The 144,179-nt window shown below is 43.5% G+C and overlaps 1 protein-coding gene across 1 annotated transcript; it reads right to left on the bottom strand.

The window, feature by feature from the left end:
* Positions 1–33,962: 33,962 nt before the first annotated feature.
* On the bottom strand, positions 33,963–111,130 carry TSC22D1 (TSC22 domain family member 1). The gene is given in 5 exon segments (XM_065743983.1): positions 33,963–35,361; positions 36,015–36,066; positions 107,764–110,390; positions 110,392–110,622; positions 111,043–111,130. Coding segments are annotated over 4 exon segments (3,132 nt in total). The 5' UTR covers positions 110,587–110,622; positions 111,043–111,130; the 3' UTR covers positions 33,963–35,103.
* Between the last annotated feature and the right edge of the window lie 33,049 nt (positions 111,131–144,179).

The raw sequence follows: 144,179 nt of genomic DNA, 5'->3' as shown, positions 1-144,179 counted from the left end.
TCCGTAATATATTGTCTAAGACATGACATATTTTTTGCCAGCTCTTACTGTCTCTGTCAGGTTGATTCATTTTATGAAACATCCAGGCCTACATCAATTTTATTTTACTTGCTTTATGATAGGAGTAAGCAACCCACAGCTGGGTGTGCCCAAGTGCCTTCCCAGTACTGCTCTTAGGAACAATGCTTTCCTTGCATGAGTTTTAATGAAAGAGAGATATTTGCAATTGAAATGAGACCACGTTGAGAAGTTGCCAAAATATCTACGAATACAATTTCCCATTAGCAATGTCATACTGGAAGCTGAATTTTGTGGGAAACACATATATATATCCTGTTTTAGGAGACTAACCTTTCAATCTTGGAATTTCCTATCACAATGCCTAAACACTATCCCATGCAGCCACTATGGCAAAGACTCTACCATAGATCTCCCTCAGTGAGGCTTTCCATAACTCAGGCTGCTGTGAAGGCTATGAAGAAGCAGTGGAAGATGTGAGGTTTTGCAGTTCAAGGTGGGTAGACTGGTGGTCCTGGTCCTTGAGAAGATGGCCAGGCTTTGAAGACACTCAATACATCTCTCCTGTGGACTCTGCAGAAGTTCAGTGTGAAAAGAATGGGTCACCTTGGTATGAAAAGGATAGTACGTGTATTCTAAAACAGTTTTAACTCTGTAGAACAGTCAAACAGCCCAGCATGGCAAAAAGGTATAGTTTCAACACCTTGAAACAATTAATTCTAGTGCTCCCAAGGGAAGAGAGACTGCCTTCAACTTATTTCTAATTAATTTACAAATTAGCCTGCTGGCCCATAAAGAGCATCATGTGCTAATTAAGCCCAGCTGCTTTATGGGAAAAGCCGCAACGAAATCTGTAGATTACAGGTACCAAAAGGAAATGTCCTTTCTGCACATTATTCAACTTACAGTTTAGTGCTCTTTGCCTCTGGATGCTATTAAAGCTGAGAATATGCTCAGTCACAAAGTATTAAGCATTTACATCAGATCTTAAGGATATCCAAAGGTATAATCCACAAGAAAAAGAGGTAGTGCCATAAGTGACTGATTACCTGGGATTTGCATCTCTTGTTGATGGAGAAGCCACAGCTGAATCTTTTCCCACAGCTGGAGCATTTGTGAGATCACCTCCCATATGGTTTCTCTGGTTTCTAATGAGGTGTAAGCTCACCCTGGGCTGGCACAACTAGCTGCTTCTCCTCACCGAGGAGCAGCTTGCTCTCATGAAAGCCATAGGCTGTGAGACCTGTGCTCCTGGTGGCAGAGATCAGATGTGTTCAGGGATTGCTGGAGGCAGGAGGGTGGACAGAGATGGAGGGAATCAGAGATCCTCACGGACAGGCAGCACACTGGTTGTATAAGTCCTGTGTCCATGGGAAATTGCACTGAAGCCTTTTTTGGAAGAAATATAAATATTTAGCATTTTAGGACTAAAGTCGTTTATGCAGAAATTTCTCTCGTGGTCAGGCTATGCCATAATTATCCACGCCAGGATGTCTTACATTTTCCTTTTAAGCATCTGGATCTGGGCACGTCACCATTAGTCTGATCTAGCAGTTCCTATCCTTATATAACAGCATGCCATTTCATGACTATTTCACACAAAATGTCTCCTCTTTTTGCCCACTAAATGACCTGGAACCAGAACACAAACATTCTGTTTGCACAGTTTTACATAACATTTGCCATAGTTTTCACACAACGCTATTAAAGACTAATTTGTTTCTGTTCCCAGGCTGATGGAAAGCAGTTCTTTTGGTAGCTCTATTGCGTCAGTGTTCTTTGAAAATGTAAATAAAGATACTGAGATAAGATTCCGTCCAACCACACAGCCCTTTTTCTCTTTATGTTTACCAGATACTTCAAGCTAAATAAAATTATTCTTTGCACTTGATCTGCCTTAGAGCATGCTCAACAAATCTATAATCAAATTTCATTTGATATCCAACCCCTCCCCAACATTTTTTGGCCACAAGCAGCATCTAAGAGGATCTACTGCAACATTTTTGAAAAAGACACTGGAAAATGACTTAGGCTCCCAAATAGGATTTTTAAAGCAACTTAGTTTCTTAGGAATGGGACTTTGGGGGAGATTTAGATTCTTGAGCATTTAAAAACCAGCTTGGGAAAGGAGTTTCTACTTAGCAGATTTGCAGAAACATCGCATTGCCAGATCCTATTGATCTTGATGTAAATGCGTCGCCTGTTGGAATCTGACAGTCTCACTGAGCACCCAGCTTCAACTTCAGAGGTATAGAACACCTTTACAATCTGATGTGAGGATGCTTTTCTAAACTGGCTTCATATCTTTCTCGCTTAGTGCAGAAATGTATTCTCCCTAGTTCCTCTAGGTGAGTTGGAGGTCATTTTGTACAGCAAGAATTACAGAATTGCAGGGGACCTCCAGAGATCACGGAGTCCAACCCCCTGCCACAGCAGCTCCCTAGCCCAGGTTGCACAGGTAGGCGTCCAGGCGGGTCTGGAACGTCTCCAGAGAAGGAGACTCCACCACCTCTCTGTGCAGCTGTGCCACTGCTCCGTCACTGCACTGGGAAGACAAGGTTTCTTGCATTTCCTTATTTCAACAAATGTAGCTGTTAGAAGAACAATTGTTTTGCAAATCTGGCCTAAGCCTGTTTTGAAAAGATGGAGATACACCCCACCTAATGTGAACTATTCTCTGCAGGTGCCCAATTTTGAAAGACCAGGGAAATTTGTCAGCTGCAACCTCTGATGCTACAGATACCAGATGAATCTAGCCATGGATCCAGATGTAGCCTCAAAATATTTAAATAAGCCTACCAGCATGAATCCTTCAAATGATCTCATCAAATGGTGGAGTCGGGAAGCAAGTGTGGCAGTGGAAGGCGCCTACAGATGAATGGAAAAAGGCACTGGCTGGCTGTTTTCACCTTTGTCTCCTGGACATTATTTTACCAGATGCTACACAAGGATCTTCCAGTCTCCAAAGCTGGGAAATCACCTCCTCTTAGAGGTAAGGGATAGTGCTACATTAGAATAGCAGAATCATAGAATCACAGAATCCTTAGAGTTGGAAGGGTCCTCTGAAGGCCATCAGGTTCAACACCCCTGCAATGAACAGGGACATTCATGGCTTCGAGGTAAGAACTCTTCTTTAAACAGCTGCCATAGTCCTTAAATATTTTTATGTAAAATCTCAAGAAAACTATGCCAAAAATCTCTACATGTGTGCAAAGAAAATCAAGAAAAGGAGGAGAAATGGTTAAAGGCTTAACACAAAGCACATAACACAGATCTACACAAGTAAAGTAGTCTTCAGAAGGGCACATGAGCTTTCTATAGTTTCTGGTACAAGGTGAAATTGCCAACCCACACTTTAAAGGGAATATTACATTGACCAAAAGAATCTACTTGCCTGGTCAATCTTTCCTCTGACATTTCTACCTTGCCTTTTCTCCCAGTATATTTTTATAAGCCTAAAGAAATGTTGTCAATTTGGAACCGTTACCTCATTCTGGATCCCAAAAATTACTACCAAAAAAAGAAAAAAAAAGCAGTCAGATAAGAAACCCAGAGTCATCGGTGCATGAACAAGGCCTCCTTCAAGGTCAAGATATTTCAGGAGCCACAAATTCCCCCTAAACAATTTGGCCTCACTTCAACATGGCAGGAGGTTTCTGGAAACAGGGTGACTCAGAAGGGTGCTTGGCTCCCGAGATGCTTCTTGGAGCAATGGGCAGCCATCATAATTCCTCGTTATGGACTGCTGATGGCATTGTGTTTGGAGGAGCTGAGAGCTTGCCAAACCTTACCCAGAGAACTGCTGGATGTGTTGGCTGGTAGAGATCCTCCTGCATGAGCTCAGCTTTATCTGTGCCTTTAATAAACAACCCAACATCTGTTTGATGATATCAGCTGGGACAGAAGTACTGGACATCTTGAGCGTGATTTAACAACGTCTGTGACCTCAAACAATTTGTTATTTCTTTAGTGCAAGCGGAGCCTGACCCCGCAGGCATTCCTTAAATCCCTTTGCTCTCTTCTCCAAAAAGGCCACAGGATGAAAAAAACAAAAAACCAAAAACAAACAGAAAAAAACCCTATATCCAAGAGGAACTAATATTAAATTATAAGTAGCAACAACCAGGCACTTCATCAGCATGAACACAGCATTCATAAATCTTTATCACCAGCAAGTTTTTCTACATATCTGGAATCCACTATACTGCAAATTAGTCCCATTTGTCCACTCAGTGCTAATGCCATTAAAACCAACCTCATTTGCCAAGTGTGTGAGCCCAGAAATCCCTGGACTTGTTAATTTTTCAGCTTAAAAATTCACCATCATCTCGATTCCTAAGCTAAATTCTACGGAAAGAAATCATCTTATAGCTAGAAACGACACCCTTGTAAGTCAAAGGAAAATTAAGACCAGACCACCCTTTGTTTGGGTTGGCTCTGGTGGGCACTTTAACACCTGTGTTATTTTCTTATACCTTGAGAGCAGCCAGTCACTCCCATCCATTCCAACCCAGTGTTTTTCATCTCTTCCTCTGCCTGTGGTTGCCACAGAAATCTCAGTGTGCCCGGGGTGACCGAACATATGATTTCTCACAGTTTCCCAGAGACTGCTCTGAAAAGAGTGGATCCCTTTCTGCTCTCCAGAAAGGGAGCTCTGAGTGTGGGTAATATGCTCTGAAGGCTTGGCAACGCTGGCAAGAAAATAAAACATTTTCCTGAAGCTCGTTATTTTCTTTCCCTATTTTTACTTAGTGCTTTGCAATTAGTGCTTCCCCAGTGAAATCTGACTTCTAATTTCATTTTCCATTTTTGGAGCAATTTCAGAAAAAAAGTACCTTAGCTGACTGTGACCATTAAAAAGTTCAGCTCTTCGCCAAAGGGCTGCTACAGGAAAAGAGAAGTGCAACACTGCCATAGTGCTATGGCATAAGCTTTGTTGTATATATTTGAAATGGAGAATGCAAAAAAAACGCATGCGGAAAAAACACAGAAGTCAAGAAAATGGTGAAAGAAAAAATAGTGCACCATTTCCCGTCTACTTTGCGTCCTGCTTGGTGAAGAAAACTCTGTGGGGCCATGAAGGATGTGCAAGCATCCCACCAGTCTGCCATTTGCCGTAGTTGCCACAAGATTTGGCTCTCTAGCAGCCACAGTTGGGAGTGGGGATATCGACCCAAGAGGCCGCTTGGCGAACCCCATCTCAGTGCTGCTGGTGCTGGGCCTGCTTTGCCTCTCGCCCCCGCTGCTTGGCGGGAGGGCAGCTGGCGGGCAGATGGGGCAGGAGGCTTCAAAGGAGCTGCTGGCCACTTCCCACTCCCACCATGAGACCTCCGGGAAGCGGAGAGGAAGGGGGGAGCAGACGGCACCCCTGCAGATGGGGACATCCTGGTGGGTGGGAGCTAGAGGATGCTGGGCAGCTCTCTGCCACACTGCCCACCTGAGCACCAAAAGTGACATCAGCACCCTTCCTGCGCAGCAGGGAAGGTCAGACAGTATGCATTGCTCTCCCTGAATGCTTTTATCCTGCAATTCATGCAACATACAGGCCATGGGGAGGATCATCCAGCCCCAAGATTTGAGCATGCTCCAGGCACTCAGATCAGGAAAACCTCAGCACGCACTACTTGCATTCCATAACTTTCTCCTAAAACAGCCCCAGCCCATCCATTGCCATTGTGCTACCGGGCTGCTGAAGCCCCTACCTGCACCGTGGGGCTTGGAGCTCCTGAGACAGCAGGGACAGCACAACTGGGGCCGTCTGCTTTGTGGAGTATTTCCCTGCTGACATGAGGGCTGTGCTCCAAGGGCTGTGCCTTTGGTAAGTATTTTTGCAGCAATAAAGCAGCATTTTCACTGGGCAAAGCTGCATTTTAATAGTAAGTGGAGAGGACTGTTAAAAACTGCAGCAGGCCCCATTTGGCGCCAGACATTTCTTTTTTTCCCCCCTCCATATGTACCACATATGCAAGTACAGCTGAGAAGCTGACATAGAATTTTCTTTTTTTTTTTTTTTTTAAGAGAGAAACCTCTGAAGCTGCCCCAAGAAGGATGTTCTGGGCTTTTTAACTCTGCTTGTGCAAGAGCTGTGGACACCCCAGAGATCTCTTATGTTTGCACTTTTGAGTTCCCTACTTGCAGGTAATTAATAACATGAACAACTGTGATGGGGGTGTAGGAGTGAGAGCTTTCCTCTCTTTGTGGCCTCTCCACAGCCCAGCTGCTATTTGGTTTTGGTCCTGTGCCATGAGAATACCTTCAGAGCAGACAAGGAATAGGCAGGTCCCAAAAATACCAGCCACCCCTCACATGGATTTGCATCACCATCGTTGGTCTGGGACAGCAGAGATGGGTCTGCAATGCTAGAGCCTTCAACCCTAGCATCTCCTACAGCCCTTCCTCTAACATAAATCTAGGGACACCACTTGATTTTCTGAGCAGTCCTTTTGGTCTTCCTTCCTGCTCCCAACACAGCTGGTAGTCGCTGACTTCTAACCTACACCTACCCTCAGGAGTTCCTCCAGCAGAGAGCAGGACAGGAGATGGCCCAGGGCCAAAACTCACCTCTAAGCTGGATTTTATGGCCCAGACATAGATGCAGAAGTAATGGGGAAGTCAACTCTTGCAAGTTCTTGAGTTTCATTTGAAGAATACCTTGCCTTTGGGTTCACAAGTGGTGTTCAGATGGGCTTGCCTGCATCATTTGTACCCTAATGTTCGTGGGCAACACTAAACAGCTTTCTTTCTTCATACAGCCATGAGAAATCAGCCATGAAATAATCCCTACACAACGGCAAACATTCCTCAGGCTCCTTTCTTTCAGGACTGGGAGCGCCCATAGGATTCACTTCGGTCTGTAACTCAGAATATGCTCTTTACCCAGGCAGTATGAGAAATGCACAGATCTAAAGGGGAAAAACACATACTTGCTTTTTATTTTTTTTTCTTAGCTTTCTCACTGTCCTGGAGAATTCTTTGGGATTAGATGATAGACCTTTTTGGTATACAACATCATTTTGAAATTTCTGGTTTCTCTTCAAGTCTCCAAATCTGTCTGTTCTGCTTCAGTTTGCACTGAGAGATGTTCAGCTAAGGATGGTATCAGCTCTGCTGTGAAAAGAGTCCTCACTTCCTTCCTCCTCTTCTAACACTTCCACCAAAGCAATGATTCCTCCACTGAGGACCTTTCAATGGGCTAAAGGACCTCCTGTTCCCTAGAGGATGAACAGAGCCTCTGACGCCATCATTTGTTTTTGAGTATTTGTCATTTGTTAACTGAGAGCAGTCTGCAACTAAAGCTTGCAGAGTGACAGTCATTCCCCTTCCCTCATTGCCAGATCCAGGTTTCCACTCTTGTTTGCTGCATCCTCAAGCTTTTACAGCTCCTCTAGTTTGGTCTTACTAGGTATTATTTGTATTTCGGTGGTGTTGGGACCTATCACTGTGCCAGACTCTAACACAGAAATGGCAGCTGTGATATTTCCACCCCCGTTTCACAGCTAGGCACAGAGAAATTACAGGGAGTTCTTAGCACATCACTTAAAAGGCCCCAAACTGCAGCATGAAAAGCTCTTTGTAAGCTGCTGGAGTTCCTGGTGGCCGCAGGGCCTGTGTGTTTCCCAGCAAACATCTTCTGGTGTTTTGAAGCCCTGTTCCTTGATCCCATGTGGGCCGCGTGGCTGTGACCTTGTGAGTGATGAACACAAGGGGGGGAGCAGAATTCCTGGGCTTCCTACCAGCTCCCAGCCCCGATACCCCATTTCCAATGCTCGGTGGTGGCAGAGTCCAGCTCCCACTGATGTGTCCACTGCATCCTGTGTCCTCTCCGCACAAAACACCGGGAAGTGTGACTGCCTGGAGGCTGCTCTCTTCTGCAGGGCATTTTCAAATGCTGCCTCTCTCTTACAGAATCATGGAATCACTGACCACGTTCCTCAGTGCTGCCACATCCACATGGTTCTTAAAAACCTCTCCAGGGACACTGAGTCCTCCACCTCCCCAGGCAGCCTGTGCCAGTGCCTCACTGCTCTTCCTGAGAGAAATGTTTCCTTAATATCCAACCTGAGCCTTCCCTGGTGCAACTTGAGGCCATCATTTCTCATCCTATCTCTGTTTCCTGAAAGGAGAGGCCAACCCCCACCTTGCCACAACCTCCCTTCAGATGTTTGTCTTTCTCGTAGTGAGGGACCCAAATCTGAACACAGTACTCGAGGTGTGGTCTCAGCAGTGCTGAGTACAGAGGGATGATCACCTCCCTGCCACTGCTGGCTGCACTATTTCTGATAAAGGCAGGATGCCATTGGCCTTCTTGGCCACCTGGTCACACCGTTGGCTCATGTTCATGGCCCATCGTGTTCCCCAAGTCCAACCATCCCTCTCTGTGTAGTAATGTGCAACAGAAGTGTGACAAAGAACACGTAAAACTCCTTGGCTCTTTCTGCAGCCAAGAGAAACTGTTTCTGCCTCCTTCCCCAGCCACAGACATAATCTCCTCCATGGCCTCCTCCTGGAGCAGCTCTCAGATCAGCCTCTCTCAGACACAGCACTGGAAGAGAGGAGCAGATGAGAAAAGATTCATGTCAAGGAGCCCAGCTGAGGAGTGATGGGTTTAGGCAGCGAGCTGTGACAAGGAAATGTATTTTTCACAGGTTAACTTATTCCCTACTCAAAAGCATTACTTGTCACCCCTTTTTACCTTTGCTCACACTTCAGCGGAACAATGCTGCAGTATTTGGTTTTGTTACAAAGAGTGGGTTTTCTTCAGGAAAATGCCACACCATCATAAACTCTCCACTTCATGGCTTTTAAGTTATTTTTCTATCGGGAAACTTTGGCAAAATATTCAAAAACTTAAAACAGCTTTTAGGAATCCTCCTTGAATGGTGACACGGTTCAGTACAGTATTCCATAGTGCAGACAAATGTAACAAGCATTCTTTTCCTCTAATCCCTTAGGACATTTTCTGCAAAACCTGTTCTGAACAGTTAGCCTTCGGGAGATCCAGATGTATCTGAACTTTGCTCTGTGCTTAAGGAGATGCTCCAGAATCACTCCAGGGCCGTTAGTGTGTGTCTGCCAGACAATGGAGCTGATACAAATTCACCATTAATTGGAGAGTGGGGCTTCAGGTGTACCAGAATATGTGATTTACTTTCAAAGTGCTGTTCTTATGGCTGTAGTCCACGTTTGGTTGCTTAGGAACCGTCCTTATCGATGATTCAAGTTTTCTCCTTATAGTATCGTAAAAGGAGAGCACCTTTATTTGTTTCTCTCAGCAGTTGTCAGGATAAACTATTTTATGAAAAAATCACTGCAGTAGGGAGCATCCCTCCCCAGTCAGGCAGTAGTTGAGCTGGCATGTTGATTTAGGCTGGAGAGGTACGCTACTCCAAAGGAACAAAAGTGAAAAGTGTTGGGAGTCCTATTGTTCCACTGGGTGAACAGGAGGAAAAAAACTTTCCCATCAAGGGGGAAGACAGATCTGACAAACAGCACTTCTAACAAGCAACAAATGCTCAGAAGAAGGTCTCTCTAATGTTTCATCAAAACCACAGCCACATAACCAATGTGGACTTCAGGCTGCAACTCATTAGTAAATGAATTCTGTCTGTGACAGCCTTGTCAAACTCAAGCTTTACTGATTACATTTGGCTTTTAGGCGGTAATCCCCAGGGAAAGTGATTTATTTCAGCACTTGATGAGTTACTCCATAGATGGTAGTGATAATGACATTATCTTGACATAGGTTAGCATTTATAGGCCTCTTGGAAAGAGTGAATGTTCAAGGGGGGATTTAAATGAAGACAGGAGGAAAGCCAAGCACACTGGGCTGAGAATCTATATAGAAATGCTCAGGAAGTGCAGTACACCTGTGGTAGGAAAGGTTCTACAAAGCTGGGGGGAAAGCTCTGCTCCACATGAGTCAACACAGAGAGGGGGATGTGGGCACCTCTGCTCTCCTTCTGACAATTCTTTTACCTCCCAGTCTCCCTGTGTGAAGGAGACACGGGGCTCTCCGAGATCAGGGAATAACCTCTTGAAGTGCAGGCGTTAAATCTTGCCAGAGGAATTCATGCTTCATCCTCACACACCTGCTGGGATAGGGACAATCCTGCAATTCAGACTAAGTGGCCCAAACACTGGATACCCTTCTTACCTTGTAAGACATGAATGGGAAGACCTCATGTTTTTCCAGTCTGAGCTATGATGCTGCTCTCTGCAATACAGGGGGCAAAACTTGTGCCCCAGCAACAGCTGCTTGGAAACCCCTAAGTTTGGGAAATCTTTGCCAGCTCGGGATGAATCAAACTGGGATCTTGAGTACTGTATATGCTTGACAACCCTTTCGCAGGTCCCAAGTGTGCCTGTGGAGGTGTTGTCAACCACTTGGCCTAGCAAGGCTCCTTTTGTACACAGAAATACAGAGTGAGCCAACTTGAAGCATGCCAAGGACACAAAGTGCTAGTGCATTTGAGCATCAATGCACTCACAGTCACTAAGGCAGCATCACTCCCTCAGTTCTGCTGATCCATCCTTAAAGAAAATACAGCGAAAATTTTCTCTGCAGCAGCAGCATCTGCAGGCCTTTGTTCAGCTTCAGGAAAAGGCTTTACGTCTGCTGAAATTGTTCTGTCAATTTTCACTTGAGAATATGTCTTTCTGAAGACAATGAACATGCACTGTCTTCCCGACCCAGCATCATCCAATCTGTAGCAGTGAAAGCAAGAACAGCTTATCTTTTTCAGTAATTAACTCTAATCTGAGAAGACATAGGTGGCTAATTGCAAGAAAATGGCTATTACACTTTCAAGAAGTAGAATTTAATTTGCTTTTTTTCATCTCTAATATTTGGTCGGACCACAGCATTGCTTCTGTTAAAAATCAGAAGCGTCATATGATTAAACATCAAATCTACCGTTGCTGTTCTTATGGTAATGTCTCAAGCAGCACCTAACTATCTGAGTTCGAGATGATAGAACTTGCAGTATTTCACTACAATTTTGGGACGGGAGTCTAAACACCAAGCAGCAAGTGACTGGATCTTGGGAAAAAAGAGAAAATATATATATATTTAGGGGAAAGAGAATCAGGCTAGTACAGAATCCTGAGAGGTTGCTTCATAAAACAATCTATGATCTACATCTTCTGCTGGATCAGTGTCATGAACGTGGTAAAAGGAAAGGAGTGGGCTTGAATCTGCCAAGTGAACACGGTTATCATAAACCGTAATGAGTTGTTAGCTCAGAGCAATTGAGGATGAGGAGGAGCCCTGTGGGGACAGCAGAGGAGAGGAAGGGCAGCAGTTCCTGGGTTCCCAGGAAGGTCGACTGGAGAACAGCTCAGCTTGAGAGGCAGTCGGAAGTGCCATGTGTGAATTAAGATAAAAACTATAAGGCTAAATGAAGTGAATTGTTTAGCCACAAGGCTAAAATAATGAATAGCTCAGAGAATAATACTTTTCACCACCTAGCCACATTAATATTAATTTCTGTACGCACTAGTGAGATTTGAAAACAACACAGGGCAGAGCCATAGGCAATACGTGGCTGCTGTGCCATTCCCAATGGCCTGCCCACACTGAGGACAATGCAAAATGTGATTTTATTAAACTTTCATTCTAATTTCATGGCACTCAGCGGCGTTTGTGACAGTGCACAATGGGAGGCACTGGTCCAGCGCCCGCACTGGCATAGGCAAGACTTGTTCCATGGACCCCAGCAGAGCCGTGCTGATTTACACCAGCTGAAATCTGACCTGATCGGAAGGACAAAGCCTAATTACTTCTTTATGCCCGACCCGCAGAGTGAGGATGTCCCAGCAGCACCAACCCGAGAGCACCCATCTCTCCCCTCAACTATAGTAAACATTCCCATTCACAACAGCACTGCCATGCACCAGGCTGACCGACCAGCAGGTTGGACCAAAAAGGGCCACACATCAGGGCTCTCAGAGCCACGGGGTGCTTGCAGACATCTCAGACTGCTTCCTTTGCCAGCACCAAGCAGCAGCCTGCCCAACTCCCAGCTTGACCCATTGCCCATGGGAAGCATTGCTGAATGAGGACACGTTGCCGTGCCATCCTGCACTCGCTGCAGCTTGACAAATGCATATAAGCAGCATCTTACACAGAGCCCATTGTAAGGATCGTGCCTCAAGGCTGTGTCCTTTTTTTCCAAGCAGAAGAGCTTGAAAGCATGCATGGAAACTACTTCTCACTGGGTATATTGGTGTGGAGAAATCCTACAACCCCATGCTTTCTGCCTGCATACCCTCACTTACACTTCCCTCAGCCTTCTGGATTTTGTGAATGTTAATATGGTTTAGGGCACCTGCTGGTGAGTGATTTGCAACAGGGATTATTTTCTGCCCCCTGGTTAAACAGAAACTCTGGAGATGGGGCTACAGAGCAGGAGAGGAAGGACATGCATCACAAAACGCACAGCACATGCCAGTGCAGCACCCGGGGAATCCTAGCTAGGGAAAAGCCAATGGCAAGGTTGTTTCAGTACTGTTAGGACTGTGACTGTCTTTACATTTCTGTATGAAACATGGGTACCCTGTTACGTGAGGAATGGTTGTGACTGGGTTTGTTTTGCAAAGCAGGGCTGGATGTGCCACAGTGCCTACTTTCCATGCAAGCACAAGGCAGCGGTTTTGGATATCACCATTCAGAAATCTCCTGTTGCTAAACAGCACCTTTATGGAGTTGATTTGGCTGTGTCCCTGCATTTGAAGACTTGCTGAAATGCAGCTGTTAACCCCAAGGTATATCTCTTTACATCTCTGAAGAGGATACACCGGTTCATTAATTTTGTCATTTAATCTGGGAAGGATCAAATCTGGAATTATTTTTTTTTCCCCTCTTCTCCTTAAGTCGGTAATTACACTGCCTGTGAGAAAACAGAGCAGAAAGGAAATTACTTCTAAAGGACATGGTAATAAACGTGTCCTGTATATCACTTCACTGGGCTGTGTTTATTATTAACCTGGAACAGGAGATGATGTGAGCCGCGGTGCGGGAGCACTGCAGGCCCGGGCGTGTGGCTCTGGGTTATATGGATTGTCAGATGGCTGTGCCACGGGAACCTGGTCCATGTGCAGACCTCATCAGCCCCATGAGGAGCTGGGGATCCTCCTGCTGCATACATCTCTATGCATCTCAGCAGCAAGGAATTCCCTAACACTTCCCGTTCTGCTATTTCCAGTCACGGAGGATTTGATTCATTTTAATTAAGCCGCTATGTAATGAGAATAACTCCTCTGACTTCACACCCACACCAGCTAATAGAGATCGAAATCTGACTTGCAGTCCACCTTGACAGTTGTCAACCTGATGAACTTGGTCTGTGATTAACTGAGCTCTAGCACCTGGACAGATTAACCTAAGGACTGTGGCCTCGTGTTGTTCAATGAGTAGATACTAAATCTGGGCACACCACTGCTTTGCCTAAGTGGAGTGCCTAAAAGCACCTGGCTTATTGAGCAGAATACGGCCCAACCATGATCAGATTTGCCTGTTGAAATAATTTACTCTATAGTACATCCTTTCTTTCACAGTAAGAGAGTAGAAAGTCCTCCAGCTATATCTGGTTGGATCCTCACTAATTCTGGAGCTAAGGAAATGGTTTGGGCACGCACTTGTTTTTCAGGACTCCTTTGTTTTTAGCAAAACCTGAGGTATAAAAGGCCCCCTGCTTTTGGGGAGATGTAGGAACAACTTTCCCATGCTTGTGATCCCCATTTAAATCCCTGGAATCATCCCAGGACGTTGGGACATCACGGATATAGGCAGAACATCCAGGTCGCCTCTGTGGGGTCAAGTGCGTGAAGATGAGTGCACAGAGGTGGTGCTCACCACCCCCTGGCAGATGCTCTGATGGTGGACAGGTCACAGTAATGTCCACATCCAACCAGGGGTTGGTTCTGGGACAGACGCTGCAACCCATCCAAGAAAGCACATGCAAATGCACAGCTCTTTCCCTGTGACAGGAAACAAATTCCTCAGGGCACAAATTCTGAAACAGGTATATTGGCCCTTGTATTTTCAAGAAGTTAAAAAAGATGGAATCTACCCCCAGAACTTGTTTTGGCTTTATTGAAGTTAACAAGCTCCATCAAGATAGCAGTTGTTCTCTTGTATGGTTACTGCCTCCGTTCATCGCACGTGTGTCTATTATTGTTTTTTATCAGCAGTCTCCTTGGAGCTTGACAATGACACAAAATTATGACATTCCCAGAGCTTGCTATATCAAACACAAACAAATGACAGGAAGAACCATAACCAGTGAGCCGCTGATCCGAGCCAACCTTTCATCTGTGGATGGAGATTCGGGGAAACAAAAGGTGGCTTGTCAGGTTGTCAGGGCCCCGAGTACTAACATCATCCATCAGACAAACTGGGCACTTCAGCTAGAGTACAAGCAGTCTTTGTATATTCTTTTGAGGATGCTAGGACTTCTTTGGTTTGGGATTATTCAACCACACATGGCATTGGTTTGGAATCCCAGAGTCATAGAGCCATTCAGTTTGGAAAAGACAACCAAGATCAACTAGTCCAACCGTCAGCCCATCCCCACCGTGCCCACTCACCATGTCCCTCAGTGCCACATCCACACAGCTCTTGAACGTGAAAAAAAAACTGAAGAGTTCAAGTGATTATCCCTTATTTTCTTGCTTTATTGGCAAAGGTGAGATGTATGCCTAAACAATACATGCAATGGTTCAAAAAGAAAAAGAAAAGCACATTTTTAGATTTAAGACAATGAACTGAGGAGCAAAGACCGCTGTGTGATTACACAAGCTTGTTCACTGAAGGAAATAAGTGCTGTGGCAGGCAATTATTTCCAGATCTTACCGTGCAAGAAAGGCAAACTGTTTGCTGGATAGCATTCATGAGGGTCAGATGATGGAGGGAAAGGCCAGGAAGACAAGAAGGAAAGCTTTCACATCCCCTTTTTTCAAGCTGTCACATGAAAGAAATGCCTGCAGTAACACTCACGGAATGTGAACAGGGAGATGTTTGCAAACTGCCAAAATGTCCCTCACAGGGGCAGGGAGAGGAGGGAGAAGAAAATGATCATTAAGTAAAACAATAAGAGAATTGTTGCCATTTCATGTTATTTTTGTCATCCAGAGCTGAGTGAAGAGAAACAAGCCGGGCTTGTCCAGTATGTGTTATGTGAAGAAAAGTCTGATGCTATTATAGGTGCTGCATAGATTTCTCATGCTATTATTGAGGGGCAACTCAATGCAGCTGCTGGTTCTGTGCCTTTAGTTAATGGTGGCTAGAAGGAACCAGTCACGGGAGGAACGAAGCCAGAAAAGGTCTTGGACTTGACTCACTGCCCCATGGAAAACAAAATAGCAGCACTAAAAGGGCTGAAATTTGTCCCTTTGGATGTTACAGTTGCCCCCCTTGACTACAAAGAGCACCTAAAGCTAGTGTGCTCCTACCACAGGCAGCAGTGAGGCGTCCCAACCAGCTGCGGTGACTCTGGTCTGATGCATCCATGCCTGTGGGCACAACAGCTCCGTCAGTGCAGGATGGGGTGATTCTGCAGAGAGGACTCCTCCGGAAACACAGCCCTTCAGGCACCAGAAAGTGGGTCCTGCTGTGTGCAGATAACAGGCTGAAAAACAGGAAGGGAGGTCAGGAGTAAACAGCGGTTCTCACAGCACAGGGTGACAGCAGTGACCTTCCACGGGGATCTGCAGCTCAGCGTCTTCGTGAAGTGTCTAGAAAGGGTGAGGGGTGAGGAGACAGAGGTGGCTGCTGATATGGAGTTAGCTGAGGGCAAGGACATGCTGTGGGAACCACAGTGAGGGAGCAGATGAAGGCCAACAGAGAACTGCAAAATTGGGCTGTGGGGGCAGGGATAAGTCCTACTTCCTACAGGCTCTGCACAGATGACTGCCAGCTGAGAGCCAGGTCCTGTGCTTGGTGGGGCTCAGGACTCAGAAGTGGTCACAAGAGTAAAGTTGGATACCGGGAGCCTCAGGGACAGGAACCCACGGGAGGGAGGGGGAAGCATCATGAGTGCTTGCCCTGCTCTACCTTCTCCTGATATATCTGGCCACAGATGGAGATGGACACAGAGCAGGATGCAGCAGGGATCAGCTCACGTGGTTACACTGTCACCTCAGCACACATCCATGGTGAGGTGACCCTGCACCACGCAGCACCATGGACATCACCTATGTCTCTCCAAACCATATGAAAAGGGGAAATAATCAAATATGTCTTTCTACAAAGATAGACCAACCTCAACCAATGGCTGAAGTTTTTCCCAGCCCTTACAAACATGATTTAGAACATCCATACCCAAGCCAAACACTGGAATATCAGACCTGGGAAGGTCTGCCACTTTGTTTGTGAGATGAAAACTGATTTTTCAACCATTTAGCAGTGGGATTGTTGCCTTCAGGTTGTTACTTGCAACTGATGTTTGCTACGGCAGGAGGCACCACGCAGCAATGTCACAGAGCACTCTCTGCCTTTTATGACACAGATCCTGTTGCAGGGCTACTGCCAGCATCTGGACACTTCGCCATGTGGTTTCCTCACTGAAGCTTGAAATAATTCCTGGAGACATGTTAGATCCTGAAAGCTGAGAGATAGCCTGGACTGAGCGAGCTGCAGAGCCACCTGCACTCTCATTTCAAAAACATTTCAGCCTGTCACAAGGAGTCACTTACACCAAAACTCCAAGTGCGCATCCTGGATACATGGGCGAGTTGATGAGTCAGGCATGGGGACACACAAGGGACAGGTGGGTGCATAGGGGACACGTGGGAGGCATCTAGGAGTGGGCAGGTGTGACGAGGAAGGAATGCACAGGCTTTCTCAGCTGGGCACTTTTCCATGACACTTTCTTTGAAAAGGAGGGGAAAAGCTGCCTGTTCACTGCATAGCGTGAGTCTGTCCCAGCAGAGCCTGAAGAGAAAGTGTCAGAGCTGCTTTGGGGAAAAAAAAGATGTATACAAGTGTGAATATATACATATATATTTGTATACACAGACACACATTTATTTTTTTCCTCCTGCTGCTCATTAAGGTTGTGGTAAGGCAGAGGAGCTCACAAACAGGCAGTTGGGTGCTGTCTCCTGGTGCCACTCAAGCAAAGCCCCCAGCAGAGGGGATCTCGTCAGCAGCCCTTGGCCACCAAAAGCTCCAATGCTGCTTCACCCTCACAGCTCTGAAGACAGCCTGAAATGCTGCCTTAAGGGAAAAGATCACTAAGATCATCTAGTCCAGCCATCGGCCCATCAGCACCATGCCCACTAACCACAGCCCTCAGTGCCACATGGTTCCTGAACACCTCCAGGGACAATGACTCCGCCATCTCCCTGAGCAGCCTGTGTCAGTGTCTCACCTCTCACTCCAATGAAAAAACATAAAGAAAGGGGAAAAAATGGGAAATCTAAATAGGAATTCCATCACTCTTCGGACATAACGGGAGAGAAGTTGGCCTGTTACACAGCCTTTGAGCAGTTATCAGTATATGTAAGCTGTTAGCTCAACCTGCATTTAGAGAACAATTTTTTCTCTGAGTTGTAACTGCTTTGACAGTTATATGAATTCATGTTAATTGTATTCATTCTTAATTAATATTTAATAAATTATTTAACACTTAAATAGAATACTTAATGATACAAGGAGGCATTGGTACTTCATTCTTCTTTTTCTAAATCTTCACCCTGTTGCATCAGTACTGTGCTGCAACATGCGTGAAAGTGAAATTCAGCAAGCCAAAGTGACCATAAATGTATGAACTTCTCACTTCTGTGTTCCTCTCCAGCTTCAGCACCCTGCCCTGCACTGTTTCATTGTCCTGACTTGAAATGAACTGAATAGAAGTTGCAACATCTCAGCAAATTCCACATTAAGATATTCTTGGCAAAGGCTGAAGAAAGAAAAAAGAAAGAATTATTGCAATGGGGTCTGAGGGAGGGGTTTACCAATTTGGTGGTTGGCTGGGAATAGGAGTCAGCAGGAGGTGTCCGTATTGACAGTGACTGTGGCACCTCAACGAGAGAAAAAGAAGAAACCTCCCGGGAAAGAAACCCTATTGAACCACTGAGGCTTTCAGATCTCGGAGCATCCTCTATTGTATTTACAGCTCCTCTGTGACTAAACACTATTTTCCAATTACTATATTTTATTTTTTTCAGTTGGTCTCCTCATCCTTTCTTTGAAGCAACGTGACCGCATAGTAAACTGTTTTTGAGGAGTGTTTGCTGTTTGGGGTTAGAAGCTGAAACCACAGTTTCTTATCTTGTCTTTCCGTGTCTGTTTTCGAGTGAGCTAGCAGGTCAAAAGAGCAAAGCACTGACAACCGAAATCTCCTTCTGTCGCTCTCCCACCCATATCACCAAGATCGCGGGAGGAGAAGTCCCCTGCAGGTCCCAGCTGCAGGTTTTGCTGCCTGCAGACCAAGCATGGACTGACCTCTGAAGGGCTGCGGGCAGGGGCTGAGCTGGGAGGTGGATGGAAAGCAGTCACCACCTGGCATGATTCCCCTGAAACCTGTGTCTTTTGTTCAGGAAAAGCTCTAGAAATAAGGCAAAAAGTCCACATCGGTACTCATTGTTCCACTGCTGTCAAGTCTTGCTAGCAAATTGCTCCAGCACTTCACTGCAGGGCACAGGGCTGCGGGTGGGTCACTGCCTGCAGCAGCTCTGGTAACCTCTGGGGAGCAGACCTTGGGGTGAGCAAAGGTAACAAAATGCAGTCTGATTTTAGTTGAGGCACATCTGGGAGAAGACACATATAACTGGGCTGAACCGGGCCAGCTCTACAAGTTGTACCATTGGTACCAATGGACCTTCCCAACCCACATCTTCACAAGTGTGCTTTTTAGGCAGTTTTTTCCACATGCTCCAGTAGTCATGTTGGATATACCCCAACATCTCCTTGTATCTCTCAGAATTGCTTGGGTTCAACAAAGTTTGGGATCACTAATTATTTCTCACTTTTGACAGCCACCATACTTGGTTTGCAGATTTCTGTCTCTGTGACCTTCAACTAAGCAGGGAAAGAAAAAGGAAAAAAAGAAAAAAGGAAGCAGCTTCTTAGGTACATCTAACCCATTCTGTTTATCTCCAGCCAGTTGCTCCTTTCCACAATAAGCCACATGGCCATTTCAAGCACCTGGGCAGGAAGACCAAATGTCACCTCCCACGTGTCCACCATCACCGGTGACAGTGGTAGTGCTGGAGCCACCACTATGATCCCATAGGGATGAGAGGCATAAAATCCATCCCAGAGCACTGGAGCACTGACAGGTGGAGGAGAAGGATGCAGGGGCAGCAGGAGTGTGCTGACACTCAGTCTAGAGCACAGCCAAAAAGGCAGCCTCATTTCCTAAAACTCAACATCCAGACATAGGAGTGAGATGACATGACTGTTCCAGTGGTAAATGATGGCCTCCATCAATGGATTGATTTTGGAGTGAAAACATTTGTAGTATCGAACCCCGAGACGTGCTGCTCATTATTTGCACTCAGCTGACAGTGAGTTACGTGGGAATTTCACATGAGAAGCTGAATTAGTTTCGTTATCTTGAGGCTCATCTCAAAAACACGGAGCTGATAATTGCCTCTGTTTAGCTCTGGCTCTCAGAAAATCAGACTCCACTCTTGCACAAAATAGCCACAGGGGCTGTGTTTGGACAAACACTTCATACTCATGGAAACACTTTCCAAATTGCACGTTTTGTTCTGTGACCCCAGACAACCTCACCTGTGCCCTTGCCCTCCCAAGTGGCTGTGCCACGGTGCCTGCTGGGCCCCCACCTCAGCAGGGCTGTGTGCAGGGACAAGGGGCACAGAGTTCATGGTATAGGTGGAGAACTCCGCTTAGGCAACACCAGCTGTACTCTGTGTTTTGCAGAACAAGTCTCCACCTGGTTCTTGTAAGCTTCTCAACTAGGAGTCCACCTCTTCTGCCAGGACTTCTCCCTTGGACATTGTCCATTCCAAGAGCTTTATTGCAAAGTATAACCTGACTAATGTTTCTCCTGCTTCTCCAGGCCACTGCTCCTCATCCACCAGCAGAGTAGCTTCCTTTCTTTATTTCCATCAGTACCTGTCATTACTGCTTCTCTCATCCTCTGTCCCTCTTATTCCCACGGAGGGCTCTTCATGGCACCAAAAATGATGTGTGTCAGTCTTCTATGCATTCGAGCTGGTTTTCATATGTCTTTCCTAAAAAGCAAAGGGTCCCCTGTTACAAGGATATTCTAAGAGAAGACATTAGTGGGACACTAAAGCACAACTCAATGAACTGAAGCTGTTGAGGGAATCCAGTGATGTCTCCCATTCCATTTGTTTTATTTGCTAATTTAGCTATCACACAAAGGGAGGGACTGACAGTTCTTACAGCATGTTCTGCATCAAGGAATAAGGAACATCTTTCTCCCAGATGCTCACAGAGGGCACAGCACATTCAAGGACTGCAGGCACCAGGCCAGACAGCCAGATCCACTCCTCTCTCAGCTTCTCTCAGACCTATTCCTTTAGCAATTTTCACTGCCAGTGCTTAGAGGATGTCATGCTGGGGTGTGACGCCCCATCAGCTGTCTCCACCTGACCCCATCACACCAGCATCCCCACTGCGTGTCCCCACGAGAACTCAAAACCCATGGCTGGCTGTAGCCAGAGTTCATCCTGACACGTTGAGGGGGTGGGAAGCACCCTGGGGCATCCCTTCACCATGCCCCTTCCTGTCCCCTTCACAGCTCCTTTCTCTTTTCTTTCCCTGTGACGAATTTGCCCTGTTCTGTCTGCGGAAAGTACTGGAACAGTTTCATTCCTGCAGTGCTTTTCTCCTTCTCCATTCCTCTCAGCAGGCTTGGATCTATTCAATTCCCCTTTATTTTCTTTCTTTCCAGTGCAGCTTCCTTCAGTCTCAGTTTTTTGGCTGATGCTGAGCTTGAAATCTGCTTTTCCTCTTCCCCACGCTTCCTCCTGCAGTAACCCTTTGTGCACCACGATGTGTTCTGTCCCAGCCCTGCTCCAATTTCCCCCTGCTCCCACTGGGCTGCATTGATGATGCTGTTGTGTACACTACAACACCGCTCTGTTTGATGCTGGTGTTCTTAAAAATATTATTGTTATTACAAAGGATTGCTTATGCACAGCCCTGTGACGTCTGCGCTCGCTTCCCAGATAGCCGGTACCCAATGGCTTGAGTCAGTCTGCTGATTCAGGCACCTACTGGAACAGACCTCAAAGTGCCATGGTTAGTAACCTCAAGTTTGTGCTCGTAAACAGCAGAACAGGCAGCTCTCTGGGGTTTTGTTTTCACTTCAGAAATGTGTTCACCAAAAATAAGTTCTCGCTCAACTGGATTTTGTTTTGTTTTTGAATGCTAAAGAAGGCAGGAGCAAGAGTCTCCCCAGTTGAGCTGGTAGACGTCATCTTTTTTTAAACAACTCTTAACATGGTGATCCCCAGCCCCGCTCCAGGAGCAGTCCTGGGGAGACTACATCCCCTGCACACCTTCAAAAAAAAATTTTCCCTCTTCTGTTTCAAAGTTGAGGAGCAATATTATATAATAGCATTCAGTTGTCCTGAATCCCATTGAAGTCCCTCTCTGTGGCCTTGCCTGCCATCAGGACCAGGAGAGGTGTCTTCCTCCATCACCCAGGGGACATCCCAGAGGAAAAGCCACTTACTCTAGAGCAGGTCTCACCACCCAGTGGTGGGGGCAAAGACTAAACTGGCGGCTTCCTGGCAGACAAAGCAGTGTTGAGGGGGATTACTCAGTCTGGAGAAGGGGGAGATTTTATCACTCTCTACAATACCTGAAAGGAGATTGTGGTGAGGTGGGTGTCAGCCTCTTCTCCAAGGTAACAGCGATGAGAAGCGATGGACTTCAGTTGCAAAGGAGAGGTTAAAGTTGGATACTGGGAATAATTTCTTCTCAGAAAGAGTGGTGAAGCATTGGAACAGGCTGTTGAGAGAGGTGGTGGGGTCACTGTCCTTGGAGGTGTTCAAGAACACCGGAGATGTGGCACTGAGGGGCATGGTTAGTGGGCATGGTACAGATAGGCTAATGGATGGACTAGGTGATCTTAGTGGTATTTTCCAACCTTAATAGCCCTAGGATTCCATGACTCTATGATTCGTGACAATTTGGAAGGAAAAGTGTGGTTTGGAGTTACTTGGAAAACAGCAAGGCATGTCTAAGGAAGATCTCTCTAGAAATGTTCCTTCATACTTTCACTTCACAGAATTAAAGAACCATAGAATCATAGAATTACAGAATGGTTTGGGTTGGAAAGGACCTCAAAAACCATCTAGTTTCAATCCCCTCCTGTGGGCAGGGTTACCACACACCAGGTCAGGATGCCCAGGGCCCCATCTAGCCTGGCCTTGAACATCTCCAGGGATGAGGTACCCATAGCTTCTCTGGGCAACCTGCTCCAGTGCCTCACTTTTCTTTGTTTTATTGTCATACTCTTCATGGCATTTCATTAGCACTGCACATTATACAAGAATATTGTACTGTTTTCTTTTTTTTTGTTGTTTTTCTATTCTGTTTCATTTGAAAACTATTAAAACCATCTGCCACTTAGTAAACACTAACATATTTTCTTTTCTAGATCAAAGTGTCTCCTGTCTGTGTTGTAGTGGAAGTTTGACATTATTTTTTTTTTTTACAAGACAGTCAGGAGACACTTTGATCAGGTGCCAAACTGTTTCACTACAACAAACAGGCAACACTCTGAGCTAGAAATGATAAGATGTTATTATGCGCTGCGATGATTTCATTACATGTCAGCAATAATGTAAAAAAAAAAAGCCCTACATAACATATAACATTCAAATACCATTGTGAAATTCCAGATTTCTTTGAAACAAGCAAAGTATTAATTGAAAGCGTGCCTTTTGTATTTTGCCTTCACAGAACTTTGACTTTTTGTTAGCATTTTTAACCATTTGTAATCCTTTTCCTTAAAAAACAAACAGTATCTTCTGTCAAAAACGTTCCATTGAAAAAATTCTTATGGATTCAACTTGAAAAGATTTTTTCCCGAAAGCCTTTTCATACACAAAAGATTATTGCCCCTGTCAGAGAACAAAACAATCACCTGCTGGCTTTTTTGTCATTCCTAAATAAATTAATTGCTTTAGGATTATCCTGTCAGTGTTTCTCAAACACGACACTCCCCACTGGCCCTCATACACTTGTTTTCCTTTTATGCTGTGATGCTCTTTTCCACAGAGAGCCCCTGGCTCTGCAATAACAAATACTGAAGCTACACACTGAGAAAAGAAAAACCACGCATATTGTCATTTCTGTCTTCATTTGCATGCTGACAAGGGCTCTTCCATAGCCCCGTACACCTCTCCTGCCCCTCTGCATGGCACCAAGCACCCTGGCACCAAAGATGGGCTAAGTCAGAGTGCTGGTACATGGCCCTGAAGATGGGAGCTGTGTGGGGACCAGGTGGAGGTGACCAACTCCACTCCCTCCTCCTGAGTGCAGGTCATCTCCTGGCCTGTCAATAGGTGCCATCCTAGCTTTCCCTGGGGACAAGCACCAGAAAATTGGTAGCAGGAAGGCAACAGTATGGACAAGGAGAGGTTGTCTCACCAGCGGGGAGAGATGGGCGCTGATTCTTCAGACACCACTTACCACACCCTAACAGAGGCGAGGAACTGCAGATGTCTTAAGTCTTATTCTCAGTTATACAACAATCTTGAGGAACCAAGGATGACCCTGTCAGAGAAATTGGACAACAGTTGCATCAAAAAGAAGTTCAGTCGGGTATTAGGAAAGAAACCTTCACAAACACTAGTTGCCTGGAGGGGCTGTGGGATCTCTGTCCTTGGAGGGATCCCCAAACCCACTGGATATGGCTCTAAGCAGTCTGTTCTAATACCAAAGTTAGCTTGGCTCTGAGTGGGTTGTTGGATCAGATGATCTCCACAGGTCTCTCTGACAGCTTCAGCTGATCTACATCTGCATTATGAAACACCTAAATATAAGTGGGATGTATTCCAGCACAGGAGATAACAAGTTTGAGGTGTGCCTGACCTCGGGCTCACGTTCCTATCTGCAACCCACTGCAGCAATGATGTTGGCTGTATCGGTGACCATGTAAACCTCTGCAACCAACGTCAGAAGCATCATTCAAGGAACAGCACTCAACTCTTCAGAGACAAAGTCTTCGGTTTCTCAGATAACATAATTTCAAGCATGTATTGGAACCAGCCTCAGGTTGAAGGACTCATATCACACAGCATAAGGTCACAAAGAGACCACAGGCAGTGCGCTGACCTTCAGGCGTTTCATCGTTGGAAGTGTTCGCAGCAATAAAGCCACATGCTGGTGCAGCGTCAACATGCAGAGCACGTCCAGCACACAGCCCTGACACCACACCCTGGGGTTTTGTGTCAGTATGTGCATCATAAACAGAGGCTAAGCACGGACACTCCACATTTAGGTCTGCTTTCCTCCCCTGATGCTTTGGGTCGGGGAGGTCACTGTCCTGAGAATGACTCCAGCATCTGCATAGCACTCGTTGCTCAAGAAACATTGAGCCTTAGCTCATCTTCTTTCTTTTTTAACAGGCTATTTAGGAACAAAAGCTGTAGTATCGTGTACAAGTGCCATTTCAACTCAATAGTAGTATTTTAATATGCAATAAATTATTATTGAGAGAAAAAGATAGAAATCCAGACTGTGGGTCCATCCAGGAGGAACTCAAGTCGTCTGTTTCATTTCCTAGGGCCCACCACTTCCATGCCTTTCTTCCCAGAAGACTGCTTGGAAAAGTTCATCAGCACTAAGCAAAGTTTTTCTTTACTTTGGAAAGCCAAGAATTCTATATTTTCTCCCTTATAAAGAGGATCCACCTTTCACAGGCTGTTTATTGTTATTGCTTGTCTGCTGTCTCTTCCTATTACCCCCTCTTTCTCTAGGCAAAAATCACAGCATTTCTTACTTCCCATAATGCTATCTTACCCCAAGGGGTTATCCATTAGCTTGTGCCACCCCTCCAAGCATCCTGTGTGCTGAAAGACCCAGGAGACCACAGGGTCCAGCACGCCCAAAGGCTTCCCTCTTCACCAGAAGAAAAAGACCAGGAAAAGACAACCACAACCCCCAGAGATCCCATCTATTCCCAAATGAAAATGTTTTGAAGCTGTGGCCTAAAGAGAATGGCTGTTTACCAGCTCCAAACCACCCCGTGTTCCTCAGCTTCCATCTAGGAGCTCTCAATCCTACCTGGCCTCCAAACCAGAGAGAACTAAACATGGTGAGGGTGTTACAGCCATCACAGGACCAGGAGCCACAGATAAAACTCAGCACCCTGGGGACGGCAGGTTTCTGTGTCGCTTATTTATTGCTACAACACCTTTTTATACAACGTTTGTGCCTCTCCCAGAACCAAAGACATCCCCAGAAGGTCTGGTCCATCGTTCCACTGCTCCCTTTGAAGTGCCTTGCCCCCCTAAGCAAACTGGGAAGGGAGTGCTTTGTGTTCACACGCTCCAGCGAAGCACTTTGTCCAGGCTGGGAGCCTACAGCACACAGAGAGGACTTGAGATGGGGCTGTTACTGAGGCTGGTTATTTTTGTTGGAAATGGCTGTTGCTATTTTTCTGTCCCGTTGATTTAGCCAGTGGGTTTCCAGAAAACAAAACCAAAAAAAAAAAAAACAAAAAAAAAAAACCCACCCAGTGCCTTCTCTCAATCTTTTATTGTGAAACACAACCTGAGATTTCAGAAACGCATGGTCAGAAGGTTCTGGCTGCTCTCACCGTTCATGGCACCACGAGAGAGCACTGAGGACATTATGGCTATCGTCACACTGGAGACAGGCCCCAGGCCTGGCTGCCCAAGCCTGCTCTGCAAGACCCTTTCTGCAAAGAAGCCATCCAATAGGAACTGGTTGGTGCTGTACACTGCTCAGACTGCAGACGCTGGAATAAAAGTACTTCTGAGAGTTTTGGGGGGATGAAGGAACAAATGCCATCACTTCTGAAGCAAAAGCAGGGTCTAATCTTGTGAGGTCCAGTACAATTGCAGTATTGTGAAGCACCACTTTGAATACTGCTTTCCTTACCTGTTTGCACAGCTGAAAGCAACTGGGGCTGTTCTTCTCTTCCGATTTTGTGGAAAATAGATTGCTTCCTTCATTTTTTCCTTGAAGAAGAGACTGAATCACTTTTTATGATCCTCAACTATGCCATCCTATGTTCCCTCTACGAAAGGAATTTGTGTTTCGGTATGATTATGTGCATACAGTATGAGTCACAAGAGAAAATACTGTGGGCATGCTCCTTCATAGAGAAATTGATAAAATATATTGAAGAATAAGGATCCAATATAAGGATATGGGGGAAGTAACGGAGTCACTGTCCCTGGAAGTATTCAAGATCCATGAAGGTGTGACACTGAGGGACATGGTTAGTGGGCGTGGAGGGGATGGGTGGACTAGATGATCTTAGAGGTCTTTTCCATCCTTAATGCGATCTTATCTCACAAAACTATCATTGATCAAGAAAAACCCTACAGCTTCACTTTGTGAACAGGGAAGACTAACCCTGTAGCTCTGTTTAACCTTAAGCCCTTGATTAAATTGTTGCAGGATCAGAGTACCATAGCAGCAAAGGTAGCCTGTGCAACTGTCAGAGTACAGGGAATAAATTTTGCCCTGATATAATACCAGTGCTTTCAAAGCATCCAAAAAAAAAAAAACCAAAACATAAATCAGGCCTGATGTGTCATTTAATATTAAGAAATAATTTGGGATCTTTTCTTTCTTTTCTGGTTTCTGCAGCTCATTGATATTTTCTACTCAGAAACCAAAGGCTGGAAGCTGACTCATGGTTAATAGAAGGTATAAAAGCCTGCTAGGAGCAGCATGATTTCAGGAGTTCAGACTACCATGGGAACATCAAATGCACCTAGCATTGTGATAGGGTCATTAGAAATTAGCAACACCAAGGGTGCTCTCTCAGTGTCCTTCTAACACAGATCATAGCTGATAGATATCTGTCTGTACTGATGTCACCTGCAGCCTCAGAAGCAAACTTTGGAGGTAAGAAAAGAAACTGTTTGGTGAAAGCTTAGGTCAAAAGTGAGGGTTGTTTTTCTTCTCCCTCCTTTTAGACAGAAAAGGGGAATTGACGTCTATGAGGTTCACATGCATCAACTCAAAAGGTTGGGCATTCAAGGCATTCCTTGGCTGGGCTTTTCTCTCAGTCTCAGAGAAAGTAAAACTTTGATCAGAAATGAAAGTGACCCATTTAATGTCCTGGTGCAGTGTCCATTTGGGTAAGTCCTTTAATAGTTGGCTGCTGGAAGGTGAGAAGATGCTCAGAATCAAGGACTGCTCTGCACCTTCATCCATCACCTGCTGCTGATCCCGGTCAGTTGGAGGAGCTGGGACAGATGGGCTAAGTCAGCCCTCACCAATAACCCAGGTGAGGGTAAGATGAAAACGACACTGAGCGGAAAGCACTGTTTCAACTGTAGCAACATCAGTGGTACTGTACAGATTAATAGGAACAGTAGCTTCTGAAATACATTTTCATGACCAAAGCCAACAAAAACCAGCACAGGCAGAACAGCCCTCACCTTTACCTGGTGTAGGGAACCTGATTTGGCAGGGGGTTGGACTCAATGATCTCTTGAGGTCTCTTCCAACCCCTATGATTCTAAGATACTGCAGGGTGTTTTTTGTTTATTTGGGTTTGGGTGAATGTAGCTTTTGTCAGTTTGGTGGGTTTGGGGTTGTTTTTTGTTTTGTTGTCTTTTTTTTCCCCACATTTCTCATTCCTACCCATTAATTCAAATGCCTACACCTTAAGTTTATTTGGGGAAAAAGGAAAGGATCCAACCCTTCTGTAAACGTCATTTAGCACCCTGCTGATTTCCACTTCCATCATGGAAGTGTCAGTGCTGTTGCCTCTGTCTCCAATGCTGGGAACAGTACTTCAGCAAGAGGATGGAAGACAGCAGCACCATCACCAATAAAAAATGTGGATAAAGTCATTTTCCCTGGGCTACTCAAATACTCTCTCATATTCCATGGGGCTTTCCAGTCAGCAGGCAAGGGGAAGGCATGGTGCAGATACACAGACTGCAGCAATGAGCTGGGAAACACTCCCTAGAAATATCCCCAGACCTCCACTGGCAGCCTTGTGAAACAAATAGGGGCCCACTGCAGACTTCCCTTCCCCCTTTGACATTCCTCTTCATTTATTAAAAGCCACAGACTCACAGCACAGCTGAGGCTGGCAGGATCCTCTGGGTCAGTGTGGTCCAACCCCTGTTCCAGAAGAGACAACCAGAGCAGGATGCCTAGGGCCATGTCCAGGCAGTAAAAATGTAATAAGAATGTTAAGATCTCTTTATCCCACAGGGATTTGGGAGCCAGTCCTGGAGTAGATAAGGCTGCATCCTCACTTGCCCCAGGCAGTATGAATACCAGGAGGTCAGAACAGCTCCACAAACCTGTTCTCACTAAGCCAGGCCCCATTTCAGGATCCTGCCCCTGCTAGGAAGGGGACCTCACAGGGCTACCAAGGCCACCAAATGCCAATTGTTCAGGGCTGCAGTAAAGACACTGTTCAGCTATGACTTCTCCAACACAGAAGCTGGTATCCAACAAGTCATTCTCACAGTCATCCTGTACCCCAGATCTGTCTTAGCACCCCCGGCCATATTTTATTCATATCTATAATAGGCTGGAGCTGCTTCAGCTTTTCCTACATGCCCTGGCATTCCTTGAAAAGCTCAAGTGCATTTGTGGCCCTTAAGAAGTAAACTGCTTTCTGAGAAAACAGTAAATTGGCTTCTGAGAAAACAGGCTGTCCTGGCTCAGGTCCTACACACAAATCCATTACACTGATAGCTGGCATTCATTAAGAACATGACTGAGCCTGAGCCACCACTATTCCCAATCAGGTTTGACGGTGAAGCCTATGGAGATGGGAAGAAGAACTAGGCCACATTTTCCTACACTATCTACAAGTATCTACATTTCCATACTCTTATCTCATGCTGACAGTCTCAAAGCACTTGTATTGTCCCAATTGGAATGGATCCCTTATAAAGGGCAGATAGAGAATGGTAGCAGCCATCTGACCAAGGTGCTGCTGAGTATTCTCACTGCTGCACACTGCCCTTGTCCTCTCCTGAAGCTGGACCGTGTGCTTTGTGGGAACACTAAAGCAGAGCAGCATCTACTGCAGCCAAGAGAATTAATGTCACAATTCTGTTTGAAGGAAATGACAAACGCGACCTCAAATTCAAAGCAGACACATCCAACCTCCTGGCACGACTGTGGTGAGGTACAGCAGTCTCCGTTCTGCCCCCAGATCCAGGAAGCACAGCAATCCTCATCCATCAGCGGTGAGGTCAGCTCTATGGGTCTGATCCACATCTGCTTTTTCTCCCAAGGAAGTATTCCATCTGCCACTCCAAGAAGCAAAGAACTGAAAGAAGCAAAGCTTGCAGCAAGCTGCAAACCACATCCACTCCCACCACTCACCTTTGCTTTTCTCTTCTCTTCTGGTTTGGGGTTTTTGACAACAGCATCTTTTCTAAACGGAAGCCCACACAAACCTCTCTTCTGACTCCTCTCACTTGTGATTTTGTGAGCCTTAAAAACCAGCTCTAAGGAACACATCATCACACGGGCAGCAGCTCACGGAGGAGATCAAGGAAGTATTTCTGAAGAGCCATTCCTCACAGATGCTCAGCGTTCAAGTCTGGAGACGAAGGCAGCCACCAACAGGGGATAGGCTTTTACAGGCTGAGGTCCACGAGAAGAAAGGAGTCAGACTTGTGTTGGTATGGAGGAAGCACTCCTAAGAGCCTCCTATGAGACACAGGTCCTCGTCTCAAGCCCCTGCACACACTGGTAGGCCAGAGGCCCAGGAGGAGGTTGAGCCCACAGAGAAGGCAGAAGGGGCCAAGTGCCAGAGCAGAGCCCCACAGGCTGCAGCCACAGCGAGCACAATGTTGAGGGCATGGTGCTCCAGCAGCGGTTGGCTTCAAGGAGTCTGGGAGTATAAGCACAGATCTAATTGAATTGCAGATGTCTTTTCTGATGGTTATCTGGGAGCAAGGCTTTGATTAAAGGCAGCAGCAACAGAGAGGGAGAACAGGCTTGCTCTCAGTAATAAAACTAATGGAAGGAAGAATGACCACTTACTGTGGCCTCCTCAGGGAGCACAAAGCAGGCAGACGTTCTAAACAAGATTTTCTTTTTGAGATTCAAAAGCTTGGCACAAATACCAAGCTTCTAGCTACTGAAGATCCCGAGTATAGACTGGAAAGCAACTGACCGTGATTTAAATAATCTACAAACTCTTCTCCCCCATTTCCCATGCTCTCTGACAAACAACAGATCTGCTGCCCTTTCTGAAGGTCAGACAGGTTTGGTTTTTGATTTTAAATGCTGACCCTTTTTATTCTCTGTCCTTACAGAATCAGAGTGGTTTGGGTTGGAAGGGACTTCTAAGATCATGCAGTTCCAACCCCTCTGCTATAGGAACACATCCTTCTAGCCCAGGTTGCACAAAGCCCCATCCAACCTGGCCTTCGATGCTTCCAGTGAGGGGGCATTCACAGCCTCTCTGGGCAAGCTGTTCCAATGTCTCAGCACCCTCACAGTACGGTATTTCTTCCTAATAACTATTCTAAATCTACCCTCTTCCAATTTAAAGCCATTGGTTACTCCCAAGAGGAGTAACCAATTCAGGAGGATTTGTCCTGAGTTCACACACACTAGATCTCATGAAGCCCCCTCAGATCTCACGGAGCCCTCAGAGCTCTCAGCCCATCCACACTAGCAGACTGAAACTAAAGCATTGTGACCTTTTTTTTCTCCTCCACCTCATGACAACTTGAACCACATCCAATATGTATCACTACATCCACATCACTGAAAAGCCACCCCCACCCAAGGCAGCTGAAGAATCAAACTTTAAAATGACCTAAAAATCTGGCTCAGCCCAAGAACAAGGTTTCAGAGAATTGCTTTCCCTATGCTCAGCTGGCCTCACTCAAGCAGTTTCTGGGGACCCCTTGGCCATGTCTCACTGTGCTTTCTCTCGTGCTTCTTGTTCTCATTCAGCTCCCCCGAGGTCATCTCAAGGAACAACAACCTGGGGCTGAGAGTTTTAAGGAAAGTCCTTGCAGGTTTGCTCATTTTCCCTTTTGAACTGCTGCCCTTTTTTGATGTACTCACAATGTAAGGAAGTTAGTTTCTCCACAGTCTGGCTTTTAACTTCACTGTTGAGCTTGGCCTTGCTCCTGTTGGAACCCGGACCCTGATTCAGGAGGGCAGCTGCCAGGGTCTGCTGGAAACTCCTTGCCCTAGGATTTTCAGCCACGCTGTTTATTGGCCTAGCTCAGTACAAAGTAAACGCAGTCGGAAGTTTCCTGCTTACTCATCACAGCAGAAGGGTTTGGCCAGCAGCAAGTGTTTTTTGGTCTCCTCAAACACAACACGTCCAGGCCTCCCTGGAGCTCCCTCCAGCAGTCACTCTTGCTCAGTTCTGTACATCTGAAGCCATGCTGACCGGCAGGGCTGGAGCTGGGCAGACTTCCAGCCTCACACCTCAGATTTGCAATTTGTTCCGGGTCCATCCCAAGCAGAAAACTCTCCAGAAAGTTAAAACACATCATCCAGAAGAGAAAAAGCAAGGAGTATTTCAACATGTCAACTGCTGTTACTACTCAAGATGTTATGTTACGCTACGCTCGAGTACTGCTATTCCATCCACAAATAAACGATGATGAAACTTGTTGGTATTAATCTCAGTAGATTTGCTGGAGCTACAGAAACCAAGGGTGGTAATTCCCGAGAGTAGCCTCGCTGGGTTTTTTCTCCAGCTGAAGGACGGGAAGCTGCCTTCCAGGCATTGATTTTTTGCATAAGAATTAGGGAGAGGCATCTCTAGGCACAGTGCTCACTGCAGTGCTGCAGGTATGGTCTGGTCTCCTTGCTCTCCCGACAGCTTTCAGGCAGTCACGGAACCTACTTTCTCCTTCTGAAGCATTAACAAAACCTTCAGAACGCAGACAACGTGGACTTGTCTTAGAATTACTTGCCAGATCTTGGCTATTGAGGCCACTTGATTTAAAGCGCTCTGAAAAATGATTTGTTATAGAACAAAAGCAAAAATCGAAACAATTCATTCCAGAAGTATTACAACACGACAAGCTGAGAAGTCCACTCTTTGTTTTGGTCTCAAGTGAAATTTTGGTCAAATGGAGTCTGTTTCAGTGAGAGGCTTTGGTTTTGACAGAGCGATTGCTAACACCATCTCCGCACCAAGTTCTGCTGCCTAACTTCAGCAATCCAATGAACAGCCCCAGAAGCTGGCTCTGTGCCTTTGAAACAATTAAAGCAATCCTGCAAAGAATAAATGCCCAGATCGGCCAACAGTGAAGCACGGCAGACTAAAATCATCGGTGGGTTACCTAACATAGAGCCTCCAAGCTTCACGACACCATGTTAAAGAACAGCTGGGAAAAAAATACAATCCTGAATACGCTCAGATTGCTCTTTAAATGAAGAAATGAATCCGGAGGTCAACCTCATTTCTGAGCATAAAACATTGTTTGCAAATTTTGGTGAGCGAGGCGGGTGAAAAGGCCTATCTGCACCTTAACATCAACTTTTTATGTACTCAACATTACTGCCTGGAAGTGCTCCAGACACTCAGAATATAAAGGCAACTGGAGACAATTAAGCCACTTACAAAGCACCAGAATTAGCATTCCTTTTGTCAGATTCAGATAATTCAAGTGCTGTTCTGCCACAAAGGCTATCATCAATTTCTAATTTTAGCTTAATCCGGCAGAAAAAAAAAAAAAGCACCCAGCCTTTCCCTCAGTTGTTTGCTCATTAAGACCCCTTTTAAATTACATACTGAAACCTTGAGAATGCAAACTACGAATTAAAGCTCACATTCCCACAGGGACACACTCATGCAGTTGCTTTGATACGCTGATCCCAGGATGGGTAACACAACAAGCTGTGCTGTAGCACAGCAAAGCAGTGAGTGAACCTCTGCGTGACCTGAACCCAACACGCAAATTTAGCCTTAACTCACAGAAAAAGATGGTCTGCCCTGACTTTGAACCCACTGCCTTCTCATTTCCTCTGCTACACCTACTTATTCTCAAAGACTGCACTTCCCCAAGAACTGTCTCTCTTCGTGCTTCTGTAGGCTATTGTGTAGAAGACTCTCTATAACTTCTTTATAATTAACCTTCACATTTTAAGCAAAATTCCAGCACCCTCCTAAAAGTTGAATGCTTTCAAGCTCTTCTGTCAAGGACTGACCACATTATATTCTATCAGCAATGAATACTGCAAGTACCTGGGATTCATATCCTTAACACCACTGCATAGCACCTGCTGTAAAGCTATAAACCCCTCCACTATCCCAGCCACAAGCTACAGCCACGGTGTATCTGCAGCCTTTCTCTTGTAGAGCTGTAGTTTGAAGGTTTGGCCATATTATAATTGTGATTACTGAAGAGGAAAGAAGCATTTTTTTCCAAAGTGGAGGAAAACTTATCTTCATGCAGAACTGGAAGTCCTCCTCCGCAATCCAAAAACGTAGGTATCATACCACGTGTCAAGTTCATACAATTTCAGCTCACAAACAACAACAAAGAATCAAGGCAAGAGCTATGGGTGTGAAAACGAGGTATACTCAGACATCCACAAGTTGCAGCCCAAGTCTCCTTTGGGCTGTAGATGTGATGCCCCCACACCAGCCACGCTGAGCTGCAGGGTGGCTGCCAGCACGGGTGCTGCTTGTGTTCTTCTGCTCACAGCCTGGGGAAAGCACTCAAGGCTCCTGGTATTTCAGCACTGCTTCCTGGTCTGCTCATGCCAAGCCCGATTGCAACATGTCCAAACGACTGCAGTTAACATTATTACAATATGCAAACGGTGATTTATCAACATTGTATGCTTTATTGAAAGTTGACAAGTGCAACAGTTAAATACATTGACGTGTTACAACTGTTTAGAGAACATGCACATAAACATATGCATACTACTATACAGATCATATGCAAAAATTCATACTGGGAAATCCAATTTTTTTTCTTTTTTTAATTCTTTGTTAGCGGGGCTTGGTAATTTTTGGAGTGGTTTTTCCTGTCTTGAACCAAACTACAATGAACAAAGATTTACTTCAAGATAATCAGCAGCCAGGGAACTTCAGAAGTTACACAAACAGCATAAATCTGCCAAATTCTGAACAGTTGCGTAGGTGCATTCTTATTCATGTAGCATAAAAAAAAACAACAAAAAAAACTTTCCAAACTTCTTCAAATCAGCCAATGAAACAACTAAACCTCAATCTGTACAACCTAAATAGTTACAGTTTGCTATTTTACAAAGTAATTACACTAAATACACAAATATACAGTAGGTAAATAACCTTCATTGTAATTCTCCTATGACCCGACTGTACGTCACCTACCTGCCTTTTATATATAATACAGCTTTATGCACCTGTCCACTGCTTCAGAAAACGGTGCAAATATTTGCACTTAAGGTTTCAGGTGACAGTTAAGTGTTAAACACTGAGTTTACCTTTCTCCCTCTTCCTCTGAGGTCCTACGCACCAGTCCTCACTCGGAACCCAGGTGCACTATGGGGGGGGTTGAGCCATCACTCTGTTTTTCGCTCCAGTCTATTTCTTCAAGTTTCCAAGCTGGAAAAGCACTTTTATGGGTCGCATCACTGGATGAGCAGAAGATTTAAAAACAAACTAACAAACAAACAAACAGGAAAAAAAAAAAAAAGATTCAGGCATGCAGCTTCGTGTCTCAGCCACCTGCTGAAGCTGCTCGCGTCCCAGCATCCTCGTGCTAATTCTCTGGAAAAAGTTTGTTTCACTCGAACAACCTAAGAACAGAGCCTCCTTCGAGCCAGAGGGGAGGGAAGGAGGGAGGCAGATGAGTGCGGGGAGCCCCTCGCGGTGGTGTGGGGCGCGGAGTCCTACAAGGTGCCAGGGATGGGCCGCACGCCACCAGCCCTTGCTGCGGGCAGTCCAGAGGCCGGCGGGGTGGCAGTGCTGCCCATGGCTACGCTGAGGGCCCCGAGCCCTGTGAGGCAGGCTGGGCGGGCTGCTGCGCCGTGCCCTGCGCCTGGGCAGAGGATGGCGGGGAACCAGTCTGCAGCTGCGCCTGGAACTGGGCGAGCTGCTCCGGGCTGGCGAGCGTTTTGAGCAGCGTGTTCTCCTGCTCCAGCTGCGAGTTCTTCTCTATCAGCTCCTTGATCTGCTCCTTCAGGACCTCCACCTCCTCCCGCACGGCGTACATCAGGTGGCTCTTCACCAGGTCCTGCAGGAACAGGCGGGCAAGGCGTCAGGGGGCGGGCCGGGGGCGCGGGTCCCGCTGCACACGTGCGCCTCAGACGGGAGGGAGAGGGGGGGGGGGGGGGGGGGGGGGGGGAGGAATCGTTGGCCCCGCCCCCGCCCCCCGTGGTCCCGCCCCTCTCCCCGCCCCCCGCGCACCGGCTGCAGCCAGTTCTGGGCGCAGGTTGCCGCATTTCCCTCCCTCCCGCCGGCCGTGCGCGGCCGCTGGTGACGTCAGGGCGTGGGGCGGCCAATGAGCGGCCGAGTTATTTATAGCCGGGAGTTAAAGGCTCGGAGTTTGCCTAGCAACAGTCGGCGGAGGCTCCCGTGAGAACGGCTCCGGGGCTGCGCTCAGCCAACAAAGGGCGGCCGGGCCGGGGCGCTCCGCTCCGCTCCGCTCCTCTCCTCTCCGCTCCGATCCGCGCCGGGCGGGCGCAAGGCGGGGATGCGCGGGGCAGCGGCGGGGGGTGGAGGGAGAGGAGGAGAGTTCAAAAAACAACAGCCGTGAAAACGTTAAGGAGCCGAATAATAATAAAAATAATAAGTAGAAATCAGGTGGGAGAAAAAAAAAAAAAACAGACCCGAAAACCAGTAAGTGAGGGCACCGCTCCCCAACCCCGCGTCCCCGGCGGTACGTACCATGGCCTGCTCGATCTTGTTATCGATGGCTACCACGCTCGCACCGGAGGAGCTGCGGGAGACACAGAGAGAAGCGCACGGGGCGCGTTAGAGGCGGCGCGGGGACGCGGAGCAGAGTGCGGGATGCCGCGGCCCCGCGGACAAAGGCACCCGCCCGCCCGCGGCGCGTATTTACCTACTGTCGAGCCTCAGGGAGGAGCTGTCGGTGCCCAGCAGGGACGAGAGGAAAGAAATAGAGAAATGCCTCAGTTGATAAACTCCTAGATCCATTGCCACCGGTCTACAACATTGGGCATTCATGCGACCGCGGCCGGGAGCGCTGCCCTGCTCCCCGGGCACACGCGCGGGGCGGGGCGGGGCTGCGGGGCTGCGCGGGGCGGCCGGCGGCGGGGCTGCGCTGGGCGAGCTCCGGGGTCAGCGCTCCGCCGCGCCGCACAAAACCTGGCCATCCCGGCCCCCCCTATAATTTATGCGCCGCCGCCGCCGCCTATTGGCCGAGCCGCCGCGCGGGCCCGCCCCCTCGGCATCTCATTAGCCTGTCGCCCCGCCCACTGGCAGAGCCCCTCCATCCCGCTCCTCCCGCTCCGTCCGGCAGCGCCCCGCGGCGCCCACGCGGGACGGCCCCGCACTCGTGGGGGGCGCGGACACGCGGAGCAGGGCTCGCGCTCCCGCTGGGAGCGTCGCGAAGCAGAGCGCGGCTCCCCGCCCGCGAGAATGGAAGGGATGAAAGCAAAATAACAGCGAAAGCATCGCGAGCGATCGTTACAGAAACACCAAATTACCGACGGCGAAGGAGGCGCGGGGAAGCCCGCCCGGCGGCACGGCCCCTTACCGCGCCGACACCGCCACCTATCGGCCCCGCGGCTGCACAGCCGCTCCCCGGGACACGCGTGCGGGGCTGCCGCACGGCGGACACCGCTCCTGTGGCCCTTGAAGCCTCAGCAACTCAGGAAAAACTGAAGACCCCTTCGGGTGTCCGCGGTGGTCCCACGCGCACCGCGGGCGCCGCTCTCAGCGCGAAGCTGAAGGCACCCAATAATCACCTTAAGGCCAAATATAGCACCTGCGTAGCTGCAGCATCCGCCCCAGATTACCGCCCGCACCAGCGTCTGCTGCTCTGGGGTCGGGCACAATGAGAAGTGAATTATCAGCGTCCCGCCGCGGGACAGCAGCGGGTGCTTGCATGCACTGCCACTGGCACATGTCAAAATAGAGCCACGGCTGCAATTCTAGGATGGTTAGCACCGCTGCCACCGTGATTGATCGTTATGAAATAAGTGGCATGATGCCATTTAATAATGACAGCGAAATGACGTCATCCTCAGGCTAAATTAACAACAAACAACGCTGCCCGCTTCTAATCTGTATTAATAAATCCTCGTGAATAAGAGATACGAGCCTCAGTCCCGTTCCCGCTTAAAGGGAATTAACCATATTCCATTAACTTCAGTGGGCTTTCAGCAAATTCCTCCCTTTATTTTTAGCTGCCAACAAGCCTGAGCTGTGATTCAACAAAGCTGTCAGCTGCGCAAGCAGGACTGTGCCCCCACACGCACGTTCTGCTTGGCCCACCCCATAGAAAAGACACTCCTAAGTGTCCCTTTATGGCTGGGAAAGCAGCAGGCTCCCGGATCATCTAGGGAACAGCAAAGATGACACGCGCTGCCTCCATCCCAAACATCTGAAAGGGAGGAGGAACATGTCAGCACTCAGGATCACAGAATATTCCAATTTGGGATATTGGGACCCACGAGGACCATCGAGTCCAGCTCCTGACTGCTGCACACAGTATCACTCAGAAGTCAGACCCTATGTCTGAGAGCGTTGTTCAAACACTCCTTGAACTCCAGAAGCTCGGGCCCTGTGATGCAGACCCTGTCCCTGACCCCCAGCTGCCCCTCCCCAGCACAGCTCCATGCCATTCCCTCGGGCCCTGTCGCTGTCACAGAGCAGAGCTCAGCGCTGCCCCTCCGCTCTGTGTGAGAGCTGTGCAGAGCTGTGAGAGCTGTGAGAGCTGCAGCCGCCATATCAGGCCTCCCCTCAGATCTGAGTTAAAATCATCACCCAGGTCCTTCCCTTTGTTCACCCAACCAGAGCAGAGGTGTGACACCAGCTTTAAAGGCCGGGTTTTGCTGTAGTTTATGTTTATACAGGAAAGAAAGCAACCTACAGAAGAGCTAAGGAAAGGAAGTCCTCCAAAATCCCCTTCTCCTTGCCTGCTCGTCAACTTGCCTTCTCTCCTGCCATCCCACCATGGGATGCCATCTGGACTTGCTCACTACCCCCCAGCACCAGAAGAGAGACAGGGAGGTGATGTGCTTGTCAACCAAAGCCTTCTCACCACCTCCAACATCTCACTCAGGGACACAAGGCAGCATTTTAGTCACAGACATCCACCTCCTGGCTGCAGAAACAAGAAGGGCTGCCCTTGCTCCTTCAGCAGAGCTCCTCTCCCTGCAAAGCCACACCAGGCCACCCTGATCCCTGGGCACACACAGAGGGACATGTGCTCAGCAGTGGCAGAACACAATGTGGTGCTCAGCTCAGCTCACAGGCACGCTACGGTACTCAGAAAGAAATTACCTGCTTACATTGAAACATATGCCACAACCAAACATTTTCTTTTTTCTTAGCAAACTTCACAATTTGCAGTGCTTTAGATCTGTTGCTCCCATTATTTCCTCTCGTCTCAATTCAATCACACTAAGCACTCCTTGTGAAGTGCTTTTCATTGTAAGCAAATAATGAGGAGCAGCACGGAACCACTTTGTCTCTACACAGCTCTGCATTGGCATATCCTGGTTGCTCATTACAAAGCACTGTACCTTGCAAGTGCCTCACCAATGGATGCTTCCTTCACATGCCACCACTGAATGTCCCACGCAAGCGTCTCCTAAACTCCAACTACATCTCCACACTATGCTGCAAACAGAGGAACCACACTAGCAAACAGTTCCCATCATAGCACGCCTTCGCCTTACCCCATAAAGACAGGCTCACATCACGTGGACTGCAGCTTTCAACTGGAACAGTGGAAAAGCTCAGAAGGTTAAATAAAAAGTGTTAATTACTCAAGAGAATACCACAGTAATTGGATTCTACAAGACAGTAAATGACAAAGTAGTATTCTGCTGGAACGTTCCACAGTTCAAAGCTATGTGTTAGCAGCAACCTCTACAGTATCAAACTTCAGAAAACTGCTCCAAGTAACAACTCAGAGATGGCTCTGGCTACAGTTAAAATCAAGGGCTGAAGGGTTACTGACCTCATCTCAATGAGGGTAAAAGAGTGAAGAAGCTGCACAGAGAGGTTTTCTTCTCACTAAGTCAGAATGTTTTTTTCAACACTAAGGGCCACGAAGAAAAGCAAAAACATTCAGAAAGCCTAAATTAAGAGCACAAAATCTCAGCCAGCTCCTTCTTCCAGCCTCCAACTTGCAGCTATGGTTTTTGTTTAACAACACCAAGCCAATAAGTCAGCTCCATTGGCCAACGGGTACTTTATCCTCCGGTTTGACTTCTGCACGTTTCTATGTCCATCTCTCTAAATAAACAGAGCAGCATCCAGTAACAAGAAGGTCTTCCATTTTTCTAACTGCCTTTTCTCCCACAGAGTAATAAAGACACTTGCACCTGTAACTTGGTTTCTGAGGAAGTTGGTTTTACACCTAAGAAAAACACGCACACAAAACAGGGGAAAGCTACTCAGGATCTTTTGCTAGCAAAGTGATGTCCTCTGTGTGTGCTTTGCTTTGCTGTTGTTGCCAGATGTGCAAGCAAAGCTAAATAAATACTCAGAGGAAAGAATACACATGCCCCACTGGGCTTCTGGAAATAACCCGGCAGCATCTCCATCACAGTACACACACACAGGCATCCTGCTGTGCACACGGCTTGGGAGGCAGCGGGGTGCATTTGGAGGCAAGGAGAAAGCCATGGAAGATCAAAAGATGAACAAGGAGTGGTGCTCACTGGCTCCTCTGAGGATATATATATTTTTTTTTTTACAGGGAACTAATTGCAAAGTCAAACCCAGTTATTTTAATGAGAAAATTATAATGAATCTACTTGTTTTAATGTTGGCAAAATAAAAGGTTTGTATTAATATTTGGATATAAACAGAGATTCCACTCCTACTGCTCTGAGAGCACTCTACAAGAAAATATGAACCAACTTACAGCAACTCCAGTGCTGGGAGAGGGACCTGGGACATTGAGAGATCACCCCCAGATGACTTACCAGCAGCACAGCTGGGATAAAGACCCTGTTCTGCACACACCCAGTGGGCTCTGTTTCAACATCACAGTGAAGCAAGGGCTCCAGGACAGCATCACACCCCTGACCCCAGCTGGCACAGCACACTGTGATTTCATCGCCACATTCAAAACCAAACAGCCCATTTCACCTGTGACTGTGAAGGGCCACTGTACTGTCTTAGTCTGTTTCTGCCTATTTCCTTTCAGGACACTGAAAAGTCACCTGGCCATAGCCAAGTCACACCTGTGGGAGCATTTGCTGGTGCTGAGTGGAGGGGGGGCATGGACCTCATCCCTTCCACTTCCCATCCCTAAGCCCTGCAAAGCACCTGTGTCCTTTGCACTTTTTTTTTTTAGACCACTAATTATTTCCTCCCTCTTTCTCCCACTTCCTGTCCTTTTTTTCTCCTAATCGTGCCCCCCGAAGCTGTATTGGAAATCCCAGACAAGTTAATAATTCAGTCACACTCACGAAGAAGTTATTTGGCATAACAGCCGGCGTATACTTCTCACAGAACATTGTTTTTCCTTTGATGGTAACATTTCAATTCAACGCCTGAAACCGAGCCTGTATTTCACACAGAGATATCTTAAGACACCTCCTGGGGAACAAAGTTAGTCGTAGAGATGGTTATGGTCCTTTCTGAAGCTTGCACACTGACAGACTTCTCTTCCATACACGATTTCTGAAGATAAGGTGAATTCAAAGCTGATAGGGCTTCTCTCCAGATGTCCTACACTCCCTCAGCTTCAGTTTCCAGTGTGTTTATACCTGAATAGAAACTTTTATAGGAACCAAAAACCACGTACCTCCACCCATTCAGGAAGTGGGAGGGAATTTCCACAAACATGCAAGAAATACCAGATTTACTGTGCAGTGCAGCCCGAAGACTCACTCTCCTCATCAATCACTGAGTCAGCCATCTGCTGAACGATGCCTTTTTCCTGCCCAGCCCGTGCTTTTGTTTCCCCTTCCTGTGGGAACGAGGACAAGAAGAACTGAGTGCCGAGAATCAGGGTACATGGCTACAGCCAGCACTGGGAAAACGCTCCACACACACTTTCAGGGGCTTATAAGCACAAATCCCACTGACTCATGACTGCAAGAAACCCCGTAATACTTCCATTTCAGCTTTCCTCGCTCAAGGAAGAAATTGTAAAGCAATATTGATTTGAAATAATGCACAATACCTGCTGAAAACTATGAACTGAAGATAGGTAGGTAAGTTTTTTGATCCAACCTGACTTCACCTCGTGGCTTTAAGAGAAACACTGCTCACTCTATCACAGCATTTCTATCCCACAGTTCTGCCCCACATGAACCACAGAGCAGCCAGAACACAGATGTGCAAGCTCAGCACATTTTGAATGTGACTCTGGAGCCCCTTCCAGACTGGAGACTGTGAGTGGCTGGCACAGGTCCACATCATCTACAGAACAAAGGCTGTAGGGCCCACAGACCTCATTCTCCTTCAGCTGGGGCTCAACATCCCCCCAGTACCCTACAGCTACTCCAGAGGAACAGAGAGGCTTCCTACAAAGCTCTCCGTTTACAAACTGGAAGGTAGAGACTTGTGGAAGCATCCTGAGCACTGACATTTAGCCACCCTTGAGCCAGACATTCTGCAAACAGCAGAAGATAAACTTAATCTTTTAATACACAACTTGCGAAGGAAAGATTACAGCATATTATTTCATACATATTCAACACCTGGGTAATCGTCTTTGCGCAGAGCTGCCTGAGTTTATGAACGGTGTCCTGCTTATGAAGCAGTCCAGTCCACTCCCTCAACATTGCTGATGACACTTCTTCAGTAGATAACTACCTAAAATATACTTTATAAGTTATCTGAAGAGCCTTTCGTACAAAGCAAGGTCTGAACTCATTCCTATAGGCCACCAGGCACCCAGAAGTGATAACATAATCCTCCAGAAACCAGTGACCAGAGTGCTGTTTTTTCAGCTGTGAAGGTTCAAGGTGTCATCGCAAACAAAAACCCCACAAAAACAAAACCAGCTCCAGCATTGGAAGGGTGAGATGAGCAAGCCACATAGTCATGCATGGGAGTCCAAAACAGCTCCTGGGTCCATTTCCTCCATCTCAGGCAGCCTCCCATCCAGGGAGGCACCACTCACACCATGTGAGGTGCTCAGCAGGGGAATTCCTCTCTGCCTCTTCCCAACTGCTGCCCATTGCTGGAGGCCCTGGGCAGGCAAAAGGATCCATCCATCAGCATGCTGAGTACAAGCAGTCATGACAAGTTACAAACAAAAATATTTGTAAGTGAACGTCTGAGTCACAGGGCAGCACTGCTGCAGGTGAGCAGGCTCCTGCCTTCGCTTCATTTGCTCAAACCTGTTTCTCAGCTCCATTTCTGTAGAGCTCAGCACTTCAAAACAAGGCACTGAAGAACCACCACTGAAATGAATCAGAGACTGGAGTGGGGGGAACTGAGTTACACTGCTGGACTGAAAGATGTCAGCACACCTGAAACAATCCTGGGAAGGACTGAGATCTGGTTTAGGTAGAAGGAACAATTTCCTTTAGGGACAGAAGTTTAAGATGCTGACAGATCTCTGGGTTTATATTTACGTATTAGAGAGCATCTATTTAGTATCTGTCTAATGATGAATTAAAGCTTTCCTTGTAAAACTAGTAGGAAGGACCAGCCTGCAAGTATTCTATCTCCTGGTATCAGACAGGGCTTATTACCACAAGGACTGGATGGTACACTAAACAAACGGAAGGTCCTGAAGTCCAGACAACAGTAATCGAAATATAACAGCACAAGACATATCGAAGCTTTTGTTCCTGCCTCCAGTATTTTTTCACGTATTTTAATCAAGTCAACACCTTAACAAATCTAGGAGTTGGCTCCTGCACTCAGCACTCCCTTTATCCAAAAAAACATTGAGTGTTGCATCCTGAGAGCTTGAAATGAGACCTGTTGTTCTTTCCTAGCAAGCAGCACACAACTTCAGCCTCCCAGAAGCGTCTAACCTGGAAAAGGGCAAATGCTTCTTTGGATTTGGCCTACACATACAGTAGGGTCAGTCTGGGAAGGAAAATAACTGTTCTTGGCAGTATTAGCCAAGAACAGCTGCAAAAGTGGTTAGGAGTTTCTCCTTCATTCACAAGCCATGGTGACAGTCATACAATCTTAACCCAGAAAAACAGCGTGCCTGTGCAAGAGAAGTAAAGTAAACAACAGCATGAGAAGCAAACAGGAAATGGGCTGCTAAAAAATACTAGAGAACACACAAACTTCCTGTATGAAGCTAGCATGCTTCAGCAGAGGTGCTACAGCATTCCTGCTATCCCCATCAGTGAAATGAGTTATAGCAAAACACTCCAACAACACAGAGAAGCCGAAGAAAACCAAATAATCACACCCCTCTATTCTACTCCATCACGTTTGCACTGTGCACTGTGAGATACACCGATTCCTGGTAGGAAGTCACCTTCTCAGTGCTACATCTCTTGTTCAGTAACACAATGACAGAGGTTACGGCTGCATACATACATTGCCCAAGTGTAAAATACTCGTTGTCATTATTTTCAATTGCTGTTATAAAAGATTTCCATTACACTGGTTCCACAGGCATCCAGATGAGTTAATGTGGCATAACTGAACATCCATTTCAGAGTTCATGCATATGTTCAGAAACTGTCGGCCGCTGTAGAGAATTAAAACTTAAAAAGGAGGCTTTCCAATCTACCAATTTCTATTTTTAAAGAAGGCAGTGTTCAAAGAGAAAAGCTATTCTGTGCAGGCACAAACACAAACAGTGTGATGAGGCAAAACGCATTAACTATTAGTCTAAAATTTCTGACAGCATGACGAGAGCACCAATGCGGAGGTCTGAACCTATGAGGAACACATTCTGTATTTCCTCCCACCGAAGGCTGTTTGCACGCACAACTGTGCAGTCTGAGGTACTTTCCCCCACACAATGTATTAAATCAGCAGTGTAAAGCACCTCCTCCCATCGACCAAATTACACAATATTTCTTATAGATGCTAGAAAAGTATCAGATCAAAATAAAGCATGCAATACACATTTCATAGCGTGCAACAGAAGGTTAACAAGCTGCATTTCAGCACCTTCCCAAGCACTTAAGAAGGCTGACAACTGAACCTCAAGTACGTGACAAGGTGGAAGACACTAAACATCAGGCTTGAAAAACATCCAACAACTTTACTTGTTGAGATAATAAGATTCACATTATGTTGCAATTCTTTTTTGGTAAAGCAGTAGCTCAGTTAAGACTTGTGCTTTTGAGGAGGAAAAAAGCCCACTAACCAGCATGATTTTATCACAGTGGCTGTTTTAAATATAGCAGTAAAGATTTTTCATGGCTGGTAAGTACACCACTCTGCACAGCACAGTATTCCCAACCAGTAATATAGCTGGAAATGGTTTTAACAAGTGCCACACACTGAAGTTTAGAAGAAGCAATTCTAAGTGCTGCTCAAAGAAAATAGTTCAAGAAAGCATTGTAATAATAAAAGAGACACAAGTAAACCAAGCATCGAAAAAACATAATAAATACCTCTTTAGATGTTGCTGCAGTTCCACGAATAACACTTTCATGGTTATTCTGCCACTGCCCCGTTTCTGGAGAAATGTCACTTTCATTGATGTACCTATTTAGTACCTGCTGATTAGCTTTCCCAGAGCCACAGCCTGAAGAAATACCTTTCAATCCTTGGCAGCCGTGGGATTAGCATTAGCATTCCACTATTAACCGCGAGTGCTGAGCTCTGCAGCACTTTCAAGAATCACAAAGCCTTGCCCGTTAAAGATTATCCACTTGCTTCTATTCAAAGTTGGCAGAGTTTAATAGTGGTTGGTCACAATCAACAAAAACAAGAAGGGCAAATGGTGACGACACTACAGATCTCGAGGTCACGTGATTTTGTTACATAAAGCATCAAGAGCGATTAAAATCTTCACGATTAGGTTTTCACATCTCAGAGCAATGCATCTGCTTTCAGCAGCGCCAATTCCTCTAACTCAGCCAGCTCCCACGTTCCAGAAAGCATATGGTAATTGCTACAGGTAGCTGACACTGCTTAGAGAAAGAGCTGAGCTACACTATTTCTCAGATCAAAGATCCAGCTCTTAATGACAACAGTAATTAGACATGGAACTAACTGTACTGGGTCAGCCCCTCTGAAAAAATGCGTTACCCAGGCAAATCCCAGCCCTGCTGCTATCACCACAAGGACTATGGATGACAACCTACAGACACGATGCGGCCGAGCCTTCTGCAGACCAGATTAAGACAACTCACCTGTTCCGCCAAGCTGTGTATCACTTCAGCGCTCAACTGAATACTGTGTATTCCTCCTCATAGAAACAAATCACTGTAAGGAACCTTACTGCCTTCTAGTACAAATGTAACACCACGCTGATTACAAACTTATTTGCGCAGCTACCACTGCCTAACCCCTATTCTGAAGAGCTCTGAAGGGCATCTAGTCCAACTCCCATACAACCAACAGTCACATTCAGCATTCTTTCTCTGTCACAGTGAAAGCTTGCACTGTGAACAAGTTTGGCAACCTCACAATTCGAAAACCTCACAAATGTTTCTTATGCTCACCTATGGCTGCTAAAACAATAACAGATGCATTTCCTCCAGTAGATTTGCCTTGTAAGAATATATCGCAAATAAATAAAAAGGAAGGGTCAAATAACTTGAGCTCAGGGCATGGCTAGCTGTTATTTAGCTGCATTTCTGCTCTGCCTTGCTGAGACACTGAAGAGATGACTGATGGCAACAGACACATGTGTTACAAGATAAAAACAAAACGGAGCCAGGCTTAGGGAAAGACAGGAAGGAGGAAGCCCAACCCCACCTATGTGCACCAATAAACCCAGCCATAAAGATGGTATTTTTGGCTAGGAACCAGAAAGAAAACAAATCAACACAAATAACACCTTGGTCTGGCCAGAGAGAGGATTAGCTGCTCGTTCCCAAAGCCAAGAGGGAGCTCACATAAGTTAAAGAGGCATCAGAGTGAAGTACTGGAAAATTTCTTTAATTGGTCTTCCCAGAGCCTGGTAAACCTTGCTTGTAAGGATAGAGCATCACATTTCTTTCAAAGTATGCCAAGCAGATTGAAATAGGCAAGTCATACTTCAAAATATTTGTTTTTCTCCCATTATACCAAGTCCATCCCACTCCCCACAGCACTTAAATGGGAACAGCCATGGCAAACTTGAGCTTTCTCCTTGCACTCCCTCCAAAAACCCACATAGGTAGAATCAGTCAGGTTGCAGAGCATTGTACCTCAACCCCCGGAGAAGAAGTAAGGTGTAAAGGCACTACAAAAAATGCAGCTTGTTTTGAGAGCACAAATCTACGTTCTAAAGCTTCAAACGAAGACTAACACGGTACAGGCACTTTAAAAAGAGAGGGAATAATTTGTAGAAGCACATGGACTTTCAACAGTAAACTGGAAACAAATAATCGACACCAACAACTATAAGGATGAGAAAGTTTGAGATAGGATTTTTTGATTACTTCGATAGTCAGGATGAAATATTTTTCTTTAACAAGATGAAACATCATGCTGACTAGAGAAGTGTTCAAAACTGATTCCAGAAAGCTGAACTAAAATGGAAGTTACAGCTTAAGTGACATCCACATGCATCCTTTCATAGCAAGACACTTAGCACAGGAATGACCTCTAATGAACTTGGCAACATCATCTTACACATCACAGAACAGAATCACAAGATTGTTCAAGTTGAAAGGGACCCTTAAAGGTCATCTAGTCCAATCCTCTGCGATGAACAGGGACACCTTCAGTTAGGTCAGGCTGTTCAGAGATCAGTCCTGTCTAATGTTGAATATCTTCAAGGCTGGTACTTAGCAATGTAGTTTAATAGGCAATACTGGTGGTAGGTGGACGACTGGACTAGATGACCTTAGGGGTCTTTTCCAGCCTTAATGACTCTATGAGGCATCCACCACATCTCCAGGCAATTATCCTAACAGCCTCTCTTCCCTGCTCTGTGACCTGCACAGCTAATGGTAGTAGGACTGTCATGAGTGGCAGGCAGGCTCAGGAGAACCTGTACCCCACAGAACTGCACCAGGACTCACAGGCTTCAGATTTCTAGCTGCTCTTCTTACAAACTTCAACACTCTTCTTGCCATCTGTGCCACGTGCATCCCTCTCTCCAGAGTTGTATTGTTCACATCAGAAAGGAAGACAGTCTGTCTCTATAACCACTGTGGTCACAGATGTTCCTCAGAGTGTCTAAGCAAACAAATACATATTACAAGTATGTTGGTGTGGAAGAGCGATGAAAGTAGAGTTCTTAACCTTTTACTTGGATGGTCTCTGCTCCTCCCTCTCCTATTACAAGATGTTTCTTTATCAGGAGCTCCATCATCCTAGGAGTTGCACCAAGACCACTACAAACAAAGTCCATAAGTTATGCACATCTCACCCATACACTGCTTAGCTTCTCTACAGCTCTGACTCAAACCTGGGTTTCCTCAGTAGCCAGAAGGATCGTGACATGTTAACTTACATGGGAAAAAAAAAAAACAAAACAGTTTTTCAGAGCCAATCTTTAAGTGCTAACATAAATCATGAAATATAAACAGACATATGTACTATCAGCTAATGCCCACACAAATAGAAAGACACTGTGAGAGTTATATTTTCATTCTCGCCCTCTTTGTGAGCTTATATTAAAATCTGCTCTGATTATCAGAAGTCATGGCAGAGTCAGTTTGAAAAAAGGTGAAAAATAGATGTATAGATACACAGAGAGATATGTATTTTTACATATAGATAACGTATCTTTATATAGATATGAGATGCATGCACACATGATGCAGGACTACTGAGTGCACTCAGCTGCTTTGTCTAGCAGAAGCAGCTATGCTGCTGGGTAACGCTGCACACCTTCCCTTATGCCTCAGCCCTATTCGCGGAGACAACTTAACAGCAAGGCAACATTCACAAGCTCCTTTTGATGCTAATTCTCCAGTTATTAGAAGTAAAATCACTTTTATACTCCCAATTCAAAAGCGCAAATACATCACGTCAAGGCATCACCTCTTTATTTGGGACGTTTGTGACCCAAAGGAGTATTATCAGTTTGATTTATCACCCTCGAGAAAAATAGCAAAGGATTTGCTTTGTCAGTTACTGGACTGAGACCAAATTAAATTTTAAAACATAACTGCTTCAGAGGGAGGTATTCCAATAACTGATTTCTCTTGCAGCCATTCCCATAAATTTCCCAATTCTAGTTACACAAGTAATTAAAATTATTGCTCAGTTATGTGTAGGTCAACAACTTACAGGTAATAGAAACCACAGAGAAATTATAAGTCAACTGGATTAACTAAGTGACGGAACATTTCTACTGCTTTGAAAAATAGCCTCTAGCTGCAACTGAAAAAAAGCCCGAAGTACAAGGATCTGCTTTCTTCTCCTGTCACATTCAAGAATTCAGCACCGAGCTATGCTTTCCTTCCTTTGTCCTGAACCATTCTGGCTGTTATATAAAGTGACAGATTGCGCACAGATGAATTACCACTGTGGGTACAGTAGGATGTCAGATATGGGTAAGTTTTAGCATTTAATGAAACAAAAAACAACAAGATTTCATGCATGATCGCATCAGGGTACCTAGTCTCCCCCCCCAGCTGCAACACCCAAAGGGGAGGAGGCAGAGCGTTTCAAGGTATTTAACTTGCTGTACTCCTCAACAGTTGTGCTTCAAAAAAAAAATATATATATACACCAGCCTCAGTCTAGATTGAACCTAAGTGAATTAATCTGGCCTTCAGCCAGCAACATTTACTGTTTATGTCAGTCCAAATGAAGTTCAGCGTGCATCACAAATCACTGAGTTAGCTGCCCTGTGCCAGGGAGCAAACACTCTGCAGGTTCATCTTCTGTGTACCAGGGAGTGCTTCAGAGACAGCCCTGATCATCTAGGCTTTACCATAGGAAAATGCAGAGCCAAATAAATAAAAGCAAGCCAATCTTTAGACTGCAGACATCAGAAGCACTACAGTTAATATATCTAATAAGATAAGAAGCAGCAAAGTAAGAAGGAATTTCAAATTCTTATGTGAATACTGGTGCTTGTTCAGGCAGAACACACGCCAAACAAAGCATTCCAGATCTTCTCCAAGTTTTAGAATTACAAATTTACAATCCTTAATATGTTTAAGAGTTTAAAAGATTACTAAAACAGTGAGGTATGACTGATAGAAGCCACCACCTCTTGGGATCCCCAAAGTCTGTCGTGTGGTTACAACAGTTACAAAGAGCACTACCGTAAAAGCTAGGAATACATAACGCAATGAACTTGCAGTGCTCGCTGTTGTGAGAGGTGTTCCAGATACCATTTGCATCACAATTTATGCATTTTTTTAGGCTTGGTTCCCACTACACACCTTGATCAATCCTCATGGTGCACTCTGGCATGGTGTGTTCTGCAAGGCTGCTCAGCACAGACAGCGGTACACAAACAAACCTGACTGCAGAAAACACTCATTAATACTCAGTGAGGAAACACATGCAGAAATATCAAGGGAAACAAAGCTGACGAGAAGAACTGAAAAAGCACAAGAGGCTGGACATCTGCACTGAAGTGAAAGACAAGTGTGAGGATGCCAACCTGGGCAGCACCTCGTTCCACATGCCAGCAGCAATGCTCATGGCTGCACCCTCACTATCCTTGTGCTTTGAGCTGACGTTATAAAGTACAGTAAGAGAAAAAGACTTGTTTCAGCTCACCACTAAGCAGCCCTCTCCAAAAGAACTGTGTCTCTGGTTCTTAACATCCCAGTTGCATAACACTGCAATAGTATTTTAACTCCTTCATAGTCACCGCCAAGTGATATGTAAGGTAAGGTTTTGTGTTACAAATGAGCATTACAATTGCACAGAAACAATCTGCTCTTCTAGGCGTGCTTTATGTTTTTACCAAATCCCATCTAGACCAGGAGATGGGCTGTCCATGGCATCCATGAAACACAAGGCAGCGGCATCTCTGATTAACAAGGACCCTCATTAACAGAACGACACAGCACTTTTTGCTGCAGGGGACTGTCAATTTATTTGGCTTGTTACATCAGCTGAATACAAAACCAATGATGAAGGATTTATGGATACCAGTTAGACTGGAGCAGGCACGCCCCTGGCAAAATGCGCGTGCTTGCTTTTCAATCTATGCGTGCAAGAGAAAAATTTTGAGTATTACAGAATTGCCAGTCGTGCAATTCATGAAACAGAGCATGGTGGTCAAGGGTAAATAAATTTAAACAGGTGAGTAAGGTACAAAGCAGGACACAAGCCTTTCTAATCTGAAGAGCAGATCTGAGGAAGCAGAGGTTGCACCCCAGTACCCAAAACATTCACAGGATAACTGCAGAACAAAGCCTCCAGCTCAGGTGCACCACTAGATGTGAGCTAGTGGTAATCGATGACAAGTATTCCTGGATACCAGGAATTTTGTGAAACTACACTGTAACTGACATTGCTGAGACCAGAGGGGGGTCTCAGACACACTGCCTTCACAGGCAGGGAACTGTTAGTAAGCTCTCCTCACAACGCTGCCATCCTGATCCTTAGTTAGGGCAGAGACTCTGCAAGGCAAGATGCAGCTAAAACAAACTCCCCAATGCCTAAAACAGAGTTAAGTGCCATCTTTCACCTGTGCCTCCAGGAACACAGGCAGCAGCAGGGCAGGTGTGGCAGTCAGGCCTCGCTATGGCACAACAAAAGCACTACACGTGTAGAAGGAAGAAGGGTGTAACTCACTCGTGAAACTGAAACTTGTGCATCACACGGGTGTTTTGCATGGGATCTCTTCCCACACAACTAACTTTCAGTGGATTTTGACAAGTTTAACAGCACCCACGATTCCCACAAACATGCACAAGATCTGAAATGTGGAGGTTTTGCAGGGCAACAGCAGCAACAAAACACCCCAGGTAGCAAGTCAGTACCTTGCCAGCTGGAGCCACTGAGATACAGCAGGATTCCCCCCACACATCAGCAGCCCATCATGAATGATTGAGCCCTCACTTCTCAACAATATCTAAACACTAAGGATTAGTTACTTTGGCAGGTAGGAAAACACTAATCCCATCGTTATTACTTTTTAGTGTGAACATTTTAATTCTTACACAGCTCTTACCCTGTGCTTATTTCTGTACTCTTCTACATTGAATGCATTCCACAATGTTTATTTCTAAAGGACTGAAAGTCACACCTTCAGCTTCCTGATCTATGCAAAACGAAGAAGCAATTCTGAAATTAGTCTCTTCGGATGAAGCGTGTTCTTCAAATACTTTCTGACTGTATGTTAATCTCTCTCCTCATCGCTACACAGCGGGGAAAACTCCAGGTGTACTGAAATGTTCTCTCTTTCGAATCAGAAATTGGTACTTCAGCTCCATCACCAGTAACTACCGATCCTTCTCTTGAAGAGAAGTAAGAGCTATGATTTTTGTGTGGAGCCAGGAGTTGGATTCAAAGATCCTTACGGGTTCCTTCCCGTTCAGGATATTCTGTGATTCTGTGGAGGTCATTCTGGGGGAGCTGAATGCATAAGGATTTGCAAAGGTATTCACTGTATCTCCCAGAGGATGAGAGATTATCTTTATGTACACTTCTGTGCGTATAATGAGACTGAAAAATTGAAAAGTTGTATTTAAAATGAAATTAATAGTATTGTAGAAAAAAACAGCTAGGTACAAACTAGAGAAGCGTGTCAATGAACTAAAGAAAGACATAACAATGATACAGAAGAAAATAGAAATGAAAAGGCAAAGGAAGGAACAGGGAGAATATGTGGTCAGAGAAAATAGCAAGGAGAGCAAGGCATTAAAGACAGAAGGGTCAGGAACTGTACGTGGGAGTGAAGAGGATAAAGGAATTATGGGCTAAAAATACCCAAAAGAAAGGTAATAGGGGATGTTGTTTTCTGGTACATTTAATATAACAATGGAAAAAATAGAAAACCGTTTTGAAAATTCCAGATTTTTCTTGGAAAGGCAAAATATAGGAAAGGAAGGATTAAGAAACTAAATCTACGATAAGCTGTTGCCAAAGCCGTGCAATTTCCCTCAGCAGAGCAGGGCTTGGATTCATTACCCAGCACTATGACATCACTGTCTTACAGAGAGAGCTAAATAAAAACACAAGATGCTACTCTGTCTCCCTTCTCTATCTAAGCGAGAAGAAACATGGAGCCTACTATGACTCCTCAGTCCATGCAGCAATCCTTCAGCAGTTACACTTCTGGCACCACAGGTTATGTCAGCCAGGATCTTTGAATTGCTTTGCTTATCCCACCAGAAAGGGCTAATACTTGCACAGCTCATCCCAAAATGCCTCACTGAGTTCTGACTGCTGTCCTGCACTGCACAATCGCACACAGGAACCCCTCCTGCAGCCCATTCTGGCAGCCAGAAGGTGCAGATCTGCCCCCACACCAGCACCTGTGGGTTTAATACCACAGCTCCTGCCCTTCAGTGGATGCAGGTTAAACAGGACTGCAATGTGGGGCTAAAACCCAGCCTACATTTGTCTTTTCATAACCACAACCTGTTTAGGCACAGCAAACATGAGGATTTTCTAGAGAACAGCACTGTGTGAGCTCCAAGTAATACAGCATCATCTTAATTCCACGGGGAGGGAGGGAGGGAGGGAGCAGGCGTTTCCATGGGAAGGCAGACACAAAGCTTACAAACATCTGCATTCAGGTTTAAGTCAATAACAGTTATCACTTAATAGCGCTCAATAAAAATAAACCTGAAATAAGGATTATATGTTCTGTAAGTATTCCAAACCCCTCCGTGCTTTTGGCTTCTGAATATCAATTAATCGAGTTATAAGAACTGAGAGTTCTCGTTTCCAAGTTGCATGATAGAAAAATAATATCAGTTTATTATTTTCTCCTTCACTGAACAGTTCAATATCCCATTCAACGTTTGCAGTGATCCCTGTAGGTGCATACACACAGATCTAAGGCCAAGGAAGCAATCTGCTCAGGCACTCATGTCAACAAGCTTCCTATTGACGGAAGCTGAACTCTTATGTTTTAGTAAGAGACGTGAACATGGCTAACAAGACAAGTTAAATAACATTCTTTTACTCTCACTCCATCACTGTATTCCACTTCTGTATTTCTCAATGGGCTCAAATTTGTTGAATGTGAAAGTTTCTGGAGCTGAGGTGCTCTTGCCTTTTCCTTCACGTTGGATCTGATGGCAAAACTAGTCTAACAAAAGTACTGCTATGTAGCAAGTGGATGGGACAGAAATGAATGCAGAAATGAGAGGCTGACAGAACAGCAAATATGTAAACATCATTCATTCTAGGCTCACACTTACACACACCATCTACACTACCAGGTTAAAGTCTTCCACAGCACGTTAGATGGAAAGGAGGGAGTAGGCGGTCAGGAAGAGGAAAAAGAAAAGCAGATAAGGAAGGAAACATTCAGGGCATCTCCCTGGCTAATCTTCTCTTCTAATGACACCCATGGTGGCAGGGGATAGCCCTTTCCCTGCCTGCAGCTAAGAGCATGCAACATCTGATCACAGATTCATTGCACACTGCCAAGCAGCAGGTATGCTCAGTAAATACTGATATCAACAGGCTAATATTTACCTGTGTCAAAGATTACCAGAAGAGCTCAACAATCACATTCCAAAGAAGGTACACAGAAAAATAGGCAGAAAGAGCAGCAGAAGAGAACACAAGAACAGAAGTTATAACCAAAGCTGTCGTGTTAACAGAAACACAACAGCAAGTACGAGTAAAATTAAGCCTGCTGAATATTTCAAGGTTATCTGACAAGTGACTGCACCAAAACAAACAGTTCAGTGGATAAAGAGAAACCTCTAATAGGTCAAGCCATCAGCACAGTATCTAATGGCACTCTGCAAGGTAACTAAGGATGATGTCCCTTCTGTGAAGGAGCTGAGTCACACCCCTGCTTTTCCTCCACTTTGTTCTCCTGGCTGTCAGCCCATCCACTTCTCCACACTCTACTCTTTGTCCTTCCCACACATTCAGCAGTCACCTTACAAGCACGAAGTAAAAGGCAAAGAGCAGAGGGTGAAGGCAATGGATACCAAGTGTGCATAAATGATCTGAGCTGCTGATGTCTCCTCAGAGCATGGAGAAAAATGGTTTTGTTTTAACAAAACCACTGCACAAAGGGTTGGGGCACAGAGACCATTTGGCATCTTTAAAAAAGCCTAAGGTAACAAGAGAGGGGGAGAAAGAAAAAAAATAATTACTTGTTATCCAAAGCCCAAAACCATTTTAGGCTCAGATTTTTTACACTCAGCTCAACAGCTGTCTTCAGCTGCTCCAAGGAAAGTTTCAAAGAGTTGGATTCTGATTTTTAAAGACCCAGAGCTTTGTTAAATCACATAGAAAAACCATTTGAAGGAACCAGAACCTTGTAGCCCTCATTCTGTTTCATCATTTGTCTCAATTATTTCCTTGTCAGCCCAAATTGAGAAGGAGTCAGATAGCCTTCACTCAAAAATTGCTGTTTATGTGTTTAAATGAAAGCTTCTGCTAGAATTAAATGCTATTCCATAAAACACATTCTCACTCTGTTTTTTTTTGGTGAGTGGCTGCTGCTTTCTCCTTCGAGGCCCACGTTATGTAACAGCTTAGCTGCCTATGGAACATCACACATCACCATCCAGAAAAAGCAAAGAAAAAAATATCTATTTTTGCTGCGGATGAACAACCCACTAAATGTACAAAGCCACCTTTCGGGAGGATGGGAGTGCTATTCTTTACTTCTGCACCAGCTGGATTTTGTAGCACCATTCAAATGCCTCTGATCTTACTGAGAGCATAAAATAGCCATGCAGCTTTTAAATATTAAAACATGAATCTTATCTTTTGGCCATGTGCACAGTGCCTGAGGAGAACCAAAGAGGTAAGGCACATATTTCTACGCTCCCCACACAGCATACAGCACAAAAACAGGAATCAGCAGCGCACAATGCTTATGTAACCAGGGAGCCCTTGGTCTCACTGCAGCACTGAGCAGCCCCCAAAGGCCTCCTGACATTCTGCAGCTCACTTCCACAAGCACACTACATCAGCAAAGCCTCCTTGCTTACAGCTGGGAACCTGAAACAAAAGCAATCAAACCATATAAGCAGAGATAAGACCACTCACCTATTTCTCCCCCAAGCATCGTATCATTTGGGAGCGTTACTTGACTGCAACAATAATTAAGACTGCTTCAAGAGTACCATACCTGAGAGAATTCTATTCAAAGAGGCTATGCTGCTGATGCTGCAGCCTGAGCTATAAATAACGCAGCCCTGTGTTGTTGGAGCAGTGCCTCCCCCTCTTTGCTGCTTCTTTCCCTCCTGCTGGGGCCTGGGGGCTCGGGGAGGCACTGCTCCTCCTGGAGATCGGACGCTGAGCAGCTTCAAAGGGAAGAGCCAGGCATAAATGAAATTTAAACAGAAAATCTCAAAGCAGGACTCTGAGGAATCAATCCCTAACAATCTCTATCATTGTACATAAATGCAAAGCAGCTAGATTTACTGCTGAAAACAACAAAAAACAGCATTAATGCAAACACGTATTTCTAGCAACTGACTGCATCAAGAACACACATATGGTCATCCAAAAGCTCAAATGCCCTATGAGCAACATTCCACCAGAGAGCCATACGCCAGCACAGCATCCATCACAGAGCATCTCGAGTTGGACAGACCCACAAGGATCACCGAGTCCAAACTCCAGCTGCACACAAGGCTAGATTTATAGTGGCCCTTTGTCTGAGCACCGTCCCAGTGCTTCCCAACCTGTCAGGCTGGCATCCTATTGGACCATCAGAGAGCACAGCCATCCCTTCCCTAACCTGCTCCTTGCTAATCTAGGCTTAATAAAAAATAAAAACCATGACCCCAAGCTGTGCATAATTAAAGTTTTCTCTACTTCTTTCACTCTGTGCTATTGTTTCTGAACTCCACAGTTTTCCCCAAGAAGCTCGCTATTTCATCTCCCCTTGCACAAGGCCACTCCTCTGATAACCCACTGATAGCACCGCGTAAAACCCGGAATTATAGAATTCCTCGCGATTCCCGAGGACAGCGCTTCCACGGGAGCACCACTTTGATTAAGCAGGATTACCTTGCTCGCACTCCCCTTGACAAAGGTGCAGCTCGGGGCCGCGAAGCCCGAGGCAGAGGAACGCAGGGCTCCCCCGCACGCAGCCGGGCCGTGGTCCCACCCCGCCACCTGGCGGCCGCAGCCGAAGGGAAGCTGCCGCCGATCCCCGCTGCGGGCGCCGCCAGGGGGCGCTCCGGGACCGGCCGCGGCCTCCCCGCGCCGCCCGGGCCCCGTTCCGCTGCTCGGGACACCTTAAACCCAACACGGCGAAGGTGCCTCGACATGACCCCTCCCGTTTCGGCTCATCTAAGCTGCTCGCCTCCTTTCGTTTCGCATTGCTAGGAGGTCACTAGCTTACCCACAACAGAAACGCGCGCGGCTTTATTGCAACACAACCCTTCGTGCTACAAGATACGATAAAAAAAACAAATATTGTTAGCTTGAGGCTGCCAAAGGGTCACAGTGCTGTCCTGCAGCAGATCCCGATTCACTTGCGGGCGATGACCTCTGAGCAAACACTCGTGCAGCAGGAGGCTGTGCACACAGGGTGTACCCATGGCCGGGGCTGCAGCGACTGCTGGGGATCCCATGGGAAGACAGCTCCACGTGGGGCCCACCTGATGGGCACATAAATCTGGCATGCCAAAAAAAGCCAGAAATTCCCTAAAATTTAAGAGTGTTTTCTGCTAGAAGAGCAGTACTCTGACACAATCACCATGGTAGTGAGTACCATATGCAGTGTTTTTCCTTCACGAACACCGAAACACTTGAGGGCATTGTGTTTTCTTTTGGATTCCTCCCCCCTTGGGCTTTTTTTTTTTAATTTGTTTGTTTGTTTTAAAAGAGCATCGGCCAACATGGCAAAGAGTTGCTCTTCATCTGCCAAAAGCATCACCAGTGCAAAAGTGATGTCAGCAGTGTTTTGTTAGGAAGCTGGCCTTCTCTCTGAAGAGGCAGAACATACACTTTGCCAGGTCAAGCATTAATGGAAACTTATTGTTAGTTTACTTAGCCCAGCAGCGTGAAAGCTCGTAAAACAAGGCAACATCAGGAAAGGTCTGGGATCACCTCAAACTTCAGCAGTCCAGCTCGCTTCCCACCATCAGGATCCAATTCACAAAACGCGTGAGGACACGGCAGAGGGAAATATACAAAAACTAAAGAGATGAAACCTTGACTCCCTGGGGCTCTTCCCCCCACTGATTTACCTGTATGTGCAACAAAACAGTACTCTGCAGGAAGTTTTGTACTGAAAGATTGAGAACTCAATAGAAAACAGCAGTTGCATGAAATCTACACTCCCAAATTTAGTAATGAATCAACACTGTCATAATAGGAGTTGACACAAGGGTTTGAATCTTTTGTTACTGTGCCAAGCCAGAGCTTTGTCTACTGTTGTTGTTTCAATACTGCGCAGACTCCATGAGTTTTCCCATCAAGAACATTCATAATTTTAATGATTACAGCAGTGTTTTACTCATCTAAAAGAACTGCCTTAGCTTCCCTCATTACTCAAGTAGCCAATTTCTCTACCACTGTCCACTTCACACGAAGTTACAGGAACACTCTGAAAACGGACCCTAAGTGGAACACACAGGAGCATACAGACAGCAGTAAGAGGAATACTGAGAGCAAGCATTAACTGACCGAGTGTCTTTTGCTATTGGCTCGACAAGTCAGGCAACCACAGTGTATAGCTTTAAGGCACAGGAGCAAGTAATGACATGGCAGGCCAAATTAAAGATAAAAGCTATCAAGAAAATTAGCTGAAATTGAAGCCCTGGAAACCACTTAGTGAAACATAATGCAACATTCAGGCACACGGGGCTACCGACCACAGTGTAAGATAAAGTTGGGTTGGAAGGTTTCTGTGGAGTTCATCTAGATATGCACCTGCCCAAAGGAGGGCCAACTTCAAACTCATAAAAATGGTCCAAGCTTTGTATGGACCTCATGGTTTAGGAGAGCTTAGGCTGCTTCACATTCCCTATGTCTTCCACTGATAAGAGTAACCAAGGCATCAGTTGAAGAGAAGATGCTCAACCCACACAAGCTTTTCAGAAGAGCACAAGTGGGATTTGAGCTGCAGACAGAACTGAAGTGACAACAAGCACCAAATACCCCGTCACACAGAATGTATGCTGCAGCACTGAATGAGGTGATAATCTGCTCATGTGCCTTGCAAATGGAAATCCAGCTCAATTCCAGCTCCCAAGCAACCCTTAGACCTCAAAAATCCAAGACAACGTAACTGCAGCATTAGATCACATTTATAAGGTACAATTACCTGTTGAAAAACCAATAATAGTCACAGTTTCTGGACTGCAGACAGCATTAAAAGACTGTGTCCAAATCAACAAGACAGATCTTAGGAAAAAAAATAAAAAGGACCTGAAGAAAGTGATCCAAAAGGTTAACGATGCTTTGAAGACTGCAGACTCGTAGAATTCACTAAAACATACAAAACCCCACTGACCGTGATTAACAGGCAACTGTAGGTAATGCTACACTTCTTATTTAGCAGACAAAATTTATTTGGTCTTAACATTCACAATCTGCACGAGTCTTACACACTTTGCAAAAGCAGCCATGTTGCCATTCAAGAACTTCCACAGAGTTCTACAACTGCACTGTTCACAGTCTGCTACGAGATGAACCACTGCTTCAGTCCAAATGTTTGGATTAAGGCTGCCTACATCAAACCACCATTAACAGTTTGTTAAAGTGCAAGGATGCGTATTTAACAAATAACTCAGAGGGCACTGCTTCCCTCTGGAAAAAAAGGAAAATCAAACCAAAGGAGAAAAGAAATACTGAAGTTAGGAAATGTCTATCCATACAACAGCCACTTGCTTAACTGAATCTCTTCTACCACTTCTACAAGTTAGAGAAGACTGAAGTTTCTACACTTGTGGTAACTCACACCCCAGCCTGAACTCTTTACAGCAAGGTTAAAGACGTGCTAGAAATGTTTGCAATACATGTTTGCAGAGGTTAAGAATAGCCCAAAGATAAGCACTTGCCTAAACTTGGCAGTTGTGAACTGGGACTCTACGCAGGCACAAAACATTCTTCTGATGCTCAGACTCATTTGTTCTCGAACACTGACTGTCCCGGCTCCAAAGCCATGCAAAAGTTTAATGAGGTGACAATCCTCTGTTGCCACAAAGTTTTGAGAGATTCAGGTCACAGAAGAAAAAAAAACAATGCTATTTTACACAACAGGAACTAACTGAAGGGGCTTAACAGCTGCTGAGAGCTGGGAATTTTTTCCAATCAAGATAAACATTTAATTTTATTAAAAAAACATGAAAAGAGAAAGTTCATACTTAAGTGTTAGAAAAGTTGTATATATTTGAATCTTGAATCTTGGGAAGGACTTGAAGAAAAGCTCAGATGTATCCATGATTTCTTTCCCAAAGGCTTTAGGAGCTAGAATGGTCATGAAGGAAGTCTTAATGCTCACATGTAAGCCTTAAACCATATTGCATTTGAAGGGGTAGGGAAAGGAGAAGCACAGCAATGCATGTACGATCAGCCACAGTGATTGCACTGGCCCTCCTATCACCAATAGGTCTGGCATACTGAACCTAAAGAAACCCAAAAGAAACTGAAGACTTCATTCAATGTTCTCTAGAACAACTTCACCTCAGACTTTACATCTAATGCAAAGTTATGTTAGTTAGCAAAGGATACCACCGCTGTAGTTACTGAAAATAAGACACTGAATACACTGTTAAACTAGATGGAAAACTTTTCTTCCTTACAAGCTGTTCAATTATTGGATTCTCAAATACACTAACTACAATCAGCACTACAATCCTCATGGATGAACTAATTGCTTTTGTGATTTTACTAGCGTTAAGAAAATAAAAGATAGTGAAGTTGGGAAAGCAGAGCTATTAAAGCATTCAAAATACACCAAAACAGAGGAAAGCACCATCAACACAAAATACTCAAAGATATACTTACAGCATAAAGAAACTCTCAAAAGATTTTTGCTCTTTTCTTATTCTAAAGAACCTACAGAAGGGAGAATCTCATTTGGATTCTCTCCTCCACATGTCATGGGATACAAGAGTCATGTTTTCTTCTACGTAACTGCTACATTTTGTGTGAATAACAGTGTCACCCATCTCCAACTGAAACCGATTCATTTATTAACATGAGAGGGAAGGATTTGGGCGTCAGGTCATTAAGTATCTCAGAAATATAGGTTAGCCTATCTATAATTAGCATTCCTGATGATTTAAACACAGTCTGATGATTACTAAATTCATCATCTTTAAATAAACACTTCTGACTCAGCATCAGTAGAATAGAGACATTTTCATCAACTAATTTAGTTTAAGATGTTTTGGCAAGCAAGAATAGGAAAGAACCAATAGCTTTTCTATAAGATCAGTGAAGGCAGGAATAGACATGCAAGTATATTAACAAGTAAAAGGGAAAATATTATCGTGGAACAGAATCCAGAACCATTGCAGACAGTCATTCCCATACTCTGATGTTTTGTATTTTGAAATAATTAATAAGCAGACACTACATCGACAAAACAACAAGGTCCTTATCTAAATATTCAGGTAAAGGATTTACTTTTTATTTTTATTTATGATGATTAAATGTTAACATGCCTTAGAAGACAATGGAAAATATTTATTTTGGTACTTAGTGGTCGAAGAGGATGAAGCTAATGACTTCTGAATCAAAGATTTAATCCTCTAACACTCAATTGCTAAGGATGAGCAGGATTCACCCCAGCAATTCATGTGCTAAGCAAGTAGGGAAAAGAACACAAAATCAAGAAGTGCCATGTACCCACAGAGGTAAAAAACCCAGAAGGACCAAAAGGACACGTATCCCCCCTAAGATACTCAGGGAACAAATAAAAGATTGGCTATCAGAATTATTTCAGTAGTTCACTATTTTCTAGAATCAAGGCCTTCCCACAGCACTCGAAGATCTGCCCCCTATTCTAAAGGCCAGATACAGAACTTCACCACTTGCCCAAACCACATCATCATCTCACAATCCACTGTGCCACACCAGGCCAGACACCAATCTTTCCAAGCACTTAGAAAATGATTTTTCCAAGAGTCATGTAAAACTTTGCATTAGCATGTTGATAACGCACACCTACCCCCATAACTACTCTAGAAGACAAGCTATCTTGGGTATTCCAGCCTGTTTTGTCTACAGACTCCCTGGAAACTTGCTCTGCATAACAAATTCTTTTCAAATGTTTCCTATGCTGAAATAAACATATGGGTTTTTCTTTTATTAAAGATAAGGCTGTTGGCTTTCGGTTTCCAAAACTCAATTTAAGTTTTTAAATCCTGAATTCAGAAGATGACCCTCCCATTTTTACACGGCATGCAAACATTTTTCCACCCTACAGATTTTATCTGACACCAATTCATTCCAGATTCAGGATCCCTCTCAGCTTCTGTGTGTCCCATTGACTTATTTATTCCACACTGCATGTTAATGTATCAGAGAACTACAACTCTCCTTCTAGTGCTGTATCAATATGCAGTTACTGGGCTCAAATAGGATGAGCCATTCAGGATTTTAAGCTGTTGTTTTATTTTTCCTCTCAACATACAAACAAGAAGCAAATGGTGCTCCCCATTTTTCCCCTACATTAGCTGCTCTGAAATAGTTGAGACTTTAAAAACGCGTTAGCACCCACCTTGAGCTCCTCCAGAGAGCTGATGATGATAAAAGATAAAAAAAACTTGTTCAAGGTGATAAGAGCCCCGTTAAATACAACAGCAACCTATTTACACATTACCTGCAACATTTGGAAACAGCCTTGCAGCAAAACAGCCGAGGCTCCACGCAGCACAACGGCATCATTTGTTCTTACTTACTGCACAGTGCTTCCCACTTGTTTGGGTTTTTTCAGTCCTCCAGCCAGAGGTGGTTGACAGAATGCACTGAGGTAAATACATCTGAAATACTGACAACTTACATAAAACCGACCAATATTACTTACAAACAGTTTAAGCATTTAGATTCTATGAATGATGGCTCCTGCTCACACTAATTTTACATCATTAGAGTGAAACTTGTTACAGGTGGAATATGATTTGCAGTCTCTGCTAAATTAGAGCAGAAGACTGTCCCAGAAACTGATGACACTTAACCAGAGTGTTTTTCCCATCGGCATATCTGTATCTTTGTTTAGAAAAAAAGAGTGCAGGGAGAAGGTCAAATTTGGGTCCCTGAACTTTACCTAAGTAGTATAAAAAAACAAGTTTAGTAATAACACATAAGTGACAATATGGTACCAAAAATACCTCATGAGCATGTTGAAAATCCACTTAGGATTTGCAGCAGAGAAATGATGCTGTTTGAGCATAGCATGTCCACTTAAGAGTTTTATTTTAAATCAAGTTTTGAACGTAGGCCATTTGGAAGATAAAGTCAGTTGTAAACAGCATCACCTCATACTGCTGACTTCTCAAAAGTCACAGCAGCTGCATATCTATACATTTAAGCCTTTTTCCACTGTTCCATTTGTGTAATATTTGCAATACTGCTATCAAGCTTATCCTTCCCATGATTTTCATCAGCATAGCCTATCAGAAAGACAGTCAGAACCTTCTGAAGTAAATGGTCTCAAACATTCACTTTGAGATGCAGTAAGGAGAGTGTTTTCAAGGAGCCTCAGCATCTCTCTTCAGGCCTGCAAGTACTTTGCTAGGAGCTCCTGAACCTAGCAGCCTGACAGAGGCAAGGCAAACACAACTCCATGCCCCACAGTCTGACCCAACAGCAAGGCTGAGGTGGCCCCTGGAGCTTCTTGTCCCAAGTTACTTCACAAACAAACTCCATACTTCGTTCTCTCAAAAGCCAGCTCCTCCAGCTTTCTCACTTTATTCCTTTAAATTCTCCAGCTGCTCCTTACCTGCAAAATCACCCGGGATCCCCCCACTTCCCCCTTGCTTTGGTCCTTCCCAAAGTATCTCATACCGACTTGCATGCAGTCCCGAAACATTCTTCCTTGCATCCTACAGCAAGTCCTGTGCTGCCTCACCTGCCCTTCCCAGGTTAGCCTTGTGGACTCATCAAATCAGGTAGCTGCTGCTCAGGTCCCTGGGATCATAATCGCCAGGGACAGCCTCAGTGAAACCAGGTCATATCCTTCCTTAGATGAGGTTATGGGGGAGTGGGGGACCACCCCTCCACCACCGTGCCTGTGGTTTTGCATGCACATGTGCCTGGAGATGAGCCTTTAACCCACCACTCTTAGTGTTCCCGGGCTGAACATCCAAAGCTATTCCAGAAGCATTTATCAAACCCCTGAAAGCAACACTTCAAAGTTCAAAGGCAGCATGTGTGGGAAATCACAATGTTAACCGCCTGCCTTACGTTGGGGGCGGAAGATGAAAAACCACAAGCACATCATCTATCGGATTTACTTACTCAAGTTGTTGCTCTTAAGTGTCAGGTGCTTGCTCGTGTGTGATCCCAATAAACGTTTTCCAACAGTTATCAGGACACTTAAGCAATACAAAAGCACCACATACCTTGTTAAACATATCACATTATATTTGCTTTATAAACAGTCGTGACTGTTAATGTTATTGCTAAGCAACTGGACTATGTACCACACACTAATTGTGTAGCACTCTATCAGCAAACGGTTTTGAACTGTTTTAACTCACAATGCACATCAGAATTACATGTAACTAACACTAGACAGATGTTTGTTTGTTCTCAGACTTTTGATAAGTTATCTAAATCATCTCACAAAAACCTCATTCACAACTAGCATTTAAAAGGTTGGGATTGTAAAGTTAGAAAAGATGGGAGGTTTGAGTTGCACGGGAGATGACAGTTGAAGTTTTAATTATACAGCAGCTCTGCAAGGTAGAAGAAACAAAATTAAAGGCATTAGCTGAGATTCACAAAGCACCATTTTACCCCTTGAAGGTGAGGGCTCTCTTGCCTGCCTTACTAGCTGTTAGAGCAGCTACAAAGGTGCAAATCTGTTCACACACAAAGGAAAAAAAAAATCAATCAGAAAATGGAAAAGGAACAAAGAGGAACCACAGAAGCACTTCTGTTCCAAGTAAAAAAACTGTTCCATTACCTCCCACATCTTACTTTCTCCAGAAACCCTAACGCTGTCCTTCTTTACCAACACAAGGAGAGCTGGCTCTTCCAGATCCCTCCCATTTCCATGTTTCTGTTCTGAAAAGCAGAGATTCAATTTTTATTTCTATTACAACTTCATTGTGGACTGACTTACAAATGCTGGCAATACAGCTACTATTACTGAATTATACTCCAATGCTCCTTCCCCTTAGTTTCACTTACGTTCAAGAAATTCTAGTGAAATTCACTGAGAACAATGAGCAAGCTGGTTTCTCACAGGGCTTATGCAGCGAGCAAAGAGTCAACAACCCCAGTTTTGATGAGGGGCACTGAGTAACCAATATATCAGACAAGCTGTGCTTTTGTGACTGCAATGGCAAATCAAAACTCCATTGGTCACACCAACAGAAAAGTCTAATATACACTGGGAGTCAGCACAGCATGCTGAATGCCCTGTGTTTCTGTGCAGAAGTATCCTCACTGATGAATGGTGCAAGCAGCCATCCATTGGCTGAACAGTGGCAGGAGGAGCTCACATGCTTCTGTTACCATCAGGTCAAAACAGTGGGTAATTTCAAAGCTACACCATGAGAGAGGCATTTAAAATAGACAGATGAATGATGCTGATCCGGAGCGGTGGGTGAGACTACAAAAATTCTGATTACCAAGCGTCTGGAATTGAATGCTCTACTAGCTAGAGATTAACCCAAATATTAGTTAGGCAAGTTTTCTAAGTTTGGAGCTTCAGAAAGTTGACACCACCCACACAACCATATGCTTACCTTACATCAGATATTTCCAATATAAACTGCCTTTCCTTTGGCTTGATCCCTCTCTCATCATTACTGATTTTTCACCTGTAACTAGAACTGGGGAAGCTGTGGCACCACACCACCATCCTACAGCTCAACACAGACGTAAGCACCACAAAAAAAAAAAATCACACACAAAGACCACGCAGAGGATATACAACAGACTGAAGTCACTTTTCTGCAAACACTGGCCTGTTAGAAACCTCACAGAAAACTGTGCTAAGACAGAGGATATGGTTTTCATAGCTAACATGAAAGAGGAAGTTCTAGTTCACTGGTAAAGTCAACACTCCAACAGCAGAGCTAGAGGGAGGAAAATGGCAAAAAGTGTCATAGCCACCAAGTGGAAGTGGGTAGCCAAATAGAAGAACATATCTACATTTTTTAAAAGAAAAGAAAAAGGCTCTTAATGTTTTGAAAGGTACAGGTAATGGCAAGAACTAGACAGAATAAGGCTCAGAAGAGACAACCACCTACTATACTGCCCTTAGAATGTCCACTCAGCATACAGCATATTAGTTAAAGGACTTCCCAGTACAATGAATTGATCACTGACAGTTTCAATAGATTAACTAAATACACATGCACATTATTTATATTATAATAGCACCTGGAGTCACAGAGAACTTGCATCTGTTAACAGTGCACACATGCAAAACAAAGTATGAAGGTATCTCTGAATTTTTCCAGGGATAGCAAGGAATACAGAAGGAAGCGGTATAAGACCTTTTTCAATGCATATATATGCTTACTTAGATCATACAGAGGCTTTGAATCATCACAAAAAAACACAATTTCTTTTGGTGTAACAGTAAGAAAGAAGGAAAACAAAGCTCATGCTATCATTGCCAATGGGGAACTACTCACATACTGATGGTTCAAGGAGAATTTCAATATTTGAAAGCAAGCGTGTTACATTTGTGCTGGTTCTATTCCATTAACAAAATACTAATGCACTTGGTCCCACTAGACAAATTTCAGCACGTGCAATTAGGACAGAACTTGGATATCCTAGAAAAACATGAAGGCATGAAAAGAAGCCTCTCAAGAAGGTGCCTCAAGATTTACAAATCCGTTACATGTGGCCTAAAATTCTCAGAATGAAGCATTATAAAAGGAAGTAAGCAAATGTCAACAAAGTTAATGTTGTTCATTAGAGAAACACGAACTTAAAAATCCCTAATGCAACTTCTCATTTCACCAGTCACATTATAAAAGAAACAACTAACACAAGAGCGAGTATATCATACGCTTAGTGTATTAACATCCTTTTAACTGTTCTGTGTGCAGCTTCTCCTTTCACATAAAATCACAAGTATGGTGCTTAGTCCAAAGTGTGTCTTTGTAGTCCACACACACACACACACAAAATGCAACAGCAAAGTCTTCGTGGCCCAAAGATTACCTCATAGTTTTACTTACACTTTCAGTTTTAATTTAAATGACAACTAACACAGCAGCTTCATGAACTATAGTTCATTTATCTCAGCAGCTTACTTTGGTAAGATTTTTGTTTGCTTATGTAACATCAAAATAAACTCAAGACAATGTTTTAGTAAAAAAAAAAAAAAACCTCCAGCCTTAGATCTGTGTTAATGCAATTAAGAAGTTCCAATTAGGCTGTGTAAGATGCATCTGAAGCAGAAAGCATGTACTTCTGCAAGTTAAGCACCATCAGCAAGCAACAAGCTTCCCTATCTCCTTCTGGCCTCCAGGAACATGAATAATGGCCCTTCACACACAAAATGCACAGTCTGGGAGGGGAGGACAAAGCTAGTATACTCGTGTTGACAGCGTCAAGCCCTGAACAATCATTAAGAAGATTCCTCATGAAAAGCCTCTCCTGGAAACTTGTGTCTTGCTTCTCCTTCCTTACATATGTTCTAACCACATCATCTTTACTCTGACACACTGGAACAAAAACCTTTGTATGAAACAAAAGCTGAAACATACCACAAAAAAGAAGAGGCCTGGGATCTGCAGCTGAAAAGCCAGAACAGCCATGGTAGTACTGCCCAGCAAAGCACCTGGGTAAAGGGGTGTGCTGTCCTGTGTGCTGCCCTGCTGCCAAGCAAACTGCATCAGATCAGCATGCTTAGGGCCCACAGGGGCCTCAGAATATGGGTGCCAAATACAATAGACAGTTCAGGGAAGCAGTGAAGTCACTTCCCCCAGAGGTTTTCACTAAAAGAGTACATGTGGCACTAAGGGACATGGGTTAGTGGACATGATGGGGAAGGTTCAACAGCTGGACTTGGTAATCTTAGAGGTCTTCTCCAACTTTAACAACACTATAATTCCAGGACTACCAGAGACACATCAACAGCCATCATGAGCACATCGGTTCATAAAGGAAGAACTGAGACCCATGAGATCCCATGGGTCGGCTGCAGTGTTAGAGAGAACCTGATGTCCACCAAGACTAAAGGTGCAGTTGAGAAGGGAGCAGCCACCTCCCAGAGCCAGGCTGCACTGCAGGAATGGGCCTTGGCTGAGCCCTGCAGGGAGCAAGAGGTTTAGCTGCTCTTATGCCCCTGTCATGAACAGGAAATTAAAGTGGTATTAACAAATCCTCCTGAGTTCTTAGAGGAAGGAAAGATCCTTTTATGAAAGTCTTTATATAGGTAGCTTCAGGACTCAAAAGCATCTCCTCAAAATAGAAACCCTAAACTGACGTTCTTGTAAATATAATACACAAGTAGAAGAGCCACTTCACCATTCAAATCAACTACTAACGCAGAAGGATTTCAATTCTTTCATTTTTCTTCCCATCTAGTGGGATGTTTGACCTTAAAGACTGCTGTGGCCGTGACTGAGAAATACCCAGTCCACAGTGTTTGAATTCTATAAACTGCTACAGAAGTCACCAGCAGGTCACAAGTAACTCCTCTCATTACCTCTTCCAGCAGATGTTATTCCACCTTCCTCAAGACCTAGCCCATTCTATTTCAGTTTTTGCTGAGCTAGCTTAGGTATGAGGTACTCAGCCACAGGAGGGGCAAGGCCAACGCTTGATAAATACTGAGTTCCATGCTTGCACACTTCTGCATGGTCATTAACAACAGGGTTTTGTCTTTAAAATCGGTAGAATTTCTGCTGTTCTTCACTGCAATAGTTACAATGAGCAAGCAGATTCAGCACTTTTTAAGTTCCCAATCTTACATAGATACAGAACTGCAAACTACCAACTACCACAGGCAGATGAAAAAGCCTTACTGCTTACATAGGCCATCTCTTTTCCTTAAAATGCAAACCACAGGCTACCAAAACTATGTTAATACTTTACTTAAAAATGAAAGAATTAAATGACTTAATGCCTGTTAATCAGTTTGTGCTCAGCATTTAAACCTTGACAGGGCAAGAGCATTCAGGTCAAGTCAAAAAAGCAACACACTGGAGTGACAGATGGCACAAAGAAGCTTCCTACAGCCATATCTAATGACAAAGGAGTGCCACTGCTGCAGCGACAGCACTGCTCCTTGCAGGGACAGAGCCATTAAACTTTACTGCAGATTCGTTAAGAACTAGACAAATGTAGCACAGTAACAGTGCAGGGAGGCAGAAAGAAGTTACTTCAAAGGTCTTGTTTAACAATTAGCCCTGGTTTTGGTGGAATTTAAAGTCAGAAGGAAGAAATATGAGTTGAATCCTCAAAGCTGCCCATGAAACAGTCTGCACCAGCACTACATATGCAGACAAAGTACACCTGATACTCCAACATGCCCTTACAGGATTTTGAAGCTGATAGCACTTCACTTTTCTTAACTTTTGAACAATTAGAAGTATTCATGGAGGAAAGATTTCAGAGCTGCAGAAAGCAATCCTCCCTCTCACGACGGCCGCACTTCAAAAACAGTCATCCACAGCCTTAGGTTGCCTTACTTGTAAATTGAGGTGCACCTTTAGCAGGAATCCTTGCAGCAGAAAACACTGTCTCAGTCTGCTCATAGTTAGTTGACTTAGCACGGGCTTTTGCTGCACTTAGCTTTCGTTTTAATAGTCATCATAGGCATCAGCACCTAGTGCAATGATGCAGCAGCTCTTTAAGGCATCTTAAATTGATGACATGTACCACTTCCACCCTTCAATAGAAATCCCACACACTACACCACCTCATCTGCAAAACTGTTCAGAGTGGAAACATAATACACTACGTAGTCTTACTCAACTCCAGATCCCTTCATAACCCCATCTACACATACTTCTGTGTACACTGGCACACACACACATCAATGCAACAACATTCACAGGCTACGAAGATACTATTTTGCTCTGCTCTATAGACAAGAGTATAAAATGTTATGTAAAAGACTACAGTTACATGTATTTAGTTCCCTTACTTGTATCAGTATTTGAAATGAGCCGAAGTCCAATAAACTCACGGCTAAAGCTGTCCCAAATGTGTTTATCTAGAAGGCTTTCTGTTGCCTTTAAAGGAGCAAGAAAGAACACTACAAACCTAGTCAAATAAATAAGGTCAGTGTAACGAACAGACAAACTAGGGAACAAGGGGAGACAGCCTATTTTAAGCAGGTCTTCATTAGCAAAGCTTCACAACAGTCGCAAGTACTAACTGTTCCTTCTTAAAAAGCTCAGCTATTGGAAAAACTGTAAAAGCCCCAACCTTCAAAGACTACTGTTAGTCATGTTGAAAAGAAAAAGAAATCCATCATATTTTACTTTATATTATAGGTGTCTAATGCCTCCTCAGTAGGATTTTTGTTTTAAAGAAGTGCTTGTATGACAGTCTGTTGTGACATCTGACCTAAACCAGAGCTTCAAGGGAATAATTTCCAGCTTTAGGTATAAGGAAAGATAAGTTTGTTTGGGAAGCAGATAAGAAAAACTCTTGCCTTATAAACAAAACCTTTCACATTTGTACTGAGATACCACCCATGGGCTCATTTAATAAGCAAGGCCTCATTCTCTTTGGCATCATGCAAAAAGAAATAAAATAAATGACATGCTTTAGTCACTTCACACAGACTACATGAAACTGTAGATTTTAGGGAAGAGATGGAAACAGCATTCACAGTATATAATAAGTCTGTAATTCTACAGGAGAAGTTAAATTCTTCTATTATGAGGAGTTTTGTATTGTTCTCAGGATCAGTGTTACTGTATTTCGTAAATAATGTCATAAAATGAAAATTCCATATGATGGAAGAGTTAACCAACCTGTTAGGACTCAACGAAAAGCAAGAGGAGTATGCTTGGTAAATAATCTCATTAGGACAAAAATTGAAGAGGAAACAGAGGAAGGAAGATAGGCAAAAGAAATAAGGGGCTCAGGCAGCTGTGTTGTATCAGCTTTCAGCTAAGAAAGTTCCTCACCCTGCAGAAGGCCTGTCAGTACACCAACTACTTCAGTGCCACCAACTGTGTATTCTTCCAAGAAGGAGTGTCCTGAGGATAACTGAGTATCATACGCCAATCAAACTGGTGAGACTAATCACTTAAAGGCCTTACACGTACATGGCTCTCAAGCATTCCCAACTTCAACCACACTGTGCAAAGAAACAAATGCAAACAGCTCATCAAGTCACAACATCCTGCATACACTTCGGTATTCTCATGAAAACAGGAAAATTTCTCTCTGAAGTACACCAAATCACAGAGTAAGCCTGACTTTGAAACAGCAGGAATTGCAAGAGGAGGGGGAAAATAGATGGTAGTTCAGGGGAACAAAGTGTGGCAGCATAAACCATTTACTTGCTTAATTGCACAGGCAAGTGAAGATCCTAGATTTATCTCACTGGTCCATTTATGGCATATAAGGCCTTAGAAAAATGTTTAACTTACAGCAAAGTCATACGGAATGACAGCAGCATAGTCCTTTTCAGCAATATGATATGGCCTCCAAGTTAAGAATTTTAGAAGATGCCTCTTAAGGAGACAGAGGAGTCCAACACTAAGCAGGAATCCAGGTGCTAAGACTACTTGGGAGGGCAAGCAGAACACCCTGCAGCCAAAGCACTCCACACTGGAAGCACTGGTTTGACTGCTAGCCACAGAGAAACACTCAAGTCTTCCAAGTTGTGTGTTATCCAAAAATACAAAGGATACAAGGAAAAAGTTTCCTCAATTTTTCTTATGCATTTATTCTCAGAAAAAGGAAGGCAGCATTACTGTTCATCATTCCTATTCATATCTGATTTATTAAGAAATGAAGCAACTGTTTTGAACTAGCTGAGGGAAGTACAAGACCTGACCAGTGTACTCTTATTAAAAGGAGAATAGATGGGAAAAGTCTGCCAAGCAAATGCAAGTATGGGGAAAAATAATTAAAAGTAATCAGATAACATTTAGCATTAGTACAAGGGAACAGATACTTATAAGATATTATCAATACCAACATAAAAAAAACAAATGTCAATACAGAAAACACTTGCTGGAATGTTCTTGAGCATAATATAAGGAAGTGCTATTGCTCCCCAAAATACTCAAGGTGAAAACAGTGTCAGCATCCTTTATCAGGCACCAAAGAATCCAACCAGTTGGGCATCACACATTCAGCAACACACAACAGGAATCAAACTAGAAAAGCAGACAGTACTCTCCAGTTCGACAGTAGTTCCTGTCAAATCTGATTTTCAGTCTTTCCAATCTTTCTGCAGCCCAATGAAAAAAAGGGAGGAGGAGTACAGTTTACTTTGTATTAAAAAACTTTCCAGCAACAAAAAGAAAAACACTTGCAAAATTTAACTGCCTAGACTGTTAATTTTAATCATGGTAACATCTCAAAAACATGCAGAAGCTGCATAAAATTCCAATGTATTTCTAACAGTATTACAGCAACAAAACTAAGAAAACTAAGAAAAGTGCCCTCCCTCCTCCCCCTCCATCCATCCATATACCTCTATAGGCACTGGAACAAACTCTCACAGTGTTCCATTACAATAAAAGCTATTTCTCCCCTCAAAGGTGATACCTATTTGTGCAAGAGGGATTTCTTCATTTACTGTTCTGTGACAGAAGCCCCAAACCCACATATTTTCCTGGCACTCACTTAATACATAGAAAAAGCAGAAACATCCACTTCTACTGGTGAAAAGAGGCAAACCACCCACTTGCGAGAGTAGAACATAGGGATAAAATAATACAGCACAGTTTGTTAGATAGTAATTTCATGCTCTTCAAAAGAAAAGGTATTCAGAGAGATCAAGGAAGTATCACAGCCACAAAGCCCTTACTATCTTCAAGGTCACGTTTCAGACAGTTAGTTTGTAATCCCTCCCATGCCGTTTTGACAGTCCAGTTTCTTAAGCAATGCCCAACAGTTCCTGAAACAGCCCATCAACTCACCTCACGTTGCTGATATCAACCTGTATCATTTACAGGCCTGGCCTAGGAGCCGTGCTGCTTCCAGTTCTTCACAAAGTCCACGTAAGAAACAAACCTGGGACAGTTCAGCTGTTTGTCAGCACTGTTGTTCAGATAATACCTCCTCCAATTTTCAATGAAAAACACTTTCTGCAGCTAACCCTCAAATCACACTCACTCTTTCAGGGATCACCAACAAGCAAAACAAAATGCTTTCCTTGATAGAAAAAAAAAAGCTGAAAAAGAAATATTTTCATCATTTCTACTTGACCAAATCCCAGTGCTCTGTAGACAGAACTGGAGAGATGAAATTGAGAATCTAATCCAGTTCACAGTACACTACTGCTAACAGAACTGGCCTGCTGATGGTTTGTTACACATCTATCTCCCTCACTGCAAAGCTAGGAGAAACACCCCAGAACCCATGCTGCTTATTCTGATTTTGTTTATGGAAGGACTAATGCTTCTTTCCTTTGAAAAAAGATACCCTGAATTGGCAACCCACTTCACATACACACACACACAGAAAAAAAAAAACAGGTTTAGCTCTGGCAGAAAAAGCAATACTAGCAAGTTTTTCCCTGGAACTTCTCAATCTTTACAGAGGGCTCTGTCACTTTCAAAGCACCTCATAACTGAGTTGCAACACAGACACAAAGCGTGGATAGAAGGTGGGAAGAAGAAAGCAAATCAAGTTAAACAAGACAGTTTTTCTGGGACAGGAAGGAAAAAAAAAAGATGTCAACAGCTAGGATTTTATTCACTGGATATGAAACAGTGAGGAGGAGCTGGCATCTGCTAAAGAAGATGTAAAGGATTACACAAAATGAGTCAGGAAGCTCTAATTCCCAAGGAATCTTAAAGGGAGCAGAAAGAAGAGAACCAGAAATACTGCAAGCCTATCTTGTGAAATTCCATTAGTAGCTGGGATTTAAAAAACCTCTAAAACCATACACTCTAAAACACTTTTTTTTTTTTTTTTTTACCACTCTAAAACCACGCCATGCTATTCCACATTTCCTGACATTCTGGGGGCAATCAGAAGAGTCACTCAATATTCATACAATTACATTATGCAACAATATAAACAAGAAGAAAATGGTTTTAGACATCTTTATTATTTAATAACACAAAGGCAGGAGTTAGTGGTCTAAACAACTTATTAGGAATCCAAGATGCCAGCTGCAAAGCCCAGAGCAGGACAGTGGTATGCTAACAAAGCTGATACACAAGAGGTATTAAAATGCTGACTTAATAAAAACAGCAGATTTTGGTGAGTTTTTTTGTGGGTTTTTGGTTTTTAATTGTTACTATGGAAAGAAGGGGGATGAGTGAATGAGTTAAGTTATTTTATGTTTCCCTAGAGACAGCAACCGAGACAATAATATTAGAAAGTTCTCAGTACCTCTGTTATTTTACTGCAAGTATTTTCTGTTCACAGGCATTCCATGGTCTTAAATTTGCATTACACTACAGAACAGAATGACCAAGAACAGTGGCTGAGGAGATGTAACTTTTAAGGAAGGCACAAACCGTATCAAACCTTAAGCTGACCAGGAGCCAGAACAGCACAGGTATTTTCAACCAAGAGAACTGCTGGCACAGATCTCAAGCCACAGATGTTAGCATTTATTTCTAAGACTCACAGATCTTCAGCTTATAACATCCAGATTACTCTTGTTAAGCACACAGTTTACGTCCCAAGGCCTGTACCTATGACAGCCACCCAGTTTTGAAGTCACCAGATGCATACAACACACGCGTCCACTTTTTTCTTTTAAAAACATTTGTCACATTAAAACAGTTTCTTTAAACTTCCAAGTGCACAAGTGTTACTGCAGTTGCACAGTTTAACACATGTATCAGACTGTTTCCTAAAAATATCAGGTCATAAATTTAGGATTTTACTTGATAACCACAGAAGAAGAAAGACAAAGTAGTCTGTTATTCATGGAAAAAGAAATAAAGATATTAAAGGCATCCACGAGACAGCCAAATTTCAGAAAGTCCAGTGCAAATGGTTCACTACATAAGAATGTACTTAAACAGCACCATCTGAACAATTATTTTTAGAATGCACTAGGGCTGCGATGCATTCCAGCATAATAAGAAGTCACAACTGCTGTGAAGCGATAGCCTCAGGGCTACGTTGAGACCAATCAACAATTTAAGTAAGCTGGTGCATTTAATGAAACATCCAGGCATTAGTTAAAAACAATGTCAGCACAGAAACCCATTTACGAAATTAAGTGGATTCAAGCACAAGTGTCTAGTTTAGTTTACTCCAACTGCCAGCAGCACGAAACAGAAAAATAGAAGAGCTCTTTACCTGCCAGAGGGTCCAGTTCACCCTCCTGCCAGCCCTTCTCACCCTCAAGGGTCAGAACAAAGCTTTCCTCTTTCCTAGTTAGAACGTTAAAGTCAGTCCTATTGTTCAAACTTAATTTCCTACAGTGAAAAGAACAAGAGTAGACGGACATGAACGTGTTGTTCACTACTGCCAAACATAAGGATTTTATTTGAGATCTTGCAAGACATTCAAGTTTGACTACAGAATCCTTTAGGGAAAAAAATTAAGGCATTCTGCTTTCTAACAACTTTTCAATCCTGAAGAAAAATCTGTGTTTTTCCCACTTTCAGCACTTCCAATATACTTTTTATCTACAGAAAACCTCAAAAGACGCAATGCTTTTTATGCAGCCGTGGACATGTCTTATTTTTTTAATAAAAATTGAAGAGGTGGAAGCCTAATTAAATACCATTTCCATAAGAATCCTCATCAATATGCTTTGCAATCACTTAACACTACGCATTTGTAATCCTTTTCTAGTTATCAGTTTGAACCACAGCAGAACCCAGTTTCACAGATCGACATGGCATCTCCTGAACAGAAGTTAACAAGATCTCATCACGTTATGAGACCCATAAACTCCTAAAGTAGGATTTACCAATGTGATCTTCATCAGATAGCAAGATCCCAGGTTTAGGTTTTTATAAAACATCTTTATGACATGGTAACAAAAGGACCACGGAAAGCCAAACAGATTCCCTAAAGAATCATGAGTCAAAAGTAACACTCTGCCTATACTTCCATTTCTAGGATGGCTCTGTAGGATGGAAAAAGGAGTCATTTTCTTTCCCAATCCCATTTTTGTCAGGAGATCCTGCTTAAGGAAGGCCAAGATCCAAACCCAGTCATCTTCCAGCAACATTAATGGCTCTCATAATCTTCCACCGAAGGCTTGTGAAGCAGTATAAAGGTTACAAGGTGTCCTGAAGCAAGTTGGAGGGAATGAAGAGGGAGAGAAGAGTCACAAGATGCACCAAAGTAATAATGCATGTAACATAGTTCCAAATGACTTCACTCAGCATGAAAGAGGACCTGAAAAACTCCTTAAATTTCACTGCCAGTTTTCAGGTGACAGCATTTGCTAGAAACCAAAAATTTAGAGTAAAATTCCTGCATCAGCAGTGACACAGCCAGAGAAAGAAAAACCTGACTTCAGGCTACTGACGTTTGCAAGGAAGAAGCCGTTGCTCTGCACAGCATGAAGCAAGGAAGGCAGAATTTTCCAGAACTGATTTTACTGCTACCCCTTATCTGGGCCTCAGGAATTGCTGAGCGAGTCGGTTAGCAGCACATGTCCTTCCTTACTCAGAGCATCCCAGTCTGCTTCCTTCACAAGGACAAAGAAACAAAACTTACACCCAACAGCCACACACTCCTCTGAAGGAAGCGCATATTTACACATTCAGAAGTGGGGACTGTTGTCACCATTCAGAATCAAGCAGGTGACCTTCAACTCATTGGACATCCAAAGCTAATGCTGGTGCAAAGAGACAGGGAGGAGATGAAAATAATGTGGCTACAGGCCATATACAATCGCTGGCCTTTGTTATGCCCTAGCCACCAATTTCTGTGTGACTTTGTCTCCTGTATAGAACCGGGTCAGAAGAAGATCGTTATCAGGGTGTTAAAAAACTCTTGTGCAAGTACAACCCCATAAACAGGAAAATTATTCAGAGGCATAAAAACATTCTTTCCAAGTATTCATGTTATTTTTCTCTCTCCTCTCTCTCTCCCCCACATTTTTTCTTTAAGCTGCTCATGCTCTCTCCTCTCAGCAGCCTAGAGAAGTGGAAGACAACATCAACAAAAAAGCATAAAGAAACAGCATAAAGTTCATCCTCCACATCTGAGTGGATGGCAGTTTAAAGGGGCCCTACCTACCTGCAACCCTGTTGTTTGCTTCAAGAACTCTGTCTGCCCAAGGAAAAAGAGACGAGCAAATCCTGGAAGCAGATCCTTCCCCAAAGGAAGTTTCTTTCTGAGTCTGCAACCTGGAGCTTTTGCTTGAGACTCAGTCCTCTGAGTGGTTTCTTTCTTCAAACTTTCACAGTGGTTCCTTACTTTTGTGGGCAGCTGGAAAAAGAATGAAGCCGTAGGCTGAGGCAGGGACTCCATACTTCCAGGGTAGGGAGGCAGAAAGACTGGAGGGGAAGGAAAAGTGCTAGTTGGTAACTTCTTGAATAATGACCTGCATTCCCTCATTCTTGGCCACACAGAGACATACATATAGAGTCACTGCAATAGGGGAGGATGACAAGAGATGAGGACTAGACATGCAGTTTTTTCATGCTCCGATGCCCAACAATAAGAAAAAAAAACCCACCCCAAAGTGCTGAACTGTGAACTTTCAAGACTGTTAGGAGATCTACCCATAGATGAGAACAATGAGACATTTTGTCCAGAAAGTTCTCTCATTTGTTACAAGAAGATGTAAAGTGGGCAAAAAAAAAATTACAAGATTATTTCTGGGGAAAACAGATTTCCACATTCCTCCTCTGTTCACTCAAGAAAACTAGGAATGGCATCTGTTGCAGTGTAGTGAACATCTCTGCATGACCACAGACAGGAAGTCTCTAAGAAGAAACGATCATACTTACCCGGACATTTCCCTTAGCAATGACTTCCTAACCCTACTGCCAGCTCCTCTGTAGAAGGCTTTATTCCAACCCCAACTTTTCTACTCAATGTAGGTACACTGTGATACAACTATAGAAGTCAAGAAACTACCCAAGTTTCTTATTGAGTTTCTGGATTTGTAGGACATTCCTTTCTTCCTAAGAACCCAGATGGCCTAGGAGTCGATTTTTATTCCTTATTTTGATACAAAATATTAATGCATAAAAGCAGAAATTTTCCTCTTCACAAATCCTGAGAGACTACAGTGAGGTTTTATCAGTAGCATGGAGCCAACAAGCAATAGAACTGTACAGAAATGACAGGACTTAAAACAATTGCTTATATAGCTTTGTGTGTGTTCACTGGTTATTACACTCACTGCAATAAGCTTCTGAACAACGGCAGTAGCGTCTGGTACTGGTACACAGGGAAGCTGCTGAGCAAAATGTCTTATTTTATTTGCAGTGCTTGCAGGATGCCAGGTACACTACTGGATGCAACTTCAATTATTATTCATTTGGGGAAGTTTTACTGTGTGTTCTTTCCCCCTCATTCTCTCCTTCAGATTACATATCTAACTGTACAAAACGTTTTGGTTAGATATGTGAAGTGCCCCTCAACTATAAGCATTCCCATCCTCAAAAAAAAAGTCTTTCTTCAGCACCAAATAATATAAAAAAGTCGTAATGAAAGACAGGTTTGTCATTCAAATTACTTCAATAATATATTCTCAAAAAGATATCTTCAAGCTTTTGCAGTTGGAGTAGAAAATAGGAATGCATCATATGGGATTTTTTTCAGCACTAACATTCTGATATCCCACACTTATTACAACAACAAAAATCAGTAAATTAGTTCCAGAGAAACAACTTGGGCACGCAGAAAGACTTTCTGCCTCTTGATTCCTCCAAGGACAACAAACATGGCGACATTATTTCAATTTAAGGCAAGAGGCCTTGCTCTAAATAGACTATTTCATAAAAACGTAGGATTAATCATCCTTTAGTGGAACTTCATGACATCTGCTTCGCTATTTTTATTTCAACATGAGACCATGATGTGTTCCTGCATCTTTCAACTTGACAAGACACTGACTTCACTATTAAGATAAACTTTCTAACCTTATGAAAGTGGGCCTCAGTCTTTTCATTCCACATGCACATTTCTGTCTGCAAAGAACAGTAAGCAACCAAAACATGAACATAATTGGCCATTACGTGTCCTTACATGCTCCAGTAAGACAGGTGATACAAAATGTAAACAAAAGAGAAAAATATAACGCATAGGATGTGCTCAAAGGATTTCTACTCTACCTACTCTGACTGAAAAAACTATTACAAAGGGACAGTACAATTATCTTCCCAGACAACATAGTGAATAATAAGGTTTCTTCTTAGGTTGCAAATACCTTGACTCAGTAACTTTTCAAGTTGCTAACATTTGCTACTTACTTGCCAACACACCTCGCCCAAGTACAACTCCATAGGCAGCATTACAGGCTTAACTTCAGATGGTAACACTCCTAAATCCAGATTCCTTTCCAGCCTAAAGCAACAGAAGATACGAGAGACAGACCAAAGTAGCATGACCCAGCTTGGTGAAGGCTGCTTCAAACAGGAATCTGTCCAGTGTCCCAGTGCTATCTAAAGGCTGCCTTTGAGGCATCCTCTGTAATGAAAGATCTTATTCACTGGGAAAAGCCAACTCTAGTTTTAGTATACTGCCTACTATGAAATCATGCTCTTGGTCTTCAAGGGTGCAGAGGAGATTACTTCATCTAATCATATTCATTTACTAGCTCAGTAGAGGATACAAAGATCTAACATAAAATTTAAGGAAAAAAAGCATCCATGAGAATGCCATGTGCCAGTGTTTTCTTCATGAAAACAGATAAGCAGCAGAATGGCTTCTGGGAGATAATTCTGAATCGTGCTGCTAGGAATAACTTGTTGGTAAGTTCCTTCCTTGCACCAAGATCATAGTATTTCTTTTTCCAAGAAGGACCAACCCTTCCTTTCTACTTTGTATATTTTCATTTATTTTTCTTTCCTTGTAGACTTGCATTTAACAGTAAAGACTGGTCATGTCTGTGTTACAGCTTTGAAAAATACCAGCCTGATTTCTATACAAACACATACTTCAAGCTGAAACCTGTATCACTCCGCACTGTGAAGAGATAAATGCTAATCAATGCTCTTTTGTTCTTCTAAGATTCAGAAAAGCAGAACAAATCTAGAACAGGTTATCCAAAAAACGTGAATCACTCTTCTGGGAATTCTGGGAGAGGATTTTTGCCTTCTCAGCAATCATAATTGATTCCTGCTACAGAAATGGGACATTAGGCCGGCACAGGGAGTTGAACAGACATGGCTCTTCTCTCTGCCACTGTACTGCATTGGACTGTTCGCTGATTTACCTCAAGTGATGAGATCCTTCTAGTAGGAACAGGGAAAATTCTGGCTGAGATGACACAGGAACTACTTATGCAGATAGTCTGCAGAAGAAGATGAAGTTGGGAAAGGCTCTCAAGTCCTCACTTGTGTGCATACAGAAGACTGTTACAAAAAAAATGTTCTCATCTTTGAGGGAAGAAAGGAACCTTTGCACTGTCTTTGCCTTTCCACAGTGAGCTGCTTGTTGATAGAGACCCCAAGGCTACCTAGAAGGTAACACTGAATCCATGTATTTGGTAAATGGCAGAGTAGAAGCAGCAACGCTGTGTTGGCTGTTTTTTTCTTGTAACACTGCAGTTCCAACTACTCCAGGATCCAAGTGAAAGAGCGTGGAAAGCAAAAGCAAGCTGCTTCATCTCACTCACAGTACTTGCACCTACTGCAAACTACTTCTCAGTCTTGAAACAAGATGTATACAAGTTGCCTATTATCATGCAAATGTTTTAGATTAAATGGGTACTGGCCACACAGAGTACTTGCAGGTGCTTTCTTGGTTGAGGAGTCACTGTTTCCCTATTGCTATTCATTGGTTTGGTCCTATCTCCAGAAACATGCAGGCTGCAAACCTGCTGCAGGATCTATGCACCAACATTCAGTCAGGCTGTTCTTCAAAATAAACATTACAAGAACAACAAATTCTAGCAAAGTACCTTCCTCCTGGAAATTGGTACCAACATGACACAGATACTGAAACGTCAGCTTCACAGCACTAGTGTTGTCTGTTTAAATTTCAAGCTGCTGACAGAAAATACTGGTTTCCCAAAGCTTCCCTGTTAATTTTGGTTTGGGAGAATGGGAGGAGAAAACAGAGGGGATGGAAAGGAATTGTGGATCACAACAGTTGCACCAGGAGGCACTGCTATCAAGCCTCAGGAAAGAGAGAAGGCAGCAAAAACAGTGTATCGAAGCACTGATTTGAAAACAAACTCATCATGCAACCCGTCATTAAAAGCTGAACCTGCAGGCAACTGGAACCTTGACTTGCAAAATTTCAGAGTTCCTTTTACAGTATTTGGCCTTCCAGAAACGCCTGACTTCTTTAATAGCATACTACACACCACAGAGGGCCACAGTGCTGCCTAGGTTATCACACCAAAGGGGTTCTGACCTATTTGAGATCCACGCAGGTGACATTCACTGAAAGACCTTTCCTGTTCCCAGTTTAAGAGCTGTGGCTTCTCTAAATTCAGTGTGACAGAATTCCAAAGCTGGATACAGCTGTCAAAGCACAACACATTTGAGGAATGCTCTCTGCATTTCTTCCAGCACACATAAGACATAAGAGCGGGAAAATCTAACGACTGGTTCACTTCAGAAAGTAGTACTTGGTAAAAATCATTTCCATTAACAGATGCAGCAATTTAATGAAATGAAATGGGCACTGGTTGAACAATGATATAAATATTTTCATTTTAAAAATTGTTTACATTGCAAGAATACTCAAGTGCTCTAATCAACACCCTTTTTGTTTCTTGTCAACTTCGTACGTCAAGTACAGTTGATAACAAACCGTTTACAGCCTGATTAAAACATTCATTCAGCCTGTGGGAAATTCTGTGCTATAAACTACCAGGTAGAATACGTGAGCTGACTGGACACTTGCACTAGTTTTTGACTGAATATTTGCTGGTTTGGGCTCTATTTTTTTTCCCCAAACTGAATTTTCAGGTAAAAATGGCTCAAGGCTTTTCCCTGAACAATTTGACCCTTGCTTTTCTTCACAGCTCTCCTCTGGTACCCACGGATATCTGGAGAACTCCAATAGAGCAAAAATGAAATTCCTTTTACACAAATATTTACTCAAATATATACATAAATTTAATAGGTTAATGTTACTACGTGGCAGCATGGATGCACTGGAAAAAACAACTTTTCAAGTAATTTGCTTTTTTTTGATTTTTATTTTTTAAACGAAGCCCTCAGTTTTAAGAGTTTTACAATGAACAGTAATCAAAACACATGCTGCAGAACTGAATCCTTACTATGTTACTTTCCATATCAAATATTAATTGCTACATTTTTTTTCTGTCAGATGGTCCTAACTCTTGATCTTACAAATGCAGCACGATCTGACCAATAGGCCTGATCCTCTTTTTTTTTTTTTCCTTTAGCAGCTATAAGAACTGTACAGCCAAAACCAGACTGGAGTGCCCTACAAACACTCCTACTGCTGAGGCACAACCTGATGTCAAATGCTATTGTAGGCTGTGTTAGTTCTCCAGAACTGAGAAGCAGTGTGATGTAACTAAGGCTTACTTTTTGTCCAACATGAGCTAGTGCCAGGGGAGACAGACACCAGTTTCAAGTCATTACTTGCAAGTGACGTTCAAGCAAACCGTAATACTTCTGCAACACAAAATCTGACTGTTCAGGTCAAAATCCAACCAAAAATGGCTCATGGCAATTCTGACTTAGATTAGAGATGCACTGCATTTTTTTCCCCCAGCAAGTGATAGCAGTACATGGAAAATGTGTCCAAGATTATCCTGTACTGCTACCACCACACAAAAACACACTTCCTAAAGTTTTGCTGACAACTACTTTCCTTATAAGACCATGGCCCCAAATTCACATGCATCTCAATATCAAATGAAAACTGCCTCATTCCCCCCAAATAAGATTTGATATGAGACCATCACAAGCTTCATAATAAAACACAGTTTAGCTACAGTGAAGGACACCTGAAGCGTATTGTCTCTGCTTAAGACAAATGTTTTTCTTGTTTGTGCTCATTTTCCCCATCTTTACTTCAATACAAGCACCTTCACACCTACCTGCTTTGATCAGCCAGAACTCCCAGCTTTTGCACTAGACACAATTAATTTTGGCAGTGCCTTTTCACAGGCTTACTAGTCTGCAATGTCTGACTGTCATTCTGCATCTGTTGAAGTATTAGCACTTGTTTTAGGTTGCGTGAAAGAAAAGAAAACAAACAGTGTCAAGTCATGTGTAACGATAAAACAGATATGAACACAAAGATGTGCTCCTAGGCCAGGCTTACTGCTTCCACAGAATCATACAGAACATGGAAAACAAACACCAAACATCCATTCCAAAACAGAAACTTACCCACTGACTGACCCTGGCTGGAGGTGTTTAACCACATCCCGAATCTCATAGGACCCTCCTTTCTTCATCTGAAGTCAAGACTTCATTGACAAAAAAAATACAATCTGGGACAGATAAAAAGAGCTCCCCACACACTCAGGCAAATACGTAGAGACTATCAGCCCTTTTGATAAAAAACATCATTTCAATCATTACCAAACACCTCTGTATATGAGTAAGACATACAATACACAAGCTTATTTTGAGAGTAAGTTTGACAACATACAGCAGAAATTCTAGACATGAGATTCATTTTTGGCACAAAATTAGTTGTCTGATCACTCATTTCTTTCAGTACAAAAAGCTAAAAATCAGTGTTTCTTCAAAATAGCTATTAAGTTTAATAAAATGTTTTTGTCTGTAAGTTCCTAAGGTTAGCTCTCCTATAAAAGAGCAGTAAGACTCCTTTCCTTCTGTCACATTTTCTTTTTAAGGCAAGATTCTAAAATTAGCCTGCACCAGGATCATGAAAGTTTGCATAAAAGTCATTAGATTTTAGCTGTATGGCATACATGAACAAAGTAGTTTATTTTCAGCTGCAGGGCTTCCCAGCTAACAAGTAAAATTCAAAAGCTCAAGCACTGCACGATTATGTTATTTCTACATTTTCTACAAGTTTGTATCAGATAACCAATCCTACAGACTCTTAAATTATTACTACTTAAATAGAATTCCATCTTCTAGTTTACCAAAAACACAAGAAGGAAAGGACGATGCACGTGACAAAGCTTGACACAGCCAACTTAAAGGAAACCTCAACACTGATACCTAATAAAGAAAAGTCATAGCTGTCACATGGTCAAAATCTGTTCTCTAGAGACTTTGTAAAGCATTACAATATAAATAATACAACCTTATTCTCTGTTGAACTCTACAAGTGTTAAGGCCTCCAAACAGCTTTTTCTTCAAGTTAAAAATAATTCATCATAGTTTAACAGCTACGGAACTGAAATCCTTATAAACATTATGCAAACTGGACCAGAGTATAATACAGCATAACTGCTCCTTTTCCCACCTTCTCATCCCTGTTTGGCTGGGCAAACATTATAGAGAGTATTTTCAGTGCAAGTAGTTCTGTATATTAACATCAAGTCATTTTCTATTATTGCAGACTTTGGTCCAAAGGAGAAGTTCTGTAGAACTGCTAGTTTCATTTTTCCAGATGCAGCTCACTGCAGTCTGCTTTTCTGAGTCCTAATCTCATCCCTCCTCCTCCCCTCCCGAAGTCATCAGGGAATTGCCTTCTACCAGTCAAGTTCTTGCACTCCACTTCATAAAACACAGCATGCATGCGTATTTAAGTATTCTATACAACAGAAGACTCATATTTACTGCCCAATAAAAGGCACTTTTTAACAGTACTTACATAGGCAACTGCACAATTTTGTTGAAGAGGAGCTGTAGAAAGTATTTTGGTGAGAACTAAGCAGTACGACACATTTAAAACAGTCTTTATGACATTAACTCAATGCGGCTTTCAGAAACCTGGCATACTCAAGTAAGTGTGGTTTTCAAGCAATGTATCTTGATATTATGACTCAACACTTCAATTCAGTTTTTCCCCTCTTCTTGTGCATTGAAAATATGTAGACGGAAAAGAAGGGTGTGCTAGCAAAAACAAAAGCACTAACAAAATATTGATAGTCTCTCACCACCACAAGCAAGAATTTGTTTTCATACTTTCTGCAGATTGATACAAAAAAAAAAAAATGCAGTGAAGCACGTCCTGAATTCAAACAAGGAGGAGGATGGTTCCTATCTCTGAAGTGGAGGAAAAAGACTGGAGAAGAAGGGAAGCAGGGAAAGAGGAGAGAGCAGTGCCCCACTACTGCAAAAGAAGCACTTAACCACCCTTCAGCAGCACACACGCTAGCAGAGTACTGCATTGTCAAAGAGCAAGCAATTTAAACATGACAACCCTGCCGTTTATGGAAAGGAATCATTAAACAGGCTGCACAGATTTCTGAGCTCCACAAAGAGCTGCTTTAACTTCTGTAATACTGATTTTTTTAATATTGATTATAGGTTAAAAAAAATTACATCAACTTATGACAAATCTAGCTGCAGCTTAACAGGCAGTGATAGAAGGTATTACTGATAAAGTATGAGCATTTCAAAAAGAAGGTCAAGAGAGAGAACCAAGGTCAAAACTCCCACTATAGACAACTGTTCGATGTCTTCTTTGCCTGCCCATTTCCCACCATGCATTGACACAACACATTCCTTCCTTCTCTCTCACTTAAGACCTATCACAGCAAATGACTATTTGAGCAGTGTCCTACACTTTAATGTAAAACAGAATGTCTATTTAGTAGCCAGCAATCAGAAATGTCAGTGTCACCTGACTCCCCTGCTCTCCATCCACCATTAACCGAATTTAGACTACTGTCAATTTGGAACATAAATGTTTAAATTGTCTAAAATTGACACTATGGGCATGGACATCAGTGTCAGTAAATCCATCTCCATACAGATGTGCCACACAGCACGCAACTCAGTTACCTCAGTTATTGTGAGGAAGACAAATTCAAACAAGCTTGACAGTTCACTTAGAGCTGCTGCCAATTTTACATTATTATAGAAAAGTTTGGGTTGGAAGGGACCCTTAACATCATCTAGCTCCAACCCCTGCTATAGGTAGGGACACCTCCCTCTGAAAAAAATTAAAGGTCTTAGGAAGAGGGGGCTCAAAGCTTTTGTGGCTATAAACCCTTCTACATATTTTATTAGAATTACTCATTTTATTTAGCTGGGGACTTAACATTACCAGGAATTTAGTTCACACGCACAGTTTAAAACTCGATGAACTTGCAAATTACCAGCTACCACACTCGCACGGTTTCAAGCAATAAACCATTCCAGACTCCATGAGATTATTACTTGTGTCGCTCTACCATAATCTCCAAAGGATCATAAAAGAAATAAACTATTTCTGCTGTGTCTTTGCTACAGAACAGCTACTTTTGAATGCAGGGCTCAAATTAAATTCAGCTGAGACACCCCAAAGAAAAGGGGAGCCCCATGAAGTGTGACAACAGAGCACACAAGCTGCTCCAGTGAGGGAGGACAAGGAGCAGGGCAGTGCTCCTCCAGCGTGACAGCATCCAGCAGCCAGGCAGCGTGCCCTGAGCTGAGAGCAGCACAGGCTGCCTGCTTCGAGCAGCTGTGAGCCAAGAGGCACACGCAGCCAGGGGGAAACCGCAGCGGGGAAGGAAAGGGAAAGGGATGCAAGGGGGGCAAAGGGAAAGGAAGAGCTGACACATGGAAGTCAGATCCTTTTGTATGGGTTCCTACATCCTGTAGCACCACTGCAGCAGAGCCACTGACTGAACCTTACCGAGCTGTAGCCACAAGAGCAGCAGTGCCTGCCTCCATTTATTAAGCCACTTGGAGGACTGGGTATGGTTACGTGTATGGTACTTAGGCTTGAACACGAACCTGAATGTTGCATCACCCTTACTATTTTTAAGTACAATTCAGCTTTTCTTTCGTGACCTTATGCAAGCCACCTTTTGGGGAGGGGGGGAGGTTCTCTTTTAAACAGCACTGTTCAAGTGCAGTTTGTTCAGCTCATCTTATTTGCCAAATAGTTTTGTGACAAATTTTATGCAGCAATGCCAATTGCTGGAATTGCTTTATTAAAAGCAATGCTTATTATGCTTGACAAGAGAAACACTAATATTAAATGTATCCTCCTAAATATGTAAAGTTGAGAAAACTTTTTTGTTACTACTCCCATGTTACTTCTTCAGGCTGCAAGAACAACAGTATGGAAAGTCGTGCATCACATGACAAAAAACACAAAAGGCATCATAGCAACCAAGCCCTGATCCTTTCCAACGTGGAATAACATACTCAGCAAATAAAAAGCATGGCTATTTATAATGGAAGCTTAGAAAAAAAAAAGATCATTAACAAGAATTAAAACATATCACATTAGCGAGATTGAGAGAGAACTTTCAGTCTGATCAATGCGGTCATCAGCACTTATCAGAGCCAAAACAAAAAATAAAATAAAATCAAGCACTAAGGAATTAAGCCCTTCCGAGAATAATAACATTAACTGTTATTCCCCATACTACTTTTAACTGCATGTACTGGGGAGAAGGCCACTAACATCTGAATTTAAGTACCTACATTTTTAGGTACTTAAATCCCCTCAGGAACCCCCTCACCTTTAATCAACCAAAGCACAGACCAATATTTTGAAAGCATCCTCCCAACTGCAAATGGTTCGAGGGCGCAGTCTGAAGTATCCTTGGCTCAGTTTCAGAAGCATTCCTCCTTTGAGACCACCAATAGAAGTGCACTTTAGGAAAATATGAAGTGAGAACAGTTCTGTGCTGGAATTACTACTTCTTAGAGACAGCATGAAAAACAATTAGCTAAAAACAAAGGAAGTTTTATGAGAACATGAAGCTGTGATAAAATGGAATGCAGCAAATTAGTCGAAAGTACAAATGAGAACTACTCTAAAGAAATGTTTCTTGGCAATCTTTTGGTCAAGGGGAACAAGTGCCCCTCACTATTACCTTATGTTTATGTACCTAACACAAATCTAAGCTCAAAATATTTCTACAGAAGCAAAATCCCCTTTATACTAATATTTATGAAAGCTTTCCACAGCTTTCTAAGCAGCGTATTGAGAAGGGGCCCTCCTTTGGTTTTCAGATCTCTTGGTTTGTTGGGTAGTCTGCCATCACTAGTTAGTTTTTTCGAGCTGACTTTATCCTGAGACTCACTTTCACCTTGTTACATTCAGGATGACATTTAACTATAAGAAATTTCTCAGTTATAACATCAATGTACCTTAAAAAAGTATCGTGGAAGAAAACCAGATTTATCATCCACAGAACTCCTGCTGTCATGGAGACATTACAAGATACCAAAATACAGGACCTGGCGAGAGTTACAGATATCTGCTCTCCCTCCTTTATTTTAATATTTAGCATTACAGCGTTTTCAAAAAGCTTCACAGAGTTCACAAAGACGTGATCATCAGGCTCAATGCAGAATGTATGAAGAGGGCAAGCAGTGGTCAACTCTTGCACCTTTGTTGTGCCTTGAGTTACCTGCCAAAGCCATTTACCTATTTTATAAGCAGGCAATGAAATAGTTCAAATAAATCCAAACAAGGATTCAATAGCATATCTCGTTTTCTTGGCTCCAATACACCCTTCTCTGGTCAGCTCACTGGCCAAAGTTAAACCACAAAAAAACCACCTAACAAATTCTGAATTACTGGTATAACTGAAGTCTGAACATGTCATTTCCACTCTAGCACCCAGCTGCACTACATGCTCCACAAATTCAGAAGATGCAAACTGAGAAAAGGAAAGTGACAAACAGATGCTTTCCAATGCCATAATATCTCAAACCTGAAACAGGTCTAAAATATGGTTTTAGGTGTAGCTACTGGTCACCCTAGAACTTTACTCTCCCTCATTCAAACTAAGCATATTAAACCAAACTCATTCAAAATTGCCATCTGCACATCAAGTTAAGTCATTAACTTAAGTTTTCCAGTTTCAATCTGATGGAGAAAAAATGGTATCTTTGTTTCACAGAAGCATTAAAGTTCAAAAAGGGCACTAAAATCACCTAGTCCAACAGCTACCCCATCCCCACCAACCATGTCTCTCAGTGCCACCCCTACACGGTTCTTGAACACCACCAGGGACAGTGACTTCATCACCTCCCTGGGCAGCCTGTGTCAGTGCTTCATCGCTTTCTGAGAAGAAACCTTTCCAAATATCCAATCTGAAGATATCCCACTGTACTAATGCCTGAGACTGAGAAACGAGCACAGCAAGGAACTAACTTAGCCCCTACCTTCTCCTCTTCCTGCCTACTTAATACTTTTCTTAATGAATTACTTGTTACACATCTTAACTGCACAGAGGAGATATGTACATCAATTTTTTTGAAAAGTAGGCTTTTTCTTTACAGGGATGAGCATACATTCAGTGAAGTACAATGTGTCACAAGGTCATTTGTAGAAGTAACTGTATTTACCATATCATTCTGACACCTCATTATCGAATCAGCAAACTTCCTTGTTTATTCACGTGTCACATTTAGTATTTCCCAATTTAGGTGAAGCCCCTCTCTACTTGCTGAGAACCTCTTCCAGGCAATGTGTCAGACCTTAACTGATGGGGAAAGCTATTATTGATTAATAACTCAAAAATCTATATCCAGCGTGACCAGGGCTTCACACAAAAAGCTGCATCTTAAAGTTTTAATTTTAGGAATGTAAAATTCATAGCAAAGGCTGTATATCTTCCTCCAGTGACTTTTCTATTTTTTAATTGGTAACTTCTTGTTTTGAAGAGAGCCAAAGAGACAAAACATTTCAATCTTTTATCCATCTGTACTGGCTTAACCCAAGAAACACCAAAATATGTGACAAAAGTGAACAGAAACAGAAGCTTTCAAGAGCCAGTTCCAGAAGAGCAAAGAAATCAAGTAATATTCAGAGACTTCGGTTGAATTTCACCAGGATGGCTTCAGGACTCACAGTTTCTGGAAGGAGTACATGCCAAGAATACTAAATAAACTAAAAGAAAAAAGAAAGCAAATAACATAACCCCTGTTCAAGTATGAACATTAACAGTATCTCATACTGAAGCGTTGTGTTTTTAATTATTATCAATTAAAATTCATAAGCAGTATTAAAGGGATTATCAAAAACAGATGACTAAATTGCTCATCCCTGCTTTTTAAGTAAATGGTTACAGGCACTTGGGACCCTTTCAAGAAACTGAAATTAATATGCACGTTTCATACTCCATTTTACACAGCTATAAAATGATGCTTTAAACATCAAAGATTGGGAGACAATGCCACAAAGTCCGATTTAGCTTTTATAAAGCTGACAGTGCTATTAATGATAGAGAAAACAAATACCGCCAACATGGACAAGAGGCAACATGACCCACCAGTAACTCCACTGACTTCATGAGAAACTCAATGGACACAATTACTATTTAAGCAAAAGTCACATTGTTATAAAACTTCAGGATATGAAATTAACTACGTAGAGTGAACAGTAACGAGAAGCAACTCAAAATAATGGTCAAAATTGTGAGAAGTGAAGAGCCCCTGAAGAAAGGCATCCAGCTTCTTGTTCCTACAGTTCACTGGTACAAAAGGTAAACACACAGGGTTCAAAGAACAAATATAATCAGCTCAGTGTCAAATTATGGCAATTCACATTTTTCTTAACCTTTCTGCTAACACTCCCCTAGATAAAAGGGAAAATAGGCAGTTCAGTATAAAAGCTTCACCAGCATTCAGACAGCTATGAACAAATTCCATTGAAAATTCCTCCCTGGCTACATCACTCTTCCTTATCCTCCAGAGAAAAATGGATCCCGCATATCTAGAAACAATAAGCATGTGCTAGGGCCTTTGAAATTAACCCTGCCTTGACACAGCACAGATATAAGCATCATATCATGTCCAACATACATTAGAAACCCTTTTCCCAATTAAATGGAGGATTGCAATAATGACCAAGCATTATTTAAAAAGCTAAGCAACGGACTTGCTTGTTGATTTCTTCCCAATCCAAACTTCCATGCATTAAGTCTCACGCAGTGGGATTTCAGCTTTTTTTTCTTTTTTACATAATTATTTGAATTGATTATATTAACCTTAAAAGGACAAAATCTATTAGTACAAAGAATTTTAAAAGCTTGTTCTGATGCTGGAACGTGATGTAGGGCTCTTTTGTTCAGCAACTGAAAAGATCAGATAATATGGGAGATCAGATGATCCAAACACAAATGGAAAATGTAGTACACAACAACCTGATTCAGGTTCAACAAGGTCCTCAGAGCAGTTCACATTTTCCATAAGTTTTAAACAATGCACAAACTGCATTTCGGTCTCATTCTAACAAACAATGCATGTATTAATAAATACAATCAGGGAAATTCCACTTACACTTCTTTTTCCCCCCAGCTGTATCTCCTTAAGCTTCTGGATTGTACCAGTCTGTATTTTAAACTAAATCACACACCAGCAGGAGTAACAAGTTCTCCACCAAAGATCTACATAACACTGAAATATTTCTACAACTCTTGGCATTTTTTGCATGCGCTGACATCAGGTCAGTGGTTTCAAAGCAACTTGCACAGTAAGAGTTCTGCACTGAACAGTTCCAGCTTATTTTCTTCCCACTTAAGCTTTGTCTTCAATCCTCATCCTACTTGCATGATTTTTTTGTCTTTAAAAGAGCTTCACCTCCACAGAACTACAGAAGCAAAATCTGAGAAGACCTCTAAAATCATCAAGTCAGACCACACACCCACCACGCCCACTAAACTATGTCCCTCAGTGCCACATCTACACAGCACTGAACTCGTCATCTGCCCCTAGGGATGGTGACAGCAGCCTGTTCCAAAGCATTACCACTCTCTGAGAATAGATTCTTCCTAAAACCCAACCTGAACCTCCCCTGGCTCCACCTACAGCCATTATGACCATTTCATGTATATAGTTTTTAGACGTATCTAAGTCATACCAATTAACCAAACCAAAACATTTAAAAACTCAGTGATTCCCTTTATCATCTTCTTCTATTAGGCTCAAGCTCACAAGATTAGGATCATTTCCCAAATGCAAATAGCTGTGACAATTCTTTTCAGTGGCAAAACAGACACCACATTTTTTTTTTAATGACTTACAACAAGAGATGCATTAGAAGCAACTTGCCTCATGAAGCAGGAAAAACACTCCATCTCCACAACCATCCTGCATACTTCAAGAAATCCCATCTGATGAAATCGTAACTGATTGGGCAATAGGAGTTTCTGCAAAAGCCACCTATTAATGTTATTGGCACTGCATTAATTAGGCTAATTAGGCATATAAACTTATCCAGCCCAGCAGACAGTGACCTACAGAATTACTAGGCTAGAGGAAGCAGGAACTCCTGCTCTGTAAAACACACAGAGTAGTTCAGCCCATTTTTACTCCATTCACTCAACAGAGGTATATCCTGTTGTACACAAGAAGCAGATCACACACATACAATGCTTACATGTATGTCTTAATGCTTCTAGCATAAATATTAAAGAAAAAGAGACTGAAGCTCGTAAAATCAGCAAAAAAGCCTGGAGTCAATGTTGCAATGGAAAACGCTTCTTGAAACGGAGATCATCACTATAACTTGATAGATCTAAACATCCTGAGTGTGCATCAGAGCTTAAAGGGTTGAAAACAAAGCTTACTCCCAACAAAGTAATATCTGGACAAAGAGGATATATTTACAGCCAACAGACATGCTTTATCGTCCTACCCACCCATCCTTACCTACTACCAGCACTTCTCACCTGAGAATTTATTTCCTAAGAGCATACCAGACCATCAACACCCCTTCCTCATCCTTTACTTTGGCGATTTCATCATCCTCATGAGGACAGTTTTCCCTTGCCTTCTAAAGCTTTTACTTCTGATCTTCAAAGGCCCTGTCTTACATTGCTCAGCAACATTAAATAAAATTGCTGTCTTTTCTATGGCACAGATCATGTCACCAAAACACTGATTAATGAAGTCACCAACATCTTCAGCTTCCTTCCAGGACGTTTTACAGAGATAAGTAAAGTTCTATCAGATAAAGAGAGGGTCAGGAACAGCTCCTTGACAGTCAAGCCACACAAAAGTCCATTCGCTTGGTCACATCTCTTTTCCAACCCTTTGCACATATTTTATCTTGCATGATGTATTATGCTCACATCTGTCCCTCTTCCTGCAGATGCTGATGATGTGTGGAAAGCACTAACATAAGAATTACATTTAGATCAGGAGACTTCCAAAATTTCTGAATTTATCATTCACTTCTCTGTTAACTTGCAAAGTAATTGCATTATTTTTGCATATCCAATATCACTGCACTCAAGCAGAACCTTTTCCAAACACAGCTCCAGGATAAGTCTGCAAAATTCTCCTGTTTCTGAAGTAGTATTCCTCTCCTAGTAGGACAGGTGTTGCAATCAAATACCACACAGATAAGCAGCTGGTAGCCATGTGAAGATACAAAGAGGGACTGGTATGGCTGCTGGGGCTGGTCTTCACCCAGGTTTTGACTCAAGTCCTCCTCACAATGATACTCAGCATACCCAGGTCTGCTCTAAACAAGTTCACTAAGCAGAACACTAGCACAGAAAGACTGGACAAGATACATAGATCTACTCTACGTAAATATTTTGCTGTTGAAGGGAGCAAATGCAACAAAAAGAAAGTTAGTTTCAATACATCAGAAACCAGGTGCTCTAAATAAAGCCATAAAAAGCTTAAGTAGATTATTTGTCTCCTCAAGGGTTTAGCAACCCCTGACATTGCACTGATCTGCAGAGCAACTGACTCACCAGCTACCCTGGAAATTTAGACGTGCTGAAAAACATGTTTCAGAAGTTACTAGTGAAGTCAATCTCCTCCCCAGAGGTACTTGCACGTTCTTGTTAACACCTTATTCTAGCATGTCTTACTTTCCAAAACAGCAATAAATGCATCTGAAAAATAAACACTGTGAGGAGGGAACCTTTTGAAGAAATTTTGCCAGACCTCAGGATCCTCGTAGCATCCTCCAAGTAACTATCAGTGCCCTGCTTGCCACAGTAAGCAACCAAACAGAGATGGCCTGTTCTCTTTCTCGCTCTGAAGGTGGTTCACACCAGCTCTGGTTAACAGCACTTACCTGGCAGAAATAGGAGGGGAAATGCAGGAAGCATCTCATCTTCTGTTCAGAGCCCTCTACGTGCAGCAGTAGAACTGAGAAACTGGTAATTTTACAAGTTCACTACTGTAGCCTATTTTATGCATTAGCAACAGCTACTGGAGTTATTCACAGAAGCCTGAAGAGAGGATATCACCATCAGAAGGCACCTTTCCCTCCCATGGGACAGGCTGTAAGTAACTACACCAAGGAGAAGCAAGGAAGGAGGATGCAGAAGGACTTCCCTTCTCCTGATGCACAGAAGGACAAATAGCACAATTCAGTTCTATAATATAACCACTACATATACTTCAAGACAACGAATTTCCCTAGAAATGGCTATAGCACATCCTGAAAATATAGCTACTCATTTGGAATACAAGCAAGGAGGGAAAAAAAGAAACACAACAGCTGAAGTTTACTTCTTTTGACCTTCCTTACAGGTGCAGTTATCAGTTCAGTCTGAACAACTCCAGCGTTTCTCTGCAATTAGCTACCTACATGCTGCACTTATCTGGTTATTCTCACACTGCCAATAAGAATGGTTTCTATGAAGTGACTGTTCACAGGATCTTAAACTTTGCAGTATTTTTGTTAAGAACGCATATAATTTCAACATTTTTGAGAAATCACTCATCATAAGTTGCCTTTTGAAATTTAAAGCATTTTCCTTCTTCTTTTACAGGCCTCTTGGATGCTTGCCAATGGGGCTCTAAAGTCAGTGCTGTAGCATCCCAAGTGCTATTTTAAGCCGTTGCTGTGCTGATCAGTACAGTTTTCAAGCACGAGAACAGCTTCCCGAAAACGATTAGGAATGTTTTTGTTGTTAATGAAAGCGTAGATGTTCTACTTGATGCTTACATGACATCTTGATTTCTGAGCTACACTCTGAAAGAGCATGGCAGTTGTTACACCTTTCCTTGCTACAAACCAAGACCTTGCAGCTTCCACTGCTCCATGAATGCAGCAACATATCCTCACATTGCAGCCACCTCTTAGCAGTCACAGGTATGGCATTCTTCTCCGCCTCTTTTTCCATTTGACTCTTACCAGTTTCCTCTCCTGCCCTGATGTTTCAGGCTGTTCTCAGTAAGAAGTTCCAATTAAAAAGCAAAACACATGAAGGTATGAAGAAGTACCTTGCCTTCAGAAATTGACAGCACCAGATCCTTTCCACGCTGCTGCATAAAGTAGCCTCACCTGGCTCAGAGAACATTTCCTTTCCCTGAATGAGCTACAGGTAGTCAGAGGAGGATAAGCCCCAAGTCATATACCTTCCCATATGCTAGTGGCAGTTTTGCACACCTCGCAACCACACATACCTATACAAATATATTCTCTCCTGTAGTGCTACTGGTTTCTGGGGCTGCAAAGTATCTTGTGGCAACAAGTTCCACAGACAAAAAACTGTGGTCCTTTACTTGAGACATCAGCCTGGAATTAGCCAAGGCAATTTTACCTACATCCCCTCATTGCTGAATCATGTGAGAGCACATCAGGTCCAGATCTTATTCTAAACTAGTTTGTTTATAACTTAAAGTATATAAAATAAGTACGTATGACAGCTTTAGGTTTCTTCAGAGTTACCACTTCAGGCACAAGTCTGACTTGAGTTTACCACCCAGCTTCAGAGATTTACATTTCTCATTTTAACGTTTTACTTTATTTCATTTTGAATTCTTTTTAACCCAGCAGATCACACTTTGTCATTAAAAAATACAACACTAACTGAATTCTGCACTGTTCTTGTAAAGCCTACAGCCTTCAGCTTTTTGCTTTTGATTTAGGAGCAAGCAAGCCTACCCCACAAGGACAAGACAAAGGACTTCTGATTAAGTAAAAGTGACTCCAGGAAAACAAAGATAGAAAAACAACACAAAAGGAAGCCCTCCCATTGTCTGACAAGACAAGCTAGCTGACACAAACATACCATTTGGTTAATCACAAACATTATCCTCTCTCTTACCTCTTTTCACTGCTTCTGCTGTAAAGACCATCAGAGAGCCTAGTTTCCCCAAAGCATTCATTCTTCTTCTTCAAGAGTTCCCAAGCAAAGAACAGGAGACGCTGAACCAAAGCCCAAGAGAAAAAGCACACAGTGCTGACATACTGCTAGACACTATTCCAGGCTTAAAACCAGGATGGTGAGGGCTTTATTTTTCTTAACGAGTCCCCACAAGCAACATAACCCAGTTCTACAAGCGTTACCTTTTGTCAGTGTTACAAGAGAAGGGGCAGAAGGAAGTTTGCAAGCCAGTATTTACTACGTATTCAGAGCAATACATTGAAGCTACAACAGCTTATATAGGAAAAAATGCAAATATACTGGGAAATCTTAAAAGGTGAGTTGCACACACATCAAACATGTTAATCCATTAGATCTTCAATTAATGCTGACCAACTGTCACCATCAGCATTCATGAAAAGTGCTGCACCAGTTAAGCAACAAAAATGGTGATTTCCAAAAACATGTATGGTACCTCCACAGCACTCCGTGACACCAGCACACTGACCAAAACCCACTCTGGATGGCCAAGAACTTCTCCAAAATTCAGTTCTCCCAATGTCAGTGAGAACTGATCCCAGAAAACACCAAGAGGGAAATCAACCTTCCCAAGAAACAACACTGATTTCCCACTACATTTCTCAATGCCTTTATTGTAGAAGGCAATAGGCTCAGAAATATCCACCACACAAGCTCTTCCAGAACATGGATCTGATCCAAGCCACCTCACAAGCCTATGTGCTACTTTCGGAAGTCTCTTCTATTAATGTTGTCAATTAATTTCTCAGTAAGATGAATTAACACAAGTTTAACTCCAAGACAAAGCTACCACGTTAACAGCAGCCATCCTGACATCAAACGTGTCTACTGCCTTAGTTGCAAATATTTTTGTATTAAATTTTAGCTTTCAGAAGAGCCAGGATGCAAGAGATGATCTTAATTTCCATAGTATACACCATATTCCATAGAAATTAAAAGCAACCTTTGTTAACTACCTCAGGACAGCCCTACAGAAACTGGTCACATTCACAAACACTATAATTAAGTAGTACTTAGATAAGGCTGGCTTTTCTTTCACTAAGAAAAAAGCCCCTTTCTCTTACTAGCAATTATGTTTGGTACATTTCCTTTGTGGTCACTTCAGGCAGATTAGACTAACCATGGTAGTTATTACTTTAAATTCTTAGTTCTTTTCATTTATTATATTTATATATTATATTTATATATAATTAGTCACATTTTAAGGATGTTCAAGAAACCAAATCTTTAGTAAAGGTAGCATGGTTTAAGAAGTTCTAGCATAGCTTGCAAGAGCTCTACACAGACATACTGACTGCAATTTACTACAGAAAACTGAAACATGCATTCGATTACTTCTGAACACAGACCTCACGCTGCCAACCTGTTCACGCCAAACTGTGCAAAGCTACAAGGCATTATTAATAGGTAAGCACAGTGTGTGTTACAACCAGAGCAACAAAACCATGGGAAGCAACACTGAGAAAGCAAAATCAAAGGGCACTTATAATGCCATTCGTTATAGGATTTTTAAAAGCCAAAGCAGAATAAGAAATATGTCTGAGAGACTGAGTAACTGCGTATGTTTTACATTGATTGAGATGATCTAGCCATACTCAAATATACACAGCACATTTAAAACACTATCCCAATGCTCAATTTCTAAAATGTACATCAACAATTATCTGAAACACTGTACTCATTTTTATGTTTTATGTTCATGAAATACAAAGGATGGTTTAAGACTGTCTTGTTTGTGGGCTGAGTTAAGTAGTAATTTCCTAAAAACTTCAAAAGCTTCCTTATACATCTATTCAATTAAAGAGTGTTATGAGAAAAGCTTGCATGGCATTCTTGAGCACTGCCTTGTTAGTAAACCTCAACACAATATTTGGAAATACACTGAAGTAGTACTGTAAATGCTCATAAGCCCCCCAAAGCATCCTCTGGAGGACACCTTTTATCTTTGGGCAAAACATTTCCATCCAGTAGCTGCACACACATTAGAAATGCATGTTCTAAGCAGCTCAAGTATTTTAACAGGAAAATACACACACACTGAAGATTCTCTGTGAGCAGATTATCAATCAGACGAATGCAAAAGAGAAAACTACTGCTAGCCACAACTGTCTGCTACAACTTGTTAATATTTATTTTTCCTCTTCCACGTATCGCAGTTCTCTTTAGAAGCTGAAAATATCTTCATGCAAGTCATCATCTTCCACTTACATGTTAATTTCCAACGAAATAAGAAGTCTGCTCAAATTACATTGCTGCTTGCTTGTGCTGAGGCATAGCACAAAGAACACAAATCCCAAGAGCAGAGGCAGTGAAACCTTACAGAAGAGGCTAACCTATGCTTTCAGGACAAAATGACAACTGAAATAATCCAGTTTTGGTGCAGCAGCATTATAGAGGGCGTCCTTCACTGCGAGCAGGATACACCTTGACAGGAATATATGGATTACGATCCTGCACTGCTGCAGTTTTTTCATAAACCACAGAAAACTCTTGAAATTTCTCTGGCTTTAAAGCATCCCTATTTTAAAGCCATTTCAAAGTTAACACAGACATCAGACAGCAAGTCTTTTACGATCACTTTCCTCGCTCTTAGTTATAAAGCAGCCAGCAGTGAGGAATCCCAAATGACAGGGCCTTTCAGCTCCCATCCCACCAGTAAGAAGTCGTGTTGCCAACAACTGCGTGCACTTGGCTCAAACACATAAAGGCTGACACAGTTTCACAAGATTGAAATCTCCTTCCCCGCTAAGAAAAGAAGAAAACCAAAACCATCATAAACATTTCACACCTTCTTTCCTCCCTCCTCTCTCTCCAATCAAATCCACGCTCGGGAACTCCTCTCTTTTAAAAGCAATTACGGAATTGGAAAAAGCCCTAAAAACTTGGAAAGAAAGAAAAGAACATGGAGGCACACGCACATCCTGCCCTATTCCCTGAGCATTTATGAGTAACTTGCCATTTCACCTAATTTAGGATATTAGGCCTACTAAAGAAACACTTGGCAGCACAATACACCGATCTATTCTCAACATAATAACCTCATTCAATAGATTAAAGAGGTGTGCTTATGCCTTAAACTCAAGCAGCACGGTAATTTATTTAAGAAGAACTTAAAACACGCAGTCGTTAACTCACGGTTGCTTTTGCTTTATTTTTATTTGGTCTTATTTTGTATGAATGCAAGAAACAAATCTGTAAGAGCAGCAATTGCTCCAGTTCTCTCAGAGTTTGCAAGAATCTGGTACTACCAGTGACACTACAGGACAATGCCAGTCACTCCCTTGCCCAAGTCTCCACATAGACAACAAATTAAGGACCCTGAGCTGCTCTGCTTTCCATGGAGCAGGCATGACGAAGACTCACGAGAACTGAAACCAGACCCAACTACTCTACTTCTGCAGGGTTCTGCCTAAAGTCAGCATTCAGACACTGCCTGGAGCCTGCCACCTGATTTTCTCAGAGAAAGAAGGCACAGCACCGCATTATGAGACTGTTCCATATTCATGCACTCAATAAAATTACCAAGTGGAAAATCATCTTTCAGGAAATCTACGGACACTGACTTTTTTGACTAGGCTTATCCCCATTCACTTGCAATACACGCCAAACAAGTCATGCACAATTTAGACTCCGCCTGAAAAGTTTGTAATTGATCTTCCCTAAAAAAATACAAACAAAAAGATTTCAAAACTGCAGTCACAAGGGAAGTCAGAGCAATCACACGAGCGATTGAGTTTTATCACAAACTCTCCTACTAACAGCACTATATGTTTGGAAACATGCATTAAGTTAAGTTCTGAACATGGATTTCTTCTGTTTCTTACAAATCAGTTATGGCTGCCAGTCATCATCCCTCTTCTATCTATACACAACCGTGACAGAGCCGGGTGAAGAGAAGGTCAGAGGAAGCTTAAAAGGCATTTAAGTTCTCTCTCATCTTGACAGGGATTTCATCCCTCTGCAGTGCACAGGGAGTTCACAGTAACTGGATGAACATTAACAGGTTCTTCTATGCCATACATTTGTTTACAGCAATGTAAAGGAAAATGCCTTCATAAACCACCACAGGAACTAAGAACTTCACATTTCATAGAATTATAAGTACCACTGAGTAGAAACACAAGAACTGATATAAGAACAGTGCAGAATTCAGTTAGTGTTGCATTTTTTAATGACTAAGTGTGATCTACTGGGGTTAAAAAGAATTCAAAATGAAATAAAGTAAAACGTTAAAATGAGAAATGTAAATCTCTGAAGCTGGGTGGTAAACTCAAGTCAGACTTGTGCCTGAAGTGGTAACTCTGAAGAAACCTAAAGCTGTCATACGTACTTATTTTATATACTTTAAGTTATAAACAAACTAGTTTAGAATAAGATCTGGACCTGATGTGCTCTCACATGATTCAGCAATGAGGGGATGTAGGTAAAATTGCCTTGGCTAATTCCAGGCTGATGTCTCAAGTAAAGGACCACAGTTGTCTGTGGAACTCATTGCCTTACCCTCCTAACTCATCTTTAAGAGCTATGCTACAGTACAGCAATAAAAAACAAAAAGCTGTTACTAAAGGCATGAAGACAGAGCACTGTTGAATGTGCACCCACATTTTCAGCTGCTCTAAGTGCTGTCCTTATTATTTAGCACTGTTGCTTAAGCAACTGATAGAGAAGTTCAAATCTCCACTGCATACGAAGAAACCTGAAAAGTTCTGAAAGGTTCCTGCTGGATATCCCATGCTAATTAAAGCTACAACAATAGGCCTACAAACAGGAGGTTGGACAAGTAGCACAAAAGCTCGAGCAGTTCCCTTGGCCAAGAGGGCTAGTGCACTAAACAGCACATGAGAAAATACTCTACAAACAGCTTCCAGCCAGTGCTGAATCTGTACCCTACTAGAAACAGCATCTATCTTCTTGCATGGTACTGAATGCATCAACAGCCATCAAAACGATGCGCCTCATGGTAACAGCATAAAAAATGTTGTTTTAAAGCATTTGAAGACCACACTCCAGCCTAAATTAATTACTGAACAATGATGTGAAATTACCAGCAGCACTAAAACAACGCCGAGTCAAAACTAGTAAGTTAAGACTGGAGTAGGAAGACATCGAGTGTCACCTCTGAAACAAGGAATTTAAAGGAGAACAAAGAAGTTGCTAGCTCAAAGAAAAACAGTCACTAAGTTTACTGTGACTCTTTAGGCAAGCTAACCAAGTGTTTGCAATTTGCTTTGCAAGTACATTTTCATGGAAGTGAACAATATCAGCACATGTGTTGCATTTGAGCTGTGATGAGTCATTCTTAATGTCTGCACAGCACCGAAGTGGGAAGCCCTCATTCAGTAGGTGCTAACAAGTCATTCCATTCTGAAGGTAACCAGCAACTACAGAATATCCAAAATATCACAGCATTTGCATGGAAAGGATCGTTACAATCCCTGCCTGTCACACAGCAGTAAGTACTCAATCTCTCTCTTAGCAAAGCCAGGCTTCAAAGGAAGATTGAGACTTTTGCATACAACAGCAACCACAAACCAAATCCTGCTTCAAATGCTGGTAATTCACAGCAGGTGTTGGAAGCTTGCACAAAATGAGCTGATAAAGGCTCTTATACCACAACCCACAACAGCACGATTTCTATCTTTGTTCGTTAATTCCCTGATACAGGCTGAGAGCTAATTTTTGGTAAGACATCAAAACCAGGAGGATGAGGAGCCCAGTATGATACCATATTTTACTCTGCACCTCCATCATCCCAGTCGTAAGTCTATGAACGTTTTAGAACAGCCTGAAATTAACAGAGTGGTATCTCCAGCCACTCAAGAGCTCTTTCCATCTGACTTTGAGGCCATGTTTTCTTAAATGAGCACACTGAGAATAAAATAGTTCCTTATTTAGTGATCATTACCATGAAATAACGTACTGAATAATCACACCACAGCCCGCACTCAGTAAGCTACAAAAGCATGCCATTGCTTAACAGCACTGCCTTTGGTGGCCCACATGCACTAAGCAAAAGAAGGTGGCCCACTTCTTAAAGTTTCCAGTATTTGTTAAAGTATAATACTTAACACACACACAGCACATTTTCTTCTCATAAATTAATCAACGGAAGAGAAACAGCTCATAAAAATCAATGACAACAAAAGCATGCTATTCTTTTCAATTCCTGCTTGTGTGCACTGGGCTGCAGACCCTGATCACACCAAGAATACACTTGCTACTATTACACTGATATCTGAGCATCCATCCTTTCTTCCAAAACACTACACTGCAGCACTACTATTTACAACTGATCTATTTCCTACACCTTTCAGAGCTGTCTAATAGCTCATATTCTTTATTAGTCTTTGTAAACTGAACAGCACTGTTACAGTTGTCAGCATAGATGTGCTAATCATACATCCTTTTACTTGCATTTCAGCAAGGTATATTTTAATGGTTACAGCCTTGTCTTCATAACTTTGCTAGCTTACCAGGAACAAGACAGACAGTGCTCTGCTATACCATTATCTTGACCACAGTAACTTCTCAAGATTCAAACTACCAATAGACACTGATGGACCTACTATCGAGTTCAGCCAGTAGCTTAAGAAATGTACTACCTGATATAGTAAAAACTGCTTGTCAGTATTGAATTAAGAGCCTTTTCTTTGTTTCCAAATCCATAGCTATTTGGTCTGCATATACAGTGATTTCCAAAGGGCAGACAAAACTACGGAGCTAAAAAACATCTTCTGGAAATCATATCACCTCAGTGTTAAATTAGGGCTTTTACAACCCCCTAAAACCTACTGGCCCTTCCTGCCTTTAAATACAATGCAATACCAAGCATGCAAAAAACACATCTCTAAAAAGCCACCTGAAAAAAGTTCCATCCATAGAGAGGTCACCACCTTCTACCTGTATTGAGTTCTCCTTTCTGTCCTCACCACAACTACAGAACAAAGGCAAAGCAGTTGCTGCCATTACACACACAGAACCATGCTAACTCTCCCAAGCTGTGGTGTGGGATAACCACAGCTCACCAAATGCAGCTGATGAGTGCAGGGAGAGCAGCTCTTCTGCCTGCAGCTGGCCAGCAGACACCACCGTGCAAACTTGACATCCCTCACTCTTCTTGGCTTAGAGCAGAGAACTGAGAAACTCAACTCTGCCAGTGGTGGGCGTTTTATTTCCTCAGCTGAAATGAGAAGCTGAACACGTCGGCACCATGCAGCAGCAACTGCATTTGCTTTGCCAAATCACTCCTTTCACTCACGTGACTTGCCATTACTGCCATTTTTTCAAGCTCCAAAAATAGCCAAGTTGAAAACATGAATAGACTTTCTAAATAGTCAATATTCTGGAATTCGAGTTGCATCATTTTTAAATTGTTGGTACAACCTTAAAGCAAGCTTCACATCTGAGAAACAGAAGACAGCAACTAGGATGCACCCAAGAAACCCACCTTAAATCCACGCTATACCACCACAAATCCTTAGCTGTGAAGTATCTTCCAAAAGTATCTTCCTCTCTTTTCCTTAAATATACAGAAGCAAAATTAACAGCAAATAATGCACTCCACTAAAACAGCTTACAAAATAAAAAGGCATGCAAAGTAGTTATTGCATCAAAATTAACATTTAATTGAAGCTTCCAGTTTTACTGCAGCACGTTCACTTTGCTGCTGCTTACTAACATCTTCAACGAGTAAAATCCAACCAACCCTCCAACTGTACACTACAGTACATGAAACTTCCCATCCTATCTCCCGTGTACTTGCTTTACATGCTGCTCCTAGTTACTGCTACTAGAGTCTCACAATACTGTTCACAAGTCTTACAATTCTTGCTCTCAGCTGCAAGCTCCCAGCCACCACTCTACGGATGTAAGTCAGAACACACACTACACAGAAAAACATCCTCCAAACATTTGTTTCGCTGCCTGTCCAGCAATGAAGAGATCTTCAACTTCAAATTTCCCTTTAGAAAGGGAATTGTAGGAAAGGCTGTCAGATAATAAAGAACACTTCAAGTCTCTATATCAATTTGACGTGTTTATCATCAACTCCTCCTTCCTCTTCTGCTTTACTCTGGGATGAAATGCATAAACAGGTGAAAACAACTTTCATCAGATGAAAGACCAAAAGCAATTCTACAGAAAGCATCAAGGACAGGGAGACAGCTCCCTCATCTTTCATTCATAAAATGTGCTTTTGAGTAATGGTACTCAAATGAAGTCATTTTAAACCTCATTTACAGCCCACATCAGTACTGTAAAAATGCTTTAAAAAAAGTTTTCACTTCACAATTAAAGAATTATACAAATCCAGGCAAACCCTCATTGCAAGTACCTATAGCATCATTGAGCACTGCCTATAAAAATGCAAAATTAATCAGTTTTGCAACACCGAATAAGTACACAAAAGAATTTACTGCAATGTAAATACGCATGTTTCCAGACTTCAAAAGACTTCAAAAACACTGGAATTTGAACTAGATTTCTTTGGTTTAAAGATGAAATACTGATCTCAAATTACCACTAAAATTGAGAAGATATTAATAACTGAATAAATTCACAAACTTAAGGGAGTAACTATATGAGAATCATGCATGAAAAGGAGCTTATATCATAACTCAAGCTAAAAAGCAGAAAATACAGGAAATACATTTAATATTCAAAAAAAAGGGCCAGCATCTTTGTACACTGAAATAATAGATGAGATACACCAATAACCATGACAGCATACCTGACAGGCCGAGGAAACACTAGACAGAATTCATTTTTTAAATACAGAAACCAACTCTTATTTGTACCCTCTTTAATAAATGAAGTTTGCAAATTAATTTTCCATGGGACGCTCTGCCAAGTAGTTCATTTTTAATATCTCTTCGAGTCACAGCAGTGAGGAGGAAAAAAAAAAAACAACAACCCTGATCCGTACAGGGGAAATAAAGGTTACTGTTTTTCAAAGCAGACAGGCTCCACAGTGCCTATAATTAAAAGGACACATCCTGATAACAGGCACAGAAAGAGCCGCAAACGGTATTCTAAAATCAAACGGGGCTAAAGACTTAAAAGATACTGCTCTTCAAATGCAATTACCCACAGGTTTAAGGAAAGCTGGGAGTTAATCTAAACAAGGTATTACATGGGTCAGATGTTTCTTCAAAGGCACACTACATGGAATTTTACAGCTTCTTCACTGGCCCAATTATGTCATCGCTTGCTTTTTTCTTCTACCTCTTCCCTCGCGAGGCTCAGTATCACTTGGGATGTACTGATAACATTTTAAATGATATATATGTGCATGAATGCGTGTGCAAGAGATGTTATATGTACACACTTGCATACATATTTAAAGTACACCCTTAAATGCTATTGTACTTCAGACAATTTCACACGATTGCATACTATTTTACAACACCCTGCCCCTTCATCTCCTCTAGGAGAGGGAACAATCTGACTAATCAACAAGAAATTCCCAAGAGAACTCTCATTAGAGACATTCACTGAACGGAGATGCAAGCGAGGAGCCAGGGAGCAGCAGCACAGCCCACGCTGCCTTCAGGGAGGGACAAGCTTGGAGCTTCAGAGCTAAAGAAATGCCATGCTCAAGGCAACACAGTCCCCTGCACGGAGACTCTTCGGCAACAGAAACAGAAGCAAATCTCACGATGTGTTTAATTTTACAGGCAGATATACAGGGAGAAGCACCACAGTGGATTACCCAAGCTAAGTGACCGCTGCTGCCATGCAGAACAGTTCTTTTTGGTCTCCACTCGATAGCCATATCCTGCTCCATGTAAAGCATCTAAGTGATTTTCCAACTGCAGCTAAACAAAAGTACAGTCTACCTGGAGATGACAGATAGAAACAAAGACACAACGTTCGTGGGAGAAGAAAGGATATGATCTTTAGCTGGCCAAACAACAGAGGAAGGAGGTATTTCTGGCTATTGTTACCCGGAGGGATTTAAACAAGCTGGGAAAAACTGCCCATCATGACGAACAGCCAACATATGCTCTTAAAATCAGGGTACAGTCACGTGCAGGATGTGATTTTCCAAAACACTGAGTATCAATGAGCTTAAAATTCTTGCTTAGCTGGGATCTCCTGAAAGCTTAGGGTTTGTGTTTTGTTTTTTTTTCATTGGTTGGTATTATAAAAAAAAAAAAACCATAGGACCAGTGAAGAGAAGGATCAGTGTCTGAGTTTAGAAAGGTCGAAGGAAAGAAAAGCAAATAAAAAGTTCCTGAGAAAATTGACTGCTAGCAGCACAATGGTGACACTGTGAGCTGCAATACCTCCATCTGTCTTCTACCACCTTCACGTATTTATTGACTAAAAAATATAATCAAAATGAAGCAGTGTTGGAACTTGTCTTCCAGCACTCCTCAAAGACAAGCTGCTACTCATTAGAGCTCTCTGGCATCTCAGGAAGACGTGATGAAAGCCACTAAGACAGTCAACACCTCATGATCAACATAATCAGAGACTGCTGATAGAGTTAGTATTTTCAGTACTAAGAACTCAGCCTCTCCCAGAAACCTGTTTATTAATACTTTTTAAAACAGAGTTTGGCCGCTGCTATTTCTCCTGATTTAAGCTATGGCACCAACAAAATATTTAAGCAATACCTCGCCTCCCATGGCCGTAACAGTTTGTCCTCACCTTGTATGTGTTGGGTTCTTTGTTTTGTCCTCAAGACTCAGCTCTTTTCTTTCTTTTCCCTCCAGTGTTCCTTTCTGTCCTCTCCCCCATTTTCAGGACAGGTTATTTATGTTAAAGTTATCTCCTCCTCCCATTAGCACAGCTTCTTCTTAAACAAGAAGGTTTTTGGGAAACCACCAGAGCCTTCCTGTCCACTTGTAAACGCTATCACAAGAGGCCCCCGAGAGAGTAAGGAATTTCCAGGCATAATTAATATTAAACAATCACACCACAGATCTGCTGCTAAGATCACTTGATCCGCAGACTCGAGGGCCTTTCGCAACTGACTCAGCTCCTTCGCACATGGTCAAAGAAATGAGAATATTCACAAGCACGTACCAGTAGGACCAAGCAGTCCTTGCTCAATAGGTAAGCAGAGGTGGGGGAAGGCACGCAGTTTGTCACTGACTGCACAGGCCCATCAGACTCCAAGGCCCACCACCCCTTGCAGGCCTGAGCTGCTCCCACTACGGACTAATGCTTCGAAGCAAAACCACCAAGACCAGAAGTGCCCCAGCTTCAACTGAAAGAGCCACGGCATCGCTGACATTCCTTTTCCTGCCATACTCACTCGCCTAGAGCACCTCTCGGCTGTCAAAGAGAAGGCTTCAACGTGCACACCAAAGCCTCGCAACAAGCTCAACCTGAGTGAACAACACTTGAAAAGAGAAGCAGGGGCAGGACGAAGTCTAAGTTCGTGGAAAAAAAATACCCACCTAAGAATAAATATTAATTATTTCAGTATAATAAATAATCTAAACTACAATCACCGCCAGCATACCCACATTCCGCGCTGTTCTTTTGTCTTCCGCTATACAACGGGAATATACACACTGTCACAGGTTGTTAAACACAATTTACCCACGCAGTAGTTTCAGAACATAATCAATACAAGCCACCCCCTCATGAGAAATGCAGGCATTCTCACAGGGCACCTGCACGCACAGGGACCTGACAAACACAGCTTGTGATGAGACAAAACCATCGCGCCGCTTCATCTCACAGAACGGCTGCAATGAGAGCTGCAAGTTTTTGGGAAACCACCAGAGTGGTTTCCCAAAGAGCATATCAAACCGTGCATCACCGAAATAAAGTTACGGGTGGCCTTACCTCTCATCCTCCCCATCCACGAGGGGCGTCGCCAGGGGCAGCACCTTCAGCGGGAAGAGGGAGGCCGAAGCTGGCACGTTACTGCTGCCGCCATCAGCGACGGCCGATGCTCCAACGCTGCTCTCACTGCTGGCAGCTTGAGGCAAACCAACGAGGGAAGGTTCTGTAGGGCGCCTGCCATCTTCCATTTGGCTTACAACTGGCTGGGCTAGTGACTGCGCTGGGAACTGGGTAGAGCCAAGCGGTATCTGCTGCGGCACGCTGGGTGCCACCGGCATACCTATACTTGTTGATACCAATGGAGGCTGACTAACGCTCTGAGCCAGATTCCCATTCTGCACAGCTGAAGCCTGGGCTATGCTCTGTGGCTGTCCCAAACCTATAGAAGCAGAAGGTATGCCAGGGGGCACAGCTGAACCAGCTTGACTTGGTGCTGGAACAGTACTAGCAGAAGGTATGGGGCTAACTGCAGGCAGCTGCTGGCCAGCCATTCCTTGCACCACTGACTCCACCGCTTGTGCCTGCGGCTGCACAGGTAACAAAGTGTTTTGCTGAGCAATAACCATTTGCTGAGGAAGGCCTGAAGCGCTAGCCTGTAATCCCTGCTGCATTATTCCTGTCTGCACAGGCTGCACCACTTGTGAAGATGGAGGAGCAGCGGTTGATGGCATAACTGGAGGTGGAATTTGGTTTGCAGCAGGTGGAGGTTGCACCACAGTGGCCACGTTTGCTTGCTGCCCAACGCTCAGCATCTGCCCACCAGTACCCACACCTGGTAGCGCTGCTGGGGCGTGCGCAACAGGCTGAGCCGGGGCAGCAGCTGGGTGCGCTGGGACTGTAGGCTGCATGCTCTGGGCCTGGGCAACAGGAACTGGCGGCCCTGCCCCTACTCCTGCAGGACTGGGCTGCATGGCAGGCGCCGGGGGCTGAAGGATCTGCTGATGCTGAATGTACTCCGGCACGGCCCCCGTAACAGAGTTTTGGTTCACCGATTTAACGTGACCTGCGGCCATCTGTGTAGTAACTGCTTGCTGCTGCTGCTGTCCATACTGCAACTGTTGCTGCTGTACGACTGGCAGAGTCTGCACAGGCTGCGCCGGCTGAGAATACGGTAACTGCTGTTGAGCCATACTTTGAATGGCAGGCTGCTGGTGGCCCAGAGCTGGGGATACACCTAGGAGATTAACCGGGGCTGGCTGAACCCCAGTAACAGTGGTTAGACTGGCCTGTGCAGGAGGCTGGACCCCTGGCTTCTGCTGCGGATAGTTTATCTCTTGAGAATGCAGCTGGACTTGTGCAAGCTGTGATTGGGAAACACTCTGTGGTATACTAGATGCTGGAATTGCTGGAGGAGCAGCGCTGCTAAAATCCATCTGCTGAGGACCCACACCTTGAAACGCTTGCTGCTGTACCACAGTAGGTGCTCCCATTTCTCCACTTCCCACACTTTCTGTATAGTGACTCAGTGTGCTTACATTGCTGCTAACAGAACTCCCACTGGTGCTCTCCCTTTCAGAAGTCGCTTCAAGCGGGTTTTGTTTTATCGTCTCTACTGCTTTGTTTACTGCTACTCCTTCTGAAGCTGCAACAGTGTTTTCTTTATCATAGAACTCAGTGCATGTCCATCTACCTTTTTTGAAAGGTTCAGAACTAGAATCTAATTTTACAACTCTAAACCTTGAGGTGCCAGATGCAGGCTGCTGCTGGCTGGATCCCGAGGCCACTCCTGCACTCGGATTACTAACATTGTTAACAACACTAGAGGAAGCACTCGTACCATTGCCAACACCACTCAAGATATTCACATTAACATTGCCACTAGTTCCAGACAAAGCATTTACATTACCAGTACTCGTGATGTTGCTTAAATTCATAGTACCAAGCATGCTGCTTGCCACACTAGAACTACCACCGCCCATACTATTCAAGGTACTAGTTCCAGTAGCAGAACTTACACCTAGATTGCCAGGAGTACTTGTAGTGCGCATATTAGACACGACAGATGCGGGGGAACCAGTGGATGATGCAGCAGAACCTGGCGCAGCTGATATAACACTGTCAGAGCTTCCAGTTGTTGACAGCTTTCTAAATGATGGGCTGGGCGGTGGTCCTCCAGAAACCGGGGCGCTGCCCATCCCAGGATGCGATGGGTGATGGTGTCCATGATGGTGGTGGTGAAGATGATGGTGGTGGTGGACGTGATGGGGGTGAACGCTTCCGTTGATCACAACGCTCTGCTGCGGATGATGAGGCAGAGAAGGGTGCTGCTGGGGAAGATGAGGCTGGTTTGGAGAAACGGCCCCGGGAGTCTCTGCCTCTTGGAAGTTATTTAAAGTCTCTTCGGAGGAGCTCCTCTCAGGTTCACCCAAGTCAGTGGCCCTGGATAAAGAAACATCCAAGATTTCTGAAGAAGACAGGTCTTCCGTGTGGGACTCATCCAGGTCATCGTAGCTTTCCGTATCTTCAGCTATGCTGTTATTGGAGCTCATACTGGCAGATATTTGCGCAGGGGTCACGCTGGTAATCTGGAAGCCACTTTTCTTTTTCATCTGTGCTCCAGTCTGTGCGAGAGGTTGCGGCTGGAGCTGAGACTGCGAGAGGAGGTTCAGGCTTTGTGGAGGAGGGGGGTGTCGGCTGCAGGCCCGCCGATGAGGATGCTGCAGGAGATGGAGGCGGCGGCTGGACCAGCAGGGGCGGCTGGTAATCCTCGGCGGAGAGGGCAGCGCTCCCAACGCCGGTACCTGGTGCAGTAGGAGCAGTAACGCAGCTGCTGCCGCTGCTACTGCTGCTGCCCCTTCTAGGAAACATTGCCGGGTGCGCCATCTTCCTAGCACTAATGTCTGCGGCTGAGTCAGGCTGCTGCATTGTATCGGGCGTATTTTAAGAGCGATCCCCCGGCATGGAGAGAGACAGACACGCACACAGTTAGCGGGGCGCGGAGCCACGCAGCACCCCGGCACCGCCACCACCCCCATCCGAGACAGGGAGGGGGCGAGGAGCTCTCCTCCACCGCCTCCGAATGTGACACTCGCAATCCTCCGCCATTCACTTTCTCCCCCCCCCCCCCACCCCCCCTTCCCCCTCTTCACTCCCACCGCCCCCTCCTCACCTCCCCACCCCCCGCCGGCGCCTCACCGCGGGGCGGGCTGAGGCCGGAGGAAATGCCCGCGTTATCCCGGGAGCCGGCAAGCGGCAGTGCCGGCCTCCCCGCTCCGGGCCGCCGCCTCTCAGGGGCGAGGGCAGGCGGCGGGCCTGGGGCAGCGCGGCCGAGATACGTACGGGACTGGCGCACAGCGGGGCGGCAGCGGCAGGCTGAGCCGGGCAGGGACATCCCCGTCAGTGGCAGCCATGGAGCTGAATCATTTTGGGGAGGAGAAGAGAGACGGAGTGAAGAGGAAAGAAAAGCGGCGGCAGCCCGACGAGAGAGTCCATGAAAAGGAGGAGGGAGGGCGGGGGGAGCCAGGCGGGCAGCCGCTCTCCTCCCTGTGTCTGGCTGTCTCTGGAGGCGGCTCCGCTCCACACGCTCTTCCTTCCCCCCCTCCGCCTCCTCCCCTTTATAACAGGCGGCACCGCTCTTCCTCCGCAGCGCCCTCGCCTTCCTTTCTTCTTTCCGTCGGGCTCTCGCGGCTCCCCGGCCGCCGCGGGTCTCTCCCCGCCCGGCCCCGTCTCCTCGCGGAGCGCCGAGGAGGAGGAGGGCGCTGCGCGGGGCTGCAGGGGGGAGGGGAAAGCTCGCCAAAGGGGAGGGCAGGCGAGAGACAACGTAAGATGGCGGCGGCCGCGCATGCGCGCCCCGCTGGCAGACATAAAGCCCGTCTGGCCCGGGCTGACGGAAATAGGCTCGGCTCGCGTGGCGGAAATTGCCGAGCGGCGCCGAGCCCCGTGCAGTGGGAGGAGGAAGGGCGGGGGTGTCCCCGCGTGGCGGCGCTCCTGAGTGGGGAGGGGGCGTGAGGCGGCTGCGGGGCGCGCGCGCCGTGGAAATGGCGGGCGGGCGGCTCACGCCCCAGGTGCTCGCCTCCTCAGTCCCGCAGCATGACTCTGCCTCACATGACGCGTCCCCCCCCCCCCTCCCGGCTCCGCCGCAGATTTGTTCAAGTTATTCATCACCTTCGTCTTCCTCCCCTCCCCTCCTCGGTCCAGAATATTCCTCCATCCTCCTTCCCACCCCCACCCCCCCCCCCCCCCCCATCCGTGCACGGAGAAGCTGGAGCCGCCTCGCTCGGAGCCGCGCTCCCTTTGTGCCGCCACGCGTCTCCGTGGCAGAGCATCCCCTCGCCGCCCTCCCCCCCCCGAGATGGCTGCCGCGCGGGGAGCGCCTCGGTGCCCCCGAGGGCGATGGGGTGAGACTGCTGCTGCCGGGAGCAGGCGGCTGAGGGGCGGTGTTTGGGCTGAAGTCATGCTAGGGGCTTCGTAGAATCAATTACAGAACAGGTTGGAAAAGACCGCTAAGGTCATCTCGTCCAACCGTCTGGCCGTGCCCGCTGTGTCCCGCAGTGCCACATCCGCGCGGTTCTTGAGCATGCCTCCAGGGACAGTGGCTCCGCCGCCTCCCTGGACAGCTGTGCCGGTGCCTCACTACTCCTGAGAAAAATAAATAAATAAATAAATAAATAAATGAACGAACTCCTAAACTTAATGAATTTTTTAAGCAGTGTGTATACAGGAGCTTCTGAAAGGAGCATGAGAAGGAACATAGTGAAGCACTGTTTCCACCCCACCCCCAAAAAAATTTAAAAAAAAGAAAAAAAAAACTTTTGAGGATGGCATCTCAGCAGGGAAGAAAGTGCTCACATCCCTTCTCAGAGTCAGGTGATGAAGCCTAGGCTACCTCCATCCTGTCGTGGTGCTGATTTACCTCTCCCCTGTCCGAAACTCAAACTGACCTGGCTGCTATCAGATACCTGAAGAGTGCTTGCGTATCAGCCTCGAGGTTTCCCTTTTAGCATCTAAATGGCTGATAATGTGGTCTGCTGAGTGCCCAGCAGGTAGACAGCTACCTTGTTGCAGCACAAGCTCAATGAATTCACACCACAGCCAGTGCTCCACCTCTCTTCAGCAGGATGACTTCCAGGAGCACTTTCAGAGCCCCATAGATTGTGTTCTTTCCTACAGAGAGGGGGAAGGGTTTGCACCCCATTTCCAGGTTGGAGTTGAAGATGTCCTTTAAGTGAATGCATGTTTAGGCTTACCCCATCCGAGTCTGTGCTGCTGCGGACCACACTTAGAAGTGGAAGGGCTTAGCAGATTATTTTTGTCAAAGTTGGACTTGATAATCCTTTTGAGTCACTTCCAACTCAGGATATTCTGTGATTCTATGAATCTCCTGTTCTCGAGGTGAATTGAGCGTGCATCTGTGCCAGGAGAGGTGCTCATGTTTCCCAGCTCCTGGCAGCACATCCTCGTCTCCAAATGTAGATTTTCATTTGCTCGTAATGTCTCAGTAACAGTTTTGAAATTGTTTAGGTTTCATGAAGACAGTGCTTGACTGACTCGGGCTAATTCTATTACATGACAGTCAACAGGACAAGTGGGAAAAAATATACAAGATTTTGGTGTTTACTGCAAGTGAATATGTAAATCCATTGTGAGGAGTAGTAGGGCTTTAACGGGAGAAGCTGGGAGAGTCCAAACTATGATATCACATAGCTGAGTCAGTAGAGTTCTTGTGGGAGATGTAAATGTGCATTCCTTCAGGCAGAGAGATTTGAGTCTACCATGTTCACTGTGTGGTGCTTAATCACTGGGGTACTAAAAAAGCTGTTTTTCTAGCTCTGCTTCGTGAAAAGAATGAGGATTCAAGGTCATACATAGTGGGAGCTTTTTGCTGTCCCTTCCTGAATTTCAGCCTTCCATCTTAGCTATCCCTGTCAAGTAGGTTGTTCATCTCTCAGCATGGAAGATAGGTAGTTCTGAGAAAATCCCCCTTTTTGCAGCCTAATTGCTGTTATATCCGGAATGCAGATGTTCAGCTCATGTCTCTAGGTACCTAAGAGGTAGACCTGGAGCCCTTGCTCTTCATACCTCTAGCACGCTGCCTGTATACAGACAGCAGTGCACTCCTTGAAGCGCTTGGCATGTGATTAGGAAAGATTCTGCCTTTTGTAAGAACAAGGCAATATTATTATTTTTAAAGATGATAATCAGAACATGTTGTGAGTTGCACACAGGAAGGCATTTTCATGCAACCCTCATAGATTTCAGGAAAAGTCACAAAGGTGCCCACAATCTATCTACATGGAAATTGATGCAACACTGAGGGCTTATAAGTCTTTGAGGTGCTAAGAGTGTGTAAACATTTTTGGGATGAGAGCCTGAGGTTGCAAGCCAACTGACATTATAAATTCCTGTTCTGTCTACTTACAACTTTCCCAGAACAATTTCCTTGAGGGATTAAGCCTTCTATGATTAGTCTCAGCTCAAAGATGATATTTTTGAATGTTTGAACAAAAGCCAACTGCTTCTAAAGCACGTGGTCTATGAAGACGGATAAATCTATTTTTAACCTTCAAAACCTGTGCAAAAGTTACTCAGATTGAGTATTCTATGCACCTAGTAGACATCAATAAGCTTGAAAAAGCTTGTTCAAGTAAGTTACCTGTCATCATTTGGGGCTATACGCTTCTTAGTACAGCATGTGAAACATCTTTAGATTAGCTCCACCTAGTTATCTTATTCCACAAGAGAAATTGAAGAAATAGAACATGATATTTAGACAAGCATTAACTAACTTGCATAATGTGATCGATGGTCAGTTAACAATCCAAATAGCGTTTAAACTAGATGAAGCACATCTGAAGTAGCCTGATTGAAATATTTTATAAATGCTTTTCATAAAAATTAATGTCATGTAAGACATTTTTTTTCTTTGATTACCATTTCTCACCTGGGTACATGCTTACAAGTATACTATTTTTTTGCAAACTTGTTTCAAAATGGATTTCTCAATCCAAATATTTTCATTTCTTTTCATATCCATTAAGAATTATGACATTAAAATTAAACTGTAGAACCTGTTAATTTGTTTGCTATAAATTTTGCTCAGTTGTTATTAGAAGTGGGAAAAGAAGTTTCTAGTTTAAAACACCAGATAGTTCAAAATCAGGCAACAACAAAATTAACCACCTTCGAGTAGAGAGAGTTGGGCTGTTAGTGAAATTCCTCTATAGTTATTCCAAAGGAGCCCACCTGCTGGTTTTTTACAAGCTGTATCCATCTAATTTTTTGAACCAGAGGTACTCCATTGCTGGGTGGATCCAGCACCTTGTCCACCACGGTCACTGCTGATTACTGCAGGGCAGTCCTTCATTAACTCAGCTGGAGACTGAAGACTGCTGGAGGGTTGCCAGTATAGAGGAATCCCCTCAGACTGTATCTCATACATACACGCTTCCTGAATGAGCAAGCACAGATGGAATTGATGGAGTCCTTGCCACCGGGCTGGGAGAGTGAGTGTCTGGAAGAACTCTATTTTGATGTTAAAATCTTGTAATTGAGGTTAGTTCAAGAGAGCGATATCTTAGTAGCGTAGATATTTACAGCTCAGCCTTCTAAATATGTAATATTTCTTCGGGCAGGAAACAACAAGCCTTGTTGCCACCACAGATTCTCCAAGGATACCAGAAGAAAGTGTTTTAATATTTTCTTTCTTTGGCTCCTTTCCTATGTGACACAGTTGTATGTGTTCACCCAGCTATATGCAGAAGTTTATATTTTTGTATGTAGTAACAAAACCAGCAAACAGGAATACCGTGGGTTTTTAACTCAAGACAAAATCATAGCGAGTCATAGCAAATCAATCTGACAAGCATTTTAAATCAACTGTAGCTGCTCATAAGTTTTTTTTTGTTGTTTTTTTTTAATTTTAAAGTAATTTTTATGATATGAAGCTGATACTTCAAACAGAAAGCTTTCTAACATTCATTAGTACTGCTGACTATAGTCTTTTAAGTTGATTTGCCAATGTGTATGCAGTCATTTTCTTCCTTCTTAGGGAAGTATTCGTAAGGAAACTGACTTTTCAGTAGAAAAAGATGTAGCTCTGTTTCTATGTTTTCATAGAAAGTTCAAGTCAAGCCTTGGTTTTCCTTTCATTTATTTTCTGTCAGCTGGTTAGTTGGTTGCTTGGGTTTATTGACTGATTCCAAAATGCTTACTGAGATGTTTGTCAAACCTTTTGGAGTTTTCTCTCAAGTTTCTATTAAATGGTCACAGAAATTGACAATTTTGGGTTTGGTTTTTTTTTTTTCTTCTTTTTTTCCTAAATGGATTTCCCTTATGTTAATCAGGTCTGCTACAATGCCAATATCCCCAAAATCATGTCTTTCTAGATCATCTAAAGAAGTCATTTTAAAATATTCACTATATCTGTACTTGGGGAATGGAGCCAAGTAGGTAGTCTCTCTCTATTTTAAGGATTGCATTCAGATTCAGCTTTTATGATAGACTTGTAGAAGCTTTTATCATCACTTTAACCAATATAGATCAGAACAACACAGGACAGAAGCAATTGTTAAGAGTAAATTCTCCACCATTCCATGACTGATGCATTATTACCCAAACCAACACCATGGTTTCATCACTGTTATTGTCTTCCTTTCTTTCTCCATTTTCACCTGTATTTGTAGTCTTCTGATGAAGTCGCATCTTATAGGAGAGCCACGTTCTGAAAAGTCTCTGTCAGGTACTTGAACCTATGACTGTAAGAGGTGCAGTTCCACTGTGGTCTGAGATCATTTATTTAATTAAATGTAAAATACAGTTATAAGATTGTTAACCGTTTGATCTTTGATTAGTCAGCCAAATGTATATGTAATTAAACCGAAGTTCAAATAAAACAGTGAACAAATAATTGAAAAATTGTCCTGTTCCTAAATAGGCCCTCCCTTTTTTTACTTCTGTGAAATCTGTGAGCAAAGTGGAAAGTCCAGCAGTTTGGCTTTGTTGAGTTTTTGGTTTGTGGGTTGGTTTTTCTTAAGAGTATCTTTAGTTTTCATGAGTTAATCAGAAAGATTTGTTTTTTTCTTCACAATACTGTTTAATAATATTGGAAAATGGAGCCCTAATAGGTCTCAGTGACAAAGATTTTAAGTTGAAGGAGGGAAGATTTGGTTGGATGTCAGGAGGAAGTTCTTTACTATGAGAGTGGTGAGGTTCTGGAACAGGCTGCCCAGAGAGGTTGTGGATGCCCCATCCCTGGAGGTGTTCAAGGCCAGATTGGATGGGGCCCTGGGCAACCTGCTGTAGTATTGAGTGGGGAGGTTGGTGGCCCTGCCTGTGGCAGGGGGGCTGGAGATTCATGATCCTTGAGATCTCTTCCAACACAGCCCATTCTATGATTCTGTGATTGTGTGCAATTGTTTTCTTTTTGCAGATCCTAACTCTGATAGAGGAAAGCATTTCAGAAAAAAAAAATTGTTTTAAGAATGTGCTCATTTCCATTGATTACACTAGAAATTCTGTGATGTATACAACTTCTGCAATTTCTGTGTGATCTTCTTGATGAATGATCAGAGGTGAGTGTATCCATTTCAGTGAGGCAGAAATTTTAGGATTAGGAGTAAATAAGTAGATTTTTGGATTATTATTTGTTCTCTAAAACACCAGGTTTGTTCAATACAGAATTCTTTACAAATCTGGATGTGCAGCCAGCCAGTATTTAGCACAGTCGTGTTTTTTTTTTTTTGCTGTTATAATCTAGTAACTGGAGGTAAATAGTCATTCCTGGTTGTGAAGGGTATAGAGAAGTTCTTCTTGAACTCATTTAATTGTTTGAGTCTTGTGTATGTTAATTTCCATCTCCTTTCTACCGTGTCAACACTATGTCTACCCTTCTAAAACATATTCTGTGGAAGCAAATATTTGTTTGTGCAAACCCAAAATTTTCTATTGGACTGTGGTTGAGCAAACTTAAACTTTGCTTTGTATATGCATTAGTCGTAGTATAACCGGACAGCTTACTGAAAGCAAGCACAGACTGGTCATGAGCACAGCAGAAGTAAACATAACTTTTCTGGGTATAAACTAATAGAAGTCACCTATTTCTCAACTGTTATTCACTACTGAAAGATATAAGCCTTGTTCACAGTAATAGTAAAGAGGACTATTTAATTCCTCTACTTACCCATAGTCTTCGGTTTGTTTCCCTGTTTTATAATTATGTAGGCATTTTCTCTTGGATTATCTCTGCATTTTAAATTGCTCTGACACTTTTGCTTCTGCACATATTCACTGGCAAGCACTGAAAAGCTGAATCAAATGTTCTTGTAATAAAGGTTTAGTGGGGAATAGATTTGGGATTCCCAATTCAAGTGTCAAAAAAAACTTTCCCCTACCAATTTCAGTAGGGAAAAAAAAAAAAAGTCCTGATGACTCAAACAATGTAGTCAGGGCTTAACTTCAGTCATGTGAATAGTCTCTGACTATTAATTTTTAGTCACCAAACCCCTACAATATTAACATAAAATATGTAAATATTTGCAGGCTCAGAAGACAAAAAGACGAGATATTTGCCTAGGTGCGGCCTTTTGTAGCCTTAGGATTAAGTTGATCTTCAGTTGGTAACAGCACTGAGTCCTTTTTTAAGTTACTTCATGTACTGCTAGCTCAGGGATTCTCCACTATTTTTGAAAGATGCTAGTTCTTTGTTTTATATAAGCTTTGTGTATTAGCTTAACAACCCGCCCTGAATATTTCACTGCTTTAGCATCAAGTCACATTACCTCATTGCTAGTTTTACCAACCATGAAAGCATTTTAACTGCTTGAAAATCATCTATTTTAAATGGAGTATCACAAATATACATATATATATATATATGTTTCTACTGATTAGAACGTGCTTTGTTTCTACTCAGATGTAATACCTCTGTTAGTTCAGCATGGAAGCACTGATGGGAGTTTGAAACCCATCAGCACTGCTTGTCATGTATTTCTGCAAGGTGAATTCTTAGATAATAAATGAGGAAAGACAGAAATAATGTCAAAATATGTCTCAAACTCTGCTGATCAAGTAGCCCACTCTACTTTTAATGAGGGGCAGTATGCCACTGCAGCTACCCTGTGGGAAAAAATACTGTGTTTTCTCAAATGAGGGCATTGCTTCCTGCATCTAACACCCCTTGTCTGATGTCTCCCAGTGGCTCAGCTGTCTCCTTCTGTTGGGAACAAGACAAACATGGACAATCTGTACGTTAAATCTCACTCAGAAACACCCAGAGCACTTCCTTTTGAATTGGCAGGTGTTTTCTCAGTAGCTACTGAGGGTCGGCAAAGGGGAATCCTTGGTGGGATGAGTTTTAACAGCTCTCCATTGGCTTGGAATGCAGGAGACAGTACTTTTTTACTTTGTGGATAGGAAAACAAGTTAATAGTATATAGATGATATTCACAGACATGAAGCTGTGGCAGCATGGAAAACACACAGGTCCAGGGTATAACATGGAGACAATATTTCCAGGAAAAAAGCTGCAGTGTCTTTGTTCACACATTCAGTAAACATGAAATTAGTTACGATTTTGTAATATAAAATGGATGTGAATAAATATTTTTAATGTTTGATGACATTTGCAAGTATGCTGTTTCTAGTATACCTTGAAGTTGTAATAATTTAAGGACATATTAGTACTAGAAGTCCAGAGAAATGCAGAAAAAGTAATGTTGGAGAATGCTGGAGTTTTCTGGGGATAATCTGTGTTTGTATTGCATGTGGCTGCAGGTCGAAGCATTAAACCACATGATAATAATCTCTGGCTGTTGAAAGGAGAAGGGAGATATGTCAAAGCAGGAAAATATTTCAGACCCAGATTCAGCTGCCCCGTCCCCAGTAAAGTACCTTATTTAGCAGCGTTGCTGTAAAATCTGTGGTAAGGAATGGGGACCTTCACCTGCAACTTCTAATCTTCTGGAGCTGCTCATTTCTCTCCATCAGCTGCTAGGAGTGCCCAGGGTACTTAAGTGTTTAGTGTGTGTATCTGAGCAGTGACCTACAGTAAGGTGAGAGGTATTTAAACTGAATATCAGAACTGGGAGTTTTGAAGGTACCTGAGACAATGACACTGAAACACAGCCTGTAAGAAAGTGATAGAAAATCTACTATAGAGGCACTCAAAGTCACAGAATGACAGAGCTGTAGGGGTTGGAAGGGACCTCCAGAGATCACGGAGTCCAACCCCCTGCCACAGCAGCTCCCTAGCCCAGGTTGCACAGGTAGGCGTCCAGGCGGGTCTGGAACGTCTCCAGAGAAGGAGACTCCACCAGCTCTCTGTGCAGCTGTGCCACTGCTCCGTCACTGCACTGTCAGACAGAGTTGAACAATAAAAGGTTCCTGTAAAAAGAAATCTTGTACTAAGAGAGATCTTATATAATCTGCAACATTGTTTCTGTTATTAATCTCACAATTATCTTATTTGTGAAAGAACAATAATCTATAATTAAAGGTGCTCGCCTAATATCAGGATTACAGTGACAGATGCAGGAATCTGGTGGTTTTATTCCCCAGCATAGTGCTGAGGAATGAAATCACATTCCTTATACACAGCAATATATATATATACACGAATATATACACTTTATATACACAAAAAGGTGGGTTTTTTATATTGGATATACAATAAAGGTACCTACTTTTTATTTCCTAACTGCAAATTGGTGATGCTTCCAGCATCTCCTAATTGACACTTCTGCATCCTCCTGCTGTCAGATGTCATAAACAGAGGCTTCTCCGAGTTAGAATCAGAGTCTCCTGGACACCTGAGAGCGCCTTCCTGTTTTTTGTCCTCATTCACCCAAAACTGGACAGCTCGCCACCATCCACATAAACACAACCTCCCAAAGCAAACACTGGCAGGTAGATGGACACAGACTTGTGGGCTGAGCCTTGGCTCCACTGACATTGCTTGTTCTTCTTTGCTACGCATCCACTGCGTTTGGATATGGTGATGCTTCATGTTGATTTAAAAACTGTAGAAGATGACCAAATCTGAATTCTGCTTACTTCCTCATTGCTCAACTTGTGTCTACTGTCCTAACATACCTTTACCTGCCATTTACATTGTTTACCACATTCCCAAGCACACTGAAATGTGCTCATTGCTGTGCTGTTTGTTTCTTCTTTTTCTCATTTGCCTTGTCTTACTATTCACTCCTCTTTTTCTTTAACTCTCTTTTTTTGATGTCTGGATTACTTTCTTTCTTTGTAAGATTTCTCTTTAGTTTGTGTCAGCTGTAGCTGATGGTCAACCCATAGCTGCCACGGCTTTCAGAGTGCTGCTTTCAGACTTCCAGTCAGACCAGCTTCTTCTCAGAGAGGGTCACACAGAGGTTACGCTGCCTCTCTGCTTCTCAGATAATCCTCTGAGGCCTAGGAACAGGTTTTTCGAGCAGAATAAATAACTCTGCTGAGCCATTACACTCATTACAAAGTGTTAAATAGCTGATTTCAGTGTTTTTGTAGACAATGATGAGTGAATACTGCATTTTGTTTCTTTTTTTAGCCTGCTTTCCTAAGAAAACAAAGCTTACACAACTGTTCTGCCTGGCTGTCCATCTGCTTGTCTGTCAGCTTCTCTTTAATAACTTTGAACCTGTTGGCTGATTTCAGCCTGGGATAGAGAGGGATCATAAAGGTATGCTCACCCTCAAGTTCATGCACTTCCTACAGTTTGGCAATGGACAAAGTCCTAACACCCTGCTCTTGTGGGGAACGGGCATTCCTGCAGCCATTCTGAGCAGCAGTAGCCATGGTCTTACAGTCCGTGCTGTTGGCTCTGGCCAGCCACCACACATCCCTCCCATGGGAACAGAGAGCTTCAAGAGGGGAATTCTTCTGCAGAGGGGAAAAACACAGACAAGGTGGGAAGGAAGGAGACCTGCTCGGTACGGGGTACGAAGGTGTGTAGGCAACAGAGCTTCGTTATCACTGCTGTTTGTGAAATGTGTGTATTTATGATGAAACAAAAAAGCACGCAGGAGGTATTTTTTTAATAGGAGACTTTTCTTGGAAAGAGTGTGTGCGTGTAATAGACTCACAGTGTGTGTATGTATTCGTTTTTCAGCTGAATGGCTCAGTCTCGGATCTGGGTCACTAGGTGCCTCTGAAATACAAACATGAGATGTAATAATATTGCAGGAGGAGTGTTAAACTCTGTCCTTTGGTATCCAAGAGAAGTTGCCTACTGCTTGCAATTTTCAGAGTCCTCCTGAGCATTTGAGTTTCAAGCTCCTCTAACTCTTAATCTTCTGCTCAGCACTGAAACAATTTTCAGCTGTTTATTCTTGCAGCAGTCTGGTATCCAGATATCCAATGTCCAGATACTCAGTATTTGTCCTCTGTCTTCCTTTGTGCTGTGGAAGATGAGACTTTGCAGCTGCTGGTTAACAGATTTCATAGTCTAAGATTTAACATCTTTGTGCTTTAGCTCTGGAGGTCATGGTCTGAATTCTCAGTCGTGGTCACAAATAGAAATACGATAAATCATCTGATTCACATGTTAAGCAATAAACGTTCACGTAATTGCAGTGTCTGAAACACCAATCGCTGTAGCAACTAATACAAATGAACTAGGGAACAAAATATGAACAGCTAAATGTGGCTCATGCATCTGGCATCCAGGGCTGAGAGTTGCTATATTATATCTGAAGTGGGTTGCTAGTGGGAGTGAATTCTAAATAAGGTGCCATCAGCTAAACAAGTCATTCTGTCAGCAGCAGCTTTAATGAGGCCTATTTCCTGGGGATTTGCACTTCATACTTGGGTTCTCCATTGTCTAATATGGAACCAGCCTTGAACCAAGCTGTTCTTGTGGATGGGGCACACCTTACCCATTTCCTGGAGAATTTCTCTGCCAGTGTACTAAGTTGAATAGTTCCAGAGAACCTTGCTGGCCACTGAAGTTCAGTCATCTGTGCTGTTAAGGTATCCAAATGTTTCTTGGAACTGTGCTTGCCTCTGTTTATCAGCAATCTCCCAAATGGTTCCTGATCACAGCTTAGGAAGAACATAGGTCAAAGCCACTTCCAACAAGCAGTCCGTATTTGGCCACCCTCTCTGGAGAGCAGGAGCTTTTAGAAGTATGTGGTATGGGCTGCTAATTGCCAGCTGGCTTCAGTGCCAGAGAATGGTCTTGGGAAAGTTTGAAGGAGTGTTAAAGTCAGGCTTAAGGATGCTGCCATTTCTCATGGCATCTGGAACTCAATCTTAAGCAGAAAGACAGCCACTGAGAACTAATATGTGCTTTTGAACATATACCGTGTTTATGTTATGTAGCAAATAATCCATATGACTGTGGGAGTCGCAGAATCGAAGAATTGTAGGAGTTGGAAGGGACCTCCAGAGATCACGGAGTCCAACCCCCTGCCAAAGCAGCTCCCTAGCCCAGGTTGCACAGGTAGGCGTCCAGGCGGGTCTGGAATGTCTCCAGAGAAGGAGACTCCACCACCTCTCTGTGCAGCTGTGCCACTGCTCCGTCACTGCACTGGGAAGGAGTTCCCACACACATTTGTATGGGACTTCCTATGCCTCAGTGTGTGTAGCCATTTCCCCTCATCACTTGCCACATGAGCTGCTGCTATTAAATCAGCTAGGGAACTCTTAGAAGCGCAGTAATCTGAAACTGAGCACCAAGAGTAGAAAGCAATTGTATGTTGGGATAATTTCTTGTCTGGTACACCTCTCCCAGGCTCAGGTGAATGCATGTGTTAGAATATGCAGAATGGCTAAGACAAAGTTAGGGCAAGAATGTTGCAGTGTCTGAAAGAGCTGCACCAGGACAGTACCAGCACTCTGCACAGTTCAAAGCTTGTGCTGTTGCTGCTGTCCATTTCCAGCCTGAAGTACCCTCCTGCCTTTTGAAGTTGCAAAGAAAACCTTGACCCGCTGCAACCTTGTGCAGCAAATCTTCCAAGTCTGCAGGCAGCTGAAGCAAAGGTTTCAAGCATCAGGAGAATAGTTTGTACTTTCTATAGCATGAAAACATGAATCCTCAGAAGGAGGATTTAAAAGGTCAGCCATGTTAGGTGGTTCATGTCTGGGCTCTTCAGCAGATATAGCTTACGCTCATGGTCTGAACTTGATTCTCACTCTTCCCTTGATACACCCTCCCTCCTTTCATCTGCTTCCCCCATGCCTGCCAGGGCTGGTTTATTGATCATGCCCCAAGAGAAGAAAGAGCACATCAACAGTACAATTTTTCAACTGCATTCTGAGTAATTTCCAAACAATCTGCTCTTGAAAAATGAAAGATTCCTCATGAATTTCCATGAGCAATCATGAAAATCCAGATTCCTTATGGCTAGGATGGTGAATCTCTTTATTTGTTGTATTTATTTATTTATTTATTTAAAGAAACCTCTATGAGGAAACAACGTCAGATCAAAGTGACAGCATTAAATATAGGATGGTGCAGCTAGCAAGGGTACAAAACGTTATGGACTCCTGAGATTAAAGATAAATTTTCCACTGCAAGGCAGGGTAAAATCAAGGCCTCAAAACTACAGGAAAACCTAAACATTGTAGTAGTCTAGCTGCTAGAAATATCTCATTGACTGAATGTTAATGCATCTGTGGGATTTTCAGGAGAGATCTTTGAGGGCAGCAGAAAATGGAATAGAGTTTAATCTGGAAGGATACAAGAAAATCATGTCTTTCTCTGTTAGAATCAAAGCCAAAGAGAATTTGGACACATTCCATTACTTAGGACTGACTCAGCCTCTTTTTTGAATTTAGTGTAGTGTCAATTGCAGAGATGCCAACAATGCTAACCATCAGAATGCTGGGAGGGAAAAGCACAGGTGCGTTCCTGCTCCAGCTATTTATAGGGAAGGCTTGCAATCATGTGTGATACAAATGCCCTGGTTGAGTCTTTACATTCCAGAACCCCAAACCCATCTCTTCAGCTAAAAAACACAGCTTAACAATTATAATAGTCTATGAGTTGCAGCTGTTTAACAAAGCTGGAAAAAAAAAATAGGTAAGGCATTAAATTTAGCTACAAGAGACTGGGAAAGCTGAAGTAAATTTAAGTGTCTTTGTAAAAAGTATACAAGTTTGTGAGAAAAATATTAAGGCACTGAAGAATTTGCACAGTATGTTGGAGTACAATTGTATTTTATTGGAAGCTTTACATCTAGTCTTTAGCATATTCAGGATGCAGAAAGTGCTCCTCGATTCAGACTGGAGTTTGGATCAGCACTTTCTTTCACTAAACGTCTTAGAAATTTTCTGTTTCTTCTTGTCGTTTGAGGAAATTTCAGGTAAACCTGTTTTTTTCCTAGGGTAGTTTGTGTTGCTGTGGGCTTACGAAATTTCTCATAATCTATTAGATCTTCAGGCAAAAGTTTGTAATAAATGCAAGAAACATCTGGGATTAAATCAGAAGCATTTGCAACCTACTGGAAAAATCATTTAGACCTTTGCATAATTATATGAACGTGTTGCTTCTCCCTTCAACACGACTGCTATTGCCTCAGTTGCCATAATTGTTATTACAGTATATTTTTAACCACTTTTTTAAGTAAGCCAAAGCAAAGTCAGCAAGAAATAAAATATTTTCAGTCTCCTACATCTTTCAGGACTCTTCCAGAAGTTTTGCTAGAACTGATTTACAACACTTTGACCTACTTTGGCAAAGATCATCACAGAGTCTTAGAGGACTTAAAGTCTGTTCTGTTGCTATTTCTTTGTGTATTTTTGATCCAGTTACTTGTTAGAAAGCCACACAGTCCGTTGTTGAATTCCCGATGGACAAAAAAAGTGTGTATTTAGCAAAAAGAACAAATGACAACAACAACAAAAAAACAAACCCTGAGGTCCCATTCTTGCTGTGTGAGAGGTTTTGTTTGTTCAAATGCACCAGACTCTGTGCAGACTACCCACCTGAGAAGTTAGTAGTAAAGACAGCAAAAACAGAAAATATAGGCAGCAAATCCCAGGATACTCATAGCTGTGTGTGAACATGTGGCATCTTAAAGCCTCTGCCTTCACTGATCTGAAAAAGTCATGTCCCAGCAGTACTCTGTGCTGCTTTTTGCAGAAGCCCATCATTCCGAAAGAGAATAGCTGCAGAGAGCTGTTAAGGTGGCTGTGGCTATATTCAAGTTTTGGTGGCGACGTACTACAGACTGCATTCAGTCCTGTGCCTCCTGCTCCCAGTGTGCCCAGCAAATAGGATTGCTGGGAAATGATGAAGATCAGCTTCCCACTGATGATGGAGCTCTTTTCTGTAGAGCACAAGTGTCCCTGCCAGTGAGGTGCCCAGCAGCACTGTTCTTGCACTGGCTATAAATAAAGTGTTGTTACCATTTTACTCCCTTTGTTCAGCAGGATGGTAGAATGTGAAAGCCTTGTATCTAATATATTACTTCTTCAACCTGCCTTCCATAGGTCTTGAAATTTGGATAGTTGTCTTCTGTAAATGTATATTTTTTCCATTTTTTTCCTCCAAATTCCATCAATTATTTCTGAGCTATACGTGATTTCTACAATTTTTGTTAAAAACATAGAGACCCCAATCATATTTGGTTTGTACAAGCTTAGAGCAAGTAAAGGAAAAGGGTTACAGTGCAACATTCTGTCTTGATACAGCATGAGAATGAAGACAAAAGTTGAAGACAGAGAGAGAAGTTAAGGATATTGCATGAAAAACTTCTAGTCAAAGCTCTCTGGAGTTACACAGCTGGAAGACACACAACTGCAGGGGACCAGGCTTTCATAGCCCTGCTGCAGACTGACTGCAGCCCTGCACAGCAGCAGCTGAGGAAGGTGACTGTACAGCCATAGGTGATACAATAGCACATGTCACGATGGCTTTGTAATACTGACGTAAGGTGGGTGGGGAGGTGACAAGCCAAGCTCCACACCTACCATAACCTCATACACAGTGTCTGTGGAAAGCCAGCACTAGTCTACAAATCCAAGAGGCTGTCAAAACACTGTGTGTAATTCTTTCTATGATAAGCAGAGTGTACATTGCGGTGACGCTATCAGAAGTTCTCTGGGCAAGTCATGCCGTCAGCGAAGGGCAATCTAGGGTGAGTGTAGCTTCTGAATCAGGAGCATTAGGCTGGCACTAATATCCTCCATTCAGAACACTATTAAAACATCCTTAATTCTCACCAAAACAACGTAGGTTTCCTTCAGCTGTTTAACAGAAGAAAGAATCCCGTGAACTCTGACATTGATTGGCACACAGTGAAACCCTGTCACAGTCAGCTTCAATGGCAGACTTGGAATATTGGAGTGCCAAACAAAAAAGCACCTCCAAAACCAACTGCTCTCCAGTTTGGTTTTAGTCTCCAGTGCTCAACATGATGCTCAGAGAAGGTTTAAGTGGTGACGTGGGCAGAGGTGGGTGTCAAACTTTCAATGTCCTTTTTTTGTTTGTTTATTTGCCTGTTTTGATTTTATGCATTGCTTCCATGGCAATGTGTTCAATTCACAAGTTCAAAACTCCGCTTCGCTGTAATGAAACTAGCTGCTTTCATTTGGCATTTGTCCAGAGTGTCCAGAATGGATTTGAGTGATTCTGACAGAGTGTGACACAGGTTGTTTTCTCTGGTGGAACCAAGCCAAACAAAGAGGCATTCGCAGACAGACCCTGTGGGTACCTTCAGCCCTCGAGGAGATTGGCAATCCCAAGAGCCTGGGCGCATCTCTTCTTGGAAAGGTCAGTTTAAGTGCCAGAGTCTTTTGCCTGGCTGATGTAGTGTGTTTCCAATGAGGACAAAGCAGTAAAACAGCATCCCACAGCTCTGAGGAATAAATATTGTCACACTCTATGTGCCGCGTGATTATGGTGAGTTGCTTGAAATATATAGACTAAGAAATAAATGATTCTGAAAAAAAAAATACTAATATTGGTTTCTTGGAAGTGCTGAAACAGCACAAGATAAAACTTCTCGAATGAAAGCCTGGCTCCACTGAAATCAGCAGGAGCTTTTTTTGTAACTTCAAATAAAATGATGATTCCACCATAAGCTGGTTTATAGCCTTCACTAGGTAGGGACTACAAAGTGAAGCCACTTCCCTGTGCACTAGATAGGTATTTGCCAACTGCATTTGGATTGGGAGTAGAAAAGAATAAAATTTGCTCTGTTCTTTCAGTCTTTTAATTAATTTGTGCTTAGCTACCCTGCCTTCTTTTGCAGCAAAGAGCAGACATTAAATTGGGATTGTATGTGTTGACAGTCCCGGCTTGAGTCTTTTGCGGGTTGGCTGAGATTTAACAATACATTTCTTCCCATGGTATTTTCTGTCACATATTTTTTAAACAAGTGCTATTCTGTCAGCTCTAGAGGGCATGAAGAAAAGATGCACTATAAAGCAGCAAACAAAAGGCAATTTCAGGTTTAGCATTTGCAAGATTGTATTGGCAACCCTCCTCTATAATCTCTTTATGAAACGTATAGTTTGTTTACTGCGCTATTCAGTGGAGTAAAGGAAATTAAGGAACACTTCGTCAAAAAGAATGACTCAATTTACCTTTGGCCGCAGAAGAGTAAGCTCTACTGACATTTTATGGAGTTGCTGCCAACAGAGCTGGACTTTGGCTATGACCTAGCGGAAGTGGGCACCTGAAAACGAGCCCAATTGGGCACCTACTCTGCACAGCATTAGCTGTGAAGCCTGGAAGTGTGTGGGACCGCATGGTGCGTCACAGGGCAAATACCTGAGCAGTATCATCACCATGGTGCTTCACAGTCAGAAGTAATCTGATACAGTAGCCCATTTTTCCACAGGGAGAATAGCCTTATAGTACAGTTGCTATTGGCTCCATCGGTCTGAGTTTGTTTCCTTTGAAATCAAAGAGAAAATTCATACTGTCTTGAACAGGAGCAGTATAGGGACTGGCTAAAGCATCACATATTGCTTTGGAAGTTAAGGAAGCGTTAAGAACAGAATAATAACTTTCATTAAGTATGACAAAAATCAGTGCAACTTGCTCTGTCCAGCTATTCAACTTGTTGTACATACAGATTATCAGAACCTGGTTATCACATTTAGTAATCCCAGCCTGGCAGCGACTGAAAAAGTGCTTTACAAAACATACACCCCAGGGCAGGAGGCTCCATAAAGTCAATGTTTTCATTGCTTTCCTTACTGATATAACAACTCTCTTGTCGTGTAGTTTTTATTCTTTTTTTTTTTTTTTTAAAGAGGGTGCAAAACAGAGATGATATGAGACAATAACCTAATGCAATGATTGGTGATTGTCCATGGAGAAGCATAAACTTGACCCAGGATTTGGAATAAAGCCAAGAAAACTACTGAGAAGATAGATCCTTGGTATCATGTGCTGTAGGTATTCATGGGACCCATCGCAAAGCCCAGCTGGGCAGTGAGTTCGACATCTGCAGGCATCAGTGTCTCCCCGTGTGGGCACCGTGGAATTAGGCACCAGGAGTTCGTACTGACAGCTCTTCATGTAGCAGAAAGGTTCTTAGAATTAAACATTGTACATAATAGAGGGTCAAGGAAAAAATAATTTTAAAAAGATGTATGAGAGGATGGAGGAACCATCCTAAGAGAAGAAGCAGGATTCCTGCTATCATGAAGATTTAACAGAAGCAAAACAAAACCTAAAAGAGATAATGTAGAGAGGGATGAACCAAGTCCTATTCCAAAAGGGTTTTCTGTTGGGGTGGTGAGGCTGCAGTTCTTGCTGCTGCTCTGATTGCTGATGGCATCAGCACTTAACTTGGAATGGTGGGCATACAAGGAGGAGGGAGCAGGAAGGGGAAGTTTGCCTTACTGTAGCTTGCAGGAGTGCCCCAGGCCCCCACATCCCTACACTGGAGTCCCAGTAAAGACCACTGCTTCCTGAAGAAATTTCAGGGGACGTTTCCAGAAGGACAAGGGGGGAGAAGGGCAGCTCTCAGTGCAGGCTGGGGAGGAAGGGGTGCATTGCAGGGTGTGGATGAGCAGCCCCAAACATGTTGGCTTTCAGGGTTGGACTGCTCCCTGGACAGAAAGGTCAGTGCTTGCAAGTATTGCAAGCTATGGTGGCAGAAGATCTAGTTAAATGATGAGAAAAGCCTTGTGGGACTGGTCAGAAGGAGAAACATATTTCTGAAACACACTGGACAAAGCTTGACTGGCAAATTCCCTGCTTGGCCAACTGCGAGGGAGAATGTGCAGTGCCTGCACCTGGACTTTCCTTCCAGAGGTCTCATGCAGAAACAGCGTTTTGAAAGGGTTTGCACAAGCTGAACAGCCATACTTTATTTCTCTGGTGACACTGGTACTTGTACCCAACTGTCATAAACCACACGGTATGCACTTTATTCAGGGTTCATCATGGCAGTGAGTTCACGGAAGTCGGTTACGTATTTGTGTGCTGGGAGCCTGCTCACTGCAAGATGTATTAAGTTACAGTTAATATAATGAAATGTTGTAACATCTGAGCCAGGACCGACAGGGCACATGGAGGCAGGTATCCCACCAGCTGGAGGATTCAGGCTGCCAGCAGGCACGGTGGCTCTGGATCTCAACGCTCACCTAAACTCGTTGATAAATTAGCTTGTTATTGCTTCTTCCCCAGGCACAGCAGACAGTTCTTATTAGGTATGTCTCTTAGTGGAATTAGGTTGGTACATTGCCAGCCCTGGTCACAAAACTTTATCTAACACATCTCATGCTGTCGGCTGTAAGGAAAAATGCTTTGTAAGTGGGTGATCTTTATTATCCAATGTATTTCTGTAGAGGAGTTATCATTTAAACACTGCACTTCATTAAGATAACCAAACAAGCATGACCACAACATTGATGTAAATATAAAAACATGTATTTTCTTGCCTAAAATTATAAAATACAAGAATGAGTGTAATCAAGATTTATTTTCTAGACCAGAAGAAAAATAGTTTGAATAGTACTATTCAAAGTTCTTTGTGATTTATTAAAAAATAATAACAACAATAAAAGAATCTCCACCAACTATTTGTTATTTATGGTCTTTCCAGCGCTGTATATTATCTGACCATTCAGCACAGCTTGTCTCTAGAAGCTCAGTTTAAGAAGGCATTTATTAGGAGGTGGAAATTCTCTTCACACTTCAGCCTAGAAGAGTTCACACCCATTGTGTCCATGCCCAAGGAGACTGCAGTCCCTATTCTGGCTGAGAATGAATCACTGTGCCATAAGAGGTTCATGGAAGCAAGAAGGTAATGAGTGTTGAAAGATGAATCTGAAGGCTTGGGGCTTAGGAGCAGAGGTCTGGTGTTCTGCTTTACCCAACGTTAAATGCAGGTACTGCCCTGGCATCAAGGACTCAAATCTCAAGCTCTCCTTTCCTGTGCTTTCTTTGTTCTCTCTGTTATTCAGAATGAACCTTTGAGAGTTACACCAGTTCACATTAATTACAGTAGAACCAAAACATTCAGTGTTCTTGCTGGACATCTTCCTTTAAGCTAGACGGATTTACTTGAGTTATATCTCTTCTAATTTCGACTTCTAGGAAATGAATGTTCCGTTCTCAATTTGAGGAAACAAACAGCTTTGTTGTATCCTAACTACAGGCCAGAAGTTAATTCATGATGTCTATCAGAGTATTCTCCATTTGTACTAACATAAACCCAAAATTACTCAGATAAGATGCAGCAAATTACAGTAGAGTCAGTGTACATGGTTTTAAACAGTTCCTGCCTCCATCCCAGTGTTTTGCCCTCCCAAGCACCATTCTACAGGAGGCTGGCATCTGCCTTTCCAGTTGAGGTCCATCCTGCTGCTCACTGCAGTCGCTGGGAAGTTTTCCATGGCTTCAGGACGCACTGGAGCTGGCTGGCTGGCTGTTCTTCCAAAGCTGCAAACTGGTTTTGCTAGCACAACCAGCACTTTGCAGACAACTCAGCAATTACGGGATCATATAACTACAATAAGAGACTGAGCTGCAAATTACTGTAATTACGAATATTTTTGTTGCAAGGCAAATTTACAGCCAGATATGTCATGTCAAAATTATTTCATTTTGTGGGTAATTCTAATTTTGCAATACATTTCTAGAACTTCATTTTCCTGTTAAACAGCATTTTAATTTGAAGAGTCTATTACAGTGGTTATAGTGGATTATTGGAAGAATTTAGAGGCAGATTATGAAATGCAAACATTCTCCATCACAGTCTAAATCCACATCCCAGACAGAACAGCCCAGGTGGGCTGCTGTCACTATGAGGTGCTGGATAATAATATATATATATAATAATAATATAATATAATGTCACTATGAGGGTGCTGGACAGTGTTTCAGGAGAGGCACAGGTCCCTGATTCCAAAACCTCAGGATGAGGGGTAACGGCCTTAAGTTGGACCAGAGGAGGTTCAGGTTGCATATTAGGAAAAAATTCTTCTCAGAGAGAGCTGTAATGAATTGGAACAGGCTGCCCAGGGAGGTGGTGGGGTCACTCTCCCTGGAGATGCTGAAGAAACATGGAGATGTGGTACTGAGGGACATGGTTAGCAGGCACGGTGGTGATGGGTTGACAGTTGGACTGCGTTATCTTAGTAATCTTTTCCAACCTTAATGATTCTATGATTCTCAGATTCCAGCTCTCTCCAAAGCTCACCTGTGCATTACTGTCGATGAAGTGCAGCAGGATAGGAGACACAGCAATCGTGGCATAGAGGACTGCTTGGCCTTTCCCAGCCCCATCCATGATTGACATGAGGCAAATGCAGGGATTTAACCAGGCTCTCCCTCCAGCTGTCAATGGAAAGAGTCGTGACTCGAGGCTGACCGGGTCTCCACTAAAAGAAGGAACGACCTTGTCACCTTTATCCTCGTATCTAGTTACATGACACGGGAGGAAGCCAAAAAAACACCCCTCTCCTTGCCTGTTTGCTCATTAGCAGTTCATGGGACGGGCTTGACCCTTGGTTCCCCTGCAGCCGCCCCTGCTGGGGACTGAGGCATGCATGGCATGCAGGGCCAAGCCCTGGGGCACACTCCAGGTGCAGCGGATGACTGGGGTGCTTTTCTCAGTGAAGAGCTGCAGCAGTGGCTCATGAGATGAGAATGAGAGGTGCTGGGGCTGCTCGGCCCTCAAGATGGTGGCTCAGGACATCCTGCCTCTAATCACTGAGCCTTGGCCCCACTGGATCACAGCTGTTCCCCGCAGTTTGTGTGGTGTTCACAGATTATTTTCACATACCTCATGGAGGTCAGAACCTCCCCAGGCTAACTGAGATGAAGCCTCTGTGGTACAGGCTTTCATCTGCAACTGCTAGGCAACAGTCTTTGCATTCGCAAACACTAGAAAGTCCGAGAAGCTTCACAGCAGAGCTCAAGGTGGCCTTTGCTGGATCCCTCTTGCCTGCACAGACACTGCTTTGTTCCAGCAGCAAAATCTGGAGAGCCTCTCCAAGAATGAGCCTTGGACAGAAAGCTCTACCAAGTGCCATAGTGACTGGGGACAAATGATTTTTCAGACTCTAAAAGGGTTTAATGAAGAGCAGACAGTAAAATGGTATACGAAAATATTGATACATCATTAACTCCTGCATTATGTCATAGTCAAGAACATAGCAGCAGAATTGCATACAGACTGGCCTTAGCCTCCAAAGAGGATAATTCCCATCAGCCTGATGGCGGAGACCTTGTAGTCCCCTTCTTGAGGTATCATTTATTTATTCCGCGCACTCCAAAAGTCAGCAAATCCTTTTGGTGCACAAGGATACTTCTAACAAGCTGCTGAAGGGCTAGTGCTGCTTTCCCAGCTCCAGTCTCAGCAAGGGATGTTCCAAGCAGGTCCACTCAAACAAACCAACAAGGCACAGCACCTGCACAGCTGCTGTACTTCTTTATGGCAAACTGGATTAAACTTCTTGTGAAATTAGCTAGTGATCTTTCACAATTAAACTCATAATTAATGTAAATAGCTAATTTCATGTATAGCCAAGAGGAGGTATTTATTTAAATGCACACTTACTGGTCATTTCTATTGTATTGCATTACATGAAGCTGGGAGGTCCATCTGTTTAACTTGCCCAAGACATCTCATTAAATAGAATTGTGACAGTGGTTACAATGCAGATTTTTGTCATGTTGATTATCTGCCTCAAGCAAAATAGCCAACTGTTTTAGTTACCTGCAAGAGTAAAAATAGAAAAAAAAATACGGATGATCTCTTGTGAACTATATTCATATATTCCTTTGAAAATGTGACAGGGAAAACATACGTATTTTTCAAATTTCAGATGTGTGACATTGATCTCCTTGCTTTTGTCTCCTATCTCACAGTTGTGCTGGATTACTCAGACTGAGGGATAGGTATCATGGTAGATATTTTAGTTGTATAAAACTTGATCATCTCAGGATGTGTCTACGCCACACTTTTGTTTGCAGTGAAGCTCCTGGAATACATCCTCCTGTCATCTCTGTTGACCGTGCTATGGTTCACACCGTGGAGTGGTCTCAGACTCACCAGCTGAATCCTTTGCTGATGAAATTAAACCAAAAGATGTTCCCTGGGGACATATCTGGGGTCTCCCCAGAGTCTTCTCCAGGCTAAAAAGCCCCAGCTCTCTCAGCCTGTCCTCGTGGTGGAGGTGCTCCAGCCCTCTGATCATCATTGTGGCCCTCCTCTGGACCTGCTCCAACAGCTCCATGTCCTTCTTGTGGTGGGGGACCCAGAACTGGACACAGTATTCCAGGTGAGGTCTCATGAGAGTAAAGTAGAGGGGCAGAATCATGTCTGTTGACATGCTGGTCACAGTTCTCTTGATGCAAAGTTCACCTTTCATCTGCAGAGATGTCTGAACACACCCTGGCTAAGTAACATAGAAAATTCTCTTATTTGCTATTTAGGTTAGAGCAAATGATTTCATCCTTGGGCATGCATCTCTCTCTCTCTCTCTCTCTCTCTCTTACCTACTGACTTAACATCTGCCACCTAGGAGCATGCCTATGGATGCAGCTTAACATGCTTCCAAACTTCCGAGAGAGCTTTTGCACAAAATGTATGCACAAGTAAAAATCTCCTCAGTTCTGCAAAGTGGAGTCACAGCTTCTGAGTCCTGGCCCTCCTGCATCTTGGGAGTACACAGAAACCTGTTTCCTGGCACAGTACATCATGTTGTGTTGGCCTAAAAAAGTAGCTGGGACTTGGGACACGATCAGAAACACTTCCTAATGATGCTGCATGTACTAGAAAGTAATTTCTGGAACCCAAACTATGTAAATAAAATCTTCTACTGACCTCTTTCTCCCCTCTCAGTTCCCAACCTTATAAATAACTCTTACTTCCACCTCCAGATTTTTTCCAGAGCTCTGCTGAGGCTTTTGGTCTGCCTATTTTTAGCTTTGCATTTATTGACAGTGGTTTCCTCCTTGTCTGCTTATTCAGGCAGCAGCCTAGAGAATGAAAAGGTTATTAGATTTCCCCAAATTGGCTTTCCATGGTCAGGTCTGTAAAGTTTCTGAAGACAAAAAGAGAGGTTGTTGCTTCTTTCCATCACACTTGCCTCATACATCCTGTGAGTTACCAGGAGACCCACACATGCCTGACTTCAAAGCTTCCCCACATGAGAACATACTCTCTGGTGCCCAGGTACAATCGTTTATCTCTGAGGAAGCCAGCAAGGAAGATGTTAATTCACAAAACAAGGAGTAGGACAGCAGGATGCATTTTAGGTAACTCCAGTCAAAAACTATTATCATTAATGGCTGAAAATTTGTAGGAAAAATACTAGAATAATAACAGATATTTCCCCCTGTTTCTCAGCAGATGGAATTGAATCATTAGCCTTGTACTGTGCATGTTGACTAGGTGTAACATTGCTGTTAGATGGGAAAATTCCTGGTGTAGTTGGTGCACAGTCACATATGTGCGGTCATGCAGGCTAGCATGCTTAGAAAGTGCAAACTTGTGTGATACACCCATAAACCTTGTGAGTAGACACAGAATTAGACAGACCTCATAAAATGTGGCTTTTACAGGTGCTTGATTTAACCATCAACATCCAGTAGGTTAAAAACACCAAGTAGCCTTAGCAGCAGATTTTTTTACAGCGGTAGTCCCTTCTTTGGGGGTAGCAATGCAGAAAAATGGAAGGTGAATATAGTGTTAATTTAAACCATCAAAAAGAGAATTGTTTGACAAACTTGTTAATTTACATGACCGTTTACATTCCCTTGATGCTTTGCTTCAGGCACAGAATTTTAGACAAATCCAACAAGAGGGCTAAAATGACAGAAAAAGTTGCAAATTGTTGTAAGAATTGATTTTACCAAGATACGTGCCATAAGGCCTGATTTTCAGAGACATGCCTAAAGTAGGACACATGATTAAAGAACTTGCTGAATCAGAGATTTTGTGTACAAAAGACCAGTTATGCAGCTAAGTGGCTGTGCAAATAGACTGTGTGATTTCCTTATGCAGTTGTAACTGCATACAGGAAAAGCTTCGTGTTCATTGCTGCTACAAATTACAGGAGCACTAATTGGGAAAATACATTTAATATGGCCACAGAGACAAAGACTTTCCACTGTGGATTGCCTTTTAGCTTCCACAGGTAAGATCTGCCTTGAAAAACCAGCAGATTAGCTGTGGCCTATGGTAGATTGATTCTCCAAGACTTCAAGTAGCTCAGACATTTGATCTGAGGGAGAAATTGATAGCAGCAGAAGGTTGCCATCCAGTCCTTGGACCCATGAGAAGATGAGAGTGACAGTGCAGCCAGTGGGTGAGTTTCATGGCTGTTTCTTGCCAATGGAAGAGCGCAGGGTGGGCTTTGTCAGTCTCAGAGCCTGGTGGAGATGATGTTCCAGTCACTTCCAGTCCCTGTTCTGTTTCTTTTCTTATTCTTTATTTCCTTTCCCATCCTCTCAACCTTTCCAACCGGTCTTGTTTTCCAATCTGTGAGCTTTTTACCTTTGGCCTGTCCTCTCGTTCCTGCTTTAGGTGCAGTTTCTGCACAACCCAGGCCTGCAGAGCCTTGATCCAGTCACAACATTTGTTCCTCTGAAACTTCTCTCCCTTCCTCTCCTTGAGAAGCACCTGATCCTCTGAACCTTTTCCTGTGTATGGTCATTGCAGTGTTGAGCTATGCATTGAGCATGGTGAAATACAACACACTGAGCAGTGCTGTCAGTGGGCACCATCCTTTCTGTGCAAGCAAAGAGGGAAGGGCTTGGTGACGAGTATTGGCAGTGGCTGGAGATGTCACAGCAAGCTGACTCAGGGTCAATTTAGAGGTCAAGTCAGTAGCAAGAGGCTGTGCCCACGTACCTTAATGGAAGGCGTGAATGCTCCTTCATGTCTGATCACCCAACTAACAGGAAGATTTCACAGTCAGTTTTCACATCAACATTTCCTAGATGTGCCCCACTTTGCAACTCAGGGCTCTTTTAACAGTTTTGTATGTATATGCACAGCACTGTATAGATTCCTCCTACCACATCCTTGAATGAATAGATTGGACAGACGATAAGGCAGATGTGTAAGACATTTGCAGTATGAAATGCTACTGAATAAGCAAGCAGCTGTATTCTGATCTGGCTTCATTTTCCAGATGGCCACAGCAAGCAGCATCCTGCAGAGAGCTTTATAATGATCAAGTCCTGAGCTGACAAAGGCTGAGTAAGTGTAATAATATCTGCGACTTGAAATAAAGGATTGTACAATTGCTGCCAAGAACAGATGGCAAGATAGTGTTCTTAGCCACAAGTGATACCGACCTACTAGCAGGAACCACAGATCTTTATTGCAAACTTATCTTATGACAATTGATGCAATCCCTTAATCAAAGAACCTTGACTGTTCTTCTACTTAATTCCCCTATCCAGTTGGCATTACCAAGCAGTGTCTGGTATAAGGCTTAGCCACATAAGCAGCTCCTAGATTGCTATCTCGTGAAGATGCTGGCTCATATCGTGCATTACATCAGTCCAGTCAGATTAGATAGAGAAAGGGGCTTTATTCAGACTGCTATCAGGAGTGCCTCACATATGAGCTGCGATTCTTAAAGGATCAAAGCACTGATGAGTGATCCAGATCCCAGACCTTGCGGCATCAGGAGACATACCCGTGGCACACAAATTAGGTAGATCCTCTGCTGAAAGTGCCTACCAGGGCCACAGCGACTGCTCGTCTCACTCATCTCAACAGAATCTGTGTCTAAGGCTTTCCATGAGGATCCCCGTGGAAAAATCAGGTGAGTTTGATGTCCGGATGAGCGCAGAGCAGGCACTCAACCAGTGCTGCAGGTCAGCTGAGGAAGGACAGCTCCTCCATCTGCTCGCAGCCAAGGAACTACACCCTTCATCCAGACAAGGAAGCTATTCCAGCAGAGGTCAGCCAGCTGGAGAAAAGGTGCCTCTTCGTTAGCCTTCACTTCAGTCTGAGCTGTACTCTTAAATATATGATAATATATTACAGCTGAAAATGTTCTTTAATATGAATGTTAAAAGGTACTGGTTAGAACATGCTAGCAAATATATTTTAGAATAATACCTTTTGTCTGAAACTAACAAGTACTCACCAGCAATAAGGAAATCACCCCCAGTATTTCATTTTTCATTCATCCCAGCCTTCCTTTTTGCTATATGTGCATTCTGTGTTCTTTTCCCACGAGATCTTCCATATTTATACTTGCTTTAGAAAGCTGTTGCTCTCCAGATTACCATACATAATACCCAGCCTGGGAAATTGAGTTTGCCCTTGACCATTCACCCTGAAACCAGCAAAGAAAGATGTGAAAGGTGAGGAGAAAAGGGAAGAAGAAATGTCTTTTAAAGAGAGATGCCAATGCTGTTTTTAAGAACACCCACTGTCTACTGTGTCTCGTGGAGAAGGGATAGGCACAACATTGAAATGGGGATGAGGAAAACAGTCCTCTCCAAAGGAAAAGAGAATCCCCATGCAAAAGGAATGCCAGGCTCGCTCAGTCTAAAGCTGCACTTAAGGAATCAGCTCCAACAAGTCTAAGAACATCCTCCCAGAGCCCAGAACATGGGAGAGATCCCACTGGTCCTGGGTAGAGCCCTGGGCTGCTGGCTGTCCTGGAGGTCACCTCTCTGCGCCCACAGCAGTGCCAGGTTGAATCTGTTACCCCTTTGAGCAGTGCCCAACTCCCAGACACCCTTCTGCACATTCCCAAGCTGACCCATCCCACAAAAGTAATCTTTTATAACACTGAGCAGCAATTCATTTCCAAAACCCATAAATTTAAAAGCAGAAGCAGCATCTGAAATTCCAGTTGCGCTTTTAAGAGGGATGACTGCTCCTCTTCCACCTGCAGTGCTCTTTGTCTTTACCCCTGTGCATTTATACCGTTGGAAGTGGGTGTCTTATCCTCACAAATCAAGCATAACACCTCAGCTCAGACACTCTTGAGCCTGAGCCCACCACTGAGGCCGTGGGTAGGGCCTTTGCATTTCCACAGCTCAGTGGAGGCTTGGGTTCCCCATGCCCCACATGCCTGCCTTTCATAGCCCTGCTCTGCTTTATTGAGATGCACAGACAGTGCTGCTGCAAGCACCACTGGTGATGGAAAGAGACTGCGCATACCAGCTGAAAAATAACAAAGTGACATTCACTCAGAAAATGAAACACGATACATCTGGGGAAAAAGCAGCTGAAACGCAGATGTTCAGAGGGGTGAGAATCTTAGAAAGCTGGAGCTCATGAGGAGAACTGAGGGTGATGGGAAACAAAGGATGCAGCGCAAGGAAACACTCCAGGTGATTCCGACCCATGGTTACGTGACACCTGAGGTGATGTGGTCTGGTGGTGGCACATGCTGGAGCCCTCAGCCCACAGAGGTTTCCCCCTTGAGCATGGTGTCAGAGCCATGGAGCTGGGTGAGGCTGCTCCATCCTGGAGCCAGGCTGCAGCTGGCTTGCCCTAGACCTTCTCTGTGCTGTACTCCTACAACCCAAGCACATCACCTTCATCCTCCTCTAATGGTGCAAAGAGAACTCAACTGGTCAAAAATGGTCAGTTAGGAATCGCCTCCATGTTAAGCCCTTTCTGAGCAGACGTCTTCCTCCATTACCTGCTTCTACCTTCTATCCACAAAACCCAGACTGTGTGTGTGAGGTCTGCAGAGGATCTTTTATACAGTCCCTAAGGATAATCTGGCACACTCAGATCTTTTGGTGAAATACAGCCACTGATGAACCTTTATGATAGTTGTAGAAGTTAGAAAATGTCCATGAATCCCAGCCTCAAGGAACAGCTTTGCTTCCTTCCTGAGCTGCATGCAGAGCATAAGGCACCTCATTTCCCAGCCCTACCTCAGCTTATTGTGGAGGAGAATCCTTGGGATGTGGTAAGAAAAAAAAAAAAAAGGAAAGCCATACTAAAACGCATCTCAAATGCTCACTCTGTCTCTCGTGTCCAAAATTTAATATAGAAGGAAGAAGAAATTTTACACCAAGATTCTTTTCGTTTCTCTCTGCTAGAACCTCAGCCTTCTCTTCCTTGGGCTATCCTTTGTGCTCCCTCTGCTCATGGTTACTTCTCACAACACAGGGCCCTCCCTGTGTGTCCACATGTCTGGATATCTTCCCTTCTTTAGCTAACAAGGGCTTTGCAACGACACCCTCCATCTACATCCAGACCTCTTGGGGAAAATTTCCTCATCCATGTGCTGGTATTCCCAAAGCTGTGCTCCCATTCAGAGAGCTTTCACTCATTTCAAATCTCTTTATGAATCACTTCTCATCCTAATCTACTTCTAAAGCAGAACTGAGAACGGTATGTATAGTAAGTATGGTCTAAGGAAGTCAGTGTGGCTACATTTGATCTCCTTTTATATAGAGGAGCTTGGATCATGTTGTCAAATGAATGCTTTTTGTTGCACACTTCTGGATAAAGGTGAGAGTTTTTCCAAACTATTTTCATTGGATCATAGAATCACAGAATCATAGAATCATAGGGGTTGGAAGGGACCTCAAGAGATCATCGAGTCCAACACCCTGCCAAAGCAGGTTCCCTACACCAGGTTTTGATATGCCAACACCTACCCATGGGAGGTAGTGGCACTGAAATGAAGAATTCAAGCCTATTGAAGGATCACAGACTTCATTCCTTTTTATGAACTCCTTCCAGGCCTTCCCCTGGTATCCAGTAAAACAGTGCACTTAACTTTGCATTGAAAAAAACAAAACAAAACAAAACCGAAGACGGCTCAGCATTAATAAATGCTCAGGGCCAAGACGTTTGAGGAAACAATGTCTTCTTTCAGATTCCCACCATGGTGAGCGTACGTCCAGCCGTGCGGCCGTGCGGGGGTCTGAGCATCGCATGGCCCAGATTCCTTTCCTGACTTGCAATTGTTCTGCTCCGTGACCTATCTCCGTCATCGCTCCCCATAGCCCTGATTGCTGTCGCCCTCAAGTCCTGGGAAAGGCACTTAACCTCCCTGAGATTCAGTTGTGACCTCTGTGAAAGAAATTGTTCCACAGGCTCACGCAAGAAGTGCTCTGGAAGCTGGGAACGAGCTGCTTTTGCTCGTTAGCAAGAGCTCAACGGAGTTAAAAGTGGAGAAAGAAATAGCATATGACCCCGATAATCCCTTCTGATGCTTGCGCTGTGCCCTGGTACCTGACCTGCCTGTTCTGGGCCTTCATGAGGAGCCGTGGGAGCCGCGCATCTCCCGCCATGGGGCTGGCAGGGCCCCCGTGCTCACGTGGCATTTCAGCTCTGTGCCCTGTGCTCTCTCATAGCCAGATGTTTGCAGGGAATGTACCAAATATTTCAGTATATTTTTGCCTTCGTCCTGAGACTTTGCTGAGCCACCAGCTTTTCCCCTGCTCTCCTGCTGAGTATCTCACCTCCTGATGCGCTCCTCATCTTCACTGTGTGAATTAAGCCCCAATTGTCCACTCTGAAAATTTCAGAATTCCTGAGTGAGTTTCTTCCCCTGCTGCAAAGGAAGTTGTCTCTTTTGTTTGAGGACTGCTGCGGGTTTCCTGTCAGAATGCCTCCTTTGTCCCAGTAACCCTTTGTATCATCTGAAACCCATCTCACGAGCCACGCAAGGAATGCAACCCTACACATAATCTTGTTGAACATTTGGTTAGTAACAACTCATTCATCTCCACAAAGTGGGCTAAATGCAAACAGTAATTACCCTAAAATCATCTTCTACCAATAGTCTCAATTTCTGCATTCTATTGTGTCATATACAGATGTGCTCCTGCTTCGTTCTTGAAGACTGAGATGAATCAGCTGACAAGGGAGTGGAAGCACTGGTTTAATTTTAGCTCTTTGGTACATTTTGAAATGAAATGTTTTTAACACAGTTCCTCAAGTTCAGACTAATATTACCTATTCACCGTGTAGGAAGTCTTCTATAATGTGACTATATATACCTGACATAGACTGAATATTTCTTGAGAATCAAACCACTAGTTAACACAATCACACTCTTCTGATGTCCTCATTTTTGAGAATTTGTCGATTATCTGATCAAGAAACTCACTACACATCAAAACAACAGTGAATTTCTGTGAAACACAGGATTTTTGGGATGTAATGATGCAGCTGAAAGACCAGTAACCATCACCTATATGTAAGACTTTCCTGCTTCTATTGTCGTCTACTCATTCCCACTTTATTTTCCAGCTTCAGTGAATGTTAAGGAAACAGCCAGTCCCATTGTTCATGCTAATATCGTATCAGACAGAAGGTACCTGGAAAAAAGGAACATAGATGAAAAAATCCTATGAAAAATAAAATCCTATAATAAATAGATTTGCTTCCTACTTGAAATACAATGAAAATGTTGCATTAGCAAGTAATCTAGTGGCTTATAAATATATGCTTCTTAGTATTAAGAGATAGAAAAAAAATGCAGCAAGAAACAACTCGAGGCCAATAAAGTATGACATTGCAGCTTATGGATGAAATTAAACCTCAAGCTCACAACATTTAAATAGCGGTGCTTTTGATAAAAGTTGCTGGGTTTGTTTTAATTTTTTTAATTTTTTTAATCTTGTATTGCCTATTATGTTTCAAAGGCAGAAAGACTCATATTTTTGAGCTTCTCATTTCAGCTTGCAATCGGCATATTCTGTGCTTTTCCACTTTCATCCTGATTCTCAGTAGCACTTTTTGAAAGATAATTAAAAGATCTGAATTAGCTGAGAGTGAGTGCTATGGCCGGCAAGCTCACTGGAAGATCTGTAAATCCACAAGATGGATGAGAAGCTGTACGGATGCATGCTAGCATTATTATTCTTTCCATTAGGCCATTTACTGCTCTTGAGCTGTGACAGAACTCCCACTGATGTCAAATGAAGTTGTACGCATTGATCTGGAGGGAAGAAAAGGCTCTTGCAGGAGGAATATGCTTTTTTTTCCCTTCTCCCTCTGTGACAGAGAATTGATCAAAGCGCAAATATTTGGGCTGGGAAGCTCGTCATGGCAAACTCGAGGTCAGAGGGCTGTGGGCATCACGGGGAGAGATGCTGCAATGCTTAGTGCTTGAGTGGCCTCCAACCAGCTCTCTGATGACCCAAGGTAGGCACTATATTGCCTACACAAAGTGTTTAGGGGGGAGTTCGGTGTCTAGTGCTAGGCCAGAGAATGGATGGAGCCCATGGAGTCAGGCCTACACCTGAGGGGCTCTCTGAAAAGCTCCTGCCCTATCAGAGGCAGGACAGAGGTGACTCCATCAGTGTGTCATCAAAAGGGCTGGCTCCCTCCTCAGGCTGAGGATGCTGAAGCCACAGCTCTTCAGAGAAGAGCATCACCATAGTCTTCTTCTGCAAACAGGGCCACTAATGAAAGGAGAAATGCAAGACCTGGATGGCCAGAAGGGGAGAAAGCCAACATCTATAGGCACTCAGGCACCAGCCTATTCTCATTCCAGTGAGAAGAAATGTGGACACCATGGCAGCAGATGGATGAAGGTATCAAGGTGGGGATGGGGGCACCCAAGGCCTGGCTGTGACCCTCAGGAGGCTTTGGTGTTGAGAGCTGCAGTGTGTGGTGAGGAGATGGCACAGCAGGAAGGGAAGGCTCCTTGTGTGGCACTTTGGGATGAAGCATCACTGTCTGCTGCACACACCACGTGACCCAAACCATATCATCTATCTCAAGCTCCATAACCACCAGCACTGAAAGCTTACATTGAGTGGAAACTTGGCAAGATATATGGCCGGGCATGGCCAAAAGGGTGAGGTGGGGGCATCAGCACAGACACCCCCACCCCATGCAGCCCCCATTCTCCAGAGATTTCCTGGCCCAGCATACTCCGTTTGGCCATTTTGCCTTTCGAGTAATGTCTGATTTATACTCATCCTCCACATGTATAGCATTTGTTTATTTCTGTAATATATTAAAATACAGCAACATTCCATACTTGGGGGGGAGCTTAGAGGGAGAGTAATGACTTACACATGTTCTGTACTACATTGGATGTCTTCCAGTATCATAAATAAGAGGGAAAGCGAGATTTTACAGCTCAACCATTAATGAGAACAGTCC

The sequence above is a fragment of the Cyrtonyx montezumae genome, unplaced genomic scaffold (assembly GCF_038088225.1).
Source record: "Cyrtonyx montezumae isolate F1298 unplaced genomic scaffold, pur_monq_1.0 scaffold_3, whole genome shotgun sequence".
Classification (NCBI taxonomy): domain Eukaryota; kingdom Metazoa; phylum Chordata; class Aves; order Galliformes; family Odontophoridae; genus Cyrtonyx; species Cyrtonyx montezumae.
Note: the sequence above shows the minus strand (reverse complement) of the source record. Positions and strands in the feature narration are given on the sequence as shown.